At 32.7% G+C, this 144,179-nt stretch overlaps 15 protein-coding genes, 1 non-coding gene and 1 pseudogene across 19 annotated transcripts in view; 10 read left to right on the top strand and 7 right to left on the bottom strand.

Annotated features, from left to right (window-relative positions):
* Positions 1-8,923: 8,923 nt before the first annotated feature.
* LOC122594855 lies at positions 8,924-9,703 on the bottom strand (annotated as a pseudogene).
* Positions 9,704-14,855: 5,152 nt separating this feature from the next.
* On the bottom strand, positions 14,856-15,502 carry LOC122597336 (Werner Syndrome-like exonuclease). Its single transcript, XM_043769939.1, has one exon. It carries the CDS (start codon positions 15,500-15,502, stop codon positions 14,876-14,878), a length of 627 nt encoding a protein of 208 aa, XP_043625874.1. The 3' UTR covers positions 14,856-14,875.
* A 5,426-nt stretch (positions 15,503-20,928) lies between these two features.
* LOC122597337 (BAG family molecular chaperone regulator 5, mitochondrial-like) lies at positions 20,929-21,676 on the top strand. The gene is made up of 2 exons (XM_043769940.1): positions 20,929-21,285; positions 21,596-21,676. The coding sequence occupies exons 1-2, from the start codon at positions 20,929-20,931 to the stop codon at positions 21,674-21,676; spliced, it is 438 nt and encodes a 145-aa protein (XP_043625875.1).
* A 2,518-nt stretch (positions 21,677-24,194) lies between these two features.
* LOC122598723 lies at positions 24,195-24,273 on the bottom strand. Its single transcript, XR_006323712.1, has one exon. It is a non-coding gene; the product is annotated as a small nucleolar RNA R160 (small nucleolar RNA).
* Positions 24,274-27,436: 3,163 nt separating this feature from the next.
* Positions 27,437-31,622, bottom strand: LOC122598480 (WPP domain-interacting tail-anchored protein 2-like). 2 transcript variants are annotated; one of them, XM_043771072.1, is made up of 5 exons: positions 31,423-31,622; positions 29,937-30,487; positions 28,395-29,506; positions 27,864-28,040; positions 27,437-27,764 (listed from the first exon to the last, which is right to left on the bottom strand). In XM_043771072.1, exons 2-5 carry the CDS (start codon positions 30,457-30,459, stop codon positions 27,507-27,509), a joined length of 2,070 nt encoding a protein of 689 aa, XP_043627007.1. In that variant the 5' UTR covers positions 30,460-30,487; positions 31,423-31,622; the 3' UTR covers positions 27,437-27,506. The 2 variants fall into 2 exon arrangements, with proteins under 2 accessions (XP_043627007.1, XP_043627008.1); XM_043771073.1 differs by having other exon boundaries at positions 27,675-27,764; positions 27,860-28,040.
* Positions 31,623-39,693: 8,071 nt separating this feature from the next.
* On the top strand, positions 39,694-43,564 carry LOC122597339 (putative pentatricopeptide repeat-containing protein At1g68930). The gene is made up of 2 exons (XM_043769941.1): positions 39,694-41,961; positions 42,776-43,564. Exon 1 carries the CDS (start codon positions 39,694-39,696, stop codon positions 41,932-41,934), a length of 2,241 nt encoding a protein of 746 aa, XP_043625876.1. The 3' UTR covers positions 41,935-41,961; positions 42,776-43,564.
* Positions 43,565-43,923: 359 nt separating this feature from the next.
* LOC122598429 (putative B3 domain-containing protein At2g27410) lies at positions 43,924-45,697 on the bottom strand. Its single transcript, XM_043771023.1, has 2 exons — positions 45,483-45,697; positions 43,924-44,784 (listed from the first exon to the last, which is right to left on the bottom strand). The coding sequence occupies exons 1-2, from the start codon at positions 45,608-45,610 to the stop codon at positions 44,109-44,111; spliced, it is 804 nt and encodes a 267-aa protein (XP_043626958.1). The 5' UTR covers positions 45,611-45,697; the 3' UTR covers positions 43,924-44,108.
* An 11,085-nt stretch (positions 45,698-56,782) lies between these two features.
* LOC122598149 lies at positions 56,783-58,549 on the top strand. Of its 3 annotated transcripts, XR_006323545.1 has the most exons (4): positions 56,783-56,874; positions 57,031-57,257; positions 57,940-58,098; positions 58,178-58,549. XR_006323545.1 is itself a non-coding variant. In XM_043770749.1 (3 exons), the coding sequence occupies exons 1-3, from the start codon at positions 57,356-57,358 to the stop codon at positions 58,457-58,459; spliced, it is 540 nt and encodes a 179-aa protein (XP_043626684.1). In that variant the 5' UTR covers positions 57,282-57,355; the 3' UTR covers positions 58,460-58,549. The 3 variants fall into 3 exon arrangements, 2 of the variants coding, with proteins under 2 accessions (XP_043626684.1, XP_043626683.1); XM_043770749.1 differs by lacking the exons at positions 56,783-56,874; positions 57,031-57,257 and adding an exon at positions 57,282-57,454; XM_043770748.1 differs by lacking the exons at positions 56,783-56,874; positions 57,031-57,257 and adding an exon at positions 57,462-57,835.
* Positions 58,550-59,397: 848 nt separating this feature from the next.
* On the top strand, positions 59,398-60,989 carry LOC122597340 (F-box/FBD/LRR-repeat protein At1g13570-like). Its single transcript, XM_043769942.1, has 4 exons — positions 59,398-59,411; positions 59,610-60,336; positions 60,429-60,522; positions 60,793-60,989. The coding sequence occupies exons 1-4, from the start codon at positions 59,398-59,400 to the stop codon at positions 60,987-60,989; spliced, it is 1,032 nt and encodes a 343-aa protein (XP_043625877.1).
* Positions 60,990-69,673: 8,684 nt separating this feature from the next.
* Positions 69,674-70,370, top strand: LOC122597341. The gene is made up of 2 exons (XM_043769943.1): positions 69,674-69,809; positions 69,949-70,370. Exons 1-2 carry the CDS (start codon positions 69,674-69,676, stop codon positions 70,368-70,370), a joined length of 558 nt encoding a protein of 185 aa, XP_043625878.1.
* Positions 70,371-72,431: 2,061 nt separating this feature from the next.
* LOC122597342 (F-box/FBD/LRR-repeat protein At1g13570-like) lies at positions 72,432-73,855 on the top strand. The gene is made up of 3 exons (XM_043769944.1): positions 72,432-73,223; positions 73,333-73,491; positions 73,571-73,855. Exons 1-3 carry the CDS (start codon positions 72,432-72,434, stop codon positions 73,853-73,855), a joined length of 1,236 nt encoding a protein of 411 aa, XP_043625879.1.
* Positions 73,856-81,022: 7,167 nt separating this feature from the next.
* On the top strand, positions 81,023-82,536 carry LOC122597343 (F-box/FBD/LRR-repeat protein At1g13570-like). The gene is made up of 3 exons (XM_043769945.1): positions 81,023-81,739; positions 81,984-82,142; positions 82,225-82,536. The coding sequence occupies exons 1-3, from the start codon at positions 81,023-81,025 to the stop codon at positions 82,534-82,536; spliced, it is 1,188 nt and encodes a 395-aa protein (XP_043625880.1).
* A 1,548-nt stretch (positions 82,537-84,084) lies between these two features.
* On the bottom strand, positions 84,085-91,379 carry LOC122595002 (heat shock protein 90-5, chloroplastic). The gene is given in 20 exon segments (XM_043767280.1): positions 84,085-84,527; positions 85,023-85,112; positions 85,339-85,444; positions 85,531-85,688; positions 85,690-85,706; positions 86,265-86,367; positions 86,493-86,747; positions 86,838-86,915; positions 87,465-87,557; positions 87,650-87,790; positions 87,878-87,982; positions 88,090-88,164; positions 88,378-88,425; positions 88,626-88,742; positions 88,897-89,040; positions 89,441-89,524; positions 89,621-89,714; positions 89,799-89,924; positions 90,118-90,191; positions 91,050-91,379. Coding segments are annotated over 20 exon segments (2,385 nt in total). The 5' UTR covers positions 91,326-91,379; the 3' UTR covers positions 84,085-84,326.
* Positions 91,380-106,942: 15,563 nt separating this feature from the next.
* On the top strand, positions 106,943-109,515 carry LOC122597345 (DNA-3-methyladenine glycosylase-like). Its single transcript, XM_043769946.1, has 5 exons — positions 106,943-107,357; positions 108,456-108,513; positions 108,694-108,777; positions 108,859-109,000; positions 109,084-109,515. The coding sequence occupies exons 1-5, from the start codon at positions 106,943-106,945 to the stop codon at positions 109,360-109,362; spliced, it is 978 nt and encodes a 325-aa protein (XP_043625881.1). The 3' UTR covers positions 109,363-109,515.
* Positions 109,516-110,718: 1,203 nt separating this feature from the next.
* LOC122595436 (phosphatidylinositol 4-kinase gamma 7-like) lies at positions 110,719-113,888 on the bottom strand. Its single transcript, XM_043767795.1, has 2 exons — positions 113,699-113,888; positions 110,719-113,100 (listed from the first exon to the last, which is right to left on the bottom strand). Exon 2 carries the CDS (start codon positions 112,953-112,955, stop codon positions 111,024-111,026), a length of 1,932 nt encoding a protein of 643 aa, XP_043623730.1. The 5' UTR covers positions 112,956-113,100; positions 113,699-113,888; the 3' UTR covers positions 110,719-111,023.
* A 26,228-nt stretch (positions 113,889-140,116) lies between these two features.
* Positions 140,117-140,980, top strand: LOC122597346 (B3 domain-containing protein At3g25182-like). The gene has a single exon (XM_043769947.1). It carries the CDS (start codon positions 140,117-140,119, stop codon positions 140,978-140,980), a length of 864 nt encoding a protein of 287 aa, XP_043625882.1.
* Positions 140,981-144,150: 3,170 nt separating this feature from the next.
* LOC122597347 (F-box/FBD/LRR-repeat protein At1g13570-like) overlaps positions 144,151-144,179 on the top strand; it is a 798-nt gene continuing 769 nt past the window's right edge. Inside the window, exon 1 of the mRNA XM_043769948.1 lies at positions 144,151-144,179. This exon is cut by the window's right edge and continues 769 nt beyond it. Within this exon, the coding sequence (XP_043625883.1) occupies positions 144,151-144,179 (29 nt within the window).

Below are 144,179 nucleotides of genomic sequence, written 5' to 3' on the forward strand. Positions count from 1 at the left end.
TTACATGGAATGACATTTTAGACATTTTCCCCATGTAATTTTTAATATGGTGGTATTTTATTTAATTAGTATAGATAGTAGGGATTGTAATAGAGATTGAGATAGATATAGAGATATCTAGTTCTTTGTTTTTAGTGTAGGGATTGTAATATTCGGCTTAGTTTCCTAGTGTACTGCAATTTCATCTATATATATATATATATATAGGGTAACACTCCAGTAAGAACAGTTTTAAAATAAGAACGGTGAGAACACCTTAAAAACATCATTTTGATGCATTAAAAGTCCATAAAACTAATATAGTGCAGAACTAATTATCTTTATTTAAGTGTTTAACAACACATTCATCCGTCAAAATCGAAATAATCATGTTTTTTGTTTTGTGCATCCATCTTAGATGCATAATCATCAAAATGATGCATCCAACAAAAAACGTGATTTTTTCGATTTTGATAATTCAAATTGTTGTTAAACACTTAAATAAAGATAATTAGTTCTGCACTATGTTAGTTTTATGGACTTTTAATGCATCAAAATGATGTTTTTAAGGTGTTCTCACCGTTCTTATTTTAAAAATGTTCTTATTTGATTACTCCCCTATATATCTTGAAGATGTTTGATCAGCCCATAAAATTCCTTACCTTTGTATTGTTTCCTTTGTTGGGACAAGACATCAACACATTGCTTTGAGGTAATATTGGCTTCAAAAGGAGATTTCATTGCATTTATAGCTTTCTTAATGTTTGAAGGTCTCAACCCGGACTTACCAAGGTCCAACATAAGAGATTTACAAGCCATGGAGCGATGAAGCTTACTGTGAGAACGATGTTTAATGACCTTTGCTGGTGATTTTGTCAATTCATGATTATGTGTATCATCAAACATATCCACAATCCATTTCGCATCTTTTGTTTTTGAAATCCAAAATTTTGCTTTACAACCGACCCTTAATTCTCTTCTGTTTTTCCCACAGGTTCCAGATTTGAGCCTTTTAAAACCTTCTTTGTTGCACACGAATATCTTTCGATAAATCTCCTTTGTTATCTTATTTTTAAAATCCCAATGAATACGTATACCAAATCCATGAAGCAGAGCATATCGATTATAAAACGCATAAGCATCTTCAGGCATGTCAAAAACTTTTCCCACAATATTATCGTCATGTTCGTTTTCATCTTCGTGACATTCGAAATTCTCACTCGCGACAATATTCCCTTCCAATTCATTTTCTATATCCACATTATTGACCAAATAACCATTCTTGTCAATCTCATTAATTAGATGAGTTTCAAAGTGCTCATGGACTAATTGATTGTCTATATTCATGAGCTGTTGTAAGAAAAAAAAAATTAATTCTAAGATGCTAGATAAAACAAAACTTACAATTCATAATGGCATGTATAAACAAAAATCTTGCAATCAAGTTTAATAATTACTGCCCTTTCGAAGCAGTAGATTGGTTTAAACAACAAAATATGTTGACATAAACTATAAATTAAAAATTATTAAAAAAAATTCCCAAAACTTTGAAGATAGGTTTACCTATTTTTGATGTATCGGCTTACGAATTTGAAAGTGTGAAAATCCCAAAATACGAGGAGATTTCAGTGTGAGAGGCAATTAAGTATGGGGTTGTTAAATGAGATGTTCATATCAATTTTGGGGATTGTGTTAAAAGAAAAGCCCATGTTTATTTTTATTTTCTTAACAAAACGGTGTAGTTTTGGCTAGGTTCTATACCTAGCTTGCCTACCCAACAACCACACCTTCCCTTTTCCATATATATATATATATATATATACAGGGGAGCAATCAAATAAGAACAGTTTTAAAATAAGAACGGTGAGAATACTTAAAAAACATCATTTTGATGCATTAAAAGTCCATAAAACTAACATAGTGCTTAACTAATTATCATTATTTAAGTGTTTAACAACACATTGATCCGTCAAAAGTGAAAAAATCACGTTTTTTGTTGGATGCATCATTTTAATGAATATGCATCCAAGATGGATGCTCAAAACAAAAAACGTGATTTCTCGATTTTGACAGATCAATGTGTTGTTAAACACTTAAATAATGATAATTAGTTAAGCACTATATTAGTTTTATGAACTTTTAATGCATCAAAATGATGTTTTTAAGTGTTCTCACCGTTCTTATTTTAAGACTGTTCTCACTGGAATGTTACCCTATATATATATATATATATATATATGGGAAAGATAATTTGAGACCAACTAAAAAAAGTCCAAAAAAGGACCATTGATTTTCGTAAGTTACACACCACCATCATGATCTACTACGATATACAAGACTTTTTTGTAAAACACTAAGACTTTCCAGCGACGGGCCCACAGAAAAATCATATTGTTAATTTCTATTAATTATAAAAAAGTCATCGTGAAGTAGTTCCTGATCGATCTCAATATTGTTAATTCTTTTATCTTACAATAGGTCTGTTGTTTAAGCTTTAATTAATTACCAATATTTGGTATCAAGCAATTAAGGCTCGACTCATATCGAACCGGTTAATTAAGTTGTTTTTTTTTTTTTTTTTGGGTAAAAGTTAATTAAGTTGTTCCATGGCAAACTCATTTTTAAAGTTTAATGTTGAAAGGTTTTACAAATAAAAAACCTACAAAAATTCCAAGAAATCAAGATAAAGGAGATAATATAGTAATAATGTAATGTAATAATCATCACTGCAAAATTTTCTTCTTCCTAATTTCTTTTCAATCGATGACTACACTATTTAAAGAGAAATATAACAAGCAAAAACGTGTGGTAATAACTTAGTGTTTCAATGAACATGTACCATAACGTGTGGTCATAACGTCGCAATAAGTGTACATTGTCCTTATCGGGGGCGGAACGTGAACTTTTCTACTGGGAGGGCAAAAGATAATTGAAGTATAAAAATGATCTTAAAATACTAGCGAGGAGTAGAATTATGATTTTATTTTTACCATTGATAAACAAGCTAATGTTATTATATAAATTTACAAGGGAGTTATATGAAATTTAATTTAATGTAAAGGACCACATATGTACATAAAACTAAAACATGATGAAATTGGTGGGCCCCAACTCTTTGTTTTATAAGAGTACATCATCTTCTTTGTTGGGCTTTTGCAACTTTGAAAATTCCGTCACCATAATATAGTGAACTAAGTCACGGAAATATTCGTAAAACTTTAAAAATATATATTATATTCACCTCAAATTTGGGAGGGCCACAGCCCTCTACCTTCCGCTCATGGTCCTTATATTTTTCTTTTCTACAAATCATGACAAGGGATTCCCTTTGTGTTTCAAACTTTCAATGAATAAGTATCATGTTAAGTACATAACAAAACAATCTAGCCAACATGATCACCAACAAATTAATTAAACCACTTTCATCAAGGATTGGTTGGTTGAATCAAATCCTCAATTGGTTCATGCCAATGACCCAATGGTAATGGTAGGACTAGCTTGATATTTAATGCCACTCTTATACATTCGCACAAATTTGGCTCCACGTATAATTAATTCGGTCCATGAGCAATAAATTTTCCACTCTCCATCAGCTGTCCATTGATACAAAACGCTTAATAATTCGGCTCTTACAACCAGCAATAGGGTGACAGCATAATAGTTAGAGAGTTTTTCATGGTTTTTTTCTAAGAGATTATGGGTTCAAATTTTGGCACATGCAAATGTGATGAGAGGTCTTAACAATGTTATACTCATCTACATATGGGAGAGCAAACCCTTTAGAACATTGTCAAGATTCAAACCCGGTGTTAGCCATTTATCCCATTTTGTCTTTAAAAAAAATAAAAATTAAGCTCTTACATTAATGGAATCCCGGAATCACAAAATTAAAGTGTTTTTTTTTAACCCGACGTTAATTTATTCAGCTCTAAGGGGGAGAGGAGTGGTGGACGGCATGCAGCCGGCATGGCCATGCCGCCGAAGTAACACCGTCGCCATCAAGATGGCATGCTAGTGGGTTGGGGGCTGGCGGGTTAAAAGCCATGCGAGGCATCACAAGTTTCGACTGTTGGGAATGCGTGGGAAGCTGGGATTTGTGAGACCACACCCAAAAAACCCTCTTTCTATGTATATATAATCCATATATATGTGTGTTGTTAAAAAAAATGAAAAAAATAGAGAAAGGAAAGGGCGTGCAGGGAGTCAATAGGAAGAAGAAGATAGATCTAGAGATATTATTTTATTGAGACTTATTATTTTGTATTTTTTCAATTTAAACCTTCACTTTTATGTTTATACAAAACATACCTTCAAGTAATATATTTTTTATATAATAATCATTGTTATTTATATCTTTTATCATTGTTATTAAAAAACAAGAAGTTTGATTAAATTAAATGAAAAAGAAAAAAAAATTTGGGAGGGTTGAGAAAGTCATGAATGCCATTAAAAATGATTGGAAGGGATGGTTGAGAGGGTTGAAAAGGAAAATTGAGTTGGAGATATTTGATTGGTGGAATTTGGGAGGGATGAGAATTTGGGAGGCATGACTCCTCTCCCCCTAAATAATTCTTTGCTCGTATTGTTGTATTGTCTCAACTATCAATTATTATGTTTTTAACTTCTACTTTCATTAGTTCGGTACTTTTTTAATGATATTTTTTGTTTTTTTTACACATGTATACCAAATGGGAAATGATTAATCCTTATAATAAAATAGACTAAAATTTTATATTGAAAAATTATGGGGCAAGATTAGAAAAAAGAATTAGTGGATAATACTCGTCACCTTCTTAAAGCTTTAAGATATTTTTAGGCTATTTTGTTGGAGGAATTTATCATTTTCCATACCAAATTATAGTAGTAATAAGTTGCTACAGAGAATTAGTTGTTCAAAAGGGAATATTGAAAGACTTTGATGTTCAGGTTAAAATTCAAATTAACATTGACGTTTGATTAACAATTTGGAGAAAACTAATTATCAACACCTAACATTTGTAATTAAAATTCAAATAAGTTGTTACAAAGAGTAAATAGTGATCTTACGTGGGAAGTTGGAAATAATTTTAAATTCTGGAGTTAATACCCACTAATTTTTTTCATAATCATATATTTTGATGATCTTGTTCTTTGATGGCAGTGATTTTGTTGTTAAGGGAAGTTCGTTTTGGCATCGAAATCAATTTTTATTACTCTTCAAAAGGTTATATGTCATCACATACGGAAAAGTCTTTAATTTTTAACTAGTGTTATACCCGGCTGTTGGCCGGGGACAATAACAGAAAATAGACTTGAATGCGGGTAATCAATTCTAACATGTCAACCGTTACCATTAGACAAAAAAACACATCGTTAAACAATACACCGTCAATTTTAAATATAAAGCTTTAATGGTGAAATCTAAACTTGTGATGTTCTTGGAAGATAAATATAAGAAGTTAAAAACTTTGATTGTGAAATTTAAAATAGACTAAATCTTTAATGGTAAAAGTAAAAAGTCTTAAAAGGATTTAGTGGTTAAAATGTGAAGTACTAAAATATAGGGATGGCAAAAAAAACCCGACTTGACAGGGAAACCCGAAACTCGATGAGGAAACCCGATACCCGAATTCGTTCGGGGCAGGGACTGGGGCATGTCTACCCTGACCTGATATCAATACATATATCTATATATTTATAAGTAATTAGTTTTGAATCTATATTCTACACTAATATCAACAAAATATGTATCTGTGTTCAATAACTTGCACATCCATTTCTCAAAATATCAAGAATAAGTATGTAACACCCCAAGGATTTTTAAGGTAAAAGAAATTAACCCCTTTTTATAGTTTTGACATTAAATTAATTTCCTAGTTATTTATTTTTGATTATGGGGTTAATTTAGTTGGAACTTTGACGGATAGCGGGTATTAATACCCACAAATTTCAGTTGGGTCGTGGCAAGCCAGGGAGGTGCCAGCCAACTTCTTTTTCCTTGACTCACACTTCCAATTTGTTCTTCAACATTTCCTTCATGCAATTCTTCTACTTCATTTCAAAAATTAAGGCAATTCTCTCTTTAAGTCAAGAATAAGATTACCCATATTAATCATCACCATCAAATAATCTTCAATTAAGAATTCAAAAGATAGGGTTTGTGGATTTGGTGGTGGTGGCCGAAAATTGAGAGAAGAAGGGGAAGAAATTGTGGCTTGAAAACCCTAATCTTTTATCTTCCATTGATTGAGGTGTTGATTTCCCCTAATTTAGTTTTCTTCTCTCTTTTGAATTTAGGGTTCATAAATGAACCAATTTGGGGGTTTCGCTAGAAATTGAATTATGGTTAATTTTCCCCAATTCTTTAGTTAATCTAGCTGTCATTGAGTTATTTGATGTGTTTGATTATGAAATTGATAAAACCTATGTGATAATTTGAGTTTGTGAGAAAAGATGAAATTTTGGCTAGTTATTGGAATATGGATGAAAATGGTAGGATGAACTACCTAATGTTGTTGTTAAAGATGAAAGTAACTCAATGACAAATGGGTTGGATTTTGGGTTTAGAAAAGGCTAGTGGTTGTGAATGGTTAGGTTGAGCTAGTCAAGTTGTGAATGTAGCTTATGCATTTTTATGATATGATCATAGGTTGAGCTTGTTGAGCATTATCGTTTTAGCATTGTTTTCCAAGTTGCGGGGGAGGTGAGTATATTTGCATACCTTTATGTTTATGTTGGATCAGTTGACCACATCATGTTGAAGCCATTTGTCCATGGTGGTTTTGACCATTTCATGTTGAAGTTTATTTGTCCATGTGTGGTAATTGATGCGGCATTAGCCAGTGTGGGGGCATAGTATTTGTTGAGGCCTAAGAAACTCCGGGGCCTAAGAACCCCGATAGTTGATCTATTGAGGCCTAAAAACCTCCGGTGGCCTAAGAACCCCGATAGATGATTATGATTATGTTGTTTAGCTTATATGGATCCATATATGTGTTGTTAGTGTACAAGGTGCATATGTAAATGTGACATGACAATGCCATAAGTTACATGTAAAAGTCCTTGTACTTTGCCCTCCTTCGTATTCGCAAATGTATGCAAGTATATTCACTAAGCCTTTGCTTATATTTTAGTTGTTTACTCTTTTATAGGTAGTTCCAGAAGAAGGAACTAGTGTGGTTGATTTGAAAGGTTTGATAGAGCTTGAAGTGGTATTTTGCAAGATTTGAAGGTATTAGGTCATTCATAGATGAATGACTAGTTTTGGCTTTTAGAGGCTTAGAAGTCCCTCTCCCTTTGGCTCTTTATACATTCCGTTTCGATGGTCTTGTTTCGTTAAATTGTGTAAATGGGCAGATGTAAGTTTCAGTAAATTGTGAAGTTGTATTTGGACAAAAATAGCGTCAAATGGGTAAACGACCCATTCATGGTGTTCATGGGTTTTGAAACTAGACTAAGTGGTAATTATGTATACAATGTGTTTGTAATGTTGTTGGTAATCTCTGAGAAGTGTTTTGTAAAGTTCGTTTTGAAATTTGAAGCTCACAAGTTCGATTTAGTGTCAAAAACGTTTTTAGGGTTGCTGGTGTGCTGCCCACTGCGGCGTAGTGGGGGTGATTTTACCCACTGCAGCACAGTGGTTTTCCTAGTCCAGAATTGATGTTTTTCCCACTGCGGCACAGTGGGAGGGTGTCAAGCCCACTGTGGCGCAGTGGGGCTTTGTCCCTTTCTTTGCCGAGGCTTTCCACTGCGGCGCAGTGGGGTATATAAAAAAAAAATTACTATTTCGGTTTATCGAGTCTAGTCCTTTCAAAGTAGTACCTTTCTAAAATCATATAAGTTTTAGTAAATATTTTTGAAAAATAAATATCCTTATCGGGTCGGGTTTCGGGTTTTGCGCATGATTTTATCTCTGATGGGGTCCCCGATAAGGTCCCCGATGGGTATCGTGTCGGGTTTGGGTCATATATTCCTTATCGGGTTCGGGTTTAGCACTATCTGTCCCGAACCCAACCCATTGTCATTCTTACTAAAATATTTACCACCCTAAATAAAAAAAAAATAAAAAACTCAAAAAGTTAAAATAAGATCTACATAACACGCTAACTTAAACACTGAAACAAAAAAAAAAAAAAAAAAAAAAAAAAAAAAATCTAAACTAGCAGGTAAATAGCTAAACTAACTATCTGCCAGCTAGCCTCACTTTTCACGTGAAAAAAATTTAAATAGGATGTAATTTTTCATCAATACGACAAACTTCGATGAATAAGATATTACCTTTCATTCATGACATGAGACACTTTCATATACCGACCCCTTTATGGAAACGAATTATGGAAAATAGGAAACGTCGGCTGCTGTGAGTCTGTGATTTGTCCAGCATTTAGCCCATTATGCTTAACACATATATAAAATATAATTCGGGCCATATCACTCTAGCCCATTAGTTCCTATAAAATCCTCTACTTATGACTGTCTACCATTTTCTCTAGAATCTGGGTTCAATTGCAATTATTTTTTACTTTTTTCATATATAAAACCAACCAAGTGGTGGAAGTTGTGGAACAAAAAACATTAAAGAATTAAGTCTAAACCAAGTGCCAATCCAAAATATTTGAACTAAATAACAATAAACTTCTAATAAAATATAGGACTATGTAAAAGGGCAAGAATGTATATTTTTCTTTGAAAAAGGCAGACAAAATATATTACCAAATAAACTTATACAATGTTCCGTCTTACAATTCAAATCGCTAAACAACACTTAAATTAGTAACCCATATTACAAGATGTAATAAGGGGTTTGACAAACCAATAAGAACTAAAGACCACTAAGCTAATCGATTACATATAAACTACTACTTTTAAGAGATAAAGCCTCATCAAATACGAATAACCTTAAAAGACTATAGAAACTGATAAAACATCACATATTGTACTTCAGAAAAAAACATTAAACATAAGTGGTAGGCCACCTTACCAAAAGAACTTGCAACATTAAAACATGATAACGAACCTTAACAATGCAAAATAGTAAAAACAAGATCGAAGCTTAAAATCATTCAAGGAAAAGCTTGTGAGCGATCTTATACGAAGCATACGCATCAATACACGCATACTGCACTTGACTTGGGTAAGCACTTGTGCATCCCAATTGCTCCTACACACATTCAATGGCTTCTCCATATGAAGACTCACTACATCTCTTGCAAGACGTTTCAACCCTGGTTTCCTATAGTACATAGAAGGCCATTTCCTTATTGTCGCAGCTCGAATGTCAGCACTTTTAGCACAATCCAATCCATACTCATTCTTAAGCTTTTCTATATCTTTTTCAACTTCAACACCCACAAAAGTAAACCTTGGGTTCAAAAGAAAATTTTTGAAAGAATGTGGGATTTCATCCATGTAAAATAGTTGAAGGATGAGACACTTGGTCCCAATGCATAGTTGAAGAGTAGCTGATTTATTAGTCAAATAAGATACTGTATTGGGCCGCCATTCGACGTCCAAGCCCACCACAACTTTGGGCTCATTAGCATGAGCCAACATGACTTCTCTCACCCATTGCGAAACGACGGTGGCTTTTTTGGTGACCGTTGTCTCGATTGTTTTGTTGTCGTAGTTAACACGGTACTTGGAGGATGTCGAGTGGTAGGTTATGCTACTAAAAATAAAAGCCATTTTTGATTTGCAAGGAGAAAGGTATAGATTTTCAAGTTAACTAATATTACAATTATGGTGGTCGTATTCCAAAAGGTTCATCTACCAAAATGATTAATGGGAAGTGCAAAGGGGCTTCTCTCACTCGTATTCCATATCCCATTTTATCTAATATGATTTTCAAGTTAACTAAAAGCATCATCTCAAGTTAAACTAAAAAGCATATCATCTTCTATTATAAGTGCAAAATATCAAATAGTGTGTATTAGATCTTGTATAACATGATAAAAATGGTAATTATAAAGTGCAAATTCAAATAGCGTGCATCCTAAGAAACATCTATTCGTTTTCAACCTACTTGAGATTTGAATAACAAGATCAAGATAATCATGTTTGAGTTAACAAATTAAATATTACAATTATGAAAATAAGTATTTTAATGAACCTGAACAAATGAGTGAATCTTTGAAGATTGAATTGATTGGCCTTTTTAATTTTGACATCAGCTGAATTTATTTTAAATTCAATGAAAACTATAGGTTTGTTAGATTGTTGAAGAATTTCAATAGAATAATGATTTTAGGATCGATAATTTTGATTATTAGAGTAAGTTGGGAATTGGATGTTTAGAAATGATAGTGATTTAGAAATGATAGTGTTTTTTGTTTTTGTCTTTGTTTTTCAACAACATGTACCCTACATGACACATGTCATGATATTATTGGATACATTCATTTCTTACGTAAAAAATATAAGTAGTAAAAAATGATTGACCATATTAATAAATAATTATATATATATATATGGCTATCACTACAAAGAGAAAAAAATAAATTTATTATTTAATCTTGATCATTGAAATTCAAAGTTAAATTAATTTTAACCATTAAAATTGAAGTCAAACTTTTTTTTTAAACATGGTAACTAATTTATTTTATTTTATTTATTTTATTTAATTTATAGTTTATATTAATGGTAACATAACAATTAGTCAATTTCTACACTTGTTGTCTTTGTAAAAAGCATGCAAAGTCTTCATGTTGTATGCATCTATTTTCAACCAAATTTATATATACATAAAACTTCAATTTTATCCATGTACAAAAATGAAAATAACAAAATCCCCCGAAACAACAAACGATTAATTATGAAGTTGGTGTAGTTATATCACTATCTAATAAAATTTCTTTTAACTTTTAACTTTTTTATTTATTATAAAAAATAAAAATTAAGTTTTAAATTTTAGTTTATAAATTAGCATCAGTTCATTAATATATAATAATAATAATAATAATAATAATAATAATAATAATAATAATAGTTTGATAATTATAGCCTTTTGCTATCGATAAGATGCAATAAAGTATGATAGTTGAAATTTTATATATTATATATCTGATACAGTTATTTTTATGTATAATATTTTACCTAGACCTATAAATAAGTTCTATTAGGATCGGGTTGACACGTTGAAAAGTTTCTGACCCGAACCAAAATTGAGTCGACCCAATCGTCTCGATTAATACATGGGTTGACATGTCAAACGAGTTGTTTTAGGTCAAATGAGTTATTTTTCGTTGACATGTCAAATTGGTTGGTTTTGGATCAAATGAATTGTTTTGAGTAATGTGGGTTGATCGGTCGAATGTGTGATACCCATGTAAACTTTTTTTATTTGGTCATCCAATGTGTAAAAAGTGAGGTTTGCTCTTTAAGTTTAAGTCAAATGGATTGTAGGTTGTTGGATTAAATGAGTTGATGGGTCGATGTACTATCAACATTGTATAAAATTTAAATATTTTTGGGTTGACGGGTTAACTTACTGACCCAAAATGTCAAACCGACCCAAAAAATCAAGTTAATGGGTTACCGCGTCTAGATATCACAACTCTAAACTGACTATATATATTATATTATAAAAAAATGTACAAAGTTGAAGATAATTTATTTTTTCTTTTTTGTTATGGGAACCATATATTTATATAATATATTAAAGCATTTAGTACGCGAGATTGAAACAAACTATGCCCAAAAATTTATAGCGTGCACGAACTAACTTTTTTTTATTATATGCATAAACTTAGTAAAAATATTCAAATCATGCAATGTGTATATGTGGCATCCCATATAAGCTATCACGTGAAAAAAAAAATTGAACATGCCACGTGTAAGGTTTTGATTGGTCGGTCACAAAAAGTTACATGATTTAAACTTTTTTATTAAGTTTATGCATACAATAAAAAACGTTAGTTCTTGCACACTATAACTTTCTGGGCATAGTTAGTTGCATTCCGGCGCACTAAACCCTATATTAAACCGACAATAAGTTATTATTTTTGGGTAAAAAACTTTTAAATTACTTGGTAACCAGTCGGTCATGCTATAATGAGAAAAAAAATATATATATATATATATATATATACATTCAAGCTTTGATCTCCATTTATGGTAAATGCCTATGAACCCCTTAGTCCCATAGATAAACTTTTTCTCTTAAGCTATCTAAAATAATACACAAAACAATCATAGCCTTTAAAATTAAAAGTCAAACTTTTGGTAAATAAGGTAATTTTTTAATGTTATATAAATACATTTTCTAATTACGACATGTATTTAATTTTTTTAATTTAAATTTAAATATTTTACATAGCTAACGAAATTAAAATGGTGTTAGACTTGAAGAACCAGTAAAAAAGAAAGAATTTAAAACAACGTAAAGTAATTTTCATCTAAAACTCTTTGTGTCAAGTGTAAATTAGTTTTGTTGTGTGGAATTATCGGTTGAAACATATAGAAAGAAAGAAAGGCTTCATAAAATGAGGTTTTAAACTTATAATTTCAAATCAAAAGTAAAAATAGTTTAAGTCATATATGCATTGTTATTATTATACTAAAAGGGTGCCCGTGAAATACAACATAGGTGACGGGTGGCAGCGGTGGTGATAGCGTTGTTAGGCATGAGCATGGGTCAAAACCCGACCAGATCCGTACAAAAGCCGACACCCGATAATACAACAAAATTCAACCCGTCATTATCCTATTAGATATATGTTATGCCTTTTATTAATAAAAGTTGGATATTTACACTTTGTTGATTTATTTTTTTTTATATATAAAGTTCAACACGTTTCGTGTACTCTTAAATATATATATATATATATATATATAGTTTTTGGAGTGGGTTATTTTAGGACCACCTCTTAGTTTAGGACCATTTAGGACATGTGTTTTTTGTAACTTATACACCACCATTATCATCTACTACGATATACAAGACTTTTTTTTGTAAAAACACTAAGACTTCCCGGCGACGGGCCCACCGGAAAATTATGTGTAAGTTAACTTACACATTATTTTCCGGCGACGCGGTGGTCGGAAAATCATGGTGGTCGGAGATGATCATGGTGGTGTGTAAGTTACAAAAAAACACATGTCTTAAGATTGGTCCTAAAATAAGTGGTCATAAAATAACTTGCATCTATAGTTTCAAACATATATATATATATATATATAGTTTCTAACCCAGTCAACGACCAAGTATAGATCTAGTTTTATAGGTCTCTAAACTAAGATATACATCTTCATTTATGACTATTAAAGTAAATTTCTCTTTTCTTTTTAAGAGAGACATTACATCATTACCCCCTCTTTTCTGTAAATTGATAGATAATGGAAACGTCGGCTATTGTAACTTGTCCAGCATTTAGCCCATTAGTGCTTAACCCATCAATAACATATAGTTTGGGCCATATTACACTAGCCCATTAGTGCCTATAAAATCCTCTACTTATGACTGTCTACCATTTTCTCTTTCTTTTTACTTTTCTAATATAAAATCATGGTACCCGCACAATGCAGCGGTGCAGTGATGTGGTGGCATCGACGGATGATGACGGCGGCGGCGACTGTTGGTGGCGGCAGATGCGTCAAGTGGCGTAGGTAGTTGATATAAAGATATTTGATTTGAAAGAGTAGTGTATCTCTTCTAGGAGATAATGGACTGTTGATGTAAATTAATTTATTAAGGATAAAATGGTAATTTTGCATGTACAAAAAATGTTAATTTTTCAACATGTGATATAATTTTTATATAGTGGTATAGAAGTATAGATAAAACCAACCAAGTGGTGAAGTTGTAGAACAAGAAACATTAAAGAAAGAAGTGTAAACCAAGTGCCAATCGAAAATATTCTAACTATAAACACAAACATAAATGACACTTCTAATCATAAAAAATAGGATTATGTATAATAACAATGTATGTTACTTTAAAGTAAGGTGTGAGAAATGAACCAAAAAACCGATCCGAACCGCTTGATCCGAAATCAAATAGACCGAAACCGAAAAAAACAGAAACCCAAAAAAACCGAAAAAAAACCCGATGTGTAACGGTTCGGTTACGGTTTTTCAATATTCATTACCCGCAGTTAACTAGAACTGAACCGAATTTTAATATATACCTACACGTACATATATGTATTAATTGAGTACATTAGTTACATATCTATTTAGCTAAATTTTTGTATTTGTTGCCAAAAATATTAACATTTTTACTAACTTTTTTTCACAATTTATGATTAGTTTTGAATAATCTAAATAATTTTCTTATATATATATATATACTCTTTTTAAGGAAGTTGTTAACTTTGTTTAAAACATTTAAAAAATATATTAGTAATATCATATAAAAGACATATTAAGTAGTAAATCATGATTTTTTAAATAGAAACTTGCATTGCATAATTAGAAAAAGTAATTTAAAATTAGATGTAATGTATATTTATTTAAAAACAAAATATTAATATAGTTAAATACTATTACACATAGAAAAATTAATTAATACAATGTAAATTGACTATTATAATTGAAAACTTAAACTTTATATTACTATAATTTTAATAAATGGTTAACCGAAAATAAAACTGAAATTAACTGACTTTAACCGATTTTTGAGTAACCGAAACGAAACAAAACCCGAAAAACGGTTTATAATTTCTATCTAACCGAACTGAACCGTTTACGGCCCAGTTTGAGGAGATAAAATTTCATCAAAAACGAATAACCTTAAAAGACTATAACAATTGATCAAGCATCACATACACTTGACCATTTCATATTGCACTTCAAAATAAAAACATTACATAGCCACATAGGTGGTAGGCCACCTTACCAGAAAAAAAAAACCTTGCTAAATTAAAACATGATAATTAACCTTAAGCATGCAAAATAGTAAAAACAAGATCGAAGCTTAAAATCATTCAAGAAAAAGCTTGTGAGCGATCTTATACGAAGCATACGCATCGATACACGCATAGTGCACTTGATCTTCGGTAAGCACTTGTGCATCCCAATTGCTCCTACACACATTCAATGGCTTCTCCATATGAAGATTCACTACATCTCTTGCAAGATGTTTCAACCCTGGTTTCCTATAGTACATAGAAGGCCATTTCCTTATTGTCGCGGCTCGAATGTCAGCATTTTTAGCACAATCCAATCCATACTCATTCTTAAGCTTTTCTATATCTTTTTCAACTTCAACACCCACAAAAGTAAACCTTGGGTTCAAAAGAAAATTTTTTAGAGAATGTGGGATTTCATCCATGTAAAATAGTTGAAGGATTAGACACTTGGTGCCAATGCATAGTTGAAGAGTAGCTGATTTATTAGTCAAATAAGATACTGTATTGGGCCGCCATTCGACGTCCAAGCCCACCACAACTTTGGGCTCATTAGCCTGAGCCAACATGACTTCTCTCACCCATTGAGAAACGACGGTGGCTTTTTTGGTGACCGTTGTCTCGATTGTTTTGTTGTCGTAGTTAACACGGTACTTGGAGGATGTCGAGTCGAAGGTTATGCTACTAAATTGAAAAGCCATGAGATAAAATTTGTTACTTTGCAAGGGGAGAGGTATACAGAAAATTGATTGATGGTAGAATCCATTAGCTAACCATATGATAGATTTATACTGCTTAATTAGTAGTGCTCGTATTAATTATTCTTATTGTAACTAGGAAAGCCCCTTTGCACTTCCCATTAATCATTTTGGTAGATGAACCTTTTGGTTGTAACTTGGAGAGCCCGTTGCACTTCCCATTTTTCGAATTTATTTTTCGTCGACTTGATATTTAATTTAGCACTACTTCTATTAATTAACTAGATCAATACCCGGTCGGTGACCGGGTTACCAAGTAAATTTATAAGCATTTTATTCAGAAATAAAATTTATTATGAAATCGAGTATAATGTTAAATAAAGTCATAAATTTGCACAACTTTTGATATAAGATATATAGAGTCGGTTTGATATATATTAAGATTGTCAATACTCGACTTTACCCGAAATTTGATTTGAAACCGACTCAGAATGGGTTGTGAATCTCGACCTAGTAACCCGCCAACTTGACTTTTTGTGGGCCAGAGTTGGGTTGACCATTTGGTTTAATAAGTCAATTCGTTAACCTAAATATAATTTAATTTATATAATGTTTTTTAATAGGTCAATCCATCAACTTACTTGATCCAAAACCCACAACTCATTTTGATTTCAATTCAATCCGTCAACCCACCAATCTATATTACTTGAGGTCAACTCACTAACCCATTTAACATGTCAACCCACCAATCCATGTGATATGAAATTAACCCACTAACCCATTGCAAACCCGATTTTTTTGTGTTGGTGGTCGGGTTCGATTTGACAGCAGGTTGAGATTTTCAAGTCGATTTTGATATCAAGTCAGGTTCAGGTTGGTTATTTTCAACCCGTTAATCCAAATCAGTTAACCTAAACCTGTTATAATTATGTAAATAATTATAAACATATTTATTTTAGCTTTTGTTCTATATAAAGTTATTTATCCGTGCATTGGAAATTTTAAAGTCGATCTTTGGTGAAGTAGACCATCGTCACCCTCACCCGATTTCATACATAAAATTTATAAGCATCATTTTTAAATTTGATTTAACTAAAAATTTAAATCTTTTGATAAATTATTAACCATGTTACGCATTGTGGAGATACGATTCTTGTTTATATTTTCGCACCGTATTTATACATTGTATCTGTAATATCTATAATTTCCAATTTTGATTCTTGATTTTCGATATTGATTTTGGTTTCACATTTCATGTTGTAGAATTGACCAACTCTAAATTGAAGTAAGCTATTGTTTGTTAATTGAACATCCTTACTTTTCCCCGTATTTCATTTCAGTTGGAATTACCAATTAATAGAGAAATAAGGTTATCTTGAAGTTCCAAATGATATTAAAATTAAAAGGCATGTTTTTTTTAATATTATTATGGTTCTAAATTTAATAAAAGTACATTAAATACCTTAAATACCGGTCACTTTTTATAAAAACAAAATTTCAATTGTAAATACCATACGTTTAAGTAATTACAGTTTACAACATAGTTATGTTAGTTAAATACATTTACTGGTACTAAATTAATATTGTGATTAAAAAAATAAATAAATAAAATTATTCAACATATAAACCTAAAAGAGTTGTATATTCATTAACTTTCTAATATTAATCTATAAATGACTTTTATTTTTATGTTGAGGTTTACTTTTTTAGTTTATTTTGAAAGGTAAAAAATAAATAGTAAGTATTAATATTTTTTTTTAGGGAAATGCTAAATACAGCCCCTAAGGGCTGTATTTAACGTGCATAAAAAAACTTGTACCTTCCATATTAAAAGTCCGCCTCCTGATTTTCATGGTAAATGTACAAACAATTTATGCACCTTAAACACAGCCCTAAGGGCTGTATTTAGCAAAACCCCATATTTTTATGTTATTATAAATATTTATGGGGATACTTTGAAATGAGAAGTGTTATGTTTTTTTTAATGATATAAACTCAAATGTCATATAAATTGTTAAGTATAATGTAATTAATTATGAAATTGTGATTGATGAGTATGTTGTTACTGATCATTGTCGTGTTTTTTTTTTGGTACACAAATTCAAAACTTCTAAGAATAATTAGCATTAGTATTATTAATATGCAATTAAATAGTTACCATGTTTATTATCTTTTGACTTTTAGATTTTAGAAAGTTGACTTTGAATTTCAAAGGTCAAGATTTAAAAACTTATGATTTTCAATGGCCAAGATCAAAAGTTTAAAATATTTTTTTCTCTTAGCTATGGTGACCATATATATATATAATACAAGGGAAATAGTACTTAATGCCTATTCGAGTACTAACCAATGCTAGTACCTTTCACCACTAACCCAATACTCATTAATAATACTTGATTTCTATTTAATAAAATTAATAATTGTCTGTGGGACGAGAGAAAACGGTATTCAATTCTCTACCGCAACTGATTCCAATAGAATTCAATAGTCACACATAATGGTTTGACTCATATTGATAGTGAATACAAGTCCGGTCGATACTAACGCATTGTGAGTGCTTTTATGCATATAGACTTTGCTACACATGCTTACAAGTTACAAAATTATAACGAAGTCAAATTTTAGAAGATTACTCAAGAGATTAAGTTTATAGGACATTTATGATATAGGATTAGAGTCAAAGATCGATTGATTTCTTAGCAGAATCAGTGTAAATTTAATGTAATGTAATTGTTTTGTGTGGATCTTTTTTAGAAATGTGTAATCATTTTATACAGTGGTCTACTAAATAAGTATATAAATTCGGTTACAATAATAATAAAATCATTTAGTTCTATCTAAATATCTAACGAAATTATATAAATTTTTTTTCAGGAAATGATTTATTACTTTAGCAAATTAGCCTAAAAGTTCTCCTAATAGCTTTAGATGGTGACATATGGATATCATTAATTCTGTTTTTCTAATATCTCACCTCCTGATTTTTTCACATGTCATCATATAAAAGTTAGGAGGATATTTAGGCTATTATATTAGAAGGATTAATCATTTCCCTTTTTTTACATTATTTTTATGTGTTAACTTGCTTATAAATAGTCAGTGATGGTCAACCTAGTTGGTCAAAACTCAAAAATACTTTTGTTTTTATACAAGATTTTGAGTTTCATCCTTAACAATTTGACAAGTTTGTGTTTTTCTCTCTGGATACTTGAAACGACATATGATCAATATCTCGTTGTCAATGTTACGTATAGTACAAGACTTCACCATTATACAATGAGGTTTACTTGATGTCATATGCCGGGAAAAAAACAACTTGCTTGTAATAGACTCGTATACAATATAAATTGAAATCGCACCATTACTGAACGTGAACAAAAACAAAATTCACATGGAATACCTTACATACAAGAGCGCATTATTAACCATCTTCCTAATTGCCCCAGGCACACCCAACTGAACCTAAACTTTTTTTGTTCTTTTTCTTTTTCTTTTTTTTAATATCTTGCAATTATAAAGGAAAATACTTGTACATGACAATGGCTAATTAACCAAAATTTTTAATTATCACATTTGAATAATATTGTTTATTTTTCTTTTTGTAGCATGGTCAATGGAAACATCATCAGGCAGGTCACACCACCCTGATAATTATTGCAAGACATTTTGTCAAACAAAATATTATCATTGTGATAGTAGGATCGGCAGATGCGTTTGTGAGGATGGAAGTCTCGGAACATCACCATTAAGCGTGCAATTTAGCAACCGAAGATCCATGTTATCATCACAGTGCAGAAATGATGAAAGATGCAAAAAATACTGGTGTCGTCGTGATGAGTCTTATTGCGAAGATGGTGCCTGCGTTTGCCATCCCTGTGGCCCAAAACAGAATTGATTAATTCTTATCTATGTTGTTTGATCATTATGTTAATTATTTACTTGCTGCAATTGAAATAAATTATGAACAACCGTCAACGTATAGTATATCGTTATTGATCACTCGTCCCTTTCTTATAGAATGCTATTCATATATAACAAAAAAAAAAAAAGAGCATGAGTGTTTGTTTAATGTCCTTTATCTAATTAAAACAATATATCTTGATTGAGATTGTGTGCACGTACAAAATATATTGCCTCCAAATTAGCCTAGTAGCCACCAGGTGTCGCTTTCAAGAAAGGTCATGAGTTCGAGTCTTGCCAAAGACAAACTTAAGATGATCCGGAGATTATTAAGTGGTTGTGAATTACATGGACATTAGCCTGACTAAATGATTAATGGGTAGTAAATGATACATGAAAACAAAAGGTTCCCATCCAATAACCTTTTTTTAAAAAAAAAATAAAATAATTTCTTATAATTACAATATGAGGCTGACAAGAAATTGATCAATTCATGTAATCTCTTAATTTTTGAAATTTCGTATCAAGGCCATGTTTCTCTTCAAAATATTTTGCTTGATCTTATTCAATGTAAAATAGAAGGTGATATATTGTTTTTAATGATTGTTGTCACACCATATGCTATGCCCAACATTTTTTGGAATTGCGTTTCGATCTATGTCTTCAATTCTATTCTCTTTGATACAAAACAATTAATGGATGCGTGAATAATGTGTAGAGAACATGAACAATTACTACAATGTAGCTGAGACGACACTTCCATTTACTCTACAAATCTATCTAGTGGTTAAAGTTTAGAAGTTACCACTTCCCCATATTATGGTACCCATCTAATGCTTTATTCCAACTATATATGACCTCTTTCTCAAATATTTCTGACTCACACGTCACTTCACTTCACCTCTTCCTAATTTACTTATCCCATGACATAAAATATTCCGGCCAGCCAAAAACACTTACTCACGTATTACATTATTTCCATTTAAACAAGACACACAAAAACCATTGAAAAAAAACATAATATTTGTAAATAGTTTTCAAAATACAAGACTTATGTATATGTACGTATTTATGTCTATATTGTTATGGTGAAATTTTACATCAAATAGACAAGTACTGTAGATGCAATTTTTGTTAACACTTTAATTCTTAGACTTTAGCATCTAACTAATTTAGTCCAGCTCTCAAACTTAATTTATTAAGGGCCCATTTCGGTCCATTCAGCCCATGTCTAGACCGGCCCGGTCAATTATTCTTCCGAACATCCTCGAAAGTTTTCTCCACACTTGTCATCATGGTATTTATAAGCCACCGCTAAAACATCAAAAAGTGACTGTCTAGAATTTACACGTACACTTTACCCTTTTCTTTTCTTTCTATTATATATATACTCAAGCTTATCCTTTTATCAATTCTATTCTATTCTATATATAAATAATTAAATATCAATACATATCCAATGACTTACAAAAATTACATATATATATTATGATATTATGATATGACAAGCAGCAAAATAAGCAAAGAAAATGAAAAAGGGTGCAATCAACAAAAACAAACACTACTCCAAACCACAACAGTCGACGTCATCGAGACGAAGAGTGACGTGGCCGAAGGTAGTCAATTCTGTTCCGGTCCGTAAACAGATATTTTCAAAAGGTTTAGCAGCGCTTAAAATTCAGAAAGTATTCAGAGGCTTTCTTGTGAGAAAAAGCGTCAATAAAATATCTTCAGTCAAAAACGCGGTTGTCAAACTTGAACAAAGGATTAACAACACGGAATTTATAAATTCGATTCGTAAAGATGACAAGGAGAGATTAAGGTTAAATGAAACCATTATGTCTCTTCTTTTTAAATTAGATTCTGTTCGCGGTGTTGATTTTGGGGTTAGAAATTACCGAAAATTTGTTACAAAAAAAGCAATTGCGTTGCAAGAAAAGCTAGATTCAATTAGTGAACAGCCTAATGATGATAATGATGATGATTCTAGTTCAAATAATAATAATAATAATGAAAGCAATAAGGAGATATTGGAGAAGATGATATGTGATAATAATGAGAAAATGATGAAACTAATGATCAAGCAGATGTCGGAAAGGCACGAAATGCAAGCACGTGTGATTGATTCCTTGAGTCGAAGAGTGGAAGAGTTGGAGAAAAGCTGCTTTTGTAAATAGTATCGATGATGATGATCAGGTCAGGAGGACTAACAACAACGAAACAGATACCGAGGCTTCTTCTCAAGAATTAATGAGCAAATTTAATGATAGAGAGTGATAAATTAAGATGATTATGATAACTTCAGTTGCAGTATGAATATAATTCGGTCTTAATTATCGAGTAATTCGCTCAACTTTAATTTCTTATATGGTTGCTACATTTTCGACATCGTTCTATTTAAAAAAATCATGTCTAAGGTGATAGATATATAGCCTTTAGGTTTTCGGGTTGCGAGGCTTTCCGTTAGTTGTATTATTTTTGGATAATTGCGTTGAATTCTAACGATTCCATAAGTTTATATTAACGTAAACTAAAAGTCAAATTGAAAGGAAAAAATGAAAGTTTTCAAAATATTAGTGGAAAACACCAAAGAAAAAAAAAAGTGTGAAATAGTAGTACATACTACATAATAGTTGCGAATGTAGCAATGAAAATGTTGTTATATATATATATATTGGTTGAAAATCCAAAAGGATGTATATATATATATTGGTTGAAAACCCAAAAAGAAATAAATGTGAAATAAATTAATAAGTAATCTGTGTTTACAATGTAAACAGTACTTATGACAACCATGTAACGGTTTGTAAAATTTTGCCAAATTGATTTTTTATGAGTTATTTATTGGTTTTTTCGAATATTAATATAGAGGTTTGACTGTACTATTATAGTACTCCGTTTTATTTATGTTCCAAAGTTTAGCTTGGTAAAGAGGTTTGTATTTTGGCATCTTACTATACTATGCATAGGACGAAGCGAACGAAATCTCAGTTTTGTTGTTCAATTCAAGTCTATGTATTGAAGATTTTGTCCATTATTATTAGTTGGCTAGGTCACCCAGTGATCTTAGACCTCACTCAATTTTCTCGTGGTGTATATGTAGCGGAACAAATCTAAAACCCATTACCACCATATTACCAACATGTATATTACACCGCCGTACATCGTTCAATACTTGAATCACTAACCCATATAAATTTTACCGTAAATTAGCATAAAACCCATTACCCCCACTAATCGACTTATGTGTGTGCTTTCAGGAAAGAAAAGGAAAAAACAGTATATAGAAAGATAGATACTTATATATACAGATACATGTATTGTATGTGATAGAGAGAGGATAAATATTAATTACTAAAAAAATGCATGTGATGCGATAAATTTTAATCTTAAAATAGTTTTTTCATTGGGTTAAGTACTTTTTTCATATCTGTGGTTTCTTAAATGTGCATTTTTCATCCCTCCGTTAACTTTTTGACCAAAATCATCCATGTGGTTTTCATTTGGTCCCTGATTCCGTTAAGTGCCCCACGTGCGTGTCATGTGAGGGGTGTTTTCGTCCACCAAACTTTTCGTTTCTCTTATAAACACTCACCCATATCTATTTTATCTCATTTCGTCCTTGTGCTCTCCCCAAATTAATCAAATCAAATCAACCTTTGATTTCACCATAGAGTCGATGGAGTTTGGGGAAAACAAGTGGACAAAATGGGGTAAATAGAGGTGGGCATTTGTTTATAAGAGAGACCAAAAATCTGATGGACGAAAATACTCTTCACTTAACATGCACGTGGGGCACTTAACGGAAGTAAGGACCAAATGAAAACCGATGATTTAAAGTTAACGGATAGATGAAAAATGCATATTTGATAAGCCACGCGGATGAAAAAAAGTACTTAACCCTTTTTCATTTGTTATAAACAGACCTTTTAATAATTATAGAATGGTTATATATTCAATAATTTACCATTGAATTATTAAGTTAATGGTAAGAAAATTCTTCGGCTTTAATTTGAAGAGTAAATTAAAAGACGAGGTATACTCTTGATATCTTTTGTACCTTTAGAAAGATTATTAAAGGGTTTTTCTTCCTACTATTAAATATTGAGCAGTAAACTCTCAAGTGTGAAATTAGTCAAGACAAGACTTTCCGAAAAAATTGTATTCATACATTTTTAAAAAAAGAAGATAAACTCAATTTAAAAATAATTTTATACATTTTTTTTGTCATATTTAGTTCACTTTCATTGGGGTTTATTGAAAAATCTTTTAAGAAAAAAAAATTTGAAAAATAAAAAATAACATATATGATGTTAACATCATATTTCATGACAAAACTTTTAATTTAAAGAGTTGTTTAACACGTGTAAAATGAATGTTAATGCACATGTAGCATTTTACTTTAAAAAAAGCTTTTTGCACATAAAAAAACTTGAAAAAAAACTTTGAATGAGTAAATAGCTTTTCAATATGTTTTTTTTAGTTGACAAAATAAAAAGCCTTCAAAAACTTCTGCCTTCAAAATTTTTCGAAGAAACTTGAATAGTAAACCACTACCCATTATAATTATAAGAAAGTATACATAAAAAGGTAAATATATTTATATTCAAAAGTCTATAATTTTCTTCATTTATCAATTTGACATTGACCAGTCAAACCAACAATATAACCATGAAAAAAAACATATATAAATCCATTTTGCACCATGCTCGTATAATCTGATCAGTAATATTATCACCAGATTATGAAAATAGGTGCCCAACACTGTATATTTTGAAAAAGCTAATCAATAGTAAGCAATCAGAGAACTTTGAAGGTATATAAAATGAAATTCAACATTTGAAATTCAGAGTAAAGTTTCTCATCATTTTGCAGCTACACACTCAATTCCTATATCTATCAATTATCACAAATAGTGTATAATAACAATAAAAAATGGATTAAATGTGTTTTTGGCAAAACATAACCTAAAAACATAACATGAGCTAAGATTAATCAGAAACAAAAGATGTTATTGATTCGCCAAAAACGAGATTTAATATAGCACTAAAATAATACCCTTTGATCTCGTTTGTTTCCTTACAACTATAAATCTTTAAGTTGCAAGGGGCTATGTTGTGCCATTATTATTTACACTTTTAATATATTAATAACAAGGCATACAAAATGTTTCTGAATCTGAGTTTGTGTTGAAGAAGAAGAAAGGTGTGCGGCTGCGCGTGAAGTGGATTGTAAGAGTAGTTGAGTTTGTGGATTTATAAATAGGCTTTACTTTTAGGGTTTTAGAAGCGTTACGACGTCGTTTCATACATAATATTTTTTGAAGTACGGAGCATAGTATTTAAACTCTTACAAGTCACGAGTCGACGAGTCGACTCATTAGGTGACTCGTTTTTGTCCAATCTCATAAGAGTCGATGTGTAAACTTGGACCGAGTCATGAATCACAAACTTATAATTATTGTAGTTTGATTCTATAGTTATATATTATATATATTGCTACATTATTTTATGGGGGAAGAGAATATTAAGTTGTTAAGCATCTAAGTTGGGTAAAAAATCTCCCACGTACTTTTTTTTAAACCATAAAAATCATGGGAGGGGGGGCAAACATTTATTCAAAATATTAAAATATTGGTATGTGAGAGGCTTTTCACCCAAGTTGGGTGCATAACATCCTCATACTCACTTTTCTCTATTTTGTGAGTTATTTAAGTAGTTTTGAATTTTGACAATTTTATTATGGATTTGGAGATAAATTGTTGGTTTATGTCTCAAAACTATAGAATATGTAATATTTTGGTAAATTTATTAAAATAACGAAAATATATTTTGCTTCTAAAGACGTCATATATGTAATTATGTTATATTATGTAATAATTAAAAATGTCTCGACTCTTACGAGTCGAGTCACGTTCCGAGTCAAGAGTAAAAAAATCATGTTTTTGAGTCGATTCAAAAGTTACGGGTCGACAACTATGGTACGAAGTATATAACTTTCTTTACTTCGTATTATAATAGTTTCTTGTTAAATTCAATGTTTTGTATAAGGTACATAACGACCGATATTACTGGTATTTTGAAATATTCATTTGGTCCTATTTTTTAGCAAATTATGATTTTATTTTAACTATTTTCGTTAAATTGTAAAAAGTTTGTATGATTTTTATAAAAAGATTAAAATAATTAAAAATAGTTGTACCTATCGATTTTTCGGTAATACTAGAAAAATTTTCCACAAAGATACTGGTCTTTAAAAACATTGGATGAATGATAGAAAATGATGATAAAACGAGAATGAACGAATGGTTAATAACTTAACAAATGGTTTACCAATAAATAAAGAGTCGTACAATGAAACGTTATTTATTGGTAAAACTTGTATCTTATGTGGCAAAAGCCCAAACTAGTCCACAGTTGACTGATTAGTGATTTATCCATAATGTAGATGTTTGGACTTTGAACATAAAATCTTTTACAAATTGTGAAAAGGATTATCCAACCCATTACTTATTGTGCTATACAACTACTGGCTAGAATTGTGGTTATGTTTGTTTGTTTAGTCATGTTCATTAGTGGATGAATACAAACGAGAAAACATTAGTTAATCATATAAATATTATACACTACAATTTATATTCAACGTTACAAATTATTAGTAGTGTATAAATATTAATGAGCCAAGCAACTCATGAGCTCTACAAAAAACTCGACTAGTCAGAAGCTCGAATTGCATCGAATCTAAATGAGCTATAACTCTTAATCTAGAGTTCCTTCAATAAACAAGCTTGAATTTCAAACACCAAATTGAAGTAGACTGTCGAGTCAATCAAGCTTAAACTAAAATGGAAAAATAGACATTATTTTGAAGCATATGGAGTATAACACTTTGTTCTCGAGTTTTTTTTCAAAAGAAAGGAAAAGATGAGAAATGAAATGAAGACAAAAGAAAGGATAATTGATGAAAGATATTATATATTTTATGTTCTTGAATTTTATGGAAATGAAAAGAAAAGTAGTGAAGATATAACCTTTTTGTGTTCTCAAGTTGAGGAGAAAAGAAATGAAAAATGACAATTTAACATTTATACCCCTTTAAGATTATAACTCTAATTTGATAGTAACAAAACAAGGCAATGCCAAAACTCGTTCTCAAAACAAACAGAGCCAGCACTCGTTTCAAGTGCCTCTGTGACATAGAGTGAGCACTTGGGTGTGACACGATATATATATAAGAAAAAGGCAGCCGAAACTATTATGCTTTATTCAAGATGATGTTCCTAGGTTCTAAACATGGTTATAAATATTTAAAATGCCACACGTTTAAACTCAAACAACATTGTTAAAAAAAGCAAAAAATATATAATACATATATAAATATGCTTCTAATAAGAAAAAATCCTAAAAAGTAACATCAAATCAAGAAAAAACTACAGATGATAAAGATGTTTTATACATAAAGTTAAATGGTTGTATTTGCTGGACAAAGAAGAGATTTCTTGTTTGGCGCCAAAAGAAGAAAGTGAAGACTGAGTTAGAGGAGGGAAAAAGATAAATAGTTAGTGTATTATATAAAAGGATAAATGATACATTAGTAATTACACAGTATATAGAGATGATTTCCTTTGCAATCGCCCCAATTTTGGGCGGAAGAAAAGCTGGGTATATTGTATAGGGATGACTTCTCCAAATCTTTTACAATCAATTCTTTTCCATTCCATAAATAAACTTGAGAACTCAAACTTTTATAATCTACATTCACTTACTTTCTTTTCTTCCCTATATTCAACTCAAGAACCCAGAGTAAGTTATTAGTTATGTATTAATTTATTCCAATTATTATATACTTCTTTATAAATAAAATATAGGTCAAACTTTAATATTTTTTTACATAATAATAACTAAAACTAATATAACAGTAGTAATTTAATTCTAAGTAAATATAAAATATTTAATAAGAAAGTCAATGTCAAGCCTCGGAAACAACTCACAAGCCGAGTTCAAGTTTTCATCTGTCAAAGTAAAGATTAGATTCATCTAATAAAGTAAATGTACAATATATACACAATCAACAAAGAAATCTAACATATACACAAATCAAATAAATGTCACACAAAACAACATGTTACAGACAAAATAAATGTTCCTAACCAAAACATTAAAACCACCTGTTTCCAGTCCATGAAGAATGCTGTCAACACCGAAACCAGTAACACACAGATTGCTCTAAGCACTAGCCTTCTTTTAGTTCTAGGTTGAGGTTCTTCCAGTTCTACTTCATCCAGACTCGGGTTAGAATCAGTAATGGATGACTCTGGTTCAGGGTCATGTATAGAAGTATCATCCAAAACTTGTATCTCTTCAACCTGTTTAAGTATGTTGAAGACACAAAATAGAACCATAAGATACAGAACAGAACCTGATAGAAGTTAAATTCACAAAAAGATATATCAAAGTGTACCTGCCTTTATTAAGTTTTGTTGTAACTTTTCGCTCGATGTGGCTTTCTTTAGTCCATGATTCGGAAATATTGAAGTTGTATCATGAATTATATCTTTTTTATACATAGTTGTGAATACATCCTTATTGATTTTTTGCAGTGCGTCCATCAAAATCCGTTTCTCCTCTGTTTGAGAATGCAACTGCATATCATTTACAGTTTTTGTAAGAGGTAGCAAATTCGACAGGATGTACCGAGTTGGTTAATGGGTCAAACAGGGTCAGCTCAAAACTAGTAATAACTTTCAGAACATAATGGGTCAGCCAGATTTGTCCAGAATTATACTTTCTTTTAACTCTTCAAAATTTTATTACTCCGTATTATATAAATAATTGGTCAAATATGGTTACAAAGAATTATATTATTTGATTCATTTCAATAAGAATATACAATTTAAATAAAATGATTTTAAGAGATTTTGTGCCTTGAAAGTACACTTTTGGGCGACGTCAACCTATTACGGTATAAGCAGATGGGTCAACTATTCAACATGTACCTGCTTTGCTATCCGTTCGCGCTCTGTGGCAAGTTGATTGACTGTATCCATAATAAGCTTAGTTTTAATGCTGATATCTTTTGCACTAGCCATTTTATCAAGATTAGCACGAATCAAAGATGTTTCAAGTGATTCAACTTCAGCTTTCAAAAATTCAACCTCTTTGGTCAATTCCGAGGTAGTATCAGTCAACAACAAACACTGTTCTTCAGCATTCTCGGCCCTACCTTCAGCTGTTGAAACCTTTTGCTTCAATTCATCAATCAAAGTCTCCATGTCCCAAATTGCAGAATAAAGCATGTTTTGCTGTTCTTGACCAGCTTCGGAGGATACTTTTGCATTCTGCAACTGGAGCTCCAATTCTCTCGATTGCTTTTCAAGTAAACTCATCTTCTTAGAACTGGTTTCATGGCTTCCTTTAAGAAATCCCAATTCCTCACTTAACTCAATGTTCGAATCAGTTAATTCAGCTACTTTCCCTTCTGCGGTTTCAGCCCTGTTTTCTGCCGAGTAAACATCTTCTTTTAACGATTCTATCATGCTTTCCATTTCCATTACACGCTCTTCAATCGAGTCGTTTGATGCATTTGCCTTTCTTAGGTTAGATTCGGACTCATTGACCTTTTCTTCTAAAACTTTGACTTTTTCCCTCAAACTTGACACTTCAAGATTATCTGCAACAAGCTGTGTGATTCTGCTATTAAGTTTTTCTATCGAAGCGTCTTTTGCATTCAACAGTTTGATGCAGTTTTCGAGCTTCAATCTAAATCCATCTTCTCTTTGATTAATACCATTGAGATTGAATTGGACGAGTTGATGTCCAGCTACCAAATCTCTTGAAACTCCCATTAGAACAACGGCAGCATTTTCTGCCTCCAAAAACCGACCCCAAACAACCTCAGCTGCTTCTTCCATAATGAATGCTACTTGTTCTGTTAACCGTAACTTTAGTTTCAAATCTTCTTCATCTTGTTTCGATTCTGTTAGTTTCTTCTCCAGATCAAGCTCTCTTGACAAAGATTTCTCCAGCATTCTAAGAACATGTACTTTATCTATTGTTTGTAGTCTTGGCTTTACTTCAACGTCCAAAACTCGAAAATCTCCTGAGAAACCTTTATGTTTCATTGAAAGACAAAAACAAAAACCATCACAAAACAAATCAAAGTCATCTAATTCTTTCCAATATATACACATATCAGCAACTTCAGGCCCATTTTTAAGTTGTGTAACCGCATGAACAAAAAGGCTCTGACTTTTTGAGAAGTCTTCATATAGGTGTTAAGCACTAAATTAGCGCCATGTCAGAATATAAATCAACATGTTCAAAAGTCATGGACAGGTTACTCTCAACATTATTATATTAACTAGCTATCGGATTGACCTTACATCAGAACTTTTGAAGGTGTGATGATTTCGTGAGTGATACCAAAGTTAGTTACACAAAACACACATCAAATTGAAGTTCGTGACTTTTTATTGCATACAATAAGAAACAGTCTCGTTTAGAAATATTGGAATATAAAGATAATGACTTTGACTTACATTCATTGTTATTGAAAGCTAATGATGTCATTTGAAGTTTGGCCAACTTCATCTTCATCTCAAGAACATATTCTTGTGATTGCTTCAAAGAATCTTCAGAATCGTGCAATTTCTTTTCAACAATGGAGAACAATTCTCCTAGATGTTTACAAGAAGACGATCTTTGATGAGCATCAACAAGGTCAACTCGAATGGAATCCATTGACCCGTCAAGTTCTTTGACCTCAGAATCCAAGAAACTAAATAAAAGATCGATTTTCAAAGACTTCTCAATGAATTCTACTGAGACATCATCAGCAGCCATTGCTTCAAAGTCGTTTTCCCATGATAATATGTACAATAAAAGACTTTCCAAATTGAGTAACTTCTCTGATGCATATGCTAATTCTAGATCAACTTTAGTCAAAATCTCCATAGAGGTTCCTATTTCTCCCATATCCTTGGCATCAGAGGTGGTACCCTCATGAAAACACACTAACTCAGGGTTAATGACATTACTACTATATGTTAAAATGGAGTCCATTCTTGTTTATCTTTTTTTGGTGCCAATCCTGCAGAAAAAAAAAAGAAAAGAGAACCAAATAAAAAAGCAATACAAAACAACATGAAACACACTTTGAGGCATTTGATCAAAGAGTTTAGTTGGCATTATCGATTACGAATGAATGGTAGTACTCGTACTACTTTTAATTCATAGATAAACAGATATTATTTGGCTTTTGAGTTCAAACCAAAATACAGCTATTGTTTGGCTTTCTAGCTTCAAACTTTATACAAGTTCAAGAATATAAAACGTTAATAACCGGCATCGCTGACTCTTACACACACCCCAGCTAAGAACAACTTTATAAACATACCACAAACTATTAAATAAACAGTGAAGTTCAAGAATCTTATGATTCAAAACAAAAGTGAAAAAGCTATATTCTTGTCTTGAAATGAGGGTGTATAAGCCTAAACTCCCAAGATGGGTTAATTACTTCAAACGTAAAAACATAAAATTATAACTTTTCTAAATCTACCAATTTGTTCTTGTCTATTTTCAATTTGAGAAAACAAGTTTAAATTATCACAATAAAAGAGACTAATGCTAGGACATCAGGAACATCATGCAAATAATATGTCACCTAATTTTCCAAAGATAGAAAGGGATTCTAATTTTTAAGAATTTCAACTGTTTCCCACCAAATTCAAGTAATTACAACCTCATAATTCATCATTATTAAATAAACCAAAATCACACCAAAACTAAGGATATAAAAGGCAATAAACAAAAAGCAAGAAAAGAAAGACACCAAGGTAAAAACAGGGCAAATTTCAACCAACTACAATTTTCGATTCTTATACATTAAATTGACAAAAAGCACAAAACTTTCAAGCTTAATAAACAAACCCAGACAAATTTTATAAATACTAAGCAGTAAATCTTAAAAGTCATATAAAATCTTGAACGGAAAAACAAATAGCATAAAAACAGAACACCCACCTGCAAAACTCAAGAATTTCAGCCGGGTCGGGTCGAATTTCAAGCCAAGTTTGCGACTTTATGGGTCTTTATCAATCTAACTCAACATGGGTTTGCTGTTTCATCAAAAGGGATCTCCGCCATATAATAATCTTGGAAATTTTGCTGAAATGATAAGTACTAACGTGCGCCTTGTGAAATATTTAAGACCATGGAAAATGGTCAACTTAAATAAAAAAAGATGGTGAGGATTGGGGGAGCGTAGCGGCTAGATTGAATAAGTTTGTCCTGACCTGGGGTCTACTGAGGATATTGGCCAATAATGTAGTGACACGTCATGGATATATGATTAGTAAGAAAATTACATGTGACCCAAACTTTAACCATTTTTGGTACAAAAGTTAGTGTAGGTATAGTTGGTATTTCACTCAACCTCCAATGTTGGACACTCCAATCATTACATGCAAATTATAACATGGATAATGGATTGTATGTTTAGTATTTGTAGGAGATTAACCTTTGAGTTTTAGTGTAAATGTAAATGTAAATGATATTGTAATTGAGTGAAAAACACGAACCTATTTGGCTATTTCCGAGTAATTACTTGAGTTTGATACTTTGATTTTTAAAATATTGGAAATCGATCTATTTTGATTTTGTTGAATCGAACTTGAGTACATTGCGTAGTCTGGATCAACTAAACTAACATATAAAAATAATATTATAAAAATAAAATTGTGAGTTGCTACTTGCTAGCATCTGTGTTTGAATAGATTTGAGTGTTATAATTTCCTATTGAATTTGGACATTATCTATTCATCTTTGTGTCTTTGTACAGTTTTGTTTTTCTCTATTATATACTTTACATGGTTTTCATATTACGTAAACGAGATGAACTTGAAAGTAAAGAGTTTGAACTTCCTACTTATAATACTTTTGATGAATGTTGGGGTTAAGATATTAATCTTGAAAGTATGTTGATAAAAACCAACTCTACTCGACATGGTTGTACACTTAAACCTTTATGCTGAACTAGGTTTGTTTTTTTTTATTAACAGCAACAAGGATTTTATTAACTTAAAATTTAGCAAGATGTTGGAGCAAAGTTACATAGTTTATATCCGAGGAAAAGCAACAAAATACAAGAGTGAAAATAATGTATTACAGGGAAATTTTAGAAACTAAAGGTTATTTAGATTGGAGAATTTCCTTAATTTTCGAAAAGATCATTAATTTTCATAAAACTAATAAATATTATTTAATTTAAGATTTTGATGGGCTATTATTAAATGTATAAAATAATTGTACACTAATCATAAAATTTAAAGGTAAATTTTTAATATAAAAAAAAATTTGCAATTTTACATGCTCGTTAGGTAGATCACTAAAGATTGTCTTGAACATTTCCCTTTAATTTATATTATTGATATTTCTTTTCTTGCAATTTCCCATATAATTGATATATTAATAACTAAAACAAAATATTAAAAAGTTAAATATTATGTAATATATGTTATCTTTGTCTATCATATATGTATAAAAAATATTAATCGATAATCGATAATTTTAAATCACCTCAAAAAATTAACATTACTATGACATATTAAGTTTTCATTATTCATCTATCTATAATATAACTAAAAGAGGGGTTTAAAGGTACACTTGGCACCCTTAATCTCCCTCTTTTAGCCTAATATTCTCTCTTTATTAATCCTCTATTTTTTCAATATTTATTAAATAAAAATGGCACCTTTAATAAAAATAATCTTATAAAAAATATTTATTATTATTATCTATATATATATGACTTAGAAAAAACCCTCACATGTTCTCAACCTTAATAAAAAACCTACGGCAAAAAAAAAGAAGCTACGATCGACTATCAAAAATGTTTTTTTATTTATATACATTGTTCATATTTGATCATTATTATTATTAATTAATATTAATTTTTTATGTTATTGTTATTGTTATTATTATCTCTTTTAATTTAATTTGTTGTCCATTATAGGTTCATTATGGTTTCTTAAACCGTCACATATTCTCAACCCTGAGGAAAAACCTACGGCCAAAAAGAAGAAAATCAAAACGTTCGAGATGGTATTTGTTGACGAATTGGTATGTATTTTTTAAATTATATACTCTACACTTTTTGTTTCTTTTTTTATTTAACTAAAGTTAGAAAAAAAAGGTAAACATGAATAAATATTTATATGAAGTTAATTTTCATATGTTGTTTCTTTAGCTTTCGTATTGATTAAGTTGTGATATTGGTCATACACTTTTTGTTTATCTGAAAATCAAAACATTCGAGATAGTCTTTTTTGATGAATTGGTATGTATTTTTCAAATTATATATTCTACACTTTTTATTTTTCTTTTTATTTAACTAAAGTTGGAAAAAAAGGGTAAACTGAAATCTATATTTATATGGAGTTATTTTTCAAATGTTTCTTCTTTAAATTTCGTATTGATTAAATTGTGATATTGGTCATACACTTTTTGTTTATCTTTCAATTTAACTAAAGTTGAAAAAAAAGGTAAACTGAAATAAATATTTATATGGAGTTAATTTTCATATATTTCTTCTTTAGCTTTCGTATTCATTAAATTGTGATATTGGTCATACACTTTTTGTTTCACAATTATTATAAAATTTATATAGTTTGAGACTACCTGTCCAATGGACGAGCCTGAACACTAGTATTCATATTCATATTCATATATAAAATACTAATATTAATTTAAATTAAAGAAGTTATATGTTAACTTATATTTCTAATGAGTATGTACATCAACAATATTATTATACATACATAAAATTAAATCTAATATTTTTAACCTATTCATATGTATACATCAAAGTAAAATCTACTTACATGATATGGATGCTACTTAACTTATACCTAAAAAAGTAAAGTAAAGGCCTTAAGGCCACCAAACTTTCCGTGAAAATTATTTACTCTACGGGCCCCGTTGCCGACAAAATTTTAGTGTTATTTCATGTGTTTTTACGCGAGACTATTATTATCGTTGAGTACTCTTAAATTAATCATAGTATCGGTTAATTTTTCAAAGTGTAGTCTAACCATATTCACGGTTATACGAGATATTAATTATATTCTTACAAGAAAAATTATAGGTTTCAATGTCATTAACTAACATCTTGGAAAATTCTTGAAAAAGATTAAGAAACAGCCACAAAATATTTTGGTTAGACAACATATAGTGTAGATAATCTCATATACGCTATATACTTTGGTAATCATCTATATATAATGAAGTTAACTCGGTCTCTCGGTCATGATAGACTAAGAACTTAAGAAGTTACACAGGGTACATGATCAATATTTTAAAAATAGGGTTCATCCCAACCATTGATAACGCATGTCGATTTTCGGTATGAACATCCCACACTCTCTACACCTCTCACCTTTAAGTTCTACAACTCAAATTTTATAATGAAGAGTGTATGCTTTATCGATCATGGTCTCTTGGATGTCATAATTCTTTTTGGATGTCACAATTCTCCTTTTTCCTCTTTCATTGGAGGCTGACCAGATGGTTTGGTACTCACATAAACAAATAATGGGGAATGATTAATTCTCTTAATTTATTAGTCTAAAAAAAGACCTAGAGATTAGAAACCATTGGGTTAAACCCAAGTGGTCAGGGATGTTTCACTAAACCTGCTATGCGGGGTCCCGAAGGAGTTTACTTCAAGGTCTCGAGTTCGAGCTTTGATAGGTTCTCCTCGACGGTATTTTCTAATAAAGGAAGTGGTACGGTGAGAAAAACTATTTAAGATCCGCTTAGTGTGAGACCCTTTCGTTATGCAATTAACACACATCATACACGTCTGAGGTAAAATTCACTTGATAAAAAAAAAAGTAAAGATTAGAGAAAGAAAACTCATAAGGCATGTGTCAAATATCTAAGTCATTAGGGATATCTTTAATTCCATATTTTAGGTCTATGAATCATTTTCCAACTAATAATTGTGTCCTAGGGCGTACATTAGCAACCAAAAGAATCCTAAAGTAACAATACATGGACCAAAATTTAAGTCCACCAACTCCCACGGGCCATCGCAAAATACCAAAGATTCCAGACATGTTTGCCAGAGAAAAAGGAACATCATTTTGGCCCTACATATATATCACATTCGCATCTCCAGCATTGTACTTCGTGGTTGTTTAGTTATTGTCGCCACAATTTGTTTTGGCTCGAATTTGGTATGGTACTAACCAGTTCGGTATGTATTGTTATAGATACCATCCTTACTCGTAGTTAAGCTTATGTGACTGAATGAGGTCTGTTTAATGTTTGGAACCAAAAGTTAAATGACTAGTTCTAGTATTTATTTTGATCGGGACTACGTACCAAAATATGTTTGTGATTAAATTAAAAATTTTTACAATAAGTCTACTTGGACAAGTATAACTTTGTTTTTTGGTTTATAATTGTTTTCCTTTTAACATGGTTTTTATATTATTAGAGTGCGACTTGTGGTTATATTATCTATATATATCTAAAAGTTCTATCAAGCAAGTGGAAAAATTGACGCATTCTTGACGTTTTATCGATGTGTACTTAATAGGTTTAATTAGCATTTCATTAATATGATAGTTAATAATCTCTTTTACTAATGATCTATAGGTACTTAATAGGGGTTAGTTACCAAGCTTAATTACTTTTGATTAGTTATAAAAATACATACTTATGCATACATATGATATATATGAGTCTGTTGAATGTAATGCTAATAATATGAGTTGATTGAGTCTTCATGAATAAGTCGTAATAACCTACTCACCATTTAATTATTTAGTCCAGCCCAACAGGCTCCAAAGTCCAAACCCAACCATTCATATACGTATTTCTAAACTATTCATCTCCCAACCGGTTACATTTAAAAAAATCAACTATTCATATACTTCATGGATACAACAATATCAACTATTCAGATCAAAGTGCGAATGGAGATTATTGGGGCTTCCGAAATCCTCATTATTCAAAATCTTGATTTTTGATTTTTATCTTCGTTTCCCCTTTTGATGTATATTATTGATCCTCATATTCTTTCTTTTTCTTTTTGGAGGTAATCTATCTGCTATATATGGTAATTAAATCTTTCTAACTCTTTTTTTTTTTTACTTTTCAGTTCTATGTATCTTGATTGTTGTTTATGTTTTCGAATTAAATACTTTTGTTTTTGTTTATTAATCAACTAAATTTTTTTCCCCCTCTTTTTGTCTTACAGGTATTTTAAAGATGATGGTAATATTTAAGGTTAGTGTATTTTTATTTATATATTTTGTTGTGCAATCAAACTCAATTAGTAACAAAATCTAAAAGATATTGAGTCATAATTGAAACTATGATGTGATTTGGCTGTCATTAGTTGATTGTATAGAAAAGAGTGCTAAAATGGAGTCCTGGATTAGAGAGGCATATCGTATGGAGAAAGGTGGTTAACGAGTCCCACTTGCCCCATTTTTTGGTAATATGGAGAAAGAGTTTGTTGAAATTCAAAAGGTTCTATTGGCAATGCAGGTTGTGCTTCCTTGAATCTATTTTGATATTAATTACCATAGTCTATAGTTACATGCTCCACTTTTATTTGCATTTAGTCTTCTCTGTCATAGTAACAATACCAAAAGCCGACGAAAAGAGGAATATGGATTTGTGATACTTACTTTTGTAGGTCATATGCTTTTTTCTTTCATGTATGTCTGCTGAAGACATGTTTGGAAGTGGAAAAGAGGTTTGCACAGGTTTGGCGATTTTAATTGTCATTACAAATTTTATTTGGGAAGTGTCATCCATAGCTCTAAGTTCTTTTGACTTTGGTTGTAGTTCTTATAGTCACCATAATAATGTGAATTGTAGACTAGATGTTGTCGTCAGCGGCTTGGCAATTCAATAAGCTATAAGCATTTGAAACTGGGTGCCCGGTAATATATTTAACGGTTTAAGATCATTGTGTTTGACATAATAGCTTACTGGAGTATTCTTATGTTGTTTCATTTGTTCATTTCTCATGATATATTTCGGCTCATGTATTTGCTCTCAAAAAGAAACCGATATTACTTCTCTTTCCGGCAATTGGAAATGGAATTTTGAAACCCATCTAATGATTTGATATATTTTCTAGAGCCATCCATTTGAGACTACAAAACCGGTCCAAAATATGTATATTCTTTAAAAATCTGTGTGACCAGTAATATAGATGAGTCTAAAGACGCTTTGTTTGAGGTAAATGAGAGTTGCTGTATTGCCCTACATTTGTGTACCGTTTTTTTGGCTGGCATAAACTTTATTCAGAGGTGGTAACATGGACGGGACTGGTGGGTTTTATAATGCTTCAAAACGAAGTTTTCACGGCAAGGAGTAAAAGGTTTATTTAGCAGTGATTTTGTCAAATATATCATGTGTTTTTTGATAGGAAACGTATGGTTTATTTGCCTCTTTTCTTGCTATTCTTTTGTTTTTCAGGAAGAACATAATGAAGCGACTGCGAAACTTGATTCCGTGTGTGATGCAATACGACCTGCAATTGAAGAACGTGAAAGGGACAGTCTAGATAGTCTTCCGGTTAATGTAGCAGAAAAATGGATAGAGGCTTCATGCTCAAAACTATAAGCAGATTTCGATTTTTACTAAGCTGTAGTAAAAAATGTGGTATACCCTCCTATTACATTCTTCGAGATGAACGTACAGATTTGGTTATGAGGTTTGATCATGCAGTTTGAGATGTCAACGACAACTATTGATGGTAGTTAATCAACTAGGAAACTGCATTTTGAAGTTCTTGAAAACTTTGTGAGTGAGTGTTTATTTATTTATCTTTTTATGTTATAGATGATGATAAATAGAGTCGGGTACAAATTCATGCATAGGGTTAAATAGGCTCTCTCATTGATGGCTTTTATAAGAACTATACATGTAGTTTTTCTTTTCATGTTTTTATAAATTGTTAGAAGTAGGATTAAAATAGTGTTCGCGATTCCTATCCAGCTGTATAATCATTTAGCATATTGTTACAACTTATAACTGGATATTGACAAGAACTTTTATGGCTCATGGGTTTAGCTACCTAGGAACTGTGTGTGTTGCTTCAAGTTTGTTTTATATAATAGCTCACACCAATACTGACGTTGTCTAATTCTGCTATATACCTTTTAAAGATATGGTTCATGTTCTCTATTCTTCTTACCGCCTATATAAGATCTAGAACGTATGTAGTGTTGGTTGCCCACACATTTATAAGCAACTGTTGGAATGGGTTCGTGATAAGCGCAAGAGGGAGGTATCCAATTGTTAAGTCCAATGTAAACGGCCATTGAAACATGTATAGAGTACAGGTTGATGTAACTGATGGGACAACTAAGATTATCATGAAGGCAGAAGAGGTTTGCATATGTTGTATCATTGTTTGCTCTTCAACTTGACATTACTCTCTAACCTGTAGTTTTGAATTAATTGTGCAGGACGAGACTGGTAACACGTATGTCATGCCTCTATTCTCATTGTCGTCCAAAAATAAAAAGCACCACTAATTGGCCCAGTAACCTGTTCTCTTGCCAGCATACCACGAGACCAAAAAATATACAATAAAACCCGACCGTTTACCTAGCCGTGCAATGCACGGGTCTTCACTCTAGTAATATGATATATTGGGATGACACTTTAGAGTGACAAAACTTGTATTGAAAGTGACAAGTAACATTTATTGTATGCTGAATAAAATATAATAAAAATCGTAAATATTGGTTTTGTAATGAAATGGTAGACAATTTAACATGAAGAAAAACGGTTTATTAAGTACATAATTTATACTTCATGATCCAAATGTACCCATACTCGGGTCGGGCTATCCCCTTGGTATATACTCTGACTTATGTAGTTGTACTCGTATTAAAAGTTTAACAAATCCAAAATAAATTTCAAAAAAAAAGTAAGTACACATATTACGGAGGAAACTAAAGAACCTTGTTAATGTTTGTTTAGTCTCTTAATAAAAAGTCGTGACATAATAAAAAAATACTTAATTCATCAAGTTATCAAAAACATTTACCTTTTTACTTAAACAAAAAAATTAACTTAATTAGTATAGATATTATCTATCTATTGAGTAAATTTATTAATTCAGTCCCTTAATTTAAAAAAAACAAACAAACATCGGCTATTTTAGGTCAGACAGTTTCAATCAGCCCAGTCAACAGACCAGCCCAAACAAATAAATTAGCAAATTATCAATTTTTTTTTTTTTGGAAAAAATATGAAATAATGTCTTTTCCAGCAATATCAAACTACTATTGTTCTTTGCTTAAGCTCTACTGTGAAACCCATAACCAATTTCAAGTAAAGAAGCTACATTGCTATATAATCAAGACGCTTTTCGATACCGAAACATTTTTGCTCAATAATCTCATTAGCAGTTACTGTAAACTAGGAAATATTAATTATGCACGCAAGGTGTTTGATGAAATTCCCCAACCAAATTTATTCTCATGGAACAACATTCTTTCTGCTTATTCGAAATCCGGGAACTTATTAGAAATGGAAAAGATATTGAATATAATGCCGAGACGAGATGGGGTGTCGTGGAATTCGGTTATATCTGGTTATGCTAGTTTTGGTACTTATGGGAAAGCGGTGGAGGCGTATAAGATGATGTTGAAGGAAGAAAGAGGGGTGAGTTTGAATAGGATTACGTTCTCGACTATGCTTATTTTGTCGTCGAATAATGGGTTAGTTGATTTGGGTAAGCAAATACATGGACAAGTGGTGAGTTATGGGTTTGAATCTTATGTGTTTGTGGGTAGCCCGTTGGTGGAAATGTATTGCAAAGCGGGTATTGTGAATGATGCGAGACGTGTTTTTGATGGGTTGCCTGAAAAGAATGTGGTGATGTATAATACGATGATTATGGGTCTTCTTCGTTGTGGCATGGTTAAGGCTTCAGAGGAGTTATTTGGTTCTATGAATGAGAAAGATTCGATCACTTGGACAACGATGGTTACAGGGTTTACCCAAAATGGTTTAGAGAGAAAAGCAATTAATATATTTAGGGAAATGAGGATGCAGGGAATGGGTATAGACCAGTTTACTCTTGGAAGCATCTTGATGGCTTGTAGTGCAATTACGGCTTTAAAGGAAGGTTCACAAATTCATGCATATATTACAAGGAACGATCTTATGGATAATATATATGTCGGAAGTTCACTTGTTGATATGTATTTGAAGTGTAAACATGTGAACTATGCAGAAATGGTATTTAATAGGATGTCGTTTAAAAATATTGTATCTTGGACTGCAATGATAGTGGGTTATGGTCAAAATGGGCACAGTGAAGAAGCGTTAAGGGTTTATGTTGATATGCAAAGAAATGGCGTTGAGCCTGATGAATATACTCTTGGAAGTGTAATCAGCTCAAGTGCAAATCTTGCCAGTTTAGAAGAGGGTGCTCAGTTTCATGGTCAAGCAGTGGTTTCAGGCTTGATTTCATTTATCACCGTCTCTAATGCACTTGTGACCTTTTATGGTAAATGTGGAACTGTTGAGAAATCTAGTCAGTTGTTCGATGAAATGAAGATTAAGGATGAAGTATCATACACTGCATTGATTACAGGGTATTCCCAATTTGGGGAAGCCAATAAAACAATAAATCTTTTTAACCAAATGTTGGCTAGTCAACTACGGCCAGACGGAGTAACTTTCATTGGTGTCCTTTCAGCCTGCAGTAGGGCAGGGCTAGTGGAACAAGGACGTGGGTATTTCAAGTCAATGGTTGAAGAACATGGAATTGTACCAGTTTCTGACCATTACAGTTGCATGATTGATCTATTCAGTAGGGCAGGGAAGCTTGAGGATGCCAAATGTTTTATAAATGATATGCCTTTTAGCCCTGATGCATTTGGCTGGACTACGTTACTAAGCTCATGCAGATCTCATGGTAATTTGGAAATCGGTAAATGGGCAGCAAAGTCTTTACAAGAATTAGAGCCGCAGAACCCTGCAAGCTATGTATTGCTAACAAAGTTGTATTCTAGTAAAAAAGAATGGGACGAGGTAGCTCAGTTACGAACAGAAATGAAACATAATAATATAAGAAAAGAACAGGGACTCAGTTGGATCAAATATAAGAATAAAGTGCATGTGTTTTCTGCTGATGATAGGTCAAGTCCATATTCAGATATGATATATGACGAGCTTGAAAAACTGAACGCTAAAATGATACTTGCAGGTTTTGAACATGATATGAAGTCTGCTCATCATAATGTAGAGGATTCTGAAAAAGTATCAATGCTTAATCATCATAGTGAGAAACTTGCAATTGCTTTTGGGTTGATATTTATTCCTCAGAACATTCCTATACGAGTTGTAAAAAACCTCCGGGTATGTGGGGATTGTCACGCTGCAACTAAGTGTATTTCTAAGCTAACAAATAGAGAGATTCTTGTAAGAGATGGGGCCCGGTACCATTTATTTAAAAATGGAACTTGTTCTTGTGGAGATTTCTGGTAATTATGAGCAGGCTACTAAACAAATGAGGTAAGTTTGTTGATTTTACTGGCTCTATCATGATTTCGGAATACTTTTAAAGGATGCAGTTGCAATGTAGTTGTGTGTTGAATTTGAAATGTGGAATCACGAGTTCAGAAAGCTAATTGCAAAAGATACGATCATACGAATAATTTTTTGAAATTAGTTAATTGATCAATGATGCAAAAGAACAGAAAAGAAAAGACACTATTAAAACCATTGCTGCCTTAACGCTACAACACTACAAAGATTTACAGATTTCTCATTTTTCCTTTTGATATAGCTTTGATTTGGTGTTCCAATGCTAACCAAAACGAGAAAGCTTGTATAATTCTTGGAACTGGTAACTCTTGCACCATTTAACCTTCATGTTTGTACTTGATGCATTGTGTGGTAAATTTTATAGCTGAAATATTTGGATTAATGATACGGTGGATACCAGGACATGTATATATGTAAACAATTGAAAAAGTTACTGATAGGTGAATCTGATCCATGCTATTTATCTGCACAGGGGTGAAACCTTTGTTTTGAGTGTGGTGAGAACATTCAGGTGTCTATATATTCATGCACAACACACACATACATCATTGTTACAATTAAATGTTAAAATGGATAACTAGATCTGACTGTAAGATGAATGATTAGGTCCCTGGTTTAATTTGCTTTATGAACTTCCAAGCTAATTCCTTTGTATATCATGTGTGGCAAGGTCATATCTATTGACTTTTAAATTTGAAGTTGAGTGCATTTTTAAAATCTAATGGTTTGGAGAACCAATCTCTTGTTTAAACATTCTCTGTCGCTTGTCTAATATTTGCAGCCATACCAAAGACAAATACAAGGGCGGCCCATTTTAGTGCAGATAGTTGTTCTGGGAAGTGTGAGGAACTCGCCTATGAGATCTTTTCGCAAATAAGAAAACTTGAAGACAAATACTAAAGGTTAGTTATGTTCGCAACAGTCTCAAGACATTACTAAACATGCTGCTGCTATAGAGGAATTAGCCTGGAATTATCATTGGCACTTATAGAACACATAACAGGTACATGAGACTGGGATTACACCACTTATCATTTGCTACAAGTATTGGATATGGTATCACAGCAATCAAACTTCATTCACATCCGGAGACAGTTACCATTTTCTGATACAAGCTTAGTTTAGTATTATCACCCCAGATGACTAGAGCTGTTGCATAAGGTTGTGAGATGCTCCCAAATACCTAGTAGTGCATGGAGATTATTTAAAAAGCTAAATTAGTCGAATTTTATGGGCCGTGGAGAAGTGCTTGGCAGCTGCAATCATGGTGTCCTCTGGCCCAGAAGACGTGACAGCAGCGTCCACTCCCTTTGTACCCTTTCCTTTTACCGATGAGAAAGAAAAGCACTCGCACATAGATTTGGTTATTGATGAGAACCAATTTATGATCCTCTTTTCGTCACTGCCCTTCATGATTTTAAAGCGAAGATGATATTGTTTTTGTTTTTTTAGGAGATTTTAAATGTGTTGGATGTTGGTACTCAATTTGTATGTGATACAAAATAACAAGTGTTAATGATTTATATATAAGCATATATGATGTCTTGATCATCAAGGTTGATTAATTAAAGGAATGATCCCAGAAAAGAAGGAATTTTACTTTATTGAATGATGTCTAAATTTTGACTATTGACTCTCATCTTTTGCCTCTCCTGCAAGTAAGAAACAGAGAATCTTCTTTGTTTGCTCCTTGTAGAATCTAAGTTTTTATTTGGGCTGGGCTGGGCTGGGTCACAAGTTTGGTGAGCAGCAATCCAATATTTCACAATATACCATATTAATATATTATTATCTCATTTTGGTTGTTATCAAGTCAATGTTCAGGTCAATTCTCATCAGTAGAAGTCAACCAAAAAACATGATCTTAGATTTGACTCTACTTCTAATCAAAAAAACAGAGTGGCATGCATGATGTTGTAGAAGGCAAAATGATCAAATTCTACTCAATTAATTTTCACTCGATAAAAGAGAATCAAAGTTTGGAAATGAAATTCATATATACCAACTGAAAATATCCATCTAATGAGAGTACCATTAATCTATTAACAATCTGCAGGATTACATCAGTGAGTGCTAGGTTAGTCCTCAAGCAGTCTTGGTTACTCTTATCTGGTTCATCCCACAACTACAAGGGCAAAGCACAGTTGCCGATTTCTACGAAACGACCAAACTTGAATCTTTGTACCTTCTCTTAAAACCTCCTTATGATTAGCCACAAAGTGATTCCAATTGGTGATCAAGACATAATTGTAACTCTGATTCATGGTCCACATCTTCAACTTCAACGGTTCCTTGTACATTTTCAGCGTTGGCCCCACCAATCGCACCTCAATATCCTCTTCTTGCTCAAGAATTCGCTTTTCATCTTCAGTCAAGAATTCTTGAGTCTCCACTTGATTAGCCGGCATGCTTAATCTATTTAGCCCTCGTTCCAGATCACTTTTATACAACTTTTTCCGAATCACCAACTGCATATCTACACCATTCATCTTACCAGTGATGAAGTGTTTCAACTTCTCTATTACCTCATTGCCGACCACTGTCTCACACTCCGTTTTCTTTGGTATCTTCGTGTTTTTCTTCTGATTCTTGTCTGCACAGTACTTGGTAACTGAATGTGAGCATATCTTTTTAGCTTTCTTTGTTGCTAACCCCTCTGCACCAGCAAACTTCTTTCTCAATTCATCAAAAAGGTCTTCAATCGTTTGACAGGAATAACTTTCTTCCTCTTGGAATGTATCAGAATGAATTCGTTTAGTCCTTTTTAGAGAATCTTGTCGGGGCATAAATCTGTTATACATAAAAAGCCACATAAGTTAATAAGCACCAAAATTTTCATAGTTGACTGATTTAGTTTCATAATACACAGATAAAGAATGTAATAATTAAGTCATTAAGTTAACAAATTGTGCTCATTAAATCTTTTCACATAAAGAACATTATAAAGGGAAATTATTTGTAAAAATTTTGCACATTTTGTCGTTACATGTATCACGCTACGCTTACAAATTTGTACTCTTTTCGTCTCATATTAAGTATGGAATTGCCCCAATAAAATTGGAAATACAGGGCAAACCCATTTCGAAAAAACCACTGTCTCCAATGATGGATCATTATTGATCACATCAGGATTTAAACCCGGACCTTAAAATCTTAAGTCCTCCAAGTATCAATCCATTTATTGATAGTTGGTTTTTTAAATATAAATTATTTGATTAAAAATAACTTTTGAAGACAAAAATAGTAATGCGAGCTTTTATTATAAAGAGGGTGTATAAATTTTAATTATTTGCTACCATAGGTTTCCGATGACCTTTTAATCGGGTCACCAGTACTTTTAACAACGTTTTCATCTATATCTATCTATATATGAAAGTTTACATGACATAGCTATGTGATACTGTAAAAAAATAATAATTTAAAGTTCGATAAAGTAAAAACAAACATGTTTGCTTTTAATCAAATGTTCAATTATGTAAAGGTTATACCTTTTCTTGAAGGGCAAGTTAAGATCATACAGAAAAGCAGAATTGTTGAAAGAAGATGTAGTGACCCCAACAGAGCGATGAACTTCGAGCGGCGAATCGGTCGAAAAAGACATGGCTTGAAACCCCATTATTGTTGGCGTTAGTTGCTGTTGTTTTTATGCAGAATTAAACTTCAAAGAAATTTTCCGGGAAAAAGAAATATTGATATGTAAAGGTTATACCTTTTGTGGTACTATATGTAGTGTTGCTCCGTACGTGCATTATTAAGAAGAGTATATTACTTGGAGGCTACGTTTCTGGATTTTAACAGCTAATATACAGACGGTAATAAATCAAGAAATTTTATTTACCATTTATGATTTCTTTTGTAACAATAAAATAAATATAAATATATGAAATATGTATATATTTGGTAACTCAGCTTGGTGGACAAGTAATACACATTGTTAAGCAAATGTACGAGTCATACACACTGTTAAGCAAATTATATTTTATCAATTATAGCTTTTTTGCTTTTAATGATAACTGTGATTTCAATGTTATTGCTTTTTTATATACTCACATTCTGGTAAACCTTTGTCTTTCATCTTGAAAGCATTTTATTCGTACTAGAATTTTAACTCATAGACTTTTAAGTCTCATGTTCCTTAAATATTAATTAGTCTATTTTTTTTTTGAAAAGTTAGTCATTATTTGATATTAGAGAACATCTCACTGTATAATGGTGAAGTCATGCACGTATTCTAGACTACGAAATGTAGACCATAAGCCGTTACAGGTGATTCAAGAAAAAAAACTCACAGACTTATCACTCATAAGAATCGAACCCAAGACCTGTAAGAAAACTCTGGGATGCATCTGCGAGTTGAGTAAAATCATTTGCTAATTTTTCTATGGATTGTTGGTTGTTATAGATTTTACCAATTAAAGATGTTTAGATATCATTTAAAATTAGAAAAATGCTAAATGAAGCCATTAGGGATTCACTTAACGTGCATAAAAAGGTTGTACGTTTCCATATCAAAAGCTCACTCCCTGATTTTTATGGTAAGTGTATAACTATTTAATGCACATTAACGAAAGCTCTTAGGGCTTCGTTTAGCAAAACCCAAAGAATAAGTGATTTGAAAAGAAAAAATTGAAATTGAAACGTCATTAATTTAACACTTTTTTACTTTGGCAAGTATACGATCTATTTATATATTCAGTTTGTTATTTGTGAGTCGTGGATTTCTTGTTCCAAAAATCTAGGGTTGGATTTTTTCAGCCATCAATTTACTTATTGTAATAATAATTATTCATTGATTGATATTATAAAATGCAGAGTGGTCTCACTTTTATATGATATATTTGGCAATATTTTTCTCTTTTTTCATATTTGTCATCGATCATATCATGGTAGTCAGCATATTTTTAGGTCATTTCCAAGCATACCAACTATACTCATCAAAAACTAGCACCGTGACCACATAATGCGGCAGTGGTCGTGTCGACGACAGTCTGGTGATGGAGGCAATTGTTGGTGGTGAAGGTGGTGTTGAGTAGTATAGATTATTAATATAAAAGTAACTAATTTAAAGGGTTAATATAGATATTTTACAAGATAAAAGATTGATACTATTATTTGAACATTAATGTTAATGGGATAATGTATGTGAAAATATTTTAAGAGATGTTAACCTATTAAGTGTCAAAGGATGGTATTTTAAACCTTTCCTCATGTAACTTTTAACAAGAGTTTTTTTTTTTAATAAGTTGTAAAATGATTGAATGAAATAACTCAAAGACACAATATTGGATCCATTCTATTCGTTATTTAATAACATGTGGCAAATTCAAAGTATTTTATCTGAAAAATGTTTGAGATTGAAATAATTCTTAACACTCTATAATACACTAATATAATGTTCGACTCTTGAAAGAAAGGAAAAACGCTAAGTGGGCTAGACTCTTCAATTCGTATTGTTTGGGTTGGGCTTCTCAAACTACTGTTATAAGGCTCATACATAGTTTTTGTTGTGTAAACGGGCCTTTTTCTTCATACATAGTTATAGACTTATGGTTTGTGTGGCCTTTTTTGTGGTTTGTGACTAACACGTGAGGTGCATAAATAGTAATGTTTGGCAAACATAGATAGTAACGTCAGATAAACTCATAAACATAAATAATACTCGTAACTATTTGTAAATTGTGACAATTTAGGTGGTACAAACATAAATAGTAATATGCATGGATAATAATAAAGATACAAACTAAGTTTAACAAAAAAAATTATTTAGATAACTATCACTAACAAAGTCTTTCCAATACACCATCACCGTTGACCGTAATTTTATGTCAATAGTCATACCATTAACGCTAATAATCAAATATGTTTGAATTTTTGACATTCTATATATATAATTAAAAGCCGTGCGTTATTCTTCATGCCATATCTCAATCTTCATTTTTTTTTATTAATTTTAGTGGGGCCCACATACCTTCTAAGTTTTTCTTTCAAACTTCTTTCATGGAGTATTGCTTTGGGTGGGACCCATGTGCCTTTTAAGTGTTTTTTATTTTAAAAACTTTTTACCGTTTTTGTCACATAAGTTTACTTATTTTACTTTTTACACAAAAGTTTTATTTTATTTAGTTTAAACTTTCTTTCTAACTTTTATCACGAAAGTTTTATTCTTTTAATTTCTAAGTTTTCGCTCTTATACTTTATTTTATATAACTTTCATTTCTTTTACTTTTCACACGAAAGTTTTCTTTTATTTATTTTTTTAGTTTTATTTTTTTAACTTTTGTCAAGAAAGTTTCATTATCTTACTTTTTATCACATAACTTTGTCCTTTTAACTTTTGTCAACCAGTAATTTTTTGGTTCTTTAATTACAAGTTTTAACCTTTTTTACTTTTTCGTCATATAACTTTAATTCTTTTACTTTTCACATAACTTTAATTCTGTTACTTTCGAACCAAAGTTTTGTTTTATTTAGTTTTTAACTTTCATCCTTCCAACTTTTGTCACAAAAACTTTAATTTCTTTAATTTGTACCACATAAATTTACTAAAGTTATCGTCCTTTTACTTTTCGAATAAAGCTTTGTTTTATTTACTTTTTATACTTTTATTTTTTTTACCTTTTGCCACGACATTTTACGTGTCCTTATTTTTCCCGGGGCAACGCCCGAGTACAAAATCTAGTTATATGTTTAAAATCCGAAAGTTTGATTTGATTTTAAGAACCACCATCACCAAAGTCCCTCTTACAACCTAAGCCAAGAGGTTGGTGACCCGTGACTCTTATTACTTATTAGCAATATGTTCTAGCAGAAAGTTTTAGAATATATTTTCAAATATTAAAAATTTATATTTTCAAATCAAAACTGTAAATTGCTAACAAATCTCCATCTAATGATTAGTAATATTCAGTGTTGGCTTAAAGTTTTTGGAGACCTTAAGCGAGCTCAATTTTAAGGGCCTTGTTTGTTAGCATATAAATTAAAATAAACAAAAAAAGAAAATGTTGCTCGATTTATGTTATCGAACTACTAATAAAAAAAAAGATGCAAATATTGATTCAAAAACCAATAGAGGTGTTACTGTAAAAATTATATAATGGTATGGTAGAATATAAACATTAAGTCTAATATAAAAATAGTGAGGAATTAGATTTTTTAAGGACATAAAAAGATTGCTTAGTCTTATGTTACCGTTGACTCATTGAGCGTCCTCTGGTACCATTAATCTATTAACAGTCTAACTTAGTGGATCTCAATTATTCTCAAGATAGAATTATAGTTTGGTACAAGAGAAACAAATATTGTAAATTGCTAACAAATAAAAAAAAGGTACCATATGCCAAAAGATTCATACTACAAAATTTCTAATAAGTCCCTCCTCCCTGATTTGAGTTTCTAACCATTCTACTCTCATTATTTAATAATTGAGTAGTTTTCATTCCTCTTCAAAGCAAGTTATGGAGCATTTTCTTTCCCCTGAGAAACCAGGGCAACAACTTGGAAATCAATGTTTTCACAAAAAAATGAAGAATATGCAATCCATCCATCTACTAATCAAATCTGCAGAGTCAATTAAGCTAGGTACATCAACAACAATCGGTGTATGTATATAAATCGACATTCGACAATGGTACATGTCCCCGGCCTACCAAGCCACATTGTGACGGGTCATCCTACAACTACAAGCGCAAAGCACAGCTGTTCGTTTCTACGAAACGACCACACTTGAACCATTGTACCTTCCTTCAAAAGCCTCTTATTATCCGCCACAAAGTGCTTCCAGTTGGTGATCAACACATAATTATAGCTGCACCTTTGTTCCCACATCTTCAACTTCATCGGTTTGTTGTACATTTGCAGCGTCGGTCCAACCAATCGTACCTCAATCTCATTTTGCTTATCTATCTTACGAAATAATTTCTCATCAGCCTTCAAAAATTCATGCGTCTCGAGTTGCTTGATTGGCATGTTTAACCTGTTTAGGCCCGGGTTTACATCACTTGCAAATAACCATTTTTGGATCACTAGTTTTATATCTACACCATTCATCTCCCTCGTTATAAACTTCTCCAACTTTTCGGGCACTTCTTTGCTCACCACCGCCGCCCCACGCTCTACCTTCTTGGTTAATTTCATCTTATCCTTTTTTATCTTGTTTTTATTGTTAATTTTCTTAATGGACGAATGTGAACATATTTTTATAACCTTCATCGTTGCTAATCCGCCTTGACATAATGCAAACTCCTTCCTCAGCCTCTCGAGTACTTGAATCTTTTGAGAACAATGATCTGCCTCCTCGTCTAGGAAAGTTACAAATTGACCACGATGTTTGGTCTTTTTTAGTAATCCTTGTCGTGGTGAGAGCCTGAGATCATGATAAAAGATTCATCATCAAAACAATAATGTACTAATAACTATTAACTAAATTTTCATGGTAATTAACTGATTTAATGTTTTACTATTAAGTAATGTTTCGCGTAAAAAAAATTACAAAATACTTAAAAGGTGTACTATATATATTCTTGATTAAAGCGTATACAACTAACTATACATATATACATATACATTCTATATATACGTACGAAGGTTAAAGTACCTTTTTTTGAAAGGCAGGTTACATTCATCAAAAGTCTGCTTGATGATGAAAGATGTCGTGGCTAGACCTTGAACTTCGATTGACAAAGCAGTCGATGGGCGGGTCTCTTCTTGAATAAACCTCATTGTTGTTTTTTAACGCAAAACTAACTAGCAAGCGGCTATGGTAATATTCGAAGAAAAAATATATATTGTGGCAATTGAATTACCCAAGTAGTCGAGTACTTTGTATAAATATAGATGGATCGATTAATTAGAAGATTTATAAAAGACGAAATCCTAATAGAAATAGGACGGTACATCATGAAACTTTTACTTACCATATATGTGATTCTTGAATATTAATTACGAGTAGTTACGCGTTTCTAAATGTTCAAATTTAATTAATGGAAATTTTTAAAGTTCATAAACAACAAACAACCCTTAGTTCCTAAAATTAAGGAAAAGACCGTAGATAACAAAATCTATTAAACTTGTTAGACAAGCAACCACTTCCTCCAAAAGTTAAGATAGATGTATTAATAATATATGTATATGTAATAGTTCAGCTAATAAAAATTCTCTTAAACAGGTAATTAAACAGCTAATTAACGTTTGATCACCATTAAATTTTCAGAAAACAAAATAAAACTTCTTAACATACTAATTGAGAATCTGAAATAGAAGTATACTTGACGGAAGTAGTATGTATATATATGTGAAGATGTCCAGTAATTAGGGCACAGGCACGCCCCAATCAAGCATCGCAGTTCATGTCATTAGGTGATCCCACGACTACGATGGCACAGCACAACTGTTGATTTCTTCAAAACGACATTTACTTGAAATCATGAGTGGCTTTATTATACTTTAGATAATTATTGTGATACTAATTATTGTGTTTATGCGTGTTATTATGTGGTAAGTAAGTAGGTTAATACACATTTTGATCACCATTTTAAAAGGAGTTTAAATTTATGAAAGACAAGTATACGTATTTGAAGTAGCATGTGTGTATACTATATATAGTTTGATGAAAAACAAGTGCCGAAAGCCTGAGAACAGAGTTTAAAAGGAGAAGGAAATAACACAATGCTGTCAAAATCATGACACAACAAATTAAATTTCTGAAAGAATTAAAGAATACAATTAGCAACTACCAATAAAATCTAAAATAGATATATGCAATCCATCTATCTATCAAGCAAATCTGCTGCAGAGTTAAATGAAGCACAGCTTAACATATCAACAACAATCTGATCTGATCAATATATATTAAGATGGCAGGCGCCTCAATCAAGCATCACTCCTCATGTCATCATTAGGTGATGATTCCATGACTACAATGGCAAAGCACAACTGTTGATTTCTTCGAAACGACCACACTTGAATCTCTGTACCTTCTTTCAAAACCTCCTTATTATCCGCCACAAAGTGGTTCCAGCTAGTGATCAACACATAATTATAACTGCACCTCTGTTTCCACCTCTTGAACGTCATCGGTTTGTTGTATATTTGTAGCGTTGGTCCAACCAATTGTACCTTAATCGTATTATCTTTACTTGTCTCAAGACGTTCTTTCTCATCAGCACTCAAAAACTCATGTGTCACGAGTTTATTAATCGGCAAGTTTAGCCTGTTTTGGCCTGGGTTTACATCAGTTGCAAACAACTTTTTCTGTATCACCAGTTTGATATCCACACCATTGATCATGTCACTCTTGATAAACTGCTCCAACTTCTCGGGCACCACGTTGTTCACCACGGCCGGCCCACGCTCCCTTTTTGTTATTTTCCTCTTCTTCTTTTCAGTTTTTTCATCTTCACCATACCATTTAGAATAATTATAGGCCTGCACTTTCTGTTCGAATTTACGTTTTTTTCCTTCTACTAAATCTACTTGTGGCATTACCCTGAGATCAAATAACAAAAAACTTAGCATCATAAATAAGAACATACAAATTTCATTGACTTAGGGTTTTGGGTTTATTTAGTAAATTAAAATTTAAATATATTTTCATGCCGCCCAACCCACCCATGTTGCCAGGTCTGATATAAAACAGAACTACAGAAGTACAGTATTGTATATACAAAACTATATAAAGATACGATAATATACCTTTTATGGAAAGACTGCTGATTGCGGTCGTCATCAAGAACGAAAGACGACTGCTTGGCGGTTGAAGATACGATGACTGGGCCATGAATATTGAGCGATAAAGCAGTCGAAACAGTAGACGACTCGCCTTGAAACAACCCCATTGTTGTTTTGATCAATGGGACGTACTTACGATCATCAAGAACGAACGACTGCTGCTCGGTTTTTGTGATCAAAGATTTAGTACTCTTGACTGGGCCAAGAATGTTGAGCGACAAATCGGTCGAAACAGAGTCTTTTGGTTGAAACCCCATTAACGTTTTTTCACGTTCTTGATGATCAAGAAAGAAAGTCTGCGACTTGGTGATCAAAGATTTAGTAGTCTTGACTGGACCAAGAATGTTGAGCGATAAATCGGTCGAAACAGAGTCTGCAGATTGAAAGAACGACTTCGAGTTGGTGATTGAAGACGATTTGATGATCGGGTCGTGAATATTGAGGGATAAATCAGTCGAAAGGAACGACTTTTCTTGAAACCCCATTGTTGTTGTTTCGACGCAAAAGAACTAAGCAGCAACAAATCTTTGAAAAAGAAATAATTAATTTTACGAAAAAAGGGAAATATCAAATAGCAAATGGGACTGATTATCTTTGGCGTTGTAATGAGTGTTTATATAGATATCGGTATGATTAGGGATGTCTATAGGTACCGAGTATAACATAATCCTAATAGAAATAGGAAATTAATCGATATGTGAAGTTTACTTACCATATATGATTCTTGAATATTTACATATTCATTTTATTTTTATTTTTATTTTTGGAAAGTCAAGGGAAATTCATCAACGGTAAAATATATTGAGTAATAGAAAAACGAGGGTCATTACTTACCAAAGTGTAGATTTCTTTTTATTTTATTTTATTATTATTATTAAATAGGGAGTCAGTATTCAATATCATAAGACATGTCACTATACGATGATGAACATGAACCCTTCCAGGTACGTTAGATTACAAATAAAAAACCTCATGAGATATCACTATTGGGATTTAGGGATAACTTTATTTTAAACGAAATTTATGGAAGTCAAAAATTGTCCACTTTTTACATTAATTAAACCATCTTTTGAAATTGATATGTAAAAATGAAAACTTATCATTAGATCTTAAATGATATGCAAAAATGAAAGCTTATAATGATATTTGTTGGAGGCTACCCAATGACTTATACTCATCCCTTAACGACTAGTCCCTGTCAGCGCCACATCAGCAAAAAACAATCCAATGATTAATTCTCTCAAAACATATCCAATACACTCATCCCTTAAGAACTAATTTTGGATCCACAAATTATTTAATTTTACCATTTTATCTAAACTTTACACTTTTAACCTTTTAAAATAATAATAATAATAATAATAATAATAATAATAATAATAATAATAATAATAATAATAAATAATGGGTTTTGCTAAACGCAGCCCTTAAGACTGTAATTAAGGTGCATTAAATAGTTGTACACTTACCATAAAATTTAGGGGGTGAGCTTTTGATATAGAAATGTACAAAATTTTTTTACACATTATATGCAGCCCCTAGGGCTGCTTTTAGCATTTTCCAAAAAGTATAAATCCCCTGTTCATCTTCTTCCTTGAACTTGATGCTGCTCTATTTGCTGAATCCCATCTTCTTCTTCATTGAACCCCAAATTTTTCTTTACAAGTTAAACACATACAAATATATATATATATATATATATGAGAAAGAAAAAAGAAAAAAGAAAAAAATATAGAAAACACAAAACGACTCGTACCTGCCGGAACGAATGAAACAGACGAATGTGAGGAACGAGTCCCACCTAATGGTGTTAACTCGTCCCTCTACACCTGACGAGTCCATGAACGAATGCATTGGGCACCCTCTTAGACACATGGGTGGAAAAAGAAAACTCTATCTCAACAGAAATTCAAAACTTGATATATTTGGTTTGGATTCGGATTTGGGTCGGGTTTTGGTTTAAAACCGGATATGAAGAAGATAAAATATTTTGCGCGGGTCAAGTTCAATGACAATTTTATATGAAAACCCGTACAACTGACTTTTATACCCGAAATCCGTCCCGAATTTATATACCCAACCCGTATATATTACATTACATGATAATAGTTTTGCCAATTCCAATGAGTAGTAAAAAGTATGAAAAGTTAAATGGAACACGTGGTATTTAATAGTTATCACATAAAAAAACTGTTGCAAGTAAACTGATTTAAAAAAATAAATAAAGAATAATAGATCCCTAATTACTCATGGGGAAACCTTTTACTTAAAATTTAGAAATCAAACAGGACATTCTTGGTTCGAGTCTGGATTTCGATCGAAGATTTTTAATCAGGTCCGGGTTTAAGATTACTTAAATCCAGCCTATATCTGTCCCGTTGTCATCCCTAGTTACAGGGCTCTTAATCTAATCTAAATCGAAATCTAAACTACCTTATAAAGTAGTTATCCCATCCAAATTTCTCAAAAAAGAATTCGATAAACCGAAATATCCTTCTTTTTTATTTATTCATTCATATATTCTTACTTAATATACCTATACTACTGTTAATAAAATTATTTACAATATACATCCTTCAATTATGAATAACTACAATACTTTTAGACAATAGCCACACCGCCACCTGCCACCACCGCCATCGTCAATTTAGTATTTATTAATTCCAATACAAAATATACAATTCTAAAAATAAATTGCAAACTTTTAATTTCAAATTCTAAATATGCGTCGTGATGCAACTAAATCCGAAATAGTTTAAAAGATACATAAAAATACTATGGAAGGGACCGAATGTTTAACTTTGCAAACTCTAGCCTCTAGGGGGTTAAATAAAAGATGTGTTTATACATTCTGTTACTCGTATATTTATGGGCTAATTACTTGGATGGAACCTTTTTTGGGCTCTAACAAAAAAAGTTCTATTTGAGGGTATGAAACGGCTAAAACTACTTTTCTGAGGGCCTCGTGTAAGTAGCCGGTAAAAAAAATTTTTGAATGTAATTTCTCTTTTCTTTTATTTCATTTAAGGATTATATGGAAATTCCAAGTCATATCTCTATACAAAACATCAAATAATCGATCTGTATCTAAAACCACATCCTTCAATCTCTATTTCATCTTGATCACCTCCGACCACCCCACCACTAACATCACTTAAATCCGACTACCCTTTTCCCATTACAGATTTGAGATGCCATAATCACATATTACCTATGGTAACGTCAGCTCATCATCAACATCATTAATATATATTTACATCACGGGAAAATAAAAAACAACCTACAATTTTTTCGGTCACCCAAACACCACCATCACAAAGATCCGGCCACAAAACTCATGAAACAATTTAAATAATCCTGATTGTATCTTTGTCCCCAACCTTTGTCATGTTCAACTCTATTAAACAACCCAAGTTAAAAATGTCATGTTTCTACCTAACGCAACCGTGAAGTACTCTCCATAGCTGCCACCATAAAAACTGCTACTATTCTGACAACGAATTTTAATACCCAAATATGAAACTTTTAAATTAATCAATCTTATCTACATTTCACCCAAAAATGTTCTTCATGGGAGACCTTATCGGTTGTGAGGAAGCCAAAATTAAATCTCTATAGTTGTATGTGTTTGTGAAATTGGTAGATGGGTCTTGTAGATCCAGTGATTTGGATGAAACCATTGTTCAGATTTTGATAACTTTGTATCTATGAAGTTTCGGACGCCGACAACGGTGGTTTTGAAATGAGAGTGATTAGATGCTGATATGGTATAAGGGAATATAAAGAAGTGACTATATTGAACTTTTTTTTGTTGGAGCCCCATAAAAAGGTTTGAGTGACAAGTTGAAAGTACTTAGCCCTTATTAATTAGGATAAAACCGGCTAGCTATCGTACACGTCAGCAAAAAGTGGTCACGGTCCTACTATAGTAATTTTAGCTGTTTTCATAGTCTCAAATAGAACTTTTTTTTTTTTTAAGCCTAAAAAAAGGTTTAAACGACAAGTTAAGAGATTAAGTAATTAGCCTATATTTATTTCAAAAAAGCGTAAACAGAAGAACACAGTGGGGGGAAAGAAAAGATAACGAAGGCTGAAAGAAATCGAAGTTAATAACACTGAGGTGATTATTGTCGATAACTACTACTAAACATTCAGGTACAAACTCTTCCTAATTTTCTTTATATATATAAAAATATATTTTTGTCTATTTAGTTTTTGATTAGTTTAGGGTTTAATGTGAGAAATTGGGGGGATTTTGATTAAAACTGAAATTAGCGGAAACCTTATACATATGTCTTGTTTTATTATTAGTATACATAAAATGGAAGTGGTTGATCATGAGACACCATCAGAAGTTTCAGCACAAGTTGAAGGAGACGATTTTATTAGCAGCGTGCCAGAGGATGTGGTCACTAATATAATGAATCGTCTGCCGTTAAGAGACGCGGTGCGGACCAGTATTTTGTCAACAAGCTGGAGATTTAAGTGGACGCTCCTCACCCAACTCATCTTTGATCTTGAGTTCTTTTACATTTTAGGTACACAAAGAATTCACTTTGATTATACTAATATAAGTAGACTTTGCCTTCATCTTAAAGGTGAAGTTACAAAGTTTGGCCTCCATATAACTGATTTTATGAAATTGGATGTTGAGGATATACATCATTTGGTCGAGTTACTATCTAGAATAAGAGGATTCAAGGAACTCACGTTACATAATCGGCGTCAAACACCGGTTAAGCTTCCTACCAACCTTTTCTCTTGTCTAGAGTTGAAACATTTGTGCCTTCACAACTGTGTTTTATCTCCTTTGCCTTATTTTCATGATTTTCCAAAGTTATTGAGCTTAGATATGCGTGATTTAAGATTTCATGCCCATAGTTGTGGGGAATTAATCGCTCAATGCCCCTTACTTGAGAGGCTGGTTATATTTAGTAGTGAACTTAGAGGGGATGTGAAACTAGTTGACATTGCAAAACTTAAAAATGTCAAGGTTTTAAGCTTAACATTGTGTTTGCTTCACAATATGAGCATGGTCAAACTTTCCACTGTCTTCCAGTATCTCTCTTTTCTTCCAAAACTCCAGGAGCTTTATTTAAGTTTCCAAAAGTGCAAGGTAAGGCTAAAGTTGGGTCTTTGAACTTCACTTTACACCATTTTGCAACTTGTATTATTGACTACTTTCACCAGTTAAATTTAGTTTCTATCTACCTTTTATAGTTCTTGCCAGAAGATGTGGCTCAAAATCCAGTCTCCGCTGCCTTTCCCTTCCTCAAGACTCTTACATTATGCGGAATGGATTTTAGTAGTGTTTCCATGTTAGCTTGTGCTTTTGGGATTCTTTTTCGCTGTCCAAATTTGCAGATCCTTTATATCATAGTAAGTGAATAGTTATGTATCGTACCTTTCCTCTTGTAATCTTTTACATTTGTACATAAATGCTATTTTTATCATGTAGGCTATATACGAGAATTTTGCCCTCCCACCTGCCATATTTCCTCCAGAGGTAGATTGCAGCACAATGGGGCAGCTACAGCTTCGGAATGTATTTTTAGTATCAATAAAAGGTTTGGATGATGAAGTATGTTTGATCAAGTATATGCTGGCTTGTTCCCCCATGCTAAAGAGCATTGTTATCAAGTCGTCCATAGAGAGCAATGATGGCAATGAGAAGTATAAGCTTGCTACCAAGTTGTTGAAGCTCCATCGAGCCTCCCCAATGGCAGAGATTATCTTCTAGCTAACTAGTTGTGTATTTATGAACTAATATTACATTTTCTGTTGTTTTGTTTAGTTATCTGATTTCTGCACATGGCATGCCTTTTGTTTATCTTATTAGAACTTCTGTTTTGATAATGCTGATGCTATGATAATAGATTTTGGATACATGTTGTTTTATGAAGTTGTCAAAAGGAAAAATGAAGACGTAAATAATTAAATGTAAATTAGCATTTGAAAGGTAGCATGGTTGAAACCTCACACCTTGATTTCAGGTTAGTGGCCGTTGCCACAGCCAACGATAAGAGGAAGAGGGTTCTGAACCAAGTTCAAATCCACACCAGAATTTTGAAAAAGAAGCTTGTTTTATGGGAAAATTTTCCAAGGAAATAATTCAGTTGACAAGACTACCATCTATGCATGTCTTGTAGAATATAGAGTCCATCTTTTTAATGTTGAATCAACTTTGTAAGCTATAAATAGTTCACTCGTTAATATTTAAAAAAAAAACCACTTCGAATGATTCTGTTGATTGACATACATATAGCTAGAGCATCCATTCAACTCCCTTGTTTTTAGTCAAGTTTCTGTACGTATGGAAAGTGTTAACTATTTAGGCCCATTAATATATTCAAAACATATGATAAATTTTTTTTTTTTTTTTTTTTTTTGGTTTAATTGAACTGGTTTTGTTTTTGATATGTTTATTAGAGGTCAAATTAGACAAATAAGGCTTCAAAACTCCTAGTTTCTAATTAAAAGGCGTGATGTCAAAAGCCACCAGCTGAGAGTATATATATTGAAGGCTGATCGTTTGGTTTTCCACCCTTCCAGCTTCAATGTGTCTTTATTTGCTACGGTTTTGTATACTCTTTATATATATTATGGCTCCAATCTGTTGCATATGAAAATTTCATCAGTGGCTTGCAACTTACAATTACTCTCAGATAGAAGAAGACGATGTCGTTATCAAGGTCAGGGTTTATTTGCATATGCTAACTATAAGTAACTAATCTGTTCATTTCAACTTTGTATATATAATAAATAAATCTGCCACAAGTTTAACTGTTTAAGTACTTGCAATGCACATACAGTGTTCTTTCGTTGATTTTTACTTCATATTTCTCCCATGGTTTTGTACTTATCACGTGTACACTTTTTTTATTTAGTAGAACGACACCAGATGATGATGATGTCATTAGCAGCATGCCAGAGAATGTGGTATCTAATATTCTTGATCGTTTGCCTATCCAAGATGCGGTGGGGACAAGTATCTTGTCAAAAACTTGGAGGTTTAAGTGGACTTTGCTCACCCAACTTATATTTGATTATGAGAAGGATTATGATGAGGGGGATATAAACAGACTTCTCCTTCAACTTAAAGGTCCCATCACAAACTTTGACCTCTGTATACCAGATGACACGGTATTGGATGTTAAGAGTATAAATCATTGGGTTATGTTTTTGTCCGGGAAAGGGATTCAGGAGTTCACTCTTACTAATAACCACGAAACATCACTTAGGTTGCCTACCCATCTTTTCTCTTGTATGGAATTGAAACATTTGACGCTTAGTAATTGCTGTTTTAGGATTACACCAAGTTTTTGTGGTTTTCCAAATCTGTTGACCTTACACTTCTTTCAAATAACTTTTGAAAGCGGTAATTGTGGTCAACTTATCACTCAGTGCCCGCTACTAGAAAATCTGGAAATTAGTTATCGTCATGATCTTTCTAGAAAACTAAAATTAGCTGAGATTGCAAAACTAAAAAATCTCATAGTGCTGTCTCTGCCATTGTGTAACCTTGATTATAAGGTGATCACACTTTCCAAAATCCATCAGCTTGTTAGCTGTTTTCCAAGACTTCAAGAGCTCTGTTTGGATTTTCAAAATTGCAAGGTAACTCTAGTCTGGTTCTGCAAAATTCAGTATTCGTTAAATCGTTGTCTAACTTAATGAGTTGACTCTCTATGTACATTTTTTTCTTACAGTTCCCAACAGAATCGAATGAGAACGACTGCTTGATCTTTAACAGCTTCCCCAGCCTCAAGACTCTTACATTATCACAAATAAATCTTGGTAGACGTATTGAGGTATTAAGTGCTATTGGAGTGATTTGGAGATCCCCAAATCTGCGCACCCTAAATATTTGGGTGAGTGAATTTCTATTTATCTATTTTTAACATTGAAATGTATCGCAGAATGGATATACTTTGTCTTAAAATCTCATAGTTGTGCTTATTAATACTGATTAACTATTCTTGTAGGGTGAATATACACAACAAGCTTTTCTACCATATGTCATTTGCTCTACTGATTCAGCCCAGAGCACGTTGGGGTAACTGCAACTTCGAGATGTGGTGTTTATATCTTGTATGGGTTCACAATATGAAATATATTTGATAAAGCATTTACTTGCTTGTTCCCCTTTGCTAAAGAAGATGGCAATTCATTCCGTCTCATCTATGTCGTATGCTGGAAAGTTGAAGGTTGCTACTACATTGTTGAAGCTTAATCGAGCCTCCCACACAGCCATAGTGGACTTCAACTAGATTTAATAATGGTTTTAACTTTATCTTGATTTTATTTTGGTACGTTAAAAATGAACTGAAGCTATTTATATAGATATGGTGAACATTTTGTTCTGTTTTTATGATTCATCTATATATTTTCCTTTTAGCTATAAGTCTAAATACGGAGTATAAGATAATGAGAACATATCTGACAATCTGAGTATAGATACATTAAGTTTAATTCAACAGATTGAGGAAGTTAATTGGGCTAAGCTTGTCTGGTCTAGTCAGTGTATCCCGAGGCACGCTTTCATTCTTTGGCTGGCTTTGAAAGAAAAACTGAAAACACATGATAAATTGTATGGGCTGAATAGAAATAATTGCTTGTGTATTTTCTGTAATAAACAGCCAGACAGCCATGAGCATCTGTTTTTTGACTGAATATGAGGGTGTGGAATGAAATGAAGGGGATGGCTAAGTTGGATTCTGTGCCTTCTAAATGGGGTCAGATTGTGGAATGTATGCATAAAATGTCCATGAACAAGGCTGTCTGGAATATATTATTCAAAAACTGGTCTTAGGGGCCATATATGACAGGGAAGAAATTGGAGGACCTTTCAACAAAAAAGCAGAAGCATTGATGATCTTTGTGCCTTAATTAAAGAAAGGGTAAGAATAAGATTGATTGGTTTGAAAAATTAAGAAGACTGAAATGGCAGTGGAAGCTGCAAGATTGTGGAATTTTTCATTGAATCAAGGAGTTACTGAAGTGAATTATAGAGACATAATTTATGGAGAAGTTATTTGTGAGGAAAACGGCTGTGTTGAATTTGGGTGGTTTGTTTGAATGTGTGCTAGTTTAACATTTAAGATGATTTGTATCTGGGAAAAAGTATAAGAGTATTATTTCGGTTGGGCTCTTTTTTGGTATTGGGCTTATCTTTAATATTAAAATTAAGTAGGTCTGAGTGTTATGTTGTGGACTCCTAGATTTCTAGTAAGTGGATCGAGAGCCTAGGGACTTCATTAGTATTTTACTATTTTATGAGTTGTATTTTTGTTTGGAGTGAAATGTTTGTTTACTTTTCAATAATTAGAAATTGGCAAGTGCACAAGTTGTTTTAGTATATACGAGAGCAAGTATCCGCGCTTTGCGGCGGTGAAATGGTGGTGGTGATTCCTAGGTCATAGAGTATAATAGTCAAATGTCTTAGCTGTACGGGCTCCGTCCTCGGATTTAAAAATTTGTCGAAAGTATATCGAATGGCATCTCTAATGAAATAGCATGAAATTTTAAGAACACCCATACAATTTTTATAATTTATCGACGTACGGTTTTTGAGATAAAAGATTTTGAATAAATTGGAGGAATAAATGATTTAGGGAGGAGAGAGAAAAAAGATGATTGGTTGAGATTTGATAAGAGAAAAAGGGTATTATAGTTATTTTTAGTAAATATAGAATAGATAAGAGAGACATTTTGGGAAAATACTTAAAATCAATATTGAAAATTTCAAGTTCAATGTTGAAAATCTAGGAGAAATCTGCTTTATAATATAGTATAGATATAGATAGTATAGTATTTTGTATTCATTAATTTTTTTTTATTAATAAAGTTTTTAAAGGGCAAAGTCTTTTTACTCGAACAAAAAAGAAAGTTTAATTCAACAGACGAGTAGTCAAATACAATGCTGGAGTCCTACTTTTGATTTCCAACTTTTCAAGAACTACTAGATTAATTACATACGTGAAGTAATTGGTGTTTGTATTTTATATAATCTACCAATTACGTTAATATTTGAGACAAAATTATTATATCTTTGAATGAATAGTTTCAAAAAATTATATATGCTGATGTTGGGCCTATTTTAACTTCATGGCCCAACTAAGGACTACTCTCACAGTTTCATTCTTCTGGGTGGTTATATGACTTCTTTTTATTTTAGTAAAACAAGTTTTGATTTTTTCTCTTTTTATAATAATTTGTCTATGTTAATTTTATTTTTGGTTGTTTATGAACTTTAAAATCTATACTTTTTACTTTTGATTGGAACACCTATACTTTATTTATTATAACTATATAATAGTATTACTTTTGATTGGATTGTAATTATATTTTTAACAATTTTCGTTTTAATGGCTGGTAACAAGTTTAGTAACTTCTTTATAAACTAAATATTATAAAATTCACCTGTTTGGATGTCACTGTTAGAGTTTGAATCATTTTCAAATAAATAAGATAACCCCCAAGTTGTCCATCCTGATTTTATGGCAAGACCGGTCCGTTCCAAAAAACTGGGTTTTAAAATATTGATTCTTGTATGCATGTAAGTATATCAAAAAATGAAGCACCCTATTTGAAAGAACCATTCAACTTTCCACCTTATTATACTTTTTGTGTTTAGTGTACCTTAATAAAAATTAAAAAAATCTATATCTATCTATATCTATATTAATAATAAATAAATATGATAATATGGCTTCACATCTTAAAGATGGGATAAAAGTAATGACAAACGAGATTCGAAAAGCATTATGCAAATACAATAAGCTAGATAATTCAAAGCTCAAAATAAGCAATTGCAAGAATGGGGTTGGTTTTGAGATAAGTCATGGGACAATCACAATATCATATCCAATAATCAAATACAGTTAAGCGATCTTTAGATCATGCATGATCTCTTGCTTCCTTTAGAAATAATATAAAGAATTAAATGAATTGAACTAGTACTGTATATATATATCAAAAGATAATACTGCAATCAAGATGAAGATGGAGAGTCGTCCTGATTGTCAAAGATCATGGCTCTCCCTACTTTTGCAAGAGCAAAGCAAAGCTTGTTGTGTTTCCTAAACGACCACACTTGAATGATGGAGTTTTCTACCAAATCCTCCACATGATCCGCCACAAATTCGCTCCAATGCGTCTTTAAAACATAACTTTGGGTTGTTTGCATATTCCATTTAACCAAATTCATCGGTTCCTTGTAAATTTCTAGTTTTGGTCCGACTAGTTGAACATCCAAACTTGATCTATTATCCAGTTTCTCTTTTTCGTCAGGTGTTAAGAATTCAAGTGTCTTCAACTGGTTAATAGGCATGGCTAACCGGTTTTGGCCTCGTCTTAAGTCACTTGTAAACAAGAGTTTTTGGATCACCAATGTTAAGTCCGTACCATTTATCGCATCACTTGTGATGAATTCTTTTAACCGTTTGGTTACTTCATTAGTTATTGGTGGTTTGCTTTCCAGCTCCTTTACAATATCCTTTTGTTTCTTCCTTTTCAACTTCATCATCTCTTTGTCATTCTCACCGTCACATTCGTCCTCAGTAATGGACGAATGTGAACGTTTGGATGATGATGATGATGCTGAGTTCTTTTTCGTTTTTGATCCAACCGTTTTCTTGGCTAACTCATAGTCCTCCTCCTCCTCATCATCATCATCATTAACCGGCGAATGTGAACGTTTGGATGATGTTGCTTTGTTCTTTGTTTTGGGTTTTGGCTTGCCAACTTTATCATCCATAGTAGGGTAATGTGAACCATTGGATATCAATTTAACTTTCTTTGGTTTTGGTTCGATATCATCGTCGGTTGGTGAATGTGATCTTCGCTTGGATGACGTTTTACTCATTTTTGTTTTTGGTTTGATAACTTGCTTGGCTAGCTCGCTGGATGATGAATAATGTGCACCTTTGAAAGTAGTGGATGTTTTCAACTTTGTTTTTGTGTCAATAACTTGCTTGGCAACCAACTGATCGTAGTCCTTATTGTCCTCGTCATTAGACCAAGATACACGTTTCGATGATCTAGGCATCATCTCCATACTGCTTTCTGGCTCGATAACTTGCTTATTAGCTAACGACTCTTTCTGATGATCTGCTTCTCTTTCCATCCTTAGCATATAAGCTTCGTAGTCATCGTCATCTTCTTCATCAGCAATAGGACAACAACGCAACTTAGTTTTTTTTGGTGAATCTTTTGGCACTGTCGTCCTGCGACCATAAATTTAATTATCATTGAACAATCAAATTTAAGATCAAGGAAGGCGAAACAAGAAAATTAGTCGAAAACATAAAAACGATCATATATAAGATCAAGTCTTGATTTTTAAATAACCAACTATGTTATAAATACATAATAAAAATTACTCATAAGTTGTTATTTACGAGTAATATTTTTAGAAAAACCTCTAATACGTTTGGTTCGAAAATTTTAAGTACGTACATAAATTACATAACTTACACCCATATATATATTCATAATAAAATAGTATAATTATACACAACACTAATTTGCAACATATGGTCTTAATCCTTAACTGTATATATATTCTTGATTGTTGACTAACATGCTTATAATCCTAGCTAGCTATATGCATATGTATTCTGATGATCAGTGGAAAAAAAAAAAGATTAACAAGATAAACGAAACTAATTACCCTGCAGCTTGTTTAGCACTAGTGTAAGGGGAGAAGGCTGATTTCCTGCCTGGAGCAAGAAAGTCGATATAAGAATGATCTTTTGGAAGAATATTATAACTGGCATGAACATTGTCGACGTTACTCGGAAGTACGCCCATTGATTTCATATTTTTTACGTACAATATATCAGAATCGATTTCTAAGCAATTAATCTTCGAACCAAGAAAAAAGAAGAAGATATATTATACGAATTCAAGTCTAGAACTTAATTGATATGCACGGTTATTGTCGTACGTGCATTATATATAGAGGTGAGGGTGTATGTATTAAGTCGAACAATATGCATAATGACCTGTTTGGAATAGGACACGGTCATTAATTATGGAAAGTGATCTATATATTATGAGTTCATAATAAATAAACTAAATAATGTATTTTTTTGGGATTTTGGTAATACATGAAACTATATATGGTAATTTACATATAAATCCACCACTTTGCTAATGTATATTCTTTAAATAAAATTAAACTTAATGGAAATTGTTAATTGTAAGTGGAATAGAACTAGAAATCTAATATATTAACCGGACACGCAACATGTTTAGTCCTCATGGGTTAAAAAAAAGTAGCACATATATAGACTACTAAACCTAGGTAGTAAAAGTAGGAAAGTAATTACATATGAGTTTTACTAATTATAGCCCTAATGTCTTTTTGATTAATTGTTCTTTTACCATAAAATTTAGAAAATTAACTTTGAATATGAAAAAATTCAATTTTTTTATGCATGTTATTAGCATTTTCCATTATATATTCACTACAAACAATATTGCATTCGTTCACACTTTTAAGTGAGTGTGAACAAATTAAAAGTTTTGTCACGCTTTTTAGTGTGTAGAAATATATTGAATTAAAAGTGTTTGAAAATTTCTTCATACTAAAAAGTGTGTATAAATAAAAGTTCACACTTTTTAGTGTGAAATTTTAAACTTATTTTGTCACACCTCATTTGTCCACGGTAACTATTTTTTTAGTTACCGTGGACAAATGAAGTGTGACAAAATAATTATGAAAGTTCACACTAAAAAGTGTGAACTTTTATTTCTACACACTTTTTAGTGTGGAAAAATTTTCACACACTTTTAATTTAATATATTTCTACACATTAAAAAGCATGACAAAATTTTTAATTTATTTACACTCACCTAAAAGTGTGAACAAATGCAATATGAATTGTAGGCACACACATATTTGGTTTCTGAGTCATACCTCCACAAACCGGCGCCCGATTCTTACATAGGCTATACAACCACCGTCGCCGGAATCGAATTCGGTGTCATACCCCCAAACACCGCCTCCCTATTGTCTCATAGCCACCAATCATCGTCGCCGGGATCGGAACCGGTGTCATATCCATCACCCACTGCCACCGGAATTGGATCCGGTGTGATGTCCACCACCCCATCTGCGCCGTCATCAGCACCCCCATATCCTCAGCCCTCGCCACCACCTAATCTGAATGGGTTTGTTTGGCTTATTTTCTTTATATCTTTAGTTGATTATTATTTATTAACTTAATACGAAGTAATATTTTTATAGAAATTCATAGTTAATTCAGTACTGCTCGATTAATAAATTCTTTATTTTAACTTATATCACTATTATTAAGGCTGGCTATGAAAATATTGTACATTCATGGAAGATTTCATGTTTTGCTTATTTTCATTATGCAGATAATCAAATTTATGTAATTATTATTTAACAAAAGACTTTACAATGAAGTCTTTGATGTTATATTGAAGAGTTTGAATGATGGTCTATTCTTTCTTTATTTAATGTTGCGGTGTATATGAGGTGGCTGACATCAAGGAGGGAATAGTCTAACGACGGATCAACATCTTGATCAAATTTTGAAGGTTTGTTTCCTTTAACTGCTTCTGCATGGTCTTTCCTTTATCCTTTTGGTTATGCTTACTGTATGTGTTGTATGTGGGAACTCATATTTGATAGGCCCATAATAGAAATGTGACGTGCTTATTGGCAAGACGAGGGGCTTGATACTAATTTTCCATTCTATCTATTTGGACATGGACTTATATGCCAGATTCCTCTTCATCAAAGCCCTCAAAAGCGCCTGAACTGATAGGTTTTTTCCATTCTATCTATTTGGACATAGACATATACTAATTGTGTTTTGACCATGTTTAAACAATTGAATGTCGTTTTTTATATTTTTCATACAGAAAAAAGATTACTACAAAACAACTTAATCCAGATCCATTTTTTGTTTTGACCATGTTTATGGCTATTAAATGTCGTTTTTTATATTTTTTATAACCCAATGTTTATCTTTTCATATCTATCTTTGGTATATATTGTGATTGATTTGGAAGACATTTATCTTTGGTAACCTCCAAATTTACAGCCTTTTCAAATTTACATACCGAGTCTTTTTTTATCTTTAGGATATATTTTTTGATTTCTAATACTTTTGTTCAGATTGAGTTGAGGTAAATCTTCAATTTTTTTTATGTTTCTACTATTTGTTTTTCCTATCTTTTTTATATTACATCAATTTTAGGGGTTTTCCACTTTGAATCAAGATTCCTTTAAAATTTTTTGGGTTTTTTAACATATTTTTTATATATTAATGTCGTCAGCAAGGAAACTGTTACCTTAATTATGTCAAAATGAACGTTAATAAAGTCGCTTCACATACCACTATCACGTTATAAACAAAGCCATGTTCATGATATGGAGCGGTTACATCGTTTATATGCCTATGATATGAGAGGCATGTATAGGTACTCTTCCTATGTACATAACTAAAGTGAGAATAGCTATTGGGTTCTGATTTTCATTTCTGTCATATTTGATTGTGGATTGGTGTAAGTAATTGATTCTATTTTCAAGTTAAGTGCCTTTTATCTTTTTGTCTTGGTAAATGCCTTCAAAGTTATTTTTTTAATATGTTTTAATGTTTGGTTTATTGGTTGTTACCTATTTAACCGTGATGAAGTAAACGACATGAACAACTTCAATGCTTAACGTTCCTTACAGTGGAGCAAAGGGTAGAATGAGGTGCACATCTAAGGATTTGAGTTTGTGGGAGCAAGAACGTCTTACTCGGATTTTTAGGTTAAAGATACATGACATTATTGGAGTACGTTAACACCACCTGTGATCACTAATGCTGTTTGTACAGTTGATCATAAAAAAGAAATTAACAATTTCAATATGGAAAATTTAGAATAATATTGTTTGCATGATTCGACGACCGTTCTATAGGATTCATGTCATACATGATTACATGAATAACCAAGGTAGATATGCATCTTATTATAGAACAGAATTTATCAAACTTTCCAATGGTGTGGGATTTTTTCAGATTATGGCTTTTGGATTTTGGATGAGTGCTCAAAATTTCATGGTTACTCTCCCGTTGTCACTTGAAAGCCAATAGTGAGTATATTTTTAATATATGTAAAAAGCATGAAATTACTTTTTATGAGATAGAGATAATTTATTGTTGTCTGGGGATTGCTCGGAAAAAAGGCCTCATTATATTAAACAATGCAAAACGATTAACCCATATGAAGAATTTTTGCAACCTCTCACCTCTCACTTTTTATCCTGTGAAACACTTACTTTTGTGTGATTATAATTGTCTGCTATAATTACTGAATAAATACATTATCTGCATTTGCTTTAGTAATATTTTTGTTGTCTTGCGTGTGTATTCTACTATGTACAACCCATTAGTTTGTTCGTACATTAATGCACTAACACGGTATTGTAACACTTAACCACCAATATTTTAAGGGTCCGCTGCAACGCGCGGGTACCCTTCTAGTAGTAGCAAAAAAGCGTCACTCACACACTGACTGTTGAAGAACACAGGGAGGGAATTGAGAAGATAGTGAAGGAGGTTGAAAGAAGAAATTGGAGGTTAATAAAAATAACTTGATTATTGTTGATAACTAACTAACTAATTATATTCAGGTATAAACTCCTCCTAATTTTTTATTTATTTATTTTATATCTATTTAGTTTTTGATTGATTTAGGGTTTAATGTGAGAAATTGGGGAAAATTTTGTATTCAAAACTGAAATTAGTGGAAACCTTATACATATGTCTCGTTTTATTTTACTTGTATATAAATATGTATGGTTTATTATCTTTTTTAAGATTTTGATTAGTTTGGGGTTTAATGTGAGAACTTGAGGGGATTTCGATTAAAACTAAAATTAGCATAAACCTTATACACATGTCTTGTTTTATTTTACTAGTATATAAAAATGGAAGTGGTTCATCATCGGACACCATCCGAAGTTTCAGCACAAGTTGAAGGAGAAGATATTATTAGCACCATGCCAGAGGATGTGGTCACTAATATTATGAATCGTTTGCCGTTAAGAGACGCGGTGGGGACTAGTATTTTGTCAACAAGCTGGAGGTCCAAGTGGACTCTTCTCACCCAACTCATCTTTGATCTAGAGTTCTTTTATATTACGTACACAAAAATTTCAGTTTGATAAAACTGATATAAATAGACTTCTCTTTCATCTTAAAGGTGCAGTCACAAAGTTTGCCCTCTTTATAAGCAATGAAATCGAATTAGATGAAGAGGCTATTCATCATTGGGTTATGTCGTTGTCTAGAATAGGAGGATTAAAGGAACTCACTTTGATAAATTGGTGTCAAACATCGGTTAAGTTGCCTACCCATCTTTTCTCTTGTCTAGAGTTGAAACATTTGCACCTTTATGACTTTGTTTTGTCTCCTTCGCCTAAATTTCAAGGTTTTCCAAAGCTAATAAGCTTAAAATTGCAAACTGTAAGATTCCAAGACCGTAGATGTGGGGAATTAATTGCCCAAAGTCCCTTACTTGAGACTCTGAAAATTTCGAATTACAGACACAAAATTAGAGGAGAAATGAATTTGGTGGAGATTGCAAAACTCAAAAATGTCAAGACGTTATGTTTGCCATTGTAATTGCTTGACAACATGACCATGGTCAGACTTTCCACTGTCTTCCAGCATCTGTCTCTTCTTCCAAAACTTCAGGACCTTACTTTAAATATTGGAAATTGCGAGGTAAGGCTAAGTTGGGTCCTTGAACTTCACTTTACGTAATATTGCAACTAGGATTATTGACTACTTTCACTCATTAAAGTGGCTTTCTATGCATCTTTTGCAGTTCTTGCCGGAAGATGTTGCTCAAAATCCTATCTCCACCACCTTTCCTTTCCTCAAGACTCTTACATTATGGGAAATGGATTTTAGTAGTAATTCCATGTCATCAAGTGCTTTTAGGATGCTTTTTGGCTGTACAAATTTGGAGACCCTATATATTACAGTAAGTGAATAGTTATGCATGATACTGCTCCTTTTGAAAATCGCAGTAATGAATATGTAATTCTCATAGTTGTTGCATTTGAATATTATTTGATCGTGTAGGCTACGTGCAAGGAGGCTGGCAGGGAGCCTGACGTTGAAGTAGACTGCAACATAATTCGGCAGATGCAGCTTCGGAGTGTGTTGTTATCAAATATTAAGGGCAAAAAGAATGAAGTATGCTTGATCAACTCTATACTAGCAAGTTCCCCATTTCTAAATGCAATAACTATTCATCCCAATTCTTCCCTAATTTCCGATGGTGGTGATGTAAAGTTTTGGTTTCTTAACCTGTTGTTGAGGTTCCCTCGGGCCTCCCCCACAGCCGTGATAGCTGTCTGCCCGCTGCAGCATTAGTCAACCTTCCCGTGTTTCTTGTTATTGTCAACTTCTCGTGTTCTTTGTCACTGTCAAGTACACTGACAATCAAACATTTGCTATCTAAGCAAAACTTGTGGTATTCTCTTGCCTTTCCAATATTGTTTTTTTTTTTAAAAATTATTTATAAATTTCCTGTGCCTTGATGTCAATAGCCTGCTCTCCTCTCACAGTTTGGGCAGAGGGCAGAAATTCGACATGAACAAATGGATCCCAAAAACAGTCGATATATTCTTATGGCCTACATCAGATAATCGATTAACAACAATATAATGTTTCGCCAAACATGATATTAGCATATCTTTGTTGTTTAGAGAAAAAAAATGGCGTAGCTGTCTCCTTTTCTTCAACTCAACTCTAATTTCTTTACCAACGTAATTGCCGACCCATGGTTGGTTGGTTCTCTGGCCCATTGAATAGATGAACCTGCAAGGTGTTGTTTATGTTACCTTATGGTGTATCTGGAGATGGGGGAAATGATGTGACTCACTGATATCAACATTTTCCCTCGGGCCTAACCTAAAACATTCCTATGGATGACTCGAAAATGTGGTTTACATCATGGTAGACTCGAATAGCAGGCTCCACTCTCCTTTCGAACTACATCTATTATGCATTTGGAAGATCGATCTTTCATCTTCGATTTAAGTTTTGGTCTTAATTGTTCTTTTCCTACAGTTGCTCGTTCCTCAAATCCTTGTGACCACCATTTTGGTCTTCTTTGTTTCTTGGTCTCCTCTCTCTTTTTTTGCGAGGTTGGTTGTTAATCGGAAAAAACAAATAAAAAGTCAATGTCCACGAAAATAAGAAAGTACACAATTCTAAATGGAATATGTGTTCTGACAAAAGGCAAGTTAAAGCCTAAATTAGTCAAGAGACAGAGAAATATTATGGAATGACCGAATGTTAACTTTTGGAAATACAAGGGGAGTTATATAAAATTGTGCCTATATATAGTGAACGAAAAGCGTAATATGCATTATATATATGTAAAAAAAAACGTAATCGCATGCTCAGTAACGAACGCGGAAAGAAAAAATTGAAGTTAATTGATTAAGTTGATAATAACTACTATACATTTGAGGTATAAACTCTTCCTAATCCATTTATTTATATTTATTTTTATCTCTTTAGTTTTTTCGATTGATTTAGGGTTTAATTTGAGAAATTTGGGGGATTTTTTTTATCAAAACTGAATTGATTTAAGTTTTATATAATGGCTTTTTTTTTTTTTATTATTATTCTGGCTTATACATATGTCTTGTATTACTAGTATATAAAATGGAAGTGGTTAATTGCTGCAAAGCATCCAGAGTTTCAACAGAAGTTGGAGAAGATTTTATTAGCAGGATGCCAGAGGATGTGATCGCTAATATTATGAATTGTTTGCCGTTAAGAGACGCGGTGGGGACTAGTATTTTGTCAACAAGCTGGAGGTCTAAGTGGACTCTTCTCACCCAACTCATCTTTGATCTAGAGTTCTTTATAGCTAAAAGAAAAAGTCACTTTGATAAAACTAATATAAGTAGACTTCTTCATCAGCTTAAAGGTGCCATTACAAAGTTTGTCCTCCATATAACTGATTATATGGAATTGGATACTGAGGATATTCATCATTTGGTTATGGTTCTTTCTAGAATACGAGGATTTAAAGAACTCACTTTGATTAATTGGCGTCAAACATCCATTATGTTGCCTACCCATCTTTTCTCTTATCTTGAGTTGAAACATTTGCACCTTAATAGCTGTGATTTGTCTCCTTCGCCTTATTTTCGTGGTTTTCCAAAGCTATTAAGCTTAACATTGCAAAATGTAAGATTTCAAGACCATAGATGTGGGGAATTTATCCCTCAAAGTCCTATGCTCGAGACTCTGATTTTGGACATCGTGAATCGTGAACTTAGAGGGGAAGTGAAGTTGGTTGAGATTGCAAAACTCGAAAATCTCAACAAGTTGGGCTTGTCATTGTGTTTGCTTGACAATATGACCATGGTCAGACTTTCCACTGCCTTACAGCACCTCTCCCTTCTTCCAAAACTTCAGGAGCTTTATTTAAATTTTGGAAAGTTTGAGGTAAGGTTATGTTAGGTTTTTGAATTTCACTTTACACAATGCTAGCTGTAAGTAGGATTATTGAGTACTTTAACAGATTAAAATGGCTTTGTCTGTGTACCTTTTGTAGTTCTTGGCGGAAGATGTTGCTCAAAATCCAGTCTCCACCACCTTTCCCTTCCTCAAGACTCTTGAATTATTGACAATGGATTTTAGTAGTGTTTCCATGTTAGCCTGTGTTTTTGGGATGCTTTTTGGCTGCACAAATTTGCAGACCCTTCATATCAATGTAAGTGAATAGTTATGCATGATATTATTCCTCTTGAAAATCTCATACATTTGTACATGAATACTATTCTATAATGTAGGCTAGATACAAGAATGACGTCTCCCCGCCCGCCATATTTTCTCCAGAGGTAGACTGCAGCACAATGGGGCAACTACAACTTCGGAATGTGTATTTATCTAATATAAAAGGTTTGGAAAATGAAGTATGTTTGATGAAGTGTATGCTGGCTTGTTCCCCCATGCTAAAGACAATTGTTATCAAGTCATCTATAATGAGCAAAGATGGCAATGAAAAATATAAGCTTGCTAGCAAGTTGTTGAAGCTCCACCGAGCCTCCCCAATGGCGGAGATTATATTTAGTTAGTTGAGTATTCATGAACTAATTTTACATTTTGTTCTGTTGATTTTTTTATCTATACATATGACGTGCCTTTTCCAGCTGACTTCTTTCTATCTTAGTAGAATTTATGTTTTGATAAATGATATGACTAATTTAGTGTTATTAGCATTTGACAACAGACAAATATGGTTGAAACGTCACACTTGATTTCAGGTAAAACGGTTAGTGTTACTATGGTTTCAACTTATCTTGTGTTTCAACTTATCTTGTGTTTCTTGTTATTGTTGATTTGGTTCATTATCTATGACTCTGGCAGGGAGGATTGATATGACTCATGGATAGGATTTATAGTGATGATTAAAAAGATGGTTTTTGAGTTTACCTTAATTGACAATATAATTCAGCAATTAGTTAAGTAATTTATATGTATATTAAACTGTTCTGTTTTAAAAAAATTATATATATATATATATATTGTTGGTAGAGCTAAGAAAATTATATATATATGTTATCCTGATATTTATTTGTATTTCATAACTTCTCGCTAGAATTTATCTATATTATATTATAAAGAAAATAAAGTTTCAACTTTCAACTTTTAATTTCAACAATGTACACATGATAATGCATGATGTATGATACATTAATGACTCGCAACTTTCAACTTTCATTTTCATCTCAACCACTTATTTTTTTATCTCTCTTTCATAAATTGTTTTATTTCTCTAATTCATTCAAAATAATTTATCTTAAAAACCGTACATCGATAAGTTATATAATTTGTATGAGTGTTCTTTAAGTTTCATGCTCTGTCATTAGAGATGTCATTCGATATACTTTCGTACGGCCAAGACATTTGGCTATCACACTCTATGAGCTATCACACTTTATGACTTATCACCCCCACCATTCGCACCGCCGTAACACGCGGACAGTTTCTCTCGTATTAATAAAAGAAAGAAAGAATGTTGACTTTAGGGAAATATAAAGGGGGTTAAATACATATACTGATTTGTTATATCAAAAGGCGTACCCACACACACTGTACTGACAGGGGCGGGAATGAGAAAGATATGTAAGGAGGTTGAAAAATTTAAGTAAATAAAAATAAGTTGATTATTGTTGATATTTAACTACCTACTAGGCTACTAATCCTACTATACATCAGGTATTCAGGTATAAACTCCTCCTAATTTGTTTATTTATTTATTTATTTTTATCTATTTTAGTTTTTAGATTGAATTAGGATTTAATGTGAGAGATTTGGAGGATTTTGATCCAAAACTGAAATCAGCAAAAACCCTTTATAAAACTGAATTTGGGAAATCTATGGATGGGGTGGGGGGTTAAATAGAAATGTGCTTATACATTTTGTTATATTATTATATGTCAAAAAAGCGTAAACACACGGTCTGTGCGTGTGGAACAACAGAGTTGGGGGAAACTGAAGGTTAAATAAGAAACTGAAATTAATAAATCAGTTGATTGTGGTTATTGTTGATTACTAACTACTATACTTTCCGGTGAAAAGAAATTAAAAATAAGAACAATGACAACAATTTTTCACCATTTGATGAAAAAATTTAAGGGTCAAGATCAATTTGGGTATTTTTGAAATATTATGTAGAATTAATGGTAATTATGTCTTTTTACAAGTATTTTTAAGGATATGATAGTAAATGAAAAAAAAGAAATAAAATAAAATGTATGTGTTCGTGGATGCGCATGTTTAAATAAAACAGGGTAGTAATCTATTATATATCCTTTTTAGAGTAATGAAGAAAAAAATGCATCCTCGTTTATATAGTTAATGAAGCAACTCGTTTATATAGTTAATGAAGCAAAATTGCATCATGTTTGCAGACGCATCCATTTTTTTTAATATGATTTGTGCATCCAATTCGAGTTATGCATTCACATTTAAAATTTATGCATCCTTTTTATATAAGAGTCGTGCATAAAAAATTAACATGACTTGGAAGTATAAAAATACTAGCTAATAAACCCGGGTATTTTAACTAAAATTTTTAAAAGGAAAAAAATTATAATAAAAAAAAATGTAATTTTTGTTGTTGACATATTATAACTTGGTTCGGAGATATTAAATTGACTAACATAATTTATATATACGAGGATTGGTGTCCGCGCGTTGCGACGGTTAAACGATGATAATAATACAAAACAGTGGGGGACTCGATATGCGGGTGTGTAAATAGGAAGGAGAGAAAGAAGTGACTGTGTGTTAGATCTTGGTAAGGTGTTTGTCTGATTGTGTTTAGAGATATAAAATTAGAGGTAACGTGTGAATTAGGAGCAATATGAGAATATTGAATAGATTGTTGAATTTCTAAAATAGTTAGTCCAATATATTTTATAAGGGATTGTAGATATATGGGTACCTATTGCATTAACAAAACATAAAAATATTTTTAAATAAAAATAGAAAATTAAAATAAGTATTTAATGAACAATTTATCTTTAAAAATATTCAATATTAAATATTACATCATAAATAAAATAAATTTTTTTGAAAAAAAATATAAATATGCCACATAATGTTGTTTTCTAAAAATAGTTTTGTAAGACAATTTTCTTTTATTATGTATAAAAAAAAGTAACATGACTCAGATCTAATCATTTAAATTGGATGCATAAAAATAACTTGGATGCATAAAAATTAATTTCGCTAGTTGGCTAAATAAAAATAACTTGCATAAAACTAATTTGACTTCGATCTATTAATGACAAAAGTCGAAAACAAATGCAGGAGAATGTTAAGTAAACAAAGGCAAATATTGTTGAGAAATTTTGAAAATTAAATAATAAACAAATACAGTAACGTATGGGGCTTAATTTGAAGAAATGGAAACTAAATAATTTAATATGAAAATTCATATACAAATACAATCATGGTATGGAAGTTGTAAAGTAGAAAACTATCACGGTTATTTTTATGTGGAGATAAAAGAAAAATATTAGCAATTGTAATTTTCAATTTTCTATATATATATAGGGTAATACTTTGGTCAGAACATTTTTAAAATAAGAACGATGAGAACACTTAAAAACATCATTTTGATGCATTAAAAGTCCATAAAACTAACATAGTGCTTAACTAATTATCATTATTTAAGTGTTTAACAACACATTGATCCGTCAAAATCGAAAAAATCACGTTTTTTTGTGCATCCAACAAAAAACAAGATTTTTTCGATTTTGACGGATCAATGTGTTAATAAACACTTAAATAATGATAATTAGTTATGCACTATGTCAGTTTTATGGACTTTTAATACATCAAAATGTAGTTTTTAAGTGTTCTCATTTTTTCTCATTTTAATTTCGTTCTCATTTGATTGTATATATATATATATATAGGGGGACAATCAAATAAGAACAGTCTTAAAATAAGAATGGTATAATAACTAATATTTATCCAATTAAACAATAACTAATATATATGATAGAATATATTATTGGATATATATTAGTTATTATTTTATTGAATAAATATTAGTTATTATTCTATCGGATATATATTAGTTATTATTATATTTGTTTATTATATTAAAATTATCGTGTAAAAAATATAAATTGGATATATATTAGTTATCATTTTATTGGATAAATATTAGCTATTATTCTATTGGATATATATTAGCTATTATTATATTTGTTATTTATATTAAAATTATCGGGTTAAAAGTGTAAATTAAAGTCAAAATTAAGAAATCGAGAGTTGTGATTGGTCGATAAGTTATTAAAGCAAGTATGCTTTAGTATAATAAAAAATTCTCTCCATAATTCAACTTTGGATGCTTTATGTGCCTCATGAACCAGTTCCATTTTTCTTCATGAACCAATTCCATTTTTCTTCAACAAAATATAAAGAAGTTTAATCTTAGATATAAATTACTAAAATATATATTGTCATGGTATACTCAAAAACCATATTTTTACCCATCACTTGAATCCCATCTTCTCTATTGGATTTATGGGTTAGAACACTTCATTTGGTTATTACAACAATATTATAACCAAACTAAATTAAAATCACAAATAGAACACAATATATTACCACTCTTGCCTTTTGTCAGAACTCATATTCCAATTTGAATTGTGTTTCTTCTTATTTTTGTGGACATTTTTTTTAATCCATTAACAACCAACCTCCCAAAACAAGAGGGAGGAAACCAAGAAACAAAGAAGATCAGAATGGTGGTCAGATGGACTCAAGGAACAAGCAACTGTAAGAAAAGAAAAACTAAGACCAAAACTTAAATGGAAGAAGAAAGATCGATCCTCCAAATGCATAATAGTTGCAGTGCAAAGGCAGAGTAGAGCCTGCTATGATGTAAACCACACTTCCTAGTTATCCATAGGATTGTTAGGCCTGAGGCAGTGCCGTCTCCAAAAACATGAAAAAAATTCAAGGCCCGGCTCAAGAATTAAAGATGATTCCTTAAAATAATATGTAAATAAAACACTATATATATATATATATATGGAAAAATATCTATGCCTCGTGATTTTACCTATCTTAGGTGTTAAAAAAAGTTACAAATTAAACATTTGAATTTGATAAACATACATAACCCTCTTGAATTTTAAATAATCCCCCATAAAATACACATATTTACCTAAGATATGTACTGCATCTTTTACCTAAACTTTTTCATATTGTCCCCAAATATATATATAGGGAAAAGATAAAATGAGTCCAGTTTATTTTGAGTCCAATTTGAGTCTATTGATTTTCTTTCATCTCCTCAAATTTCAACCACCTCCTACCACCACCACCATCATCTCCGACCACCACCATGATTTTCCGGCGACGGCGACCACCGCTACCACGACTTACACATGTGTAAGTTACATGGACTTTTTTTTGGACTCAAATTAAGCTGGACTTAATTTATCTCACCCCTATGTATCTATATATATATATCAATAATAATGATAATAATAAGAATAATGAAAAATATAGAAACCTAAAATATGACAATAAATTATTGTGTCAAACATTACTGCTCAGAAGCTATATATACGTCAACAAAATACCCCATCCTATTTCTATTTCTATTTAATTAACTTATATATGTACTGTACTACACAACTTTTTTATCCCACAAGTCAACACTACTGCACACAAACACATACATGTACCTACTACTTCATCTTCTTCAACCCCTTTTCTTTAAACCACTTCATCGGAAAATAAAAACACTACACACAGTGTATATATATATATATATATCACGTCATAGAAAGATAGTGGGCCCTTAAAGAGGAGTGGGCCCGGCTCGTTAGCACCCCTTGCACCCTTTCAAAGCCGGCCCTGGCCCGAGGGAAAATGTTGATATCAAGGAGCTTATTCTTCCTGTAATGCTATCCATGAGTCGCATCATTCCTCCATTTCCAGATTCACCATAAGGTAGCATCTATTTAAAGGGCCAAAGAACCATGAATTGCCAATTAGGTCAGGTAAAGAAATTGAGTTGAGTCAAGGAAGAGGGGCTGCACCAGCCATTTCCTTTTGTTGCTACTTGTTAATGGCAAATGTCTTTTTTTTTTCTCCCTTTCGAGGCACGGCACAAATATAAAAAACAATATTGGAACATAAGACAACACAATAAGTTTCTCAAAGATAACACATATTTGATTGTCAAAGCACTTGACAAGTTGACAGTGACACCAGGAAAGTTCATAGTGCTGCCAGAGTCATAAGATAAACCAAATAAACAATAACAAGAAACACGAAATTAGGGAAGAACTGGGATAAATAGTTATCTTATTTAGGAAGGGGGAATGTGCAAGTATAGACTTGATCAAGCAAACTTCATTCTCATTGCCCTTAAAATTTGTTAACGACACACTCCGAAGCTGCATCTGCCCTATCATGTTGCAGTCTACTTAAATATCAGGCTCTCTGCCAGCCTCGTGGAGTATAGCCTACAAGTTCAAATAATACTCAAATGCAACAACAGTGAGAATAAATAAGAATACTAGAAAAGCAATATAAAATATTTGCTTACTGTGATACATAGGGTCTCCAAATTTGTTATTTGATATATATATACTTATGGGATTTTACGAATTTACATATACATATTAACATATATACCCAATATATATATATTTATGGGATTCTTGGCCTTCTGTCTTTATACTTGGATGTGTATTAATATGCAGTTTCTTATTGTTCGAGTCTTAACAACCAAAATATAACAAGAATTAATTTCAAAAATAATTCGATTATAAGGAAATTGAATAAAGGGGAATTTGATGATCTGTGAAAGATAGGTGAAAATAACAAGGAAAGAAAAACTGAATTAATTTTGATAGAGTCGTAAGAAGTAAGAAAGAGAAAAAGAATAGATGTAAGATTGAAGAGATTGTACGAAAATACCTTCACATGTGTGGCACGTGATTCCATTTAACGGGAAAAAATTGACTACATCAATCACAGGGATAGAATATGCAACAAATTTGTGTACTTCGGATCTATTTCACGAAAATTCTTGAGTAGAGATGTAAACCACTAAAATGGACAAACCACGAGGATGAATCATGCGATTACAAAGCTGGTTGTGGGTGGCAGATTACAAAACTGCCCTCATGTGCAACTCACATGCGTCAACTTAACGGCCAAATAGTAATGCCATTAGCCACAGGGACGTAACGTGCAAAGAATATGACAAGTTTGGACAGATTTATTTAAAAAAACTTAACAATGATGCATGTAAATCACGAAAATGGGTAAACCACAGGGACAAATCCTGCAATTAACTCTATTACATTGTCAAGCATCTCTTAAAAAATATAAGTTTCGGTTAACGGCTCTAAAATTACAACTTCGATTTCAACTCCTAAATACAATCTTAGCTTTTTAACAAGTTATTATTGCAAGTTTTTTTTAGATTGAATATTACTGCAACAAAATGTAGCCAAACTCAAATTAAACACATAGAAATATTATGGAAGGACCAAATGTTAACTGTTGGGAAATCTAATGGAAGTTATATAGAAATTAATAAGCCTATATGATACGACGAATAAGATAATTTACTAATTTTTACGTATATAGTTATTTATTGATTTAGGGTTTTACTGTGAGAAATTTGGGGCAAAACTGAAATTAGCAAAAACCTTATACATGTGTTTATTTTATCATTATTAGTATATATAAAAATGGAAGTGGTTCATCGCCGCAAAGCATCCAGAGTTTCACCACAAGTTGAAGGAGAAGATGTTATGAACAAGATACCAGAGAATGTGGTCACTAATATTATGGATCGTTTGCCGCTAAGAGACGCGGTGAGGACTAGTATTTTGTCAACAAATTGGAGATTTAAGTGGACTCTTCTCACCCAACTCATCTTTGATGCAAACTTCTTTCATTATTTGTTTAGGCGGAAATTTCACTTTGATAAAACTAATATAATTATAAGTAGACTTCTCTTTCATCTTGAAGGTGGAGTTACAAAATTTTCCCTCAGTATACCCAAAGACATCAAAGTAGATGATGAGGATATTCATCATTGGGTTATGTTCCTATCTAGACTAGGAGGATTTAAGGATCTCGTCATACTAAATTGGAGTGAAACACCGGTAAAGTTGCCTACCCATCTTTTCTCTTGTCTAGAGTTGAATCGTTTGAAACTTCATCATTGTGTTTTGTTTCCTTCTTATTTTTGTGGTTTTCCAAAGCTATTGAGCTTAGAATTGCTTAATGTAAGATTTCAAGGCCATAGATGTGGGGAATTAATCGCTCAATGCCCCTTACTAGAAACTCTGAAAATTGCAAATACCAAACTTAGAGGGGGAATGAAATTGGTTGAGATTGCAAAACTCGAAAATGTCACGTTCTTAGGTTTGGCATTGTATTTGCTTGACGATATCAACACGGTCAGACTTTCCACTGTCTTCCAGCATCTCTCTCTTCTTCCAAAACTCCAGGAGCTTTATTTAGGTTTTTGAAAACTGCAAGGTAAGACCGTAAGACTATGATGGGTCTTTGAACTTCACTTTACACAATATTGCAACTTGGATTGTGTACTACTTTCACCAATTCTATTTTTTTACTTTTTTTTTTTATTTGTAACGGTACTACTTTCACCAATTGAAGTGGCTTTCTATGTACCTTTTGTAGTTCTTGCCAGAAAATGTTGCTCAAAATCCAGTCCGCATCACCTTCCCATTCCTCAAGACTCTGTCATTATTCGATATGGATTTTAGTAGTAATTCCATGTTATCATGTGCTTTTGGGTTGCTTTTTGGCTGCAGAAATTTGCAGACCCTTCATATCTCGGTAAGTGAATAGTTATGCATGATACTACGCGCTCCTCTTAAAAACTCATACATGTGTACATGAATACTTTTTTATCATGTAGGCTATATACAAGAATGCTGTCCCACTACCTCTCCTATTTTCCCAAGAGGTAGACTGTAGCACAATGGGGCAGTTGCAGCTTCGGAATGTGAAGTTAGACTATATAAAAGATTTGGAAAACGAAGTATATTTGATGAAGTGTATGCTGGCTTGTTCCCCCATGCTAAAGAGTCTTGCTATTCGATGCAACTCGTCCATAGAGAGCCATTACAAAAAGTATGAGCTGAAGTTTGAGCTTGCTAGCAAATTGTTGCAGCTCCATCGAGCCTCCCATGTAGCGAAGATATCAGTTTTTGATTATATGTATTCTTGAACCAATTTTACATTTCCTGTTTTGTGTTGATTTTGTGACTACTGTGCATGGCATGCCTTTTCCATCTGCTTGTATATTTTAGATGCTATGATATTAGTTTTGGATACACCTTATGTTATTAAATTGTCGAAAGGAGAAACGATATGACTAATTTTGATGTAATTAATTTAGCATTGGACAACAAGGTAGCATGGTTTGGACCTCACAATTGATCTCTCGGGCAAAACGGTTATTGGCCGTTGCCACATCCAGTGAGGGGTGGAGGGAGAGGAACAGAGGTAGAGATAGCATGGTTGGGACCTGACATTTGATTTCAGGCAGAACGGATTGGCCGTTGCCAAGCCAACGAGAAGAGGGAGAGGGTTCTGGACTTCTGGACCAAGTTCAAATCCACACTAGATTTTTCTAAAGGAGACAACTTGATTTATTGGAAAACCCTCCCGAGGAAGTAATTTAGTTGACAAGACTGCTATCCAAGAAAGCCATAAAACGAGCTTATTTGATTCACAAAATACCACCTTTACCCCAAATAAAAAATACATTTTTTTCCTTTCTTTGAAAGGCTTCTTTTTTCTTCTTTTCTTTATTTTACTTTATTTCCTTTATGTAAAGTAATATAATCGTAGAACAAAATAAAACGGATTTAGATACAAAACTATTCTACGAGAACATAGTTAGGTTTTTTTTTCTACTTGAAATTGTTTGAACCACATTTGTTAGAGTTATATACCAGCAGAAGAACGGATCAGCATAATATTATTAACATGCTATCGAGACCATAGCCAAAAGGATACATAGAATATACACCAATACCGCCCCAAAAGATTACATGACGATAACGATAACGACAACGGTACTCAATCCCAGTATAAGCCGAGGTACGGGGAAGGTATTATGTATACAGACCTTACCCTACACAAAGGTAGAGAAGCTGCTTCCAGATCCACCAAAGTGGGAGGGACCTCCGGCCCAAAGAGTGAAAAATAGGGTTAGATCCACCGGAATGAAAACTTTAACCGGATGGGAGTAATCTCGATCTCAAACTCTCAATCTCAAATACTCGATTTGGATCTTGAAATCATAGGCTCAAGCTCCGATCCAAGAGTAAGAGTTGTTAGAGGTGAGAAGACCAGAGAGTGGAGAGAGAGAAAAAGATTACATGTGTATCAATAAAGCTATTAACGAAATATTCCTTCCGTCCCATATTAAGTGTATTAATTTGACTTTTTGAGTCTTCTTTTTCCGACTTTGACCGAAAATATCTTTGTTTATGTTATATAACACTTGATCTAACATATATGAATTGATTGAGTTTAAAATGTAATTTTCATTGCTATAACTTTCATTAACTAATATATAACATAAACAAAGTTAATTACTGTCAAAGTCGGAAAAAAAAGACTTACCAGTCAAAATAGGACAACTCAAATGGGACGGAAAACAAAAAAGCGTGTTGGTTTACATCTTCGATTCTCGAAAATTTAAGTTGACAAAAGTATTGCTAGTATGAAAAATGTAAAACACAGCAGAAACATGCAGCATCACAACTTCGACAAACGCATCTCGATAAAATCTTAATGTAACTGAAAAGACTAGTACAAAATACTCCCATCAATTTGACTAAGTCTCGATGCCAATCATGGAGATAAAGAACATAATAACTTCATAAATAAGAACACGATCATCACATATATAAGAACATAATTTTCGAACCAAAAATTCTACTCCCTCACCAATTTCAACCACTCTGCCTCTAATCAATTTCCTTATTCTATGAACTTAAATCCTAATCAAGTATTCCAAGGGTCAGTTTCCATCCTCACTTCTGATGGTTCCACAACTTCTGTCTCGGTGGCTTCAGATGCTGATTCTAAAGTTGATTCCGTTGAATCAGCAGCAGTTTCGCTTTCCTCGACTCGTCCCCATCTTCCTCCAAGAGCGACCGCCATCATCTCGTAAATCTTCCCACCCATCTCAGCCGGACTATCAGGCTATACATTCCGATTATAACACATAAGTCAACAAACAGATTATTACAAGTAGAGGTTGCAAATTAGGTGGACGGGAAAGTTAGATTACGGACCAAAACAGCTACTTTCCTTGTACATGACAACACGGGGTCACGGGTGACCTCGAGCAGACCCGTTTCACTTTTTGTAAAAACAATAGTATCTTATATAAATAATTACCTAACTAGAGTGTCAAAATATACAATTTTTTCAAATAGATGTAAGAAGGGCCGTATCCTTTTCAACCAGTTTAAAATATACGATTTCAATATTAACTGAATTTTACCAAATGGTCTCATGTATCAAAAAAATACACTTTGGAAGACTCATTTGACCTTCCCTTTTGAGCCAACTGCATAACACATTAAAAATAAACCATAACCAGATTCAACCCATCCCTAGGAAACAAACTCAAAATTGCCACTTCTAAATACAAGAGTAGTAGAGAATCAAGCATTGAAGAGAGAAGAAGCTTACAGTGAATCCACTAGAGATCAAAGCTGTTTCATATAAGAGATCCACAGCCCTCTTGGCCTCACCACTTTCAGGTGCATTTTTGCATGCAGCCTACAGTATTCACGCACATGAGAATTTAAACATTATCTGAGCAACTCAATTGGCTCCTTCTATAGAAAATTCTCGGAGGGAAAGATACACTCTACTAATGTCTACCTTCCCATAATGACAGGGAGGCAAACTAGTAAGTCAACTTCGGGTTGTAAAAATGGAAATAGTCAAGTGATACCAAACAATGAACATTAAAACAAAATAATAAGATAAAGAAGGTATTTACATTTAAGTCCTTGATGATCGGATGGTCTGGGTTGACTTCCAATATTCTTCTTCCCCTCATGAATTCCAAGGTTGAAGTATCACCAAGAGTCTGTGCTTTCATTAACCTGAAAATTTTAAGATATGCATATCATGTCACGTTCAATCGGGGAAAGAATACAGTCACCATTACAAGTACCAAAACAATACATACCGTTCCATGTTGGCAGACCATCCAAACTTGCCAGACACAAGAACACATGGAGAAGAACTCAAACGGCTTGAGACTTGTACTTTTGCAACTTTGTCACCAAGTTGTTGTTTCATCCAATCACAAAGAAGGATATACTCTTGCTTATTTTCTCTCTCTTTTAACCTCATCCGCATCACCTGCAACATTAATCATCCTCTTCAGAAAAAAAAAGAAAAAAAAAAAAAAAAAAAACTAATGCATCACTAGATTAATGTGTAATAGAACTGCTGAAAACTGGATATTCAACAACAGACCCAAAGGTCCGCATTAACCCTCTATATTATTTACAACAACCAGCATACAAAATCTCGTGTTAATAATTATTCTTTTTAACGAAAATGTGAAATCAAAAGCATTTAGAGTGTATTTAGTAGTAGAAAAGTAGGAATGTTTTCTAGAAAGAATTTCAAGGGAATCATGGAAAACAGAAAACATGTTCAAATCTGAGTTTTCCAAAATAACTCACTGAAAACAGAAAACTATGTTTACCAACTTAGAAACTCCCTTGGGGAACTAATGGAAAGCTCTTTGCATTTTCAAAAATTTTCAAGGGTTTACTATGAACGAAAAGCCTCTCATTTTCGTGAAAAATGGGAACGGAAAATTTGAGAAAGATTTTTGCAACTAAACGCACCCTTAAACACTGTAAATCTTAAATCAGCAAGTAACAGTTGGTCAGTTACTACTAAACATACCAAGCTCGAGATCTTCCTTGCTCACATCCACAAATTTCTTCTCTTTATATGTCTGAAGGTTCTGAATAGCGACCTCATCAATAGGCTCAACTAAAAATAACACCTGCAGATTTTTCACGAGATTTTTTTAACCTTGATAACCAAAATAATCAAAAAAGAAACTGTTTCATTTTTACAGTTTTCGTTTTTATATGTTAATCCAAAAATAAACTATGGTAAGAGGCATACCTCGATACCCTTTTGCACCAATTTCTCCAAGAAAGGAGCAGACTTGGCACTTTTCAAGCTATCGGTGGCAATATAATAAATGGCATTTTGCTTCTCATCCATGTTGTCAATATACTGATCCAGGCTTATCAGCTCATCTTCACTCTTTGATGAAAAAAATCGTAGCAGTGGAGTTATTCGTTTATGATTTCCAGTGTCCTCAATGCATCCCAACTTGACAAACTTGCCAAAATTTTCCCAAAACTTTCTATAATCCTGAAATTATTTGATCAAATGTGAGTTCAAAAGAAATCATAAAGGATAAAAGAAGATGAAAAAACAAAATCCATTGAATTTTCTTATTACCTCCTTGTTCTCGCTATCAGCTAGATCTTGTATCATGTCAAAAGTTTTCCTAACAAGCCTCTTTCGCATTATCCTTACCTAAAGTACAAGAAACAAAAAGCGGAGAATGCTTTCAGTATATACTCATGTGACACTTGCTGCACAAAATTGTAAGACTAAAACTTCACCAAGATATGCATAAGAGTTTGCGACGTTCATTAACAGAGGTGGCAAAATAGGTGGTCACGCTGTTCATATAATGGGTCAATAGGGGTTTATGTCCATGGGAGATGCTTTCTAGTGCGGGACAAAACAAGTCAGGTCGTATTGAAACCCTTTTTGTCTATCAGATTGTCCAATATAGGAACAAAAATTCTAACAATTACCTAAGTTTCATTACAATGACATCAGAGTAATGTGCGGTAAAATTACACAACACTTTGGGCAACTTTCATCCCGTTTGACCAACTTGGCATATTTCCTCTTACGCTATTCTATTCAATTCACCGTTGTGACCCGTTAGAAAAAGCATTAACACATGACCTTACTCGGGCAGTTCGCAAGCAAATGGCTTGAACTTACCACCTCTGCCCTCTGGTCACTTTTATATTGTAATTTTATCATGTAGAGATGAGATTATAAACATACAATTCGGCTTTCTTGAAGAATCTCGCGAGAAACATTGAGAGGAAGATCATTAGAATCCACCACACCCTTCACAAAGCTCAAGTACCTGGGAAACTGCATGCCAAGAATCACAGTAAGTATTTCATATAATAAGGTCAAGAAGTCGTAACGAATTCCAGGTGTTGAATTAGTGACTAAACTCTTACCAGTTCACCATCAAAATCATCTGAAATGAATACACGCTTCACATAAAGACGTATGTTCTTTGTTTTAGGATTGACTACATCTTCATTGTTCATTGGCGCCATTCCAGGGATATAAATTACACTTCTGAATTCCACTTCACCCTGCACACATTGAAACAGTTGATGCATGAGATATTATGTCAAATCTATAAAAAAAAAATTAAAAAAAAAAAAAGAGATAGTAAGTACCTCAGTGGTGAAGTGAGTGTATGCAAGAGGATCCAGAAACTCGCTGAATGTCTTCTTGTAGAATTCATTGTATTGATCCTTTTCAATTTCCTTGGGATTTCTCATCTGTGTTTCAACCATATAATTAGTGAATTATCAAGCAAACAAGTCACTACAACTGTTACTTTGATTCCATGAGGAGAAGTATGTAACCGCGTTATGATCTAACTTACCCATATAGGTTTTGTCTCGTTGGCTAACTCCCAATCCCAATACTTCTCAGTTTTTGTCTTCTTCTTCTTCTCACCCTGGAGACCAGCAGAAGGAGCAAACAGACAACATTACTAAAAAATCCAATTAAGCTAGGGGTGCCAATATGGGTACGGCCAATGAGTTAGTTAACGGATGAGTTGGTCCGAAAGAAAACACAACCAGAATCAACCTATTAATAAATAGATGGGTCAAAATTGCCTCATTCACAATAAGCTAATCAAATTTCTATTTGGCTCTCCAGGCATTACCTCAGGTGGTGTTTCCTCTCCCTCTTTTGGTTCTTCCTCTTCCTCAACCTGGAAAAAATGAAGTCAATGTTAGGATTGGTTAGATAACATTTTTCACTGTGTCTATCTATAATACGATGTGATGTGATCATGGGTCCATTTTCTTGATGTGTTACGTAACATACAGACTAAGATAAAAGAATCGTATACTTGATTACTTGAAATACTAATTGCAGCACGGAATAATTGTCCATCAAAATAGAAGTTACCTCGACTGTCCTTGATTTCTCCTGCCATGTGTATATGGGGAAAGAAACAAACTGGGAGTAGTTTTTCACCAGACCCTGAACCCTGCTTGGCTCTGTGAACTCGTATTTGTCATCGTCCTATAAACAATAGGGATCATCAATTCAACTTGAACAATTTTAAAATATATGTAAACCAATCAGAAAAATTTACAATATAGCTACAATATCTTTATTATCAGAAACTGTCTTTTATGTACCAGGATCGGGCTTTATAAGAAAACAATTAAGGTACCTTCAAATAAAGTGTTATTTCCGTTCCACGACGACGCTGTTTCTCGGGATCAGTTTCTTCTCTAATCACATATGAGCTACTATCGGCTGATGCTTCCCAAATGTACTGCTTGTCTGATTTGGGACTCTTTGTAGACACAACCACCTGATTGCATACGAGAGTTAAGCATTTAAAATCCACTACCAAGTAGATAAAGTAACAATAGCAAAATAGGTGGGTCGGATACGGCCCAATAATAACTAAATTATTGAGTGAAAAACATTTACAACTTTTTTAATCAAGTTGATGTAAATCTTTATCATTTAATGAAATGAATATGAGATTTTATGCATTGAGAAATACCATTTTGACAACATTTGGACGGTCATAACTGTTAAACATAGAACCCTTTGTCCTGTTCCTTTTACACTACTTCTAGTTCAACTTAATCCTTTTACAAAGAGGATCACCGTCAGCCTTTCACAAGGAAAGGGGTCAAATTGCCACCGGCCGAGGACAAATGCTGTGAACTATCAAAAGTTAAAGAGAAAAAGCAATCAGGTACCTTTTCGGCAACTAGAAAAGCCGAATAGAACCCAACACCAAATTGACCAATCAAACTATTATCGTTGCCAAGATCCTTGTTCTCCTATAACACACAAAGAAGCACAGAAGATCTTATATTAGAAACTGATGTATGACCTTTTTGTTGGTTTAGTAATTGTATGAACAGCAAAGAAAGTACCTTAAGAGCACTCAAGAACTTAGAAGTTCCACTTTGAGCAATGGTTCCAAGACAATCTATTAGTTCCTCTCTGGTCATTCCAATACCAGTATCTCTACAGAATATAATAATATTAATTATTTAAAATGAAAATATACATCTTCAACAGAGGAAACTTCTGGAGAGTATATAATCTTACGAAATTGTGATGGTCCCTTTTTCTGGATCAGGTTGGATACGGATCTCCAAATCGCCAGCATCTCCAAGTAAAGATGGGTCCGTTACACTTAAGAATCTCAGTTTATCAAGAGCATCACTTGCATTACTGAATCAAAAGAAAATAAACACTTAAAATTGTTAAAACTAAAATTTCTCTACTCTATGCACCAAACTCATAAAATTTGAGCATACAAACTAAAACTCGAAACTTGAAAAAAAAAATGTATGCAACCAAATGATAAGAAACCGTATTCATTACATATAATATCTAACACTGTAGCACAAAATAAAGTCTTTACCTCACAAGCTCCCTGAGGAAAATTTCTTTGTGGCTGTATAAACTATGAACAATTAGATTCATCAGTCTAGAAACCTGCAACCACAAATTTAAAAAAAAAAACACAGTTTCAGGACCACTAAAGAATCTTTCGAAGAAAATGAGAACACCATCATAAATTCGAACCTTTTTTTCAACCAAGCAAAAACCTTTTTACGGACTTGTAACATCACAATGAATTATACAAAACCCCGATCAAAATCATAAAACCATGTCATCAAGTTATTAAAAAAACTAGTGTATGTGAGTCAACATAAGGTGGATAACATTTGAACTTCAGAAGCACTCATGAATCTTTAAAAGCCAATAAGAACAACACCTCCTTTTTAGCCAAGTATTAACCTTTTTCTTTTATAAGCCTTGTAACATCACAACTAATTCTCCTAAACAACAAAATTATGTCACATATATGCATATCATTAGATGACATAAGTCAAAAACTATCAACAAAAACATTTTTCAAAATTATATATTATAAGAAACTACACTATAAAAATGTCCAAAACACAAGATAAATAAAATATAAATTATTAGATGAATTTCATTAAAACAATTTACAAGATAACTAATTGACCTCTACACATGAAAAAAATTATTTCTTGATTTAAATTCCAGTCAATAGCTAATCATAAGAACATATATATAAACACAAAAACTAATTACCCTATAACAATTATGAAAATTGGTCAGCCTAAATCTTAGCTTAAGACACTAAACTTGAGAATAAAATAAAAAGGTTTCTTGATTCAATTTCCATTCAATCAAATTATCAATAAATATATATATATATATATACACACACACACAACAGATACATCTGAGTCAATAATTGACCATTTTGGACACAGAAAGTAATGAAAAACCAAAAAAGACTAAAACTTGAAAGAACCCCACCTCAGCTTGATACTCATACTTCTCTTCCGAAGATTCAGGGGCTTCTTTTTCAGCAACAGCAGCACCTTCACATCTAACAACCACACTATTTCCTCTTTTACCCACTTCCCATTTCAACCCAGAACAAGAAAAGTTGTTACCTTTTTTATGATGCAAAAAAGCATTTCTTAAATATAACTTATTATTATTATGACTAGTATTGGATTTTGATGAAAAAAGTGGGAGTGATGCAATAGAAGATGGTGTTAAAGTTATCTTGTTTAGAACAGGGGCCATATTGAAGAAAAATGAAGAAGATAAGATAAAACCCTATGAAGAAAGTAGAGTGAAAAAACAAAACCCCCCTTTGGGAAAATGAGGAAAGATAATTGGGGGTTTTAGAGAGGATTGGAAGATGATTCTAGAAAGAGGGACGGCTGTGTTTGGATGTTTTTTAATTGTTGTTGAGGATTAGTATATTGTAAGGTGTAGATGTTGCCATTTCATCAAGCCTTTACGTTATCTTGTACTACTTGTTTCTTCATTTCATTTGTGTTAATTACTCATATACTTTGGGTAAATTGTATTAACTTATGTTATATCTCTTTAATTATCATATTAGCTTAAAAATCATATAAATATGATAATCTTATCTTTAGATTTTTCACACAATATCATCTTATAGATTATGAAAAAAATTTAAGCTTATAATTTTTAAAAAAAATCGTTACCCAATTTTTGATTTATATACAATACTATAAATACTACTTTGTAAAATAGTAAAAAATAAATTACTTTTTCATTTTTCGGATTATGGTTAACATTGTTGAAGTTAAACTTATGACATTTGCAAAATAAAATGAAGGGCCAAGTATAAATATCGTTCATGTGGATGGTAATTTTTATAATTTTATTTCTCTATTAAATATTTGATCAAAATTATCTTTATGGTTTGCATTTCATTCTTATTTTTATTAAGTCCTCACACGTGCAAGTCATGTAAGAGGAATTTTCATCATTTCATTTCTCTTCTTCCCCACATCTTTAAAATCATCCATGTGGTTTATTGTTTTTGTAATTTTCATTTTTGTCGTTTTCTGTTTTAAGTTCAGACATTTAATCAAACACATTGTCTGCATAATCTTATATATATATAATTGCGAATGTTATGATATGTATAGACAACAAGTCTCATTTAAAAAAGTAAAGTCATGGTTCGTTCTGCCTGATAAGGAGACTTGTTAATATCAAATTGCAAGTTATTATCGGTACTGAAAGTGCCTAATGATAAACAGGTTGATGTTGTAAGTTAAACAAAATATCATAAATAGGTGGTTGATAATTTTTTATTTTTATTTTAAGATCTTACAAAGTATTAGAAAGAACTTTTATCAACTACCCGTTTCAGTCTAATATGTGATCAATATAATATAGAGAGAAACATGAAACTTTAATCTAATTAATCCATCTCATATGCCTAATGAGTTTCTAAACATTTGTTTGTATTTTGTTTGTTAAGGAATTCTTTATTTTTTTAGTGACACTTATTTGAATTTTACATTTACATACTCATTAAACAATATAAACGGCGGTAATGAAAGTGGTAAGTTAACAATCTCTACATCCGTTATCTATGTTATCTATATATATATACTCCTTTGTAAAACAAACTTTTCCTCCGCCTTCTTAATTTTAAGAACCTGAAATGACACATTTACCCTTCATCTTAATACATCTTTATTTTTATTTTATAGACTGTGACTAAAATGTCCTTAAAAAAATTAGCATGTATCTATCTCTCATGCAGAAACATCTATACTTCTTTAGAAAACAAACTTCCCCTCCGCCTCCTTAATTTTAAGAACCTGAAATTACACAATTACTTTCCATTTTAATACATCTTTATTTCTATCTTATAGAATGTGACTAAAATGTCCTTAAAAAAATTCAACATCTATTTCTATTTTAATACCACACCATCACCGTCGTCGTTACCGCTGCTGCATTGCGCGGGCACCAATCTAGTTTGTTGTAAACCGAAATGTTTATAAACCTTAACTTTTTAAGTTTTTATATGAGGTTAGAATCCATATTTGGTATCGTGTTTAAAATTTCATAATATAAGTTCCACAAAATTAAAGGGTTTGTAGCTAAAATCTGATATTTAGTCATGTGTTATATATGTGACTTCAATTAGTTATATTTTATGGATTACCAGTAAATATTTAATGATCGAAGACCATAAATTCGTCATATTAATCTCTTCTAGTTACAAAATCATCAAATACCTCAAATCAGTTATGCAATACAATAACTGTGACATATGTTTTATTTGATTATTAGACGATATAACTTACATTGCTGTTTGTGTAATAGTCTTAAACATGTATAGATTTATGGTAATATAACGGAAACAAATGCTTAATATCATCATTACATATCACTTTAAATGGATTTAATTATAGTTATTTATTTTTATATATAGCGACAAATACTTTATTGCTAAACTACTTGATATGCAGAAATTAGGAATTTAGAGAGAAAAGAGGAATTTTGTATCAAATCAAGATCTGATTAATATTGAGCTGAAAAAGGGCTTATATAGCCGATACAAGTCGTTGACTATTCTAACAGAATAACCGTCAATTGTTACACAAAGACCCCCTGGACTATGACTATTACACTAAAGCTCCCTGTTACTTATTTGATTATTTTACATGTAACAATACTTCCCCCTTATAGATTTTTGTCCTCAAAAATCAAAGTGTGGGAAACGAGCTTGAACAACATCAATGAACTCCCAGGAAGCATCTTCAACTGGTAGACCCTCCCACAGAATCAAAACCTTAGCACTCACTTTGCCTTTCTGTTTGATCATCTGCCTATCTAGCACAGCTTTTGGTTGTAGCAGAGGTTTGGTGGTAGTAGGCAGGGGAACACTCTTAGGAAGTGGACCATGGGCCTGTTTGAGAAGTGACACATGGAAGGTGTGGTAAATTTGAGCAGAATCAGGTAAATGCAACTTATAAGCCACCTTCCCAATCCTTTTATCAATTTGGAATGGACCAAAATACTTTGGTGACAACTTCCTGTTATGATGACCCTTGAGAGATTGTTGGGCAAAAGGATGAAGTTTCACAAAAACCCAGTCTCCTTCACTGAACTCCCGGTCAGACCTGTGAGCATCTGCCAATTGCTTCATCCTGTTCCTTGTGGATTCCAAATTCATCTTCAATTTCTGAATCATTGCTTCTCTATCTCTGTAAGTATGTTCCACTGCAACAATGGTTGTATCATTTGGAATATATGGAATGTGAATATTAGGTTTAACTCCATACAAAGCTTCATGTGGAGATATCTTAATAGCAGTGTGCCAAGAGGTATTATACCACCATTGAGCCAATGGCAACCACTTAACCCATTGCTGAGGATCATCCATGCACATATGTCTCAAGTAAGCCTCCAAGCATCTATTCAACACCTCTGTTTGACCATCTGTTTGTGGATGGTATGCAGAGGACATATGTAACTCTACACCTTGCAATCTCATAAACTCCTTCCAAAACTGACTCAAAAATACAGGATCTCTATCACTTACAATGGTTGATGGGCAGCCATGTAATTTAAAGATATTATCCATGAAAACCTTAGCAATGGTAGCAGCAGTGTAAGGATGACTTATGGCAATAAAATGACCATATTTGGTAAGCCTGTCCACCACCACAAGGACTGCATCTTTTCCTTGAACCTTTGGAAAACCAAAAATGAAATCCATAGCAACATCACTGAAGATTGTATCAGGAATGGGCAGTGGTTGTAGCAACCCAGGGTATGCTACATTCTCATTCTTTGATCTTTGACAAGTTGTACATTCCTTCACAAATTTCTGCACATCCTTATAACCTCCTTTCCAATAGAACAATTCCTTAAGCTTGATCAGTGTGGGATTGACTCCTGAGTGACCTCCAGTGGGAGAAGAATGACAATAAGAGATTATATATGTCCTTAATGTAGCATTTTTTGGAATAAAGAGCTTATTTTTCCTTTTAAGTACTCTGCCATCCCAAGTCATATGAGGGACCTGCTCTCCTTTTTCCAATCTAGCAATCACATCTTGAACATCCTTATCATTCTTCCAAGTATCCTGGATTCTGTCCCATAATAAGCTGTGAATAAAACTGACACCCATCTGCATAATTTCCACACTCTCCACTCTAGAGAGAGCATCAGCCACCTTATTTTCCACTCCTTGTTTATACCCAATTTCATAGTCGTATCCCAACAATTTAGAAAGCCACTTTTGTTGCAAAGGTGTCACAATTTTTTGTTCCAAAAGATATTTGAGGCTTCTATGATCAGTCTTTATCATAAAATGGGCATGAATCAAGTAATGATGCCACTGTTTCACAGCCAAAATAATGGCAAGAAGTTCCTTCTCATATACAGACCAACCCTGCCGTCTTGGTGATAAAGCCTTGCTAATATAAGCCAAGGGATGACCATCTTGAAGCAAAACTGCTCCTATACCCTTAGAGGAAACATCAATCTCGATGACAAACATTTTATTGAAATCTGGTAATCTCAATACAGGAGGAGAAATCAATGCCATTTTTAACTGATCAAATGCATGTTGTGCCTCTGGACCCCAAAGGAAGCAATCCTTCTTTAATAAATATGTGAGTGGCTTAGCTACAATACCAAATGATTGAACAATTCGTCTATAATATTCAGCCAGCCCCAAGAATCCCCTTAACTGTTTAACAGTTGTAGGAACAGGCCATTCTTGAACTGCTCTTGTCTTTTTAGGATCAGTAGATACTCCATTTCTATTGATGATATGACCAAGATACTCTACCTTATCACCTCCAAAAGAACATTTGGATTGTTTTGCCTTCAATGAATTATTTCTCATAATATCCAAAACAACCTCTAAATCAATCAAATGTTGCTCCCAATTTCCACTATATACTCATCAAAAAATACCAGAGTAGTTTTCCTCATTACCTCCTTAAAAGTGTGATTCATAAGAGCTTGAAAAGTGGCTGGTGCATTGGTGAGACCAAAAGGGAGGACCAGAAATTCATAATGTCCCTGATGAGTCTTGAATGCAGTCTTGTAGACATCATCTTCATGCATTCTGATTTGGTGATAACCAGATCTGAGATCCAACTTAGAAAAAACTGTTGCTCCTTGTAACTCATCTAATAAGTCCTCAATGAGAGGAATGGGAAATACATCCTTAATTGTGGCCTCATTCAATTTCCTATAATCAATACACATTCTCCAACTCCCATCCTTCTTCTTCACTAGTACTACAGGGGCTGCAAATGAGCTAGTACTACTCCTTATTACTCCTGAATCTAATAATTCTTTAGTCATCTTTTCTATCACATCTTTCTGCAACTTTGGATATCTATAAGGCTTAAGATTCAAGTCCTTACTCCCTTCTTTAAGGTTAATTCTATGATCAATGGTCCTAATTGGTGGTAGACCTTTTGGGACTTCAAACACATCTGCAAACTTCTGCAGTAAAGCACTTAATCCCACTTGTGTGCCCTGTTCTTGATGCACCTTTACCACAGGCTGATATAATTCACTTTCTTGTGATGAATTATGTATAGCAAATAGTTGAGCCTGAACTACTTTGGTAGAAGTTGATAGCAATGAGGTCAATTTCTCAATAGAGCACAAACTCACTCCTTGCTGCTGACTGCCCTTCAGTACTACATCCTTCCCATTCATCTTATATTGCATTGTCAAATGCTGGAAATTCCATATAATGTCTCCTAGTTGAGATAGCCATTGCACACCCAACACTATGTCATAGTTGTTCAAGGCTATAACTAACATGTCTGCCATATACCAATTGCCTTGCATACTCCACTGAAATTCCTTACAAAGGTTGGCACAGTCCATATTATTACCATTTGCCACTGATACTAACATGTTAGAAACATGTTGTATACCCTGCCTCACCTTTTCTGCTACTCTTGTACTCATGAAATTATGAGTAGAGCCACTGTCAACTAAGATGTGCAATTTTCTAGTGCCTATAGTACCCACAATCTGCATAGTGTTGAATGAAGGAATTCCTAAAATTGCATTTATTGATATTTGTGGATTGCCTTGGACAGCTAAGAGCTCAGGGGTGTTTAAATCTATCAGATCCATCTCATTTTCCTTGTAGATTTAACTGATAGATTTACAAGTAGGTTTATGGAGGAGAAGAGGGCTAAGGGTGAGTGTTTCTATTGCAATGAGAAGTTTGTGGCAGGCCACAATAAGGTCTGCAAGGCACCCTTGCAGACCTTATTGTGGCCTGCCACAAACTTCTCATTGCAATAGAAGCACTCACCCTTAGCCCTCTTCTCCTCCATAAACCTACTTGTGACCTTCTTAGGCACTAAAGCATTAGAAGGGATTGCATTAACTGGAGTAGGTAGGAAAGGTTGTTTGGCATTACTAGTCAACACATTAGTTCTAGTATTTGCATTTCTAGCACTAAAACTACTAGTGAAACCTCCATACTTACCGCCTAAAGTTTTTGATGCATTATCCTGTAATTTTGCTAGGGAATATGTGTCTCTTAGAGTTTTAGGCCTAAACAGTCTCACTACACACTTGAGTTCAGGCTTTAATCCCTCTACAAACAAGCTAATAGAATATTCCTCACAAATTGTAACCTTATTCAGTAATGCATCAAAAGCATCACAGTAATCATCGAGTTCACCTGTCTGAGTAAGAGCTTTCAAAGCTCCCATGGCGTCTTCAATCATCGTCTGAGCAAATCTAGCAGTGATAGCGCGTGAGTACTCTGTCCAGCCTATTGTATCAATAGTTTTATCATTCGATTTCATATATGCTAGATGCCACTGCAATGCACGGCCTTCCATATGCATTGCTGCATAACGAGCCTTCTTCTCTTCAGGAGTAGCATCAGTTATGAAAAAATGATCACATCTGTAGCTCCAGCCTTCCACATCATCACCTTCAAATTTAGGAAAATCAATTTTAGCTAAGCGATGTGTGTTACTTCTTTCATCTTCTCCATGAATGATCAACGATCCTTGTTTATCCATGTTTCTGGTGAGCTTATCAACTGATGCCTTCAGAGAAATAATCGTTTCCTGTGCAGATGCCAGCTCTTTCTGCATTCGTTCCATATCGGAAGCTTGATTGCGAGTAGTCATATCTGAATAGGAATTGAATTAATTGAAGGAAAAAAAATTCAAAATTAGGTCAGAATTTTGTAGAATTGAAGTGGATTGTTGTTGAATTTGAAAGAATTATGAAGAATTTACGAAAAATTAGGGTTTTGAATGAATTTTTTTTTGTGATTTTTCTGTAATTTTTGATTTTTTTGTGATTTTTTTTTAAGAACCAGTGAAATTCCGTCGAAGAGGTGATCGGAAATCTCGCCGGAGAAGATGATAACGCATCGGACAACGCTGGAACGACGTCTCTGATACCAATTAATATGCAGAAATTAGGAATTTAGAGAGAAAAGAGGAATTTTGTATCAAATCAATATCTGATTAATATTGAGCTGAAAAAGGGCTTATATAGCCGATACAAGTCGTTGACCATTCTAATAGAATAACCGTCAATTGTTACACAAAGACCCCCTGGACTATGACTATTACACTAAAGCTCCCTATTACTTATTTGATTATTTTACATGTAACACTACTTTTAGTAATTCTAACTCATCCTATCATGGATTGAACCTCACGCTTTACCCAAAAAAGCTCAAGTTTCTATCAAATGCGTTAACTATACATTGGTTATATCTATCCAAGTTATTTCTTTATATCCGTCAATGTTGGTTTCATCAGTGGTCAACTTAAATACAGTTGCATACTTCATAGATATATAAATTTGCATAGTCATTCAGTTCCGGTTACTTTTGTAAACTAAGATATGATAAACTTGTGAAAGCTTAAAAAATGGTGTCGCTTATAAGTTATAAGAACTCACTTTAGACATGGAAATAATCATTCTATTTTCGGTTTTCCTAAACACATTCTATAGATATACCATTATACCTATACAAGAAGCATGCTGAAAGTGGAGAATGGAGATGAAATGACATGGCTTTAAATCCAACTTAAATAGAGGTATTCTAAACATGTACCGTCTATCATTATCATTTCATTATATTATAAGCATTATAATTATAATATACATAACTTTACGTATCTTTAGACTTTAGTTGTATGACTTGTATCATAAAATTAAAAGAAATACAAAGGGGAAAATGATTAAATGAGAGGCAATGATCACATCTGATCATTTCTCTGGTGTCAAACCAAAAGAGTAGGATTTTAGTATGATTTAACAAGTCCATTGGGTTGGGCCCATACAAGGTGAGCACGTCTCAAATAGTCAAATTAATGTGAGCACAAAAGTTGGGCTTTTATGAACCATCCTATTCTCAATGCTTGGAAGGTTGGGGGTTTGATTAAGGTCGTGGAGTGAGATGGTGGGGTGGCACGGGTGATACACACCACACCAGTACACCACAGCGGCACCACAAATTTGCTTCACCTTATTGAGAAAAGAAAATTTTTCAAACTTATTAAATACTTACTATCCGAGAATACGAAATATTATTTATCCTATCAGTTAACTAAGTTGATTGTAAACTTTTTTTTGTTAGTTTTAATTATAATTCTAACATTTCCAAATTTAAATAAACATTATTTTTAAAAATTTAACAAGCTAAAGTTTCACTAAAAGTTATATAAAGCTCATTTTATCGACTCAAAGTAGCATCAATTAACAAATTGAGAAATTACAGGATGTAGTTGTTACCATTACATCACGCAATTATAATGGTGGTCTCTACTAGTTCTACCCAACAAACCCCCGGTATGGGAAGTTATATTCGTACCACCTAACTTGATTAATTTACCACATAATACAAATATTACAGCACACTGTACAAACAGTCAATGCATGATTGTGGTAAATTAATCAATTTGTATGGTACTAATATCACTTCCCCCGGTATACATCATATTGAGTCAAAAAAAAATATATAAAATAAAAAAATAAAACTCGTTATGATGAATACACATATACTTACACACCATGTAGAGTTGGAAGTGAAAACGATAATTTCAAAGCTTGGGCACGTTGCAATTGATTCAGACAAAATTCACTTATATATTGGTCAATGTTTGCAAGATATTTTTAGGCGGAGCCACAGACCCTACTTAGCCCGAGATCTGTGAAAAAAGCAACTTTATTTATACCGTATCATAAAGCCCAATCCACTATGTCAAGTAAATTAGCCCAAGTATCTTTTTTTTAATTCACAATATTTTAAAAACCGAACCGGTATGATTAGAGTTGAACCTGATACAAAAAAATATATATATATACAATACATATAAACCCAATGGGTACATAGTTTAGTGGTAGCTTGGGAATCACAAACGAAAACACATATTGCGTATGCACATGTTACAACGTTGTGGGTACCTAAAATTCGTTTACGTTGCTCAATTGATTATGGGGTGAGAGGGATATATGCATAGATTGATTCTATGTATGTATAGTATTTTTTTTATGAAATTAAGATAAATGTGAATACGTATTTTTCTACTCAATTTAATTTGACCCGTCAAACATGACATTTTTTTTTAGTTCGTTTTTTTGTCAGAGTCTGTTTATCTCATATGTGGTCTCTACACCTACCGGGCATGATGTCATCGCGATAGTTTGCAGGAAAAACCCCCAATAGATCGTCAAACGGTACAACATCTACGGCATTGAATGTCATTTAGGGTAAAACGTGCGCCCCTTTAGATTCGATCCTTGGCTACCCAAAAAACAAGCCTTCGTTAGAGGTATGTGGCTATCAACCCATTGGCAAAACATGACATCTGATTATTTTGTTTTAAAAAAATAGAAAAAAAGGAAAGGTTTGGTACATAGACCCACCATTATTCCCAGCTTGGAAATCCCACAAACCAATTTTATTTTATAAAATTAGATTTATGCATAAATTTATGTTGGGAACCTAAATCGAAATTCTTCTCCAGTAGTAAGAGGACAAAAAGTACAAGTGAATTTTATAGTTTATGAATTAATGAGAAGAAGTTTTCTTGAAAGGCATGCATGGCGGCAGACAGGCACAGGACACTCGTATCTTGCATTCCACGTTCCCGTACACTTCTCACCGATCCTTACGGTATTATTTCGATTTTTTTATAGAGTACCCAACGAAATTTTGAAAGCCTCACAAAAGTTACTTTGCGACTTTGACAAAATCACATGATATTTCTTGCCGATTTTGCATATTCACAAGATGTTCATTGCCATTTTATAGAACCGCAAGATATTCTTTATATTTCAAAATCGGAAGGTATTATGCTCGTGATTTTGCAAAATCACAATGCTTGCTATTAGCTGCTACTTATAGTATATAATAAGAAAAAACTTATTCAAAATTATGGTTTTTTTGGAGGCCTTCTTCCGGGACTTATAACCTTATGTTGACCAAACACGGAGATTCGGGTCTTTTTGTTTCTAAGGGGGGGCGGGAGTGGTTACCACTTCCCTAATCTTCCCCAAATTTCCACATCACCATTTTTCAATAAAAACCTTTCAACTCAAACTTCCCAAATCACTCCAAAATAGGTGGCGCTACTCACCCCAACCCCAATTTATTTTCATTTCCGTTGGGAACGGTCAAAAAGGACACGTCATCTTTGGTTCGCTCTTTTTCCTGCGCTTGGCCCCACGCTGCTTTCTCTCTCTTCGGTGAACCAACCCCAATTTCCTTCCCCCTTTCCCCACCCCGACCCTTTGGCGGCGGTGTGCCCGCTCGGGGTCAGTTGGGCCCGAGCCACTCTCCGCATCCAATCCTACCCCCCTAAAGGCCCATGATCATGGGTAAGAATTCGCTAATATAGCATCGGTTGGACTATTTAAGCACACCATGGTTATTAAATTTTTGATCTAAAAAATGTTGTATTTTGTAAGTTATTTACAGTTTTATGTTTTTTTCCTTAGTTATTGTTGCTGGAGTTCATGTGAATTTAATACGATCAGTTTGCCTTTATCTAGTCTCGGGTATATAATAAATTAATATTAAATATAATAATATATTAAAATAACTAATGCAACTAATAGTATAGTGTCTATCACAACAAAAGAATGGAAATTAAAATCATATCGATCAAGTTTACAAGTCTTGAAAAGTTATAAATACTCTGTATACAACCAATTTGGTACCGAGTATATAGCAATTATGAATATTGGTGTTTGAAAATTAGTACTAAAATGTTTAACTTTATTTTTAAATAAAGGAGGCATCAGCCATGTTCTGATTCGTGTTCAAAAATTCTGTGGCCAGCAAAACTTCTCGAGATCATCGGCATCATCGGTGATCGATATAAGTTAATGAAACTAGACACATGGGGTTTGACACGATTGTTAATGTAAACTGCTTATAAAATTGCATCCACCAAACAATTTGGTCCCCAGTTTGATAACTTTAAGAATACATGTAAATTTGCAAAACCCTGATCTAACTTGAACATTTTAAACCATTTCTTTGACTAATTCTTGAGTCTATATAAGGCTATTCAGAACCTGCATATCATTCTCTTCTCCATTCTTCTTTTTGTTTATTTGAATGCTTAAAAGTTAAGATACCATAATCGATCAACCATAAAATATGAAAATGCCGACGTTAAGGTTTATAGTTATTAGTTCGTTACTAATCTTTGCGATTGCAAGCACCCTGCTAACTGCTTTTCATTGCAAAGGTGAGCGTATTTGTCTTCTGTTTTCGCTCTTTTTTTTTTTTTTTAAGTTGTCATGTTTCTTATCTTAAAGTCATTGCTAGGCTTGCATGCATGGTTTGGTTTAAACAGCTAATTAACTAACCAATAGTGGAGCCATAATTTTTATTCTTGGTCACTGAACAGTTTTCATAATAATAAGAAATGTTTTTTTTTTCCTAAACTACAAAATTTAATTATATCAATCTCTGGGGTTGCCAAATACGTTAATTAAAACTAAATGAATACATAAAAATAGTACTAGAAATATAGAGTTTTATAAATATTATTATAACGTTGTTATGACCATCTTTGTCCACCACATAGCTCCTCCACTAATGTAACTAACTATATGTGTTCAATAAATGTCTCCCTACTTATGCATTGCTTAATATGGTATGTTAATTGGTAGTACCTCAAATATTCTACAACATTATACACTCTAAAATATATGTGATAATCAATTTGACATTGATACCATAGTGTATTTCTCTCAACAGTAAACTTTGTCCACAGTTGGTTGTTGATTATTGTTTCATATAATCCGACCATGTATTCCCCTTATTGAATCGAATCTAGCTATCATGTAGTTAGCTTACTTAAATACGGCTTTTCTTTGATCCTTCCCAATCCCCAAATTAAATATATAACGTTTTTAAGTTAATGTTACACTTTTAGGCGGAAATAATGCTGGATTTGTTGCCGCCTCCAGTGAAAAGGTATGAAATTATTTACGCATAGTAACTTTTAATTTTTTTAATCGATATATAGTTAATTTAATTTCGAATATGAACTAAATGTCACTGATGAGGAATATAACGCATATAGGTACGTCCCAAGAACATGTACCTTGTTGCTGCTGCAGCAGCAACAGGAGGAAAGACATTGAGAGGCCGAAGAATGGTGGTCGATAAAACAACCATGCTCAACAAGAACGCGAAAATAAATGTTATGGCAAAGGGAAAGCGTACGAGTTTTAGAAGAATAACCCTTTCTGGAAGTAAAAATGTGAATTTTGTTGCTTTCACTGAAGATTACTATAAACCAAGACATCACCCTCCTAAGAATAACTAATTAAATAGTAATCAACTCGCGAGTTTGCATTATTTACATTTTTCAATTTTGTAAGTCTGATTTTTTTTCCTAAAGCAGGTGGGAATACTGAAGTATTAATACTAAAAGGATAGCTAAAGTGGTCACTTGCTTTATATAAAAAAGTCAAATGAAAAATGAAAATGATGCAAACTATATAACTACCTACTAAAGTTGAGCTCATAAAGGATATAAAAGAGTCCTTCCTTCTTTCTTAGTTAATTTGTATTTGGCATATGTTATAGCTTCATAGTTTTGTTTTGTGTTCTGTCTTCTTTTTCTCTGTTTATGTCAAAGAAGTGGATGTAATGAAATTGATAATCCTGTATACTTTGGTCTTCAATAAATAGTTCACTACTATGCTTATTAATTACCTATGGCATTCTTTTGTAACATTTCAAAGTTTTTCAATTGCATCATGATCGAATAACTATGTAACTTCTCACAATTAAAATAATTATCAAACTACTTGAGAGTTGGGAACATCATTTGGAAACAGACACAAATCTAATTAATCAAACTATTCAATTTGTGAACTTATGATCGAATATATTTCAGAACACAAAACCTGTTGGGGAAATTCGAGATAACAAACAGATAACCGTATACAAATCAATCTTTGAAGGCACGTGATCGCTTTCAGATTAAATCAATTTGGCGGTTCACCCAAACTATTCAATCGGATACAATCAAAGATTAAGAATTTTCTGTGTGGATGTGTTTGAGAGAGAAGAACCAGAGAAAAAGAAAAGAATGATCAGAGCATCGTACATACGGGACACATATTGACATATATATCTGTTGGTCCATAAAACTGCATAAACGGCAGTTAACAACATGGGTTTTTCGAGTTGCCACATTTGGTCCCTCAAGTTCCGAAAATTAAATTTTCGGAGGGATTTTCAATATAGCAATATGTCGAAAATTAAATTTTTGGTCCCTCAGCTCGACCCCAGCCAGGGGCTCTGTCCCTTGGACCCCGCTCCCAGGGGCGCTGCCCCCCGTACCTTAGGGGCTTCGCCCCTAAGGTCATAATAAATTCAAATAGGCGTGCACTCCGCACCACCAATCCTATATGATGTATTATTATGACGTTATTGATCAAACAAGTTAACCCAATTACACTAAAATATCCAACAATCCTCCCCTAATTAATTAATATATGATGTATTATTATTATTAGGTTGACTGGGTTAGCTAGTTTGATTATATAAATTTTTATTACTATTTTTGTTTTATTTAAACCGAATTAATTAAGAAGGTTGTTGAGACTTGAGAGTAGATAAAGGATAATGGTCGGCACAATTGGTTCTAATCAATATTATTAGTCGCTGAATATGGATTATGGAGTGGTTGTTATGCTAAAGAAATCAAATATTAACATTTCTTAATTGTATGTGTTTATGAATAATATTCCTAATTTACAATCTTAACTTCATATTTAATTAATTTCGCGGTTAACAGCCTGCTTATCCATGGGAAAACCACTCCTCCCAGCTTATATTTCACTCAATGAAGTTGAATTTCTATGATTCTACCACATGAAAGAAAGCTAGCATCATTGCCGCGAAAACTTTGAGGTCACGTCGCACTTGTACCCCAAGTATGAATGCTAGATAGGTTATATATCAAGCACTTCTTCAATTAGATCATAGAATGAACATTAATTTTAAGAATATATGCAATTAGATTACATATATACATCACTGAATTGCTTGATCATAGCTTTTAGGTGTCATAGAGGCATCTATCGGTCCCTTATTCGTCCTGCACTACCTTATATAATAAAAAACAGCCTTATCAGTGCGAAAAAGGCCCCGTGATAATATTTCTAAGACTATATGGTCATGTAGTGAAAGACCAGGAAGCACAACAACAGATAGGATATCTTTGTCTATTTGGGCAATGGGTATATTTCAACACTTACAATATATACAACTGGAGTGGGACTTAAGTTTTTACCTCTTTGAGACACACATTGCAACCACTTTGATTAGTAGAATTATAGACATGGATAATGTTAGTCTGTTTTCACTCCCAAATATAGTAATTCCATGAAAATGATCGAAAATTATTTCACGAAGTTGAAAAAAAAAAAACTTTAAAAATGTAAATTGTGAAATAAATGTGATCGATATACAACTTTCAAATGTGAAAAATATATATGTTTAGTAAAATCTGCAAGCTTCTATCCTCATCACAGTATAGTTATTACTCCCTCCGTCCAAGTATCTTATTTTAACTTTTTGAGTCTTTTTATTTCAACATTAACCGTAAATATTTTTGTTTTTGTTATGTAATACTTAATATAACATATATGAACTAATTGAGTTTTAAATGTAATTTTCATTGATATATATAACTTTCATCAACTAATATATAACACAAACATAGATATTTAGGTCAAAGTCGGAAGAAAAAGATTTGACTAGTCAAAATAGGATAATTAAAATGAGTCGAAAGGAGTATATTACTATCGCTCTATGAAAATTTTGACAGTGTCAAATTTCTAGTAAACCCGAGATTACTCTTTTAAGACACATTTGGTGCTCTCTAGTAACAGAGTAACGGTCGTCTCAAGTAAATATAGTAAAACGCTATTATGTCCACTCTTCCATGTTTCTGGTGGAAATAGTGTTTTGAGTACAACAAATAACTATAGAATTCTTCAAATTAAATTTTAATCATCTTTTGACAATTATATTATATTATTCAAATCATATAACAACTTCATGCATTTTAACATCAAACAAACATCTTCTTGAGAAATATTATTGTCGTATTCTATACCTAAAAAAAATTCAACTTTCATTGTCAAATGAAGTTGATGATTTTTGTTAAGAAAAAATAAAAATGCTAGTGGTGCATAAAGAAATCCATGCATTTCACCATTCACCAACCTACTTTAATTTTCTATCTTAATTTGACATCCACCATATCCTCATTATAAATACTGAAATTCCAAACTAGTTAAAACAAAGCAATAGTTCTAACTTATTTATTTTTCCTTTCAATTAAATTTTAAGAATGTCTAAAGAAAATGTGAGAAGGAATGTGGTGGAGAAAAACAATAGTAGTCCAAATTTAAGGAGAACTAAAGAGAAACCATCATCAACTCAAAGTCTCTTATCAAAGCACTTGAAGAAAGTTTATCCTGTTGGGATACACAAAACAAGCTCACTGCTTTCCCTATCCTCACTTTCTTTAACTCTTTCACATAACTCGAGCGGGTCCTTCACAGACTCTTCTACGACGCTCGAGCAAACCATTTCATCTGCGCTGCAACTCATTGCACCAACACCAACTCCAGCACCGGCCCCTAGAAGCAGAGAGGTACCCATTACTAAAACTAGTGTTCATAGCCCAGTTCCACAAGAGAGTTTGGATTGTAACAACGGTGAAGAAGGGTTGAAAAGATGCAACTGGATTACGAAAAGCAGTGGTAAGTGTTATAGTTTTTATTTTTATATCGTTAACGGCTTGTATATATTGTATTCAATAAATTCCATGAGCAAGACTGTGTGTGTTCAATTTATACTCTACATCAAATGGATAATTAAAATTATAACACTTGATTTATATACATATGCATAAATTTTTCTTTTGCAAACTTGAACTATAGTTTACACTTCTAAGTTCTAACTAGTTCTGACATAAATTTATTAATTATATACGTGTTTACATGAATAATTGTGTGCTTGCATTGGCACACATACACTGGCACACGGTCTTTCTGGTAACAGTCTTTCTACCCTCGGTAGAGGTACGACTGTCCACTGCATATATACCCTGGCTTTGAATCGGGCATCATTGTTGTGGTTGGTGTTTTTAGATGAATCAGGCATGAATCACATGTTTGACGTAGCAATAGGAAAAAGTCCATTGAAGCTATAAATGGAAATAATACAACATAATTAGTCTATTAATTATGAGAGGGAATCTACTTAATCTCTCTATGTATAAACACATTGGACAAATAATACTTGAATTAACAAATGTGGTTGTGGAATCAATTCCTTACTCCTTGCAAAATGTAGATTAAGTATTCCATTAAATTAAACTTCAAAAGAATAATCCAAAATTAATACAAGTAATCAACAATGAGTCATTAACTATGTACTAATTACTTAATTAGTTTATCTTACTCTCCTTGTAGATTTTATAATACTTTGGTGTTTGGTAAGACAGAAACATAAAGCCTAATATTCCATACTTCTATTCCCTTGTCATGAATCTTGATTAATCATTGCCACCAATAAATTAGTATATGTTATATCTGCAACCACTCTACTGTTTTATTGATACTATAATTAGCCATCAGTTGACCATTTGAAATGTCGGCATAATTTAAACTATCCTATAATGTACGAACACTATTATATATAGTTAATACAAAATGGTAGTATAACAAATGCAAGTATCAGTATTATATATACTTAGCAAATAATTTCACAAGATTATTTTTTGGATTTATTTAAACTCATATGTATGTGATAAGTGAACAAACAAATTAATTTTAATTTTGTTTCATTTTCTTTAGATAAGCTTTATGTACAATTTCATGACGAGTGCTGGGGAGTTCCGGTGTATGATGATAAGTAAGTTACATACCCTTGTGTCTTTTAACTTACTTGTATGTTTTTCAAGTTTTCAATATGCTAGAAGTGGTACATATATCGTCAGACGTTAATTAACCGGTTAAGTATAGTACTCACTGACTGAATGTGCTAAACCGGAAATTGATTAACTTGTTATATTGATCAATAACTTATCAACAGCCAACTGTTTGAGCTCCTATCATTGTGTGGAATGTTGATGGATTACAATTGGACTGAAATATTGAAAAGGAAGACTCTTTTTAGGTAACAAATTGCTCATGGTCAAAAATTTAACTATATATAATCCATTGTAACTTTGATACAATTTCTTGTTCATCAATATAGGGAGGCATTTGCTGGATTTGAGCCAAACGTTGTTGCTAAGATGGGTGAGAACGAGATCATGGAAATAGCGTCTAACAAGGAGATAATGTTAGCTGAAAGTCGAGTTAGATCCATAGTTGACAATGCCAAATGCATCCTCAAAGTAAGTAGACAAACTCGCGATATCACCTTAATTGACTCGATCATTTTCAAAAGTTTAATCAAATTAAACTTTTAATAATGCAGATTGCTAAAGCACATGGATCATTTAGTGGATATATGTGGAGTTCAGTAAACTATAAACCAACCATTAACAGATGCAAACATTCAAGAAATGTACCTCTAAGAACACCAAAAGCAGAAGCCATTAGCAAAGATTTATTGAAACATGGCTTTCGACTTGTCGGTCCAGTGATCGTTTATTCATTCATGCAAGCTGCTGGTATGAGCATTGACCATCTTGTTGACTGTTTTAGGTTTAGTGAATGTGTCAATCTTGCTGAAAGACCTTGGAGACATGTCTAACATCAAGTATTTATTGAATATTAATTTATAGGATATATATATACAGTTTGTTGTTTATGTTAACATGATTAATTTTATTTCACAAGTAATGTATTTTAATTAATTTGGTTTGTGTTGATGTATATGCAATGTAATGTAATGTAATGTATTGGCATGGGCTTGACTTTTTTAATCGGAAGGTTTTAACTATATGTGAGGATATATTGTTTTTTCTGTAATAATATTTTCATGGGCTAGTCTATGATACATTGATACCTTGTTTAATTTAATGCCTACATAAATTTAATTGCAATGTAGTTTCGTATGAATTCTGCAATATAAAAAATTGTCACCATCATATCTAAGATAAATTTAAATTAGCGTTGAGCCATTGACAAAGTCAAGTTGGTAGTCGTTTGACCGACTTTGTATCTCAAAGGAACTTTCTAGGAAACGTCAGCTTGATGAATTCGAGTTTCCAATCGGGCCAGTTTTTCCTAGGCAGCAACACGTGTTTGAATTGAATATTTGTTACATAAAACATAAGGGAAACTAGTATAGCTACGGGGCAAGCCGATAGTTGTATGCGTTTTCAAAGTTTACACCGGATGATTTTTAAGATGATTAATCATTTTCCATTTCTTAAACAGCTTGTTATTATGCACAAAGGCATTGTGCCGCAGTACCTGGAAGAAATTTCAAGGTTGAAAATAATCTACAGACAACGCATACATGTAAGGCGCAAACCTGATCAAGGGCAACTGGGCAAGCAAAACTCATATCAAGTTTTTGTGCTTCTTATCATTCATTCTTCATCCATCTTAGACCTTTCGACAAAGCAAATGTATCAAGAAACCACATCTCTTAAAAAAAAAAATAGCCAGAAGTTATCATTAGCCCGGAAATTCTATAGAAATGTAAAGCATTAGGCTATATTTATCACTTTTGATGTCCATGATCATACTCATATCCATCAAAACATTGACAAAAATGTCCACAGACAAACCACATAACAAATACTCGTAGAAGAGAATTTAACCAGATACTACTATACGTTTATACCCATTAACTTTCTTTGAAAGAAAATATGTCCAAGTATATCAGAATATCCGGATTTAATAGTAGACGTTTTGTATCATGATATAGTAGTGGCAATATCAGTCATCCTGAAGTCTGGTATTCCGACATACTAGGCAACTAGCTACTCCTTTAGACCGAGCAAATTTAACAGGTATGATGTATGAAAGACATTTTCGTAACACCAGGCTTATTAGATACCTTACGAAAAACTCTACCAAGGACTATAAGTACATGCAACTCCCCGGTGCTATTAAAAGCATTGACCTCAGAATACAATACCAAAGGATGCAATATATATACTATCAAACTTTCAAGTCAAATATTATTTATAAACAAAGTCACCAAGAGGTGAAAGAGAAATGCAGGTAAAAAATTAATAAACAATAGAGCTAAAGTCTGATCCAAATCCTCACCAACTAAAGGCATCCCTTCATGAATATTTACAGAACGTGCCCATTTCTCTACCTTTCAGCTAAAAGAAACCGAAACCCTACTGCCGAAACCCTAAACATACTTATTCAAAAGTCAAACTCATGTAACCGGTAACATAGCAATCCAGTTTGAGCTATACCTCCGAATCCTATCTCATACATAACTCTCTCTCAAAACTGGCAAGAAGTCCCAAGCCTCTGTCTCTGCCTCTTCCCCATTGTGATGACCTTACGCTTTTCAAATGCAATGTTAAGCAGATCTTGAAACTTCTCTAGAAACAGAAACCATTCTTCGTCGTCCATGTCAGCCAACTTCACGAAACTTGCACCAGCTGGCAGTAGCTCATTTGCACTCCTGTGCCCAGAAGATGAATTCACTGCTACATAATTGTTATTTCCTGCATTTGTCTTCTTACCACCATCACCTACAATGCAGTTCTTTAACGAAACCGATAGCTTTGAAACAGAAGGTACCACCTCAGACGCAGGAAGTGTGACATCTTCCCTTTCCTCTTCACTTTCTTCATCTTCCTCGATGGTTTCTTCAAGTTTAGAAAGAGGGTTTCGCCCAAACCCAAATTGGAATGGAAGTGCAGTGTTTACAAGGTTTCCATTTGATAATTTTGGAGTGAAGTCAAAGGCCGAATCATCATAGTCGATTTCAAATTGGAATGTGTCTTCTTCTGCCCCGGCTTTCGGGGACAAAACCGTCCTCTCCCTCTCCTTTTCGGCCACAATTCTCCTAGCATCCATACATAACACCTCGAGCTCACTCGGTTCCTCTTCACCACGTCGAAATTCCCGGCTCATCATCTCACCAATCTCAGATAAACACAAGCCATAAGAAGCAGCTTGTTTTAGGAAAATCGTGCAGAGAACCAAAACCCGTAAGCAGGCCTCCCTTATCATTGGAAGTTCACTTTTTAACATATCTATGTCATCATAGGGGTTGAGATTCTCAATGTAGTCGAGCTCATCCTCTGAAAAAGGAATTGAAGCTTGTGGCCAATGGATCCACTCAAAATATGGGTCCTCCAAACTTTCGGGTAAACACAAGCCATGATCAATGGGTATGAGCTCAACGTCACTGAATCTTGCACCACCATCATTGTTAACCTTTCTAACTAGTAGATTTCCAGCATGACGGTCCGTGTTAAAAATTCTTATATCTAATATACCAATACGATGAACAGCAGACACAGGAAAGCTCGAGGTTCCATGGTCACTTGCATCAAAATCATGAGGCATGAACTGCTGAAGCGAAGCAATCTTGCTAAAAAGCTGTTTCTTCCTTCGAATCTTGTTGCTACTGCTGTTATTTCCACTTACACCATCATTAACATTAAAAATTGAGTGAGTAATTTTGACCAATGCAGTGGGAGGGACATTAGCAAAGTGATCACGGTCGAGGAGGTAAGCAGCCACCTCTCTGAAACCCGTTTCACCAACCCGAACCGAACGTTTCAACCCAGGTTGACCCAGAGCTTTACCCACAAACCCTTTCGGGTTGTTTGGGGCAAAGGGTTCTTCATCAGTGGGTTTTACTATCGCCACACTCTCACCTTTACTGTTTCTGAAATAATAAGCACCCCCGAGCCCACCATTGGCCGGTATCGGATCAACTCCAGTCTTTATCGCATTCACAACCTCATCAACGAGCTGTTTTGTTCTCTCAAAACTCTTAGAATGACCCAATATCTCAACAGGCCCACTTTGATCCTTCTGTTGTATACCACCATTGGGAGATAAGCAAGGAGTTGAAGAGCTACGATGCAGGCCATTTCTTGTGAAAAGAAGGGGAGAATCGTTACGAATGGCGCTAAGATCGTTATTCAAAACCATATCTCCAAAAGTCAAAGAACTCTCAGTAAACGGAACATTCAAAGCAATCTGTAACCTTCGTTTAACCATATGAGCATTATCGCTTCGATCTAGCTCCATTCCTAAAACACAACCCGATTCAGTTTGAACAAAAACCCGTCTCCTGCCAGTGGTTTTCGCCCCTTCAATCCTACCATCTCCGTGGTACTCCCTACCTAACGGAGTTCTAAAAGCTGCTACAGCCATTTGGGTTTGAACTGGACTGTCCCGGTTAGCAGACATAAATCGCAGAAAATCAACGTAAACTTGCAGAAACAAGCCGCAAATCAACGCTATGACACACAAAGAATCATCCAACACCAAAACAAGTCACTCACTGCATAGACAGAGCCATCTTACTGATTTATATCAGCCTGTTCTGCCTAATCTGTAGCATAACAATACAACACAATCAGCTACTAGTCGTAACAAACGCCTAAAATACTCTAAATACATATTCTAATGACTATTGTCCCCTTCAAACCAATCCATAACTGAAACATTTTTAGCTATTTTCAAAAGCCCCAAAAAAAAAGCTTAAGCTTATTTGACTTTTCTCATTTTTATATAAGCAATTAAAACACTTTCTTTTAGCTTATTCTGTTTAATAACACAATAAGCTAACAAAAATAAGCTTCTTACCCAAAAACCCCCTTAACATAAGACTTAGCTACCATCTCTAATATATACAAATATATACAACCTACAAAGCATAAAAGCATATTGCTTTTATATATCTAAATCATATTACAATTTGCAAACAACCTCTCACAGGACTTTTCACAAACACTTGTTGTGCAACCACAAAAATTCAGAAGAAAATACAAAAAAATATAATTAACATCATACCCAGCTATTAAATTCAATATCCAAAATGTAATATATTTATACATATATTATATAAGCATATAGCAAATTTTATAAAAAAAAATTAATAATAATAATAATGATAATAAAATAACAATAATGAAAGAAAGAAAGCTAACCGAAATGAATGGATCCGGATAGAAAGAAAAACGACCCGAATAACAATCAGAGACCCGAATTCATGATATGAGAATTATATAGAGAGATGAGAAAGACAAAAACACTTTTATTGTTGTGTCTTCTTCCCTGGTTGGTTTGTTTTTTTTTTTGTTTTCTCGCTCTAGAAAAGAAAAGAAAAAACTTGTTGTTTGAGGCTTTCTCTCTCTAAAACTAATCTGTATCTATCATCGTTATCTATATAGACGTGAAGGGGGTCATGTGTTTATTATATTTTATTATTATTAAATTATCATGTTCTTGGACAACACGATAAAATATTATTTTATCTACTTACTACGAGTACTATTTATTATTTTTATTTGAGTAAATTACACTTTTCGTCCCTAAAGTTGGTACGTTTTGCATTTTTCGTCCCTTAAATGAAAAAATTACAATTTTGACCTTAAAGTTGGCAAATATTTTCAATCATCGTCCCTCGCCAAACGTCGTTAAGTTTCAGCCATTAAGTCAGACACGTGCAAAACACGTGAGGGACTGAAAGTGCAAAAAATGACAAGTTCAGAGACGAAAACTGAAATTTACTTTTATGTTGTCATCTTCTTCATTTTCTCCGGCTGACTTTCGTCGGAAAATTCGCCGGAAAACTTAAAATGTCGATATCTCACACGTTTTCTTCGAATTAGACCACGAAACCACCACCAAACTTCTCAAAATTAATTTCCGCACGAATCCTAACCAAAAGATTTCAGATTCAACACTTGCGGAAATCTGAAATTTTTTCGTTGATATTTGATGTGAGTTGATAATGTGGATTGATCGTCGTCGAAGTAACGAACAAAAATAAACCTAAATTACCTTATACTAGATAGGGTAAGTGGGTATCGTATCCACGAGGAGCATGTGGTTGTAGGTAAGTTGTAACAAATCTGGGTAACATGTATCTGCAATTTAAAAGCTGATTAATAAACTATGGAGTATTAAATAAAACACTAGCATGAAATATAAAGTATATGTAACTATATACTAAATAAAGCATATGGAATATAAAATTGAAAGGCATGGAATGTAAATGAAAAGCATCGTAAATGAAATTGTAACCAAGACCCAGTTGACCAAAAAAATCAACAAACTAACATGGAACTTGTACGAACTAGCAACTTTGAGTGCGAATAACTTATAACCGAAACGAGATCCAATAAATTGGTTGTCACACCCAAATTCTTTGTACCTCAATTTACTAATCTAACTATTGTAACAACTTAATAACCTTAACGATTGACCAGTAAACTATATCGAAAACCTTACGATGAAACTAACATCTAACTAAATCGCCAAAAATGAAAGGTAACGAATCGCTTTGAAACTTAACACACTACTAGATGAATCAATAGTAAACTTGTAACAACTTTCAGAATGAGATTTCGGCGTAAGGATTTCACGAACAACAGATTTAAAGTTTCTATACAAAATATTGAATAAGAGCTATAATCAACCAAATGACGAACTGTAAATTGCTTTGAATTTCTATTACATAAACTAAGAATCAGGTGACGGTGATCGAAAATTTTGATCTGAAATATTTGAGTTGTAGGGGCTTGTCAGACCTCCTGGTCCTTTCTTCCCTCTTTGCTCCCTCTTTATATATATTTCTAATATTTGAGTTTTCCGGAAAGTGTTGAATCTGAAATCTTTTTGTTAGGATTCGTACGGAAATTAATTTTGAGAAGTTTGGTGTTGGTTTCGTGGTCTAATTCGAAGAAACGTGTGAGATATCGGCATTTTAAATTTTCCGACGGTAGTCTACCATAGAAGATGAAGATGAAGATGATAACAACAGAAAAGAAAATTTCAGTTTTCGTCCCTGAACTTGTCATTTGTTTCACTTTCAGTCCCTCACGTGTTTTGCACGTGTCCGACTTAACGGCTGAAACTTAACGAAGTTTGGCGAGGGACGATGATTTAAAAAATCTGCCAACTTTAAGGTCAAAATTATAATTTTTTCACATAAGGGACGAAAAGTGCAAAACGCACCAACTTTAAGGACGAAAACTGTAATTTACTCTTTTTATTCTTATTAAACTAATTTCGTGAAAGTATATCGATTATATATGTGATAATTTTGGACATGACCCACGTCCCACACTTATACAATGAGGTTGGGTATGGGCGGCAAATCGTAAATGAAATATCATATCACAAATGGATCATGGTTATGTTTTGTGTGGTTAATAAACTCATTAATAACCATTAACCTATTTAAAGCAATCAATAAATAAAGTGTGAAAAATACGATTGTTTGGTGCTCCAATTAAGACACATCAACGAAGTTTTAAGTTTTATATTGAATTGAAATATATTTTGAACTATTAAGGTATTTTTAACTAATAGTTGTAAATTATTAAATTATATGAAATTGTATTTCATAGTAGCTCAAGTGGTTGAGCACCTGCTTTACAAGCAGGGGTATTGGGTTCAAGACTTGGAAAGTACATAGAAAGTCTTTCTATGAAGGCTTGGCTTGGATATACCCAAGTTCAAGTCTGAAAGGGCAGAGTTTACTCCTAATTATATCTATATGTTGCAGGGTTTACCACTAATTATCATACATGTTTCTTTAATTCATGTTTCTTTATATATATATATATATATATGGAACCATGGCATTACTTTAACACCATTAAATAACGTAAAATTAATATTGTTGTAAATTTTTTAAACGCATAATCTATTTTGCAAACGCAAACACAAACACCCTCTTAGTGGAGTGGTTTTTAACTTTTTAATGTGTCGTATTAATTAGTGACGGTCTTACCCTAGACTATCGTTATCAAAATCTAAAAAGTATTCAATGTATAATTAAGTTTTTGTTGCGGTCTACTTAAACATCAACGATGCTTCGTATAATCATTGAGCAACTAGTAAAACCCATAGAATCCTCATTGGAGTCACAAGCGGTTTGGACCAAATTAAATATATTATGAAGTCGTGAACCTCAACGTTCCAAAATGTGGTTATTTATTTGGTTTGCTGCCTTGCTGGAACCATTGCATTACTCTATGTCACGTTATCTGCCTTTTGTTTTGATTATTTATTCACTTGATTCCTTTCCTCTCGTTTTTTTCAAAAAAAAACAAACAAACAAACAAGAAGAGAAAGTATATATATATATCAAATAAAATAATACAAGTCTTTAAGTTTAGGTTTTAAGCTAATTTTATCATTTGAAATTAAGTAATTACTTTAGTTATATCCATATTTTCTTAGCACCACCCCTCCCCGTCCGCTCCCTAAATGCAAGGAGTGTTTCCCCACAAGGTCACCCATCCCCACCCTTTTCTATTTAATTTACTTTTTATTTATTTTTATTTAAGTAATAATTAAAACTAATTTTAAATAACAATAATAGTAATAATAATAATATAATATATAGAAAAGAAAAAAAAAAATAGACTTTGAACCAATATTATAAATAGTTTAAACTTTAGTGTATAAATTATAAAATTGAATTTAATTACTTAATATTAATGTTATAGATGGAGTCCCCCATCTGTCTCCATTCCCACTTTCACACTGCAACATATAGATATAAATAACAGCTTAGTTTAAAAAAAAACATAACTAAAGGTCACAAGATCGACATCAAAACCGGCACCACCCTCCCTAGTTCCCTCCCCACCCTACCGGTACCGGTAGAACGGATTGGTGTTCAATCTAGTACCGGACAGGTACCGATCTGGTCCTCGAGGCATTCCGTGCACCCTATAAGACTTCTGTTTTGCATTGGTACGTATTTTTTTTTCCCCTAGAAGTTTAATGCACGGAGCATGATTTAGTTGTATATCAAATTGCCTCGTTTATTTTTTACTTAATAGACTTAGTAATTAAGAACTTAATATATTCGATTAACTTAATGTTTTTTTTACTTAATAAACAAAAATAACCGTCAATTATCTATTTTTTACTAAATACATATAGATATTACTTATATATTCAGTCACTTAATATATTCAGGCATTTAATACTAATAAAAAAAGAATAGAAAATTATATTTTTGGTACCTCAAGTTGGCAGTTTTGCAATTTTAGTCTCTAACTCAAAAAATTGCATCTTTCATACCTAAAGTTTTGTATTTTTTTCAGTTTTGGTACCACGTTCATACGACGTTGATTTTTCTCGTTAACGCTCTCACGTGACAAATACGTGAGGGGTATTTTAGTCTTGACCCCCTCTTTTTGAGAAAATTACACTTTTGATATCTCAAGTTGTCAAATTTTTCACTTTTGGTACCTCAAGTTATCAATTGTTTCACTTTTGACAAACATATTTTTATTATACTTTCCAATTTTCATCTCACATATTAGCATCTATCAAACAACACACACTCAAAAATCAACACACACTCAAAAATCAACACACATGATTTTTTTTTTTTACGGCTTTTAAAAAAACACCCAATGGTATATATCCATTCTTGAAATATTATATGTTTTTGGTGTAACTACGGGTGATGGTGGAGGAACTAAATGCATAGGTGGATCGATGGTCGGGAAAAACTCATGTCGCCGGAATACGCACCCACCATCGATCTCTTTTCTTCATATTATTAGAAACCCTCTCACCCCTAGATTACCCTATTCTTCGATTGGAATATGCTACAAACGAAACTTGATTGGAATATGTTACAAACGAGATCTGAACGGAATCTGTTACAGATGAATATATATTTGCTACAAACGAGATTAGATCGGAATCTCTAGCTAAGGTGGAGGTCATGGTGCCTGGTGGGGAGGGAGATAGTCGACAACCCTTTCTGGTGGTGTATGATTCATATAAGAGATTTGAATTTATTTACGCATGTTTATGTATTGGATTTTGTATGGTATAGTGATATAGGTATACATAGATATATGGATGATCCCAACGTGTGTTGATTTTTGAGTATGTGTTGTTTGATAGATGCTAATGTGTGAGATGAAAATTAGAGAGTGTAATAAAAATATGTTGTCTACTTGAGGTACCAAAAGTGTAATTTTCTCAAAAAGAGAGAGGCCAAAAGACTAAAATACTCCTCACGTGTTTGTCACGTGAGGGCGTTAACTAGAAAAAATTAACGTTGTATGAGCGTGGTACCAAAACTAAAAAAAAAAAAAAACTTTAGGTATGAAAGTTGCAATTTTTTGAGTTGGAGACTAAAAGTGAAAAAGTTGTCAACTTGAGGTACCAAAAATGTATTTTTATGTCCTTCACTGATTACCTCAGTGGTTGGACACCCAGACTTTTGTCCAAGAGGTTACAGGTTCGATACTCTCGGCTTGTGATTGCCCGCCAGAATTTTGTCCTGGCTTTCGTGAAGCTTTTACCGGGTGGGGAGGGTCGGGTAGGTCCACAGTATCCAGTCCGGATACCCGTAATCCGGCCCTTGCTATTTAAAAAAATAATAATAATATTAATAATAAAATATAATTTTCTCAAAAAAGAAAAAGAAACAGGAGGCATTTGTCTGATTACCCTTTATTGTATGCATACATAGTATGAACTATGAAGGGTGGAAACTTGGATTTTGTGTCACGTTCAGCATTGACCCTATATACTAAAAACCAAGTATTTATGCATCAAGTACTATGTATCACCTTCTTTGCATGTGTTAAAACTATATCTATACACACCTTTTCAGATTTTACTTTCTTTTTCTATATGTTTCTAAAACAACTGGTCTTTTACAAGTATTTATGCATATACTATGAATCATTTTCTTTGCATGTGTTACAACTTATACAAGAGTACTAGACCTTTCCAAATTTTACTTTCTTTCTATTTTACATGTTTTTTATAATGATAACATAAAAGAATGTAACTACTTATCATACTCTTTACCTCTCTGTTCTTACAAAGACTTTATTCCATACCTATACTAACTAATCAATGTTAAAAACCATGAATATTATTACGTTGAACACTCTCTTTTAATACTATCACATGAAAATATTACTAACTTTCCAGAATCAAGCAAAACGGAACATCTTAAAGCTTACGAATAATCTCCTTAAATCCCGCAGCAAAGCGCGGGTAAATATACTAGTTCATTTCTAAATTCTAACTATTAATATGATTTTGTTGTCATGTAAAAAAACAACCTAGAAACGTTTTTTATAATGTTTTTTGGGAAAATGTTAGGTAAAGCATGCAATACTATCTTAGGTAAAGCAGGGGGTTTATGTAAAATTCGGGAGAGGTTATATATATTTATCAAATTCAAAAATTTAATCTATAACTCTTATTTAATGTGGCAGTACCTAAGCTTAAATAAACTATACAGTACGGATCATTTTCTCATGTTTATATTTTATCTTAAAACATCACACTTCAAGAGAATGTAGGAAAAATGCAACCACGGTCCTCGATTGTTTTGGGTACCCCTTTGTACAAACGATTACGTACATAAGTATAGACGACGGAACCAAAATTTTCATTTGCCAATGCCAATGCCATAGTATTGTTGTAGCTGTATTCTAAGGTTTACGGATTTTGGTAAAAAAGATGAGAGAAAAAAATGTTAGAAAGTTATAAATTTGGCCAAAAATACCATAAGTATACAATTTTTTTTTAATTATATCACTTCACTTATATATAAATAAAACAAGATTCCCATGAAATCATTAATTTTTAATTAATGCTTAGTTGTTATTATTTGATTTATTTATATCAATTATTTCTTTTTTATTTTCTATATTTATGACATCATACTATAATAAGTTTAAATCATTTTCTAATTGATTTATGATTTATTTTATTTTTAACCTAAGTCCAATATAAATTAAAATGTAATTATCTAATTTTTTTTAAACGACTATATGTCAATTTTCAAAAATCGTATCACCATATCTTTTCGTCTTAATATTATCAATCAGCCCGTGTATATTAAATAATAAAACAATTGTTATAAAATTATCATGTTATAAAAATAACTTAATTGGCATCTTTTTAAACTTTATTTAAAGTTACTTTTTTTTTGTTTAAGTTTCTTATGATATTATAAGTATTTTTCATCTTTAAGTTTATTCCATTTTTATTTTTGTTATTTATGATGTCCTTTTCTATAAAAAAAATAATTAAATTACCCTCATATTATATGAGTTAATAAGCTAATCATATATATACATTCGAAATATAAGATATGCTATTTCGAGATTATGAGTATGGTTGAACTATCTCATAGTTCTTAGACATCGACGTAACTTAATATTACAAAAGTTTTATTAATAAGTCCGGGTTGAACCCGGGTTAATTTGCTAGTATAGGTTAATTATCAAAATTGAAAAACAATTAACCATCCTAATCAATTCTCTTAAAATATGATATGACCCATAACACAATTAAAAGGTGAGATTAGTGGAGATAATATGTCAAATGAAGTAGATGCATTAAAAGAATTATTAGGAGATTCTATATATCAGTTACATGGTGTAACGGTGTAACTGTGTTTAAATTATAAAGTTCACTAACATCTAAGGCTTAAAACCTTTTGTTTTAGGAAAATGTTAAATTAGTCCTAAGGCCTTTCACTTAATGTGTATAAAAAAATGTATATAAAAAAATTATATATTTCTCACCCTCTGAATTTCATAGTAAATGTACAACTATTTAATGTATCTTAACGAAAACCGTTAATTATTGTATTTAAAAAAGATATTTTATAATATCATATAAGAAATAAGTTTCTTTTTCCAATAAGTGATTGCTATTAAGTTTTTTTAAAAAACTATAGACTTTGTTAAAAACAAGGTTGTTAAAAATATTTGTTTAAAACAAGGTTGTTTTACTTATTATAGAGACTAGACTTATTTCTGTGCAATGGGACGGCAGTGGGGATAGTGAAGGCGGAGACAGTGGTGTGGGAGGCAGTGGGGACGGTGATGGAGGCGACGATGATGGTGAATGTAAAATTGTTGATGTTAAAGGTGATATTATAGTTATTTTAAGTGTTGAGGGATCTATACTAAAAATTATTTCATTAAGGGTATTATAGGTATATTAGATGGAGATGTTTAAATTAGTGAATAGAGGAGAAAGGGTATTTTTGGTTTTTCAAAGGTAGAAAATTTAAAGAAAAAAATGGGTGGTTTGTTTTATTAGACTAGCACGGTACCCACGCAATGATGCGGTGGTTGTGGCAGAAACAATGTGGTGGTGGGGGCGACTGTTTGTGGTAGAGGCGGCGTCGAGTGCTATAAATAATTGATGTAAAAGGTTAATGCAGATACTTTGGATAAATGACTAATATTGTATTTAATCATTATAATATTTTAGATAATTCTTTCATAACTTTTAAAGAGAAGGTTGTTTTATTTATTAAATAATATAAAAGTATAGATTAGGTGTATAAGGGAATTAGGATTAAAAATTAAGGGTATTTTGAGTTTAAAAAAGTACTGAATTTCCTAAAATAGAAGAGGTCATTATGTTTTATAAAGGGTTATAGATAGTACAGATAATGAGTTTAATCTATCTGTTATTATCTATATATATACTAGGGGTGTTCGCGGTTTGGTTTTTATCCGGTTAAACTGTAAACCGAACTGTTTAAAAAACCGAAAAAAAAACCGTTTTTGAATTTGGTTTTGGGTTTGGTTTGTAACCGAAACCGAATTAAATATGTGGTTTTTGGTTTGGTTATGGTCATATGATAATGAATTTGGTTAAACCGAAAAAACCCGAATAACTTATATTACTATGATGTATTATTAAAAGTATTTAATGCATATATTTTTTTGTATGGATAATTATTTATGTATTTTTTACTTTTTATGTCTATTTGTTATGTTAACTTTTTTCCGAAATTAGAAAAATTCAAATGACAAACAATGAAGAACTCGATGAATTTTTTTTTAATATTGATGACAAACAAGAGTTTAGCAGTTTGAGTTATGTTTACTTATTTATCCATATTGTGTTTGAAGTCTAAATTACCACATTAGTGAAAATTGAAATTATGAACCTATTTTGATTGAACACAACTTAGACAAAAAAAAAAGGTGAAATTTTGTTTTTCATATTGGTTTTTTCAGTTTTAAACCGAAACCGAACTGAATTCTAATTTGGTTTTCGGTTTGGTTTTTAATTTTGAATTAGGTTTTGGTTTTGAAAAATAAAAATAAAAAAACCGAAAAACCCGAACCAAATAGACCGAATAATCAAAAACCGAACCGATGAACACCCCTAATATATACTTTAAAGATAAAACTTGTAAAATAGATTAATAAGCTAACAACCAACATGATATTCATGCAATGTGATAACGGTGTTGACAACGGCGACTGGTGCTGATAGCGGCGACTAGTAGTAGTGGCGGCGGCATTGAGGATGTAGCTGATTGATGTAAAGGTTAATAGAGATATATTTTAAAAGATAAACAAATAATGATATAACTTAATCATTAATAATATATTGGTAAATTTTCTTATTCCAAAAATGTAACTTTTCAATAGGGGTTGATGTAATATTTATTAAATAGTACAGATATAGATATATACTTTTGTTATCTTAATTCATAACATGAGAAGTTTAGACCTTTAGATTAAGTGTAGGTTTTAATTAGAGTCATTTGATCGAATTGGTGAATTCATATATATTTTCTTAGAAACTCGTTTAGATTTAATATTATTAATATATTATACCAAGTTCGAGCCTGAATGAGTTTTTTTCACGAGCTTTTGCTAATCAAGCTTAATTTTGATAGCTTATTGAACTCGTGATCATTTAGTTTTATTTGACAAACGATCCGTTTTCAAGTTGAGCTCGAATTTAATTCATCATGAGCTGATATCGAGTTTAAATAATAAGATTCGAACAAGCTCGATCTTCTAAAATTTTAATGAGAACTGGAGCACTACCAAATTTGGGCGAAGCTCGATTCGTTTCAAGTTAGCTTCACATTATATATATAACAATTCAAGTCTCCTTAGCTACAGGAAACTTCAATTGTTTCACAATTATGCCACTAAACTTTAATTTCTTTTACTTTCGACATGAAAATTGTGTTTTATTTAGTTTTTTAAACTTTCGATATTCTAACTTTTGCCACGAAACTTTCATTCTCTTTACTTTTTATCACAGAAAATTTTAACCTTTTACTTTTTGTCACATAACTTTATTTTTTTTTTACTTTCGGTACAAAAATTTTGTTCTATTTAGTTTTTAAGTTTTCATTTTTCTAACTTTTGCCACAAAAATTTCATTTTCTTTACCTTTTATCATAGAAACTTTTAACCTTTTACTTTTTGTCACATAACTTATATTTCTTTTACTTTTGGCATGAGATTTTTGTTTTATTTACTTTTTAAACTTTCGTTTTTCTATCTTTTGACCACGAAAGTTTCATTCTCTTTACTTTTTATAACATAAGTTTACTAAAGTTTTCACCCTTTTATTTTTTGCCACATCACTTTCGTTTCTTCTACTTTTCGCACGAAACTTTTGTTTTATTTACTTTTTATACTTTTATTTTTCTAACTCATGCCACGTAAGTTGTATCCTCTTACTTTTTACCACATAAGCTTTGTTTTTTTTTTTCTAAACTTTTGTCAACAATTTTAACCACTTAACTTTCGGTTTTTTAACTTTTGTCACGAAAGCTCATTTTATTTTGTTTTTGCACATAACTTTGAGTTTGCGCCACATAACTTTTAACTCTTTATACTTTTTCTTTTCTAACTTTCTACATGAATGTTTCATTTTTTTTTTTACTTTAGACCACATAACTTTTGAATTTTAAACTTTTTTCAACGAATTTTTTTTTTAACTTTTTACCACATAGCTTTAAGTAAAAGTTTCATTTTTCTTATTTTTCACCTCATTACTTATGGATTTATTTTTTTTTTGTCAAAAAAATTTTATATTCTTAATTTTTTACCACATAACTTTAAATTTTTCAACTTCAGCCACCAAGATTTCATTTATTTACTTTTTATCTCATAACTTTTTACTTTTTAACTTTTGCCACGAAAGTTTCATTTTACATAGTTTCATTTTAATTACACTTTTATGTCGCTATATTCCTTAATCATACCGTTGGAACATCTATTTGGTAATTGGTTTTTTTGTTTTTTTTTTTTTTGAAAATTATCAACATCAACATATATATTAATAATAATCCTCTACTTAGCAAGTTGATAAGCAGAATAGAAACAAATAGTAAATTGGGTTACATACACAATCATGCCAGAGGATTAATTATTTGAAATTAATCAACAGATATGAGACTGGCCTATCAGCTGGCTATCAATCTACCATCATGATTGAGAAAAACTTGTTTGGCAAAGATAAAAGAAGCAATATCATATCATATTACCACAACATCCACATCAACAAATACAAAGTGCATAAATCAAATCATGTTATCTTTTCTAATTATCAAATCATATAGGTTATGTTAACATCATATACAAAGTAGATATGTTATCAAAACCAGTATAAGATATTTTGTTTGCTTGTAGCAAGTCCAAAAGAGAATAATTAGCGACTAAAAATATGGAGTATATATCATTCATGAGTCCCAACTTAATTAATTGTTAAAATTAAATGCCAGAACAATAGTTAAAGATAATGTCCTTCAAAATGATCGAACTTACAAGCAATTAAACTGGATCGACTTAACATTTCTACTCTTTAATTAAATATCACTACAAAACCTTCCCGGCCTCGTGATGGTACTAGGGGGTCTCCAATAGCAAATTGCTCATTCAATATATGTTGAGTAAGGATACTCAAAAATCAAAATACTATGATTGGACACTTAAAATGTTGGTCAATATGTTTACATAAAGTGTTGGTGAAAATACTGTATAAGTGGAACATCATTCACTTTTTAAATTTAATAAAATGATTTTCGACTAATATAATACGTTTTTTAATTTAATAATAATATGATGTGGTATTGTCATATTAAGTTTCATTATGTTGGGTTATAAGAAAAATAAGTTTATTATGTCCAAATAATATGTCGGCTGCTGAGGTGACTGTATTTATCGAATATCCGCTTGAAGTGTTGTTGGATATTGGAGTTGTCATTGGAGATGACCTTTTGGTAATCACGAATTGAATGGCATGATAATAAGTCGACCACGAGAAATATATACACAATGGTGTGTGCTTGTGGTTTGGTGGATAACGAGTCAACCATGAGTCTAGTCACGATTATTGCGAGCTCTCTAACAAGCCATTCCATGTTTACTACTCCGTAGAACGTTGGTGCTGAGGTGTGTATTATTGCAAATTTTGTTTTAATTTGTGGATGAGTTCTAGCTAGTTGTCTTTCCAAGAGTTGCATTAACAAGATGTATGGGATATAAATTGACTATATAAACATTAAAATTATCCGACTCAGAATATAATCTAAGGGTTATTATGATCATTTGAAAACTAAAATATTCGTAAAAACAGAAAACATATACATTGTGTTAAGTTCAGATCATCGTATGTTTAACCATACTAGTTTTCATGCGTTATCAAAAACACATCGTGGTTTGAAACTTTTCAGATCACAGTGTATTTTGATAAAATTTTGAGTTTTCATAAAAAATTTAATTCTCAAATGAATATTTTTTTATAATTTAAATAAAAAAAAATATTATATATATATATATATGATTATTATCATTCAAAATGCCATTCGCAATATACAAGTGTACACATACATATACATATGACTTGATCGATCATACAAGTTAATGGAATAACAAAACTTTGGGTAGGGGACGGCGCTGTATATATATACGTGTTAGTGAGATATGTAACTATAATAGTAGTTGAATTATTTGTGTCGTTTTCTTAAAACAAGTAAGGAGTACGTAATTATTAATCATAATTACTAGCTACTACTAACTAGTCATGGCCATTATTGCTTATCTATTACGCCCACCTACGTCTTCATTGTATAAGACAAAGAGATCGATCTAGGATAAACATTCTTTGATTTTTATTCAATCTTCATCAATGAATAAAATTACGTACGTATTGTTGGGTTATATAACTATTTATCATAACAAATTACAAAACACGCAATGGAAGATAAGATCTATGCAGTTTAATTAATTAACCAAAGTATAGAATATGTACCTTATAATGGAGAGATTGAAACAACAAGAAGGTTTAAATTAACCTCTCTACGATTGCACACTCAACGTTGGAACGTATGTATGCTAGTACTTGATCACGAACCGACAACGATTGACTTCTCCTTTCCTTCTTGCTTTGATCGAAATCACCAAGAAACCCAAAGGGGTGAGGATTTCGGTCCTTAGAACCGAAAAGAGAGAGAAAGAGAAGAGTTTTAGGGTTTTGGAAAACCTTGTGAATTGAATGAATAAAACAATTAACTAAGGCCTCTATTTATAGGATTAGGTAACTTGTTGACAAAGTTTAGGGTTTCAAAAACCCTTTTCCTCCTCCCTTTTGGCCGTCCCCTCAAGAGAAGATTCTAGAGGGTTTCCTAATTGTTTTATTAATTACAATCATCTCCTCCGTTAAGTCCGTCAGTTAAGTACCGTTAACTATTAACATTTAACAGACGACCGTTAGTTTTTCGTGATCAAATTAATTAATAAATTACATTTAATATATTAATTAATTATAGTTACATTCACGTTGAGGTGTGACCCCGTAGGCTTAAATACTTTTCGGACATACGTTCATTTTACGTGATCATATTCTAACAGCTCCCACTTAAGCTCGTAACGAATGAAGGTAATAACATTGGTAAGCGTCTAGCAACACGCCAATGCTCCCGAAAACATTTAAGTATAGTTTTAAACGGTTAAGGCATTTATTATCCCTTTGTTCCGATACCTTTGTTAAATATGAATATGGATCAAGGTCATTTCATAATTTAACGATTATGTTTCTCATTCTACAACTAATTAATGATTACCAAATATAATCGAGAACAATCTGGATTTATTTGGGCACGACCATTCAAACATCTTAATTAGTCCTAATGAGGGCGCCAAACGGTATCATACTTCAATTTCAAATTGAAGGAACAAATCCTATATTGACTACACGTGTCAGTCATCATATTTCACGACGCTTTCTGAAAATAACCCTTTATGTACCCCCTTATTCAGGTGAGTTAGAACTATATCAAGTAAGTGCGATTCATATATGCTAACCTACTTGTATCTCAAGTCAAAGGATCAATAAAAGTCACCATTTACGAATTTCACTTAATGACGATGATCCATAAAGCAATAATTCGTTAGTGGGGTAGTCCGATATGCATCCGCTATGGATATCATGTGAGTTTGGTGGGAACCATCCATTACATATTCCAAGAATATAACCAATCACTCACATTTGTCTTAGTTTAATTATATTCACATATAATTAATTGACAATGGACAATTTAGAATATTTAATAATATATAAAATATTAAATGAAATATTCAAGGATTAAACATGCAAATATAGGACACAATTTAATATTGAATGAAATCAAACATATCAAGTACTTTATTTCATTATAGAAAATATAAATTGTTTAACATCCCTTATCCAAATACCGAAACAACAGATTTACATGAAATAATTAGCTAATTTAAGTCCTATGCCCTCGGCATGCCTTTCAAGCTAGGGTCTAGACAAAGCTTTTGTGAAAGGATCAGCTAAGTTAAAATCTTATGTGAACTTTGAGTAATAGTGTCTGGCACCTTTTTGAACTCCGGGTTCGTTGGCAATGATTAATGCACCAGTATTATCACAGTACATATCATTGGGTAAGTCACTCGAGGGGATCACGTCAAGCCCGCTAGTGAACTTCCTTATCTAGATTGCTTCCATTGCAGCTTCTGAGGCGGCAATGTACTCAGACTCTGTTGTAGGTACGGAAACTATGGTTTTTAGCTCATAGCAGTCCACCGTGCCTTCATTTAAGCAATGAAGACGTATCCCGACTGATATTTTGAATCACATTTATTAGTCTAAAATCCAACATCACAGTATCTATTCACTTTGAATTTTGGATCAGGATTTCTTTCATACACCAAGAATAACTCTTTAGTAGCACACATGTACTTAAGAATATTCTTTACAGCAATTCAATGATCCTTTACAGGATTTTGCTGATAGTGGCTACCTATATTTTGCGCGAACGCAATATCAGGTCTAGTGCATCTTATCGCATACATAACAGATCCCACAGCCGAAACATAAGGGATTTTTCTCATACGCTCCACCTCATTAGGTGTAGAAGCACTGTTCTTGCTAGATAAGTTAAGTCTTTGCATGAGTGACCTTATCAATATAAGCACTTTGACTTAATCTAAACAACCGCTTTGATCTATCTCGGTAGATCTTGATTCCAAGAATAAATGCCGTTTCTCTTAAATCTTTCATGGCAAAACACTTTCCAAGATGGGATTTAACATCTTGCAACATTGGAATGTGTTTTCCTATGATCAATATGTCATCGACATACAAGATAAGGAAAGTAGCATTACTCCCACTAGCTTTGCGATATATACATGGCTCATTGGGATTTTGAACGAAACCAAACTTTTTGATTTCTTCATCAAACCGTTTATTCCAACTTCTTGATGCTTGCTTTAGTCCATAAATGGATCTTTGAAGCTTGCATACTTTGTTGGGATGTTTCGGATCAATAAAACCTTCTGGTTGATCCATACAGACTTCTTCATCCAAGTAACCATTTAAGAAGGCAGTCTTAACATCCATTTGCCATATCACAAAGTCATAGTACGCAGCTATGGCTAAGAGAATCCTAATAGCTCTAATGTCCGCAACTGGAGAAAAGGTTTCTTCATAATCAACACTGAAACGTTGAGTATAACCTTTCGCCACGAGACGAGCTTTATAGGTGTGTACATTTCCATCCATGTCAGTCTTCTTCTTGAAGATCCACTTACACCCAACAGTTTGAGCATTTTGTGGAAGATCAACCAAGCTCCAGACTTGATTGTCTTTCATGGATTTCATTTCCACCTTCGCAGCTTCAAGCCATTTGTCAGATTCCGGATCTGATAATGCAACTTTGAAATTCGGAGGCTCATCGAGATCTCCTATAATGTCTTCTTCTACCATCAGACATAGTCTTTCGGTAGGACGTCTTGTCCTTTCGGACCTACGAAGTGGAATCGCTTCATTATCATCGACTTGAGGTTCATCACTTTGAACATTCCCCCCCCCCCCAAGTTGATGATTGCTAGTATCTTCAAAAGGTGACACATCTTCCTCTTGAGTCTCATCAAGTTCTACAATCCTCCCACTGTTCTCTTGAACTAACTTCTTTTCAAAGAACTCAGCATAACGAGCAACATGAACAGTGTTTTTGGCGGGATCATAAAAGTCGTGGCCCATCGTTTCCTTAGGGTATCCGACAAAGATGCACTTAGTAGTCCTAGGTTCAAGTTTGTCAGGCGTATCGCGCTTCACAAGTGCCTCACATCCCCAGACTCTTAAGTAAGACAAATTAGGGACATCACCATGCCATAATTCGTACGGTGTCTTGTCAACCTTCTTGGTTGAAACCATATTGAGAATGCGTACAACAGTCTCTAGAGCATAATCCCAAAAAGAAAATGGGAGAGTTGTACGGGTCATCATAGATCTCACCATGTCTAACAAGGTTTTCTCCTTTCAGACACTCCGTTATGCTGAGGAGTGTATGGAAGAGTAAGCTGTTGGACAATGCTACATGCTCTAAGATAATCCTTAAACTCTTGGCTTAAGTATTCACAACCTCGATCGGAACGAAGAATCTTGATGGTTTTACCGAGTTGATTTTCAACTTCATTTTTAAACTCTTTGAATGTTTCAAAGACTTCATGTTTATGTTTAAGCAAGTAAACATAACCATAACGACTGAAATCATCCGTAGAATAATGAAGTAGCTAGCATTTTTCCTTGACATATGTCTAAAAGGGCTACATACATCGATATGTATTAGTCCAAGTAGTTCCTTAGCCCTCTCCGGTTTTATGCGGAAAGGGTATTCTTGTTATATTGCTGAAAATACAAGATATGCATTTGTCAAATGATTCATCATTTGATTTGTAAGATCTCTTCACATTGAAGACTTTTAATGCGTTTCTTGCTACTTATAATGCCGAAGACACGCATTTATCAAATGATTCATCATTTGATTTGTAAGATATCTTCACATTGAAGTCTTTAAATGCGTTTCTTGACAAAAATTAAACAAGATGACCATGTCAAAGATAGAGTCCAAGTTAACTTGACTCTTTTGCTATTGAATTATCATTTGAATCTCATCAACACTTATAATTCAGTTAAGAAGATACTTGAAGAACTGGTTAAACCAACTTGCTTCTTCTTCTTGTTCAACTCAGCTAGATACTTAGGACAATTCATCTTCTAGTGTCTCACTATAGCATAGTGATGACAAGCCTGGTCTTTAGCCGTATGCTCCTTTTTCCAAAGGGTCTTTTAAGGTTTTGAGACTAAACACTTTGTTTCCTCTTACCCAAGTTCTTGCCTTTAGCTTTACGGTTGTTTTGCTTTCTAAACCATTCCCCCCTTGATCATAAGAACTTGAGGTATCTCAGATTTCTTGAAAGGTTTTCTTCATACTCAATCAACTTGATATGAAGTCCAACTATGCAAATCTGCAATTATCTCTTATACCAATAAGAATTGACAGAAGATACACATAGTTTAATCCTTTCCATAATGCTCAAAGTGACTCTTCATCTTGAGTACATGAGCATTTACCGGTTTCCCATACTCGTGTTCAAGTTATAGAGTGACTCAATTAGCTAAAGTAATTAAGCTCCAACTTGTTTTCCGTACATAGACTTGAGTTATTTGATCATATCACACGGATTTTGCAATCCGAATTGCCTTTGAAGCTTAGGAGACATACTTCCAGCATCAAATAAGCAACCTCAATATGTCTATTGTACCGAGTAGTTTATGCTTCCAACTACAAAGCAGTGGCATTCGCATTAGGAATAGCGGTATCTGAGTTTCAATGACATCGGTTTTCTTTTCAACTCTTAGAACAATTCTCTTTTGACAAAAACAGTCATTGAAATTGGTTTCAGAAAGTTTTCTCTTTCTAGCATCGACCTGAAAGCCGATTGGTGTATGTTTTGTGAAGGATTTGTTGCCTTTTACAAAACAGATTCAAGTTCAATTATCGGTATTTTCGATAATAAATCCTTAAGAAATTAATTACCCAATGTTTATAAAATAAACAATTAATTTCATTAAGGCTAGGATCCAATTGACATGCAACCATTTCATCAGTTGATCTGCTAGAAATGATTGCACTCAAAAGGTAAGTGACGATCAGTAATTGCATTACAAGTGCAATTCCTAGAAAGTATGGGACCTACGTAAGACACTCGATTCATCAAGTGATCTTTTGTAGTCATGTTTTGTCCCATCTTTTGCCACGGGTCAAGGTCTCACCGCTTAACTCGTTTTAAGTCGTCCAACTAAGAACGTGCAAAATTGACCACCACTGTGTACCAGTGAATGGGTTTTGCTATGCAATCGCCATTTCACCACTGTGTACCAGTGAGTAAAACAACGACCCCATGTGTCCTTGACAAATTGGATGGCAAATGACTTAAGTTTATTGGGTCATTCAATTTGATATGTGATCAAAAGGTTATGTTTCGAAGATTCATGCATATCTTCTAAACATAATATTTAATAAAATCATTTTTATAGTCTTAACAACACAAGAGAGCTCGGTAGCTCCATTTGAACGCACAAAGAAGCGCAAGGGCAAAGGTTTGCGATGAACGCAATTAAAAACCCGCCCTTTTAGAAGCTAGCTCACTCCGACTTATACCTCTCTTAGAGTTTGTTCAAATGGGTGAGCCGGTGTATCTCAAGGTTGTAAGACTCCAATTTTATTAAAAAATCTTTATTTCGATATTGATTAGTCAAGTTTATATTTTCTCAAAAAAACAATTTTACATCACAATTTATATCACAATAAATATGTAAAATCATAAACTTACTAAAAATACAACTTAACAATTTAAGGTAAGTTACTAAATATACAACTTAACGATTTAAGGTAACTTATTAAATTTACAACTTAACAATTAAGGTAATCAACCTAATTATGGTTACTATGGTATAAGATTTGGCTCCTCTTTCATAAGGAAAGAGACTACATACATCAAGTTTCCTTAATTGCGTAAGCCAAAAATCTAATAACAAACTATCTACCATAAATAAACAAGTTGCTGATCTGGAAAATCCAGCAGCTTCACGACCAAATCTGGCCCTGAAGAAGGCCGAACTGGGCTTAGCATAAAACACGAAAGTTGTAGCCCTATGAGTCAAGCATCTACTGTAAAAGATTGAGGTTCCAACTCCTTAAGGTTGATTAGTTATGATTTTTTTAGTGAACTGGTGTCAAACAGAAAATTTCACAAAGCATAATCACATTGTCACACAACTAATTCTTCAATTATCTAGCATAATTAACCCTAATGATCAAGATTTCATAATAATTAACCCTAATAATCAAGATTTCATATCAATATATCTAAGTAAGAATCATGAATGATTTGCATGAAAAATTCATGATTTTCACTTCTTTTTAACCATTAAAATTAAAGGTACAACATATAATTTATCACATAAACATGTAATTAATCAAAACTTGGATTAGGAACCCAAAAAAAAAACTTTTTTTTTTTATTTTTTCTGGAAATTTCGATCCACACACACACACACACACACATATATATATATATTAAAACTTTTTTCATATTTAAATAATGTAATTAAATTACAAAATCAATTTAACAATATATATATATATATATATATAAAATCGAAATTTTTTAAATCAAAAACCCTAACCCCCTTCAAGTTTTGATCTTTTGGTAATCAAAAAACAGACATAGTAGGCTCGTGATACCACTGTTTGGTTATATAACTATTTATCACAACAAATCACAAAGCACGCAACGGAAGACAAGATCTATGCAGTTTAATTAATTAACCAAAGTATAGAATATGTACCTTATAATGGAGAGATTGAAACAAAAACAAGGTTTAAATTAACCTCTCTACGATTGCACACTCAACGTTGGAACGTATGTATGCTAGTACTTGATCACGAACCGGCAGCGATTGACTTCTCCTTTCCTTCTTGCTTTGATCGAAATCACCAAGAAACCCAAAGGGGTGAGGATTTCGGTCCTTAGAACCGAAAAGAGAGAGAAAGAGAAGAGTTTTAGGGTTTTGGAAAACCTTGTGAATTGAATGAATAAAACAATTAACTAAGGCCTCTATTTATAGGATTAGGTAACTTGTTGACAAAGTTTAGGGTTTCAAAAACCCTTTTCCTCCTCCCTTTTGGCCGTCCCCTCTAGAGAAGATTCTAGAGGGTTTCCTAATTGTTTTATTAATTACAATCATCTCCTCCGTTAAGTCCGTCAGTTAAGTACCGTTAACTATTAACATTTAACAGACGACCGTTAGTTTTTCGTGATCAAATTAATTAATAAATTACATTTAATATATTAATTAATTATAGTTACATTCACGTTGAGGTATGACCCCGTAAACTTAAATACTTTTCGGATATACGTTCATTTTACGTAATCATATTCTAACACGTATCATTTATATATCCTTAATTATATAATAAGCGGTTAAAGTGTATGATAGAAAAATGATATTATAATTACAGAAGTTAGTTCTTACTTTTACATGGAATCATCTAGAAGCTAGCTATAGGAGGCTGAAAAATTGTACGAGTGATTCTCAGTTATTAACTGATTCTCATTTGAATCATCTGTCAGGTTAATCGAGTGATCAGACCAAACCAGGATATATACATAATATGTAAAAAAATGTTTACAAAAATAACTAGTTAGATAATGAACATGAGCAAAAAATTTTACTTTTTCGAATTGTATGAATAATGAAAAGTATCATTTCTGAAAAAAAAATGTTATTTTATCTAAACAATAAAAGACAAAAGATGGTCAATTGGGAATTGACACGTAGTGGAAAATAATCGGATAAGATAGAATATACAGAATTATATGTATGTCGTACCGTAATGTAATACCATGTGCCACTGGCCTCCTGTTTTTTCGTGTACTTGAGATACTAGTACAACACTTGCTTTTCTGTCCCATACGTTCGCCCGCCTGCCTGCCGGTGCATTGTACGTATTTTTGTCACCACCAACCACACTTGCTCGTATGCAATAAAAAACAAGAAGAAAACCAAACATATTTTTAGTGGCTGATCAATGATTTATAAAAAGATTGAAATTTCATCAAAAAAATGTGTGCATCTACTTCTAAAGATACATATAACCTCTTCCTAAAGATATGTAAAATTACCGATTATGAATTTTATTGTGATGGGTAGAGTTAGTAGGGGGACTAGGGGGTGCTTAGTTCCCACCAACCATTCATGTGTTCTATAGCAAGACTAGTTCATAACCAATTAATACAAATGTTTTTTTGAACCAAGTCACCTCCAATTTATAAATGTTTGATTTCTAAAGATGACTGTCCAAGTAAAACCTTTATATTTGTTCCATAAAAGTAAACCATCGTAATAAAGTTCTATTTTCCTAACGTTTTATTAAATTGTTATGTCTTTCACATTATTTTGTATACAACGATCAGGAAAGAAATACGGTTGAGCCCTCCTCAACGTGAAATCCTGGTTCCGCTTCTACTGATCCAGATTTAGCTTTCTGAAGATTGTATTAGAAAATAATTCACGTTTTAGATTAACATGTATCTTTTTCATACTATGAAGCTTATATTTAATCGTATATAGGGCCCCGAAATTCATTTATAGACTAGCTAGTAACCGGGGTTCTCGTTGAAGAAGAAACTGCCAATTAAGGTGAAAAATATATATAGGTTAGATAGTTTGAAGGTGTATGTCAGAATCAGAATGGAACTTCTATTCGTGTTAGTGCTTGAATAAAGATTGAATCAAGTCCTTTTGATTGATTACAAATGTTGACTTTCAATGCAACTTCGACTTTTGACACTTTTACTAGAACATTTTTGAAAAAAATAGCCATAAGATCAGTGTAGCTAACAACGACTTATGCGGTGTCCATTATCCCAGAATACTAAATCATGTCACTTTTCAATAATAGGTCTGCTAATTACAATCAGATGTGTCCAAGTTATCATAATTGGTGTGACAAAAATTGGGAAGTATAGATGAAAAGTATAACATAGATGCAATTGATCGAGCACTAGGTAAACAATGATGAGAAGTAAAAGATTGGCCCGACTGCACGCCATCAACTTAACCATGCTAGGTATGATCAACCTTGAGTTCTGTACAAGTCAAAAATCAACATTTGAGTTTACAACGAAGCACGATACACAAACTTGGATATTCAAGACATGTATTAGATATCGAAGGTGAAGGTGAAGTATTACTTTTGATCTAATAAAGGAAAATCTCGAATTGGATCTTAAATTGACGGGTTAGTGTGAGCTTATCCATGCGGTTATGCACTCTTCGGGTTTGTAATGATTTAAAAAATACATATTTTTGTGACAAGTAAGATAAATCAAATAGGGGCGTGAGACAACTCCCTCTAAGGAACTCGGCAAAATAGCCCCGTAACTTTGGGAGAAGGGGTGCCTCCTCACAAAGGAGGTCGCAGTGACCAGGCCCGGGCGACTGTATACCAAAAACACACATATGAATAATAATGTTCTCAAGCTTTACAATTATAGTACAATAGTTTAGTTTGCTCCAGGTTATTGTGGTTAATCTTAATAACTGAACCAAAAGATGACGGATTAATATATATAGAAGTTGACTGACATTTTCATTTTGTTCAACATGTTTCATTTTACTATTTTAGTCACTTATACGTATTAAACATCATTACGAATCGGTTGTATGATCGGTTGATTAGCTAGGAAACATATAAACATATACTCCGTATGAAATATGAGAGATAAAACATGTCTCTTAAAACATTCAAACTAATAATACCCGACAATGTAGGGGCTAGCCCATGGTGCGGTGATATACTCAATTTCGTATTGGCGGTGTAGTGATTGGCGCAACTATATACTCAATTTCGTATTGGTGATATACTCAATTGCAAAATGAACTATAGCTTTCAAGATGATGCATGCCCATTAACATTGTCGTATAATTTACTGGCCCATTAACCTTATCGTATAATTAGTGGCCCATTAATCTTATCGTATAAGTTATTGGCCCATTATGATAGAGCAGAGCATAATGCCATAATTTGATTTCAATTTGGATTTCTTATTTATTCCTGCAAGTAGAGGTGCAAATATCAGTTAACCGGTTCTGGTTATTTTTTTTAGTAACTGATTCCGGTTTTTTTTTTCTTTAAAAAAACCGATTACGGTTAACCGGTACCGGTTAATAACCGGTTTGGGTTTTAAAAAACTATAACCGGTGTAATCGGTTTCGGTTAATAATAACCGGTTAACCGATACCGGTTAACCTAATAGATTATTTTTTTAACTGCCCACTATCAATAATATATAAGCCAAAAGGGGTTTTCTTTTTCAACATAAAACAAGTTGTTCCGTCCGGATCTACCCACAAACACCACTGATAACACCACTTCTCTTCATCATCATCTACCCCTCATGCCCGCCACATATATCGATGTATATATATATATATATGACTGGGTGGTTAGTGGAACACACATACACACACAAGCACACAGCCACACAGTACGTAATATTTTTGATGATCTTGAAGAGGTGATTCAGTGGAGGATCTTGAAGAGGTGATCAGTTGGTTCTTTCTCCGGTCTACGATGCTTTATTCTTTCTTTCCAGATGTATGTGACTTCATTTTTCTTTTTATATCTCGATGTATATATATATATATATTACCCAGTAAGTGGTGAGTGGTAAGTATAAAATAGAAAACAATCCCAATTATATATAATTAATCGATTAACCGGTTAAAACTAAAAATAAAAACCGATTATCGGTTAACCGATTAGGAATCGGTTTTTGGTTTTGAAAGTGCAAATCGAAAACTAACCGGCGGTTTTTCCTAACCTTTAATCGGTTTGTACTGTATCGGTTACCAACCGGTTACGATTATAGGTTAACTTTCGAATCGGTTCGGTTAACCGGTTTTTTTGTGCACCTCTACCTGCAAGTCTGCGCAACAAACAGAATATAGTATGTTTGGTTATGTTTTATTTTTTAAGTGTAAATGAACCAAGCTGCTCATGCCATAGTCGAATATGGTTTATTAAAAACTTGATTCTAATTAAGCCTAAACGAGGCAGGTTTTGAATTTAGGCTTGGTAAAGTATTGGAAACAGCCTTCATGGAATCATGGGTCACTTTTTAATTTTTAAAATTACTAAAAATCTGAAAGAAAAAAAAAAAGAAATGTTAGAGATTAATTATGACATATATGAAATTTTTCTAATTTACTTGTAAGGGATATATGGACAATAGTTAGTAAATTTCTTTTGTAAAAATTAACAATGAAAAACACCAATGTTTTGATCGATCCAATACAACCTAAATCAAGGCTTCTACCCAATAAACCATCAATATATAGTACGGGTGAGCAAAAACCGAACCGGAAAACTAAAAACCGAAAAACTCCGACAAAACCGAACTGAAAAAACCAAAAACCGAAAGAAATTCATTGGATTGGTTTTTGTTTTCCAAAAACCGAACGGATCTGTTCGGGTTTCGGTTTCATATGTCAAAAAACCGATCAAAAACCAAACCGAACCGAACCCATTATATCTTAATATATTTTATATGTATAATATATTACATATATATATATATATATATTTATTACTTATAATTTGTAAATATGTTAACATATTTAAACTTTTTGTATTTTAGTGTAAAAATCTATATAAATTGTATGTTTTAGATGAAAATATACAATAAAATCAATTTGTTTTATAAAAGTTATATCAATTTTGGCGCCTACAAAAAGAATTAGTTAAAAAAATATCTCTATATTTTAGTTTCTATATCATAGTTTTTTTTGTTAACAATTGAAAACTAATTTTATAGCATCATAAACAAAAAAGTAAATTTTTTTTTTTTTTTTAAAAAAGTTAACCGAAACCGATCCAAAACCAAACCGAACCAAATAAAAACCGAATCTAATGGTTTTGGTTTTCTAAAAACCGAATGGATCAATTCGGGTTTTGGTTTTAGCCAAAAACCGATCCAAATCGACCCATACTCACCCCTAATATATAGGTCTCATAATCAAAACTAGGACAGTTAATACTTGACTTAACTTGAAACCCGACCCATAGAATACTGGGTTAGGGTTGTGCAATCTTGACCCATCAACACATCTACTCACTTACCTAATTTTTGTTTGGGTTGGGTTTAGGTTGACCCATTGGTTTAACAGGTGCACATACTCATTTGACAAGCTAACCCGCCAACCTACGACCTATTGGTTTAACAGGTGCAGATACTCATTTGACAAGCTAACCCGTCAACCTACGACCCATTTGACCCGAAATCAACCCACCAACCCGCCAACCCAACCACTCACAACCCATGTGACCTATTTCATCTGAAATCAACCTACCAACTCATCAACCCATTTGACCTGCCAAATCGAAACTCAAATTACCAACCCGTCAACCCGATCATTTTTCTGGTGACTGGGTTGGGTTTGAGAAGACAACTTGTAAAACCAAAATTTTAATGGGTCAGGTTAGGGTAATAGATTTTTGACCCATCCGTTAAACCGAACCCATTAGACATCCTTAATTAGAACCTTTATTACTTGCACCTTTTTACATTTACACATTGTATACGAAAACATAAAGATAACTTTTATACTATTCACCTTTTTAAAAAATATTTTAGAAACTAATCAAGTTAAAAGAAAATAGGCTTGGTTCTTATTTTTAACAAAATAATATAAAATAGTTAATATTAATTGTCTGATAATAATAATTAAAAGATATATTCACTAATGAATAGTAAATTAAGCAAAGGGTTGCATTTAATAATTCTTTGTATATATATGGAAACAAATCTTAGATGTGATTATCTGAATTTCCTTATATTTATCACACACGAAAACAAAATACTCCCTAAATTTTCGTATATTATTCACGCCATTATAAATCTATATACGTCATCCGACCCCACAAATCAATAGAGGATGCTATAGAAACTAGTACGTTACGCATAAAGAGTTGTACACCAGATAAAAATCTAATCACAATTGTATGAAAATTCATATTTCCATAAATATTCCTTTTAACCTTTCATAAATATCCCTAAACTATACATATACAATTAAACCCTAATCAAACCATCACATACACGCAAAAACCTTTTATTTTTTTATCTTTCTTGTTAATCTCCTGAATTACTCCATTCTTGATTCGTAAAATCTTACTCATGGGAAGAACTAAACCACCTCGTCTCGATGGCGAAAGCGAAGACGATTACTACATGAGATTAATTCAAAAACTCGCAAACGAAAAGTTGGCGTTATTCGCTCGTTACCAGATGGAACAACAGCAAGAAGAAGAAGAACGTAAAGAAGTAGCAACAAACTTGCTGTCATTAAAAAAGTCGAAAAAAAGTTCGTTGAAACGTAAACAGCGTGATTTCGACGAAGATGACGTCATTGATATCAAGATCAAGAACAAGAAAAAGAAGAAGGTAGGGGTTACGACGACGAATAAGGCGGAGCAAAGGCCGGTGGTGGTAAATAAAGTAACGGAGGGGGTAAAAGAGTTCATCAAGAATAAGATGAAGGGTTCGGATTTAAAGTTGTTGATACAAAAAACGTTATATGCAAGTGATTTAAATCCTGGTCAGAATAGACTAAACATGCCAGCTAATCAATTAGAGACGAATGCGAACGATTTTTTGACAGCGGATGAGATGCGGAAACTTACAGACAAGGATAAAAAATCGGGCCTTGAAGTTGACAAGGATAAAAAATCGGGCGTTGAAGTTGGAATTTTGGGTCCAAATTTGAGAATGTATGACAGGATGTTGGAGTTGAAGATTTGGGATATGCCGTGCACGAAAAACTATGTGTTGATAAGCAATTGGTACAACTTCGTGAAAGAACATTACAATTTTTTGAAGAAAGGTACATTGATTCAAGTGTGGGCGTTTCGTTTAAACGAGCAGTTGTGTTTGGCACTTGTGTGTCCTGATCATGAGGATGATAATGTTGCGTTTGAGGAGAATTTACATGATGGTGAAAACGACGACGTCGCTGTTGCTGCTAGTGCTAGTGAAGTTTAGATTCTGGTTCATCTTCGTTTTGTTGATTCGTTAGGTTTTGATATTGTTAATTACTAGTTGACAATTAAGTAAATAATTAGGGTGTTATTTTTTATGACTTCTGACCTTATGATTAAAGAGTACTTTGATTGTTATGATCAGTAATTCCAAAATTATTTTTAACTGTATGCATGTTTTAATTCGGTTGAGACACACAATATTTTTGGTGTTTTTTTTGTTGGTTAAATGCTTGATTTTCTTATCAGATTTTGTGTAGCTGATCATCAATGATTTTCAGTAATTTTTAAAATACAACTACACATCAAGGCGTTAATCATGGATTTATGGGTCACATGTTTAACTAACCGAAAAATTATGTAGAACGGGTCGAAAGAAACCATAACACAATTAGATTATTATGAGTTTAATGCCTGCCTTTGGCCTATCAGGTTTTTTTGAAGTCTTAATTGTTTGTCATTCCATAAAAGATTCGACTTAATCAGAATAATTACCATCAAAAATGGCTTTTTTGAATAACTCTGGATGGGTTGCACCAACAGGAAGCTCCCCAGGCCCAGCAGTCCAGCACCATATATGACCAACAGGACCAAGCTGGCCTTTACAAACATAAACATGATATTTCTCAGCCGCTTCTAATAAAACATGGATGTAATTTGCTTAATTCTGCAATCCGCTGCTAGCTATTTGTAAAATGCCATAAGGAACTGAATCCGCGCGCACCACCATCTCCGGCCTCAATTTGTACAGATGGAGCACCGTATGTAATGAGAGTCAGCCAGCCAGGTTGGGTAACTATTGGGTCAATACCTACAAGTCCATTTGGAACACATAACTAAAATGGATTTGACGACCTGCAGTAACTAACTTGTTTTTTTTAGTCTTGCAAATCATTAACCTGTTACATATGATTAGATATACTACAGTAGTTTTATGCTTTAGTACTCTCTTTCCTTTTCTTTTTTTTTTTTTTTATTTTTAAAATTTGTACGTCGGGATACATTTCAATTTCAAATGACTATGGATATGTTTCACGGGCCAGTTTAATCAAGTTGAATCAGCTCGTTAGATTTAAAATCATAACCCCATGAATCAATGGTTTGTATCAAAACTTGATTAGTGACCCTGAATTTAAACTGATTTTGACTGCAGCGATATCATATCCAATTCTTTTAGTAACTGACTAGCATTGTATGTCCAGTCCCATGTATCCGTTGTGTGTTCTGTAGCGCGCTTGTATCAGAGTAGAAGGTGGCTAGTTCCTTACTAACAGCAACATGTCTATAGAAGGTCTATGTTCAGTAACGTGTTGAGACTATCACAATTCCGACTGGCCTTTGGTATATGTTTGGAGTTTCAGCTGCTAGCTATATTTAATCTTCAACTTAAGTATGTATTTGTGGACAATTTCGTAGGCACCTATCTTAATCAAAATGGCCCCTGCTCATTTTTGTCATGAATATGACTGCAAAATATTACACAAACAGCAGATACAAATGTTTTAACAAGAAAGATTGGTTCTTCAAAGTAACGGAAAATATTTTTAACTTCAAGTTTAGAAGTCAATAGGTATGACCTCGAATGTGAAAATGGCATACATGATATGGTGCGTATATAGTGAGCATACAATTAGTCAATTAGAACCACAAGTATAAGTGGTATATTAGATTATTTTACATGAATTGACAGTTTTTAAGAATTTGGGTATAAAGAATAGAAGTGTCAGTATTAGATATGAAATTGGGTCAGATGGAAATAACGGGCTGAGATTCACAGAAAATGTATGTTAAAGTATACTCCTAAGCCGTTCTTCACCCTTTCTAGTACGCCTTCCATGTTGATTTTTCAGGTGCTGTGTAATATGATGTTCATTAGAGCCCAACCTTCTAAAGTTATTTACACAAATGTCGCATTCCTAAGCATGTTACAACTCTAAACATATGAAACAGCTTTAGATCATCTGGCATGGAATGGCTATACCTATATATATGCCAATGGTTAAAATTGTATCAAAAATTGATTAGTGACCCTGATTCAGATATTGACAGGTTCTCAACGGCCCAAAATCAATATGGGGCCTATAATTAATTTCGCTCTGCTTATATATACACCCAAATAGAAGGCCTATTTCTTAGAATTTATAAATTTATTTTATATATACTCCGGATATATAATAAACACAGAGAATTGGATAGAGGGTTAGTGTTCTTTTTTAAACATCAACTGTTGTAATTACGAGTTGGCAAATTTGGTTAGCTTTCTTTACCCTTCCTTTTAGTTATTCAATTGCTTTTCGTATCTTGGTTTTAGAATTATGGTACTACATCTTTGTTTAAAGTTTAGTCTAATTAAACGATAATTTTGTTTAGTGCTTGTGAATTTGTTTGTTAGTTTATACAATAATTAATATACACAACCCTTTATGATCTTCATTCTTCAAAACATTAGTCAGATACATATCGTTTCCATATTTTCAGAACTTATGACTCCTAGACTGTGGACATATTTGCAGAACTTATTCTTATATATATGCAAAAATATTGTATACAAAAGGCCTATTTTTTACTTATTGAGCAGGGTCATATTATTCACTGAACAACCCTAATTCTAAACCGCTTTTGACTGCAGCGATACCGTACCCAATTTTTGTAGCAAATGACTAGCCCAAATAGGCACCTAGCACATGAAAACACATTCACAAGCTTTTGTGCTTTTGGTTGCAGAGTAAAGATGATTCGAGTCATGAGAAAATTATAAGCGCAAAACAAGTAAAAAAAAATAGGAAGCACCATACACAGCCATTATCATTGTTTTCTGCTGGAGGAGCCCGCACAGCACAACAAACTTTAACCGAGCCCACTCCCAAAAATTCAACTCCTTCACATATATTGTCACACGCCCAAACCATATATATCCGCCCATATTCATTTATTTGGCAATTTGATGATTTGTGTCAAAGATATGTCTCCTATATTATTTATATATATCTTTATTTATTTAAAAAGCAGTTATTCTGTAGATCAACCTACAACCACTCGAACATATGTTATACATAAAATTGAACCAAAAGATTGAATTTCAATCATAGACTTAACACAAACTATGGACTTGTGTAAATCTGGATATGTTAATAAATTACTCATTTACTTATAATATGTCTTGCTTTTAGTATAATGGAAGTGGTTCGTCGCTGCAAAGCATT

Source organism: Erigeron canadensis, chromosome 4 (genome assembly GCF_010389155.1).
Source record: "Erigeron canadensis isolate Cc75 chromosome 4, C_canadensis_v1, whole genome shotgun sequence".
In the NCBI taxonomy this organism is placed as follows: domain Eukaryota; kingdom Viridiplantae; phylum Streptophyta; class Magnoliopsida; order Asterales; family Asteraceae; genus Erigeron; species Erigeron canadensis.

Bases quoted from the DNA above. Each gene is read 5' to 3' on its own strand.
- LOC122598480 (XM_043771072.1), bottom strand. From the start codon at position 30,459: ATGGACTCCATTTTAACATATAGTAGTAATGTCATTAACCCTGAGTTA. The intron at 29,507-29,936 runs GTAAGTCAAAGT...TGAAACATAAAG, and splicing joins AGCTTTCAATAACAATGAAT to GTTTCTCAGGAGATTTTCGA. The intron at 27,765-27,863 runs GCAGGTACACTT...ATACTTAAACAG, and splicing joins TACAACAAAACTTAATAAAG to GTTGAAGAGATACAAGTTTT.
- LOC122597340 (XM_043769942.1), top strand. The intron at 60,337-60,428 runs GTAACTCTAGTC...TTTTTCTTACAG, and splicing joins TGGATTTTCAAAATTGCAAG to TTCCCAACAGAATCGAATGA. The intron at 60,523-60,792 runs GTATTGAGGTAT...TGCAACTTCGAG, and splicing joins ACAAATAAATCTTGGTAGAC to ATGTGGTGTTTATATCTTGT.
- LOC122597345 (XM_043769946.1), top strand. From the start codon at position 106,943: ATGTCTAAAGAAAATGTGAGAAGGAATGTGGTGGAGAAAAACAATAGT. The intron at 107,358-108,455 runs GTAAGTGTTATA...CATTTTCTTTAG, and splicing joins CTGGATTACGAAAAGCAGTG to ATAAGCTTTATGTACAATTT. The intron at 109,001-109,083 runs GTAAGTAGACAA...TTAATAATGCAG, and splicing joins ATGCCAAATGCATCCTCAAA to ATTGCTAAAGCACATGGATC.
- LOC122597337 (XM_043769940.1), top strand. From the start codon at position 20,929: ATGAAAAAGGGTGCAATCAACAAAAACAAACACTACTCCAAACCACAA. The intron at 21,286-21,595 runs GTTAGAAATTAC...GATGATGATCAG, and splicing joins TTCGCGGTGTTGATTTTGGG to GTCAGGAGGACTAACAACAA.
- LOC122597341 (XM_043769943.1), top strand. From the start codon at position 69,674: ATGGAAGTGGTTCATCATCGGACACCATCCGAAGTTTCAGCACAAGTT. The intron at 69,810-69,948 runs GTATTTTGTCAA...TTCATCTTAAAG, and splicing joins AAGAGACGCGGTGGGGACTA to GTGCAGTCACAAAGTTTGCC.
- LOC122597343 (XM_043769945.1), top strand. From the start codon at position 81,023: ATGGAAGTGGTTCATCGCCGCAAAGCATCCAGAGTTTCACCACAAGTT. The intron at 81,740-81,983 runs GTCAGACTTTCC...TACCTTTTGTAG, and splicing joins TGCTTGACGATATCAACACG to TTCTTGCCAGAAAATGTTGC. The intron at 82,143-82,224 runs GTAAGTGAATAG...TTTATCATGTAG, and splicing joins TGCAGACCCTTCATATCTCG to GCTATATACAAGAATGCTGT.
- LOC122597346 (XM_043769947.1), top strand. From the start codon at position 140,117: ATGGGAAGAACTAAACCACCTCGTCTCGATGGCGAAAGCGAAGACGAT.
- LOC122597342 (XM_043769944.1), top strand. From the start codon at position 72,432: ATGGAAGTGGTTAATTGCTGCAAAGCATCCAGAGTTTCAACAGAAGTT. The intron at 73,224-73,332 runs GTAAGGTTATGT...TACCTTTTGTAG, and splicing joins TAAATTTTGGAAAGTTTGAG to TTCTTGGCGGAAGATGTTGC. The intron at 73,492-73,570 runs GTAAGTGAATAG...TCTATAATGTAG, and splicing joins TGCAGACCCTTCATATCAAT to GCTAGATACAAGAATGACGT.
- LOC122595436 (XM_043767795.1), bottom strand. From the start codon at position 112,955: ATGTCTGCTAACCGGGACAGTCCAGTTCAAACCCAAATGGCTGTAGCA.
- LOC122598149 (XM_043770748.1), top strand. From the start codon at position 57,572: ATGCGTGATTTAAGATTTCATGCCCATAGTTGTGGGGAATTAATCGCT. The intron at 57,836-57,939 runs GTAAGGCTAAAG...TACCTTTTATAG, and splicing joins TAAGTTTCCAAAAGTGCAAG to TTCTTGCCAGAAGATGTGGC. The intron at 58,099-58,177 runs GTAAGTGAATAG...TTTATCATGTAG, and splicing joins TGCAGATCCTTTATATCATA to GCTATATACGAGAATTTTGC.
- LOC122598429 (XM_043771023.1), bottom strand. From the start codon at position 45,610: ATGGGGTTTCAAGCCATGTCTTTTTCGACCGATTCGCCGCTCGAAGTT. The intron at 44,785-45,482 runs GTATAACCTTTA...TATGTATAACAG, and splicing joins AACTTGCCCTTCAAGAAAAG to ATTTATGCCCCGACAAGATT.
- LOC122597336 (XM_043769939.1), bottom strand. From the start codon at position 15,502: ATGGCTTTTCAATTTAGTAGCATAACCTTCGACTCGACATCCTCCAAG.
- LOC122597339 (XM_043769941.1), top strand. From the start codon at position 39,694: ATGTCTTTTCCAGCAATATCAAACTACTATTGTTCTTTGCTTAAGCTC.